This window comes from Ranitomeya variabilis, chromosome 3 (genome assembly GCF_051348905.1).
Source record: "Ranitomeya variabilis isolate aRanVar5 chromosome 3, aRanVar5.hap1, whole genome shotgun sequence".
Lineage (NCBI taxonomy): Eukaryota > Metazoa > Chordata > Amphibia > Anura > Dendrobatidae > Ranitomeya > Ranitomeya variabilis.
The window spans coordinates 523,050,688-523,182,544 of record NC_135234.1 but is presented as its reverse complement, the minus strand read 5'-3'; the positions used below and the strand labels follow the sequence as shown (position 1 = coordinate 523,182,544).

At 42.4% G+C, this 131,857-nt stretch overlaps 2 protein-coding genes and 1 long non-coding RNA gene across 4 annotated transcripts; 1 reads left to right on the top strand and 2 right to left on the bottom strand.

The window, feature by feature from the left end:
- The first annotated feature begins 21,899 nt into the window (after nucleotides 1–21,899).
- On the top strand, nucleotides 21,900–23,316 carry LOC143818359 (speedy protein 1-A-like). The gene is made up of 4 exons (XM_077299700.1): nucleotides 21,900–21,935; nucleotides 22,108–22,190; nucleotides 22,368–22,536; nucleotides 22,906–23,316. Exons 2-4 carry the CDS (start codon nucleotides 22,120–22,122, stop codon nucleotides 23,056–23,058), a joined length of 393 nt encoding a protein of 130 aa, XP_077155815.1. The 5' UTR covers nucleotides 21,900–21,935; nucleotides 22,108–22,119; the 3' UTR covers nucleotides 23,059–23,316.
- A 3,060-nt stretch (nucleotides 23,317–26,376) lies between these two features.
- Nucleotides 26,377–35,100, bottom strand: LOC143818358 (uncharacterized). Its single transcript, XR_013224485.1, has 2 exons — nucleotides 33,915–35,100; nucleotides 26,377–27,882 (listed from the first exon to the last, which is right to left on the bottom strand). It is a non-coding gene; the product is annotated as an uncharacterized LOC143818358 (long non-coding RNA).
- A 29,845-nt stretch (nucleotides 35,101–64,945) lies between these two features.
- ANKRD10 (ankyrin repeat domain 10) lies at nucleotides 64,946–131,341 on the bottom strand. Of its 2 annotated transcripts, XM_077297010.1 has the most exons (7): nucleotides 131,050–131,341; nucleotides 124,669–124,821; nucleotides 108,845–108,936; nucleotides 84,393–84,631; nucleotides 80,427–80,510; nucleotides 72,826–72,879; nucleotides 66,760–66,970 (listed from the first exon to the last, which is right to left on the bottom strand). In XM_077297010.1, exons 1-6 carry the CDS (start codon nucleotides 131,254–131,256, stop codon nucleotides 72,869–72,871), a joined length of 786 nt encoding a protein of 261 aa, XP_077153125.1. In that variant the 5' UTR covers nucleotides 131,257–131,341; the 3' UTR covers nucleotides 66,760–66,970; nucleotides 72,826–72,868. The 2 variants fall into 2 exon arrangements, with proteins under 2 accessions (XP_077153124.1, XP_077153125.1); XM_077297009.1 differs by lacking the exon at nucleotides 72,826–72,879 and having other exon boundaries at nucleotides 64,946–66,970; nucleotides 131,050–131,335.
- Nucleotides 131,342–131,857: the final 516 nt, after the last annotated feature.

Genomic DNA, 131,857 nt, shown 5'->3' with positions numbered 1-131,857 from the left:
CCACTGGGCCGGAGTTGTGGTTCAGTGTCTCCCCCCAAAAGTGAGATAGTAATTCTCACACAGTGTATATTCTGCTGTACTGCTAGTGCGTTGTATATCAGGCAGCCACTTTCTGCCACCTTCATAGTGTTGTGTTATCCCACAGGGCCAGAGTTAGGGTTCAGTGTCTCCCCCCCAAAAATGGAGATTCAAATTCTCACACAGTGTATATTCAGCTGTACTGCTAGTGCGTCGTATATCAGGCAGACACTTTCTGCCACGTTCATAGTGTTGTGTTATACCACAGGGCCAGAGTTGGGGTTCTGTGTCTCCCCCCAAAAGCAAGTCATCTTTCAGGCAAGCTACGTGTCAGCAGGGGAAGGTGGGGCAAAAGAATGTGAAATCCATGATTGGTTAATTTAAATGAAGGTTAGCTAATCAACATTTTTGGTAGGCAGACGTGTCCTTTTTTCGGTTAGTATTGAACCAGCAGCACTGAACACTCTTTCTGAAAGCACACTGACAGCAGGGCAATCGAGGTTCTGTAATCCATATTCTGGCAATTCAGGAAAGGTGTCTAGTTTAGATGCCCAGTAATCAAAGGGGAATGACCTGAGAGGAACAACATCGATAAGGGCGGAAAAGTAGTTTGTAACCATACTGGACAAATGCTGTCTCCTGTCACTTTGAATCGATGCAGCTGTCCCTGTCGTGTCAGCGGTCATTGCGAAATCATTCCACAACCTTGTCGTAAAACCCCTCTGTCCAACGCCACTTCGGATTTCTGCACCTCTAGCACCTCTGCCATGTTGCCCCCTGCAGCTCGTGTGAGAACCATCACCGGCGCTGTGTGCTGGGAATGCCTGAACCAAACGGTCTACAAGAGTTGCTTGTTTGGTAGACTAGACAATATTTGACCTAGGTTCTCATGTGGCATGATATTTTGCAGTTTTCCTTTATATCTTGTATTAAGGAGGCAGACCAACCGGTTGTCTTCATCGGTCATCATTTTAAAAATGCGGGGGTCCCTTTTTAGGATACGCAAGGCATAATCAGCCATGTGGGCCAATGTTCCAGGTGTGAATTAACTGTTTCTGCTGGGTTGAGGCCCACTTTCTTGCAAATCAACATCACAAGTGTCCCGCAATAAACCTGTACCAGACCTTGCAATGCCACCAGTTTCTGTTGCCACCTGAGAATCATCCTCCTCCCATACATATTCATCCCCATCATCCTCCTCCTCATCCTCTTCATCCGCCAATTCGTCCTGGACAGTTCCCTGAGCAGACAATGGCTGACTGTCATCAAGGCTTCCCTCCTCCTCGGCTGCAGACGCCTGCTCCTTAATGTGCGTCAAACTTTGCATCAGCAGACGCATAAGTGGGATGTTAATGCTTATGATGGCGTCGACCACTGCACACCAGACAACTCCATGTCTGTCATCCAAGTGCCTTCCCGTGTATCCTCCCACAAATTTATAACAGCACGCCTCTGTTCGCACAGCCTCTGAATCATGTGCAGTGTGGAGTTCCACCTTGTTGCAACGTCGATTATTAGGCGGTGCTGGGGAAGATTCGCTGATGGTTCAGCATACGGCTGGAGTGTATGGGCATCCGGCGGATGTGCGAGCAAAGTCTTCGCACCTTCAGGAGCAGGGCTGGTAACTTTGGATAATTTTTGAGGAAGCCCTGCACCACCAGGTTAAAGGTGTGAGCCAGGCAAGGTATGTGTTTCAGTTCTGAAAGGGCTATGGCAGCCATAAAATTCCTTCCGTTATCACTGAATACCTTGCCTGCCTCAAGATGTGCACTGCCCAGCCATGACTGAGTTTGTTGCTGCAAGTACTCCACCAGTACTTCCGCGGTGTGTCTGTTGTCGCCCAAACACTTCATTTGAAACACAGCCTGCTGACACTTACCACTAGCTGTTCGATAATGGGACACCCTGTGTGCAACACTGGCAGCTGCGGATGGAGTGGTAGGGCGACTGCGCTCTGTGCATGAGATTTCGCTTCTGGAGGAGGAGGTGGAGGAGGAGTGGCGAATGCCGTATGCCAACTTTTTCCTGAGACTGTGGGATAGGCTGAACTGTCGCACTATGGCTGCCCCCTGTGGACCCTGCATCCTACACATTAACCCAGTGCGCCGTGATGGACACGTAACGTCCCCGGCCATGCCTACTGGTCCATGCATCTGTTGTGAGGTGCACCTTTCCACTGACTGATTGCCTCAAGGCATGGACAATGCGGTCTTTGACATGCTGGTGGAGGGCTGGGATGGCTTTTCTCGCAAAGAAGTGTCGACTGGGTAGGTCATAGCGTGGTACTGCGTGGGCCATCAGGTCTTTGAAAGCTTCGCTTTCAACCAAACAGTAGGGCATCATCTGTAATGAGATTAGTATAGCAATGTGGGCATTCAAATCCTGTGTACGCGGATGAGAGGATGAGTACTTTCTTTTCCTAACGAGAGTCTCTTGTAGGGTGAGCTGGACTGGAGAGCTGCATATGGTGGAACTAGCGGTGGTGGTGGTGGTGGACATGGCGGATTGAGAGAGAGTTTGTTATGGTATTCTTGTTGTTGGCCTACATACAGTCTTTCCTACCAATAACCTTGTGATTCCCTGACTGCTTTGGCCTTACGACGATACCTCCACATTTGCTGCTGGTGGTGTCCTAACCGGTGGGCTTACAGTGAGGGAAGCAATGTAGCATTGCTGACTACCTTCACTCCGAGCAGGTGCACCAACGGTACGGGACGTTTCGTAGTTAGTCCAGGCTTGCAAGTGCATGGTGGTTAAATGTCTAAGCATGCACGTTGTATTTAAATTTTGAAGATTCTTCTCTCTGCTAAAGGTCTTGGAGCATTTCTTACAGATAACTTTTGACTGATCATTCTGATCTTGGTTAAAAAATTGCTACACTACACTCTTCCTACTATCAAAACCTTTTCAGGCATTGTGCGCTGTGCTACTTTCACCGAATGGCCACGCTCTCCTAAAACTGTTTTTGTTTTTCGCAAACATTTTTGGCCTGATACGGGCCTGCCAGATGACAGCTGTTGCAATGTAGATGGCTGATGCGGATCATCCTCCTCCGCTTCTGAGCTAGTGGCAGCGGCACCCTCTTCCCCCAATGGCTGCCAATCTGGGTCAACAACTGGGTCATCTATCACCTCCTCCTCAATGTCATGTGCACCTTCCTCAGTGTCACCGTGTAAGGTGCTATAGCATTCGGGACAGGGCACCATAGTCTCATCAGGGTCACATTCTGGCTCAGTAAACTGCGAGGGCAATGTAGTGATCAGAGTCAATGGAACAGCATCACAATCTAGCTGTGGCTGTGCATCAGTGCACTCCATGTTCTATTCTTCTTGTAATTGGCAGTGTACAATTTCCCTTTCGAACCCAGGCACGGTATGTGTAAAGAGCTCCATGGAGTAACCTGCAGTGTCGCCTGCTGCATCCTTCACTTTTGGTTTGGGAGAAGGACACAAGGAAACGTCTTTTACCTGACCGGGAGCATCCACTGACGACTGGTTGCTCTTACATTTAGAACTTTGGGAAGAGGAGGCGAAAGAGCTAGAGGGTGAGTCAGCAAGGAAAGACAACACTTTTTCCTGCTTCTACGGCTTTAAAAGCTGTTTTCCTACTCCCTGGTAAGGGAGCCTTCGAGGCCTTGGGTAGCCAGATGATGACGCAGGCTGAACACCTCCAGCCTTAGGTGCTACTGTGCTTTTGCCACTACCACGAGATGCAGCACCACCAGCACCATCAGTACCAGCTGGCAACCCCCGCCCACGGCCTCTTCCACCAGACTTCCTCATTTTTTGGGGGGAGACACTGAACCACAACTCATATTACACCGTCGTAATATGAGGGGCCCTGTGCCAGTACCGCCGCCCACGAGAGAGTGTTCCCCCCCAAGATTGAACTGTGCTCTACCACTTGCAATACTACCTCTCCCAACTCCACCACTGTGTAGTCTGTGCAGGTAAAACCTGAAATGGCACTGCCAATACGAATTATTTGAAATGTTAGATGATAGTTAAAATATACAGGGGCCCTGGACTCCATTTAATACTTTGCGCCTACTACCACTGTCTTTATTATTTGGGCGTAATAACGGTGTCTGCCGCTGCATCTTTTTTTTCCTTCACTGAACAAAGCTGAACTTCAACTGTTGTCCCGTTTCAAATATTAAACTGCATTTGGCCTACTTGTTGGGTTGGGGCCTACTAACGGTGTCTGCCGCTCCTTGGTGTTCTCCTGGTTTATTTTTCTTGCGCTTCAATCTTCAGGCTTTCGTTTAAATATTTTTTATATTAAACTGCATTTGGCCTACTTGTTGGGTTGGGCCTAGTAACATTGTCTGCTGCCGCCTCTTGTTTTCCTCTACTAAACAAAGCTGAGCTTGAAGCTTCAGGCTTTCGGCCTGTAACAACAATATGAAACTACATTTGGCCTAGTTCTTGGTTTGGGCCTAGTAACGTTGTCTGCTGCCTCTTGTTTTCCTCTACTACACAAAGCTGAGCTTCAATCTTCAGGCTTTCGGCCTATATTTAGAATATGAAACTGCATTTGGCCTACTTGTTTGGTTGGGCCTACTAACGGTGTCTGCCGCTGATTGTTGTTCTTCTCCACTGAACAAACCAATGCCGCCTGTTTACTCCTGTTACCAATTTTTAACAGCTTTTAGCCTACTTTTTTATTTTGGGCCTATATCTGTGTTTCCTCCTCATTCCTGCCCATTGCCCAGCCACTGCTAGATGAGTCTGCTGGTACATTGACACAGACCACTACATTCCCCTTGCACTCTACACAGCCTGAATCTGACCCTGCTGAAACTCAGTTTCCCCTTCCCGCATACTATACCACCTTACATGGGGACAAAGAGGAAGGTGCAGATGAAAGTGCAGGTTCCTTCAACAGGTGGGGGGCATACTCATTGGCGACGTCACTGGCACAGGGCCCCTCATAGTACGCAAAAGTGTCTCTGCCAGTGGGAGGCGCCCCCGCCGTCAATCACAACGCCGAACTTTGAGGGGCCCTGTGCCAGTGGCAATGCGAATGAGTGTGCCCCCCTGCTTGCTCAGGATCACAGCACATGCAAAGTTGAAATACTTACCTCTCCCTGCTCCACAGCCGTGACGTATTCCACCTTTCCTGGGCCCAAGAAAAAATTGAGCCAGCCCTCCCCCCCCCACAACTTTAACCAAATGACCTCCAATTTTCAATACCTAACTATTATTTTAAGGTTAATTAAGATTGACAAGCTTAAGTAACAATAATTGATGTTTTTGACATTAAAATGGGCTCTGTAGGTGTTTTCCTGTCCTCCACTCACTGTCGACTTTTATTCCCCATTGACTTGCATTGGGTTTCGTGTTTCAGTCGGCCCCCGACTTTTCGCAATGATCAGCCGATTTCACCCGACCCGACTTTTGACAAAGTCGGGTTTCGCGAAACCCGACTCGATCCTGAAAAAGTAAAAGTCGCTCAACCCTAATAATAAGTAAAGAAATCCTTGAAAATCAGCATGGCCCTGGGCCCAGACGGGCTGCCGGGAGAGTTCTTCAAAATTTTGGTTGGGTAAATGAGAACCCCATTAAGAGAAGTTTTTAATCGTATATTAAGAGAGAAGGTATATTAGCAGTCGGGTAACACAGCATACATTAATGTTCTGTATAAACAAGTTAGGGACCCAACTAATCCTGGATGATATATATTTTTAATTAACCAAGATGTTAAAATTAATGTCTAAGATTATAGATGACCACTTATCATTCCTTTTACCTAATTTAGTAGGACCTCACCAGGTGGATTTGGAAAATAGTGCTGAACGTCCATACAATACAGTTCTGGCAGTACAAGATGGAGTAAAACTAGTAGAAAAAACTCAGGGAACCCGGCCTTACTTGCTTTAGATGCTGAAAAGGCTTTTTATAATGTTACCGTATATACTCGAGTATAAGCTAAGATTTTCAGCCCATTTTTTTTTTGGCTGAAAGTGCCCCTCTCGGCTTATACTCGAGTCATTGTCCCAGGGGGGTCGGCGGGGGAGGGGGAGCGGCGGCTGTGACATAGTCACCTGCTCCTAGCGAGGTCCCTGCATCTCCGGTCTCCGGGCGCTGACAGCTACTTCCAGCGTTGAGCGGTCACATGGTACCTCTCATTACAGTAATGAATATTGACCCGACTCCACTCCCATAGGGCTGGAGCCGCATATTCATTACTCAACGCTGGAAAAAGCTGTCAGCGCCCGGAGACCGGAGATACAGGGACCGCGCAGGAGCAGATGAGTATAATGGGGAGGGGGAGCACTGCGCGATATTCACCTTTCCTCGTTCCAGGCGCCGCTCCTTCTTCCGCGTCCTCTGCAGTGATGCTCAGGTCAGAGGGCGCGATGACATGGTTAATCCGCGCCCTCTGCCTGAACGTTAGTGCAGAGGATGCGGAAGACGCAGCAACAGCATATGGGGCAAATATCTCTATGGAGCATCTTATGGGGCCATAATCAATGTTTGTGCAGCATTATATGGGGCAAATATCTTTATGGAGCATCTTATGGGGCCATATTCAACGTTTTTGCAGCACTATATTGTGCAAATATCTTTATGGAGCATCTTATGGGGCCGTATTCAATGTTTCTGCAGCACTATATTGTGCAAATATCTCTATTAAGCATCTTATGGTGCCATAATCAACGTTTGTGCAGCATTATATATGGGGCAAATATCTTTATGGAGCATGTTATGGTGCCATAATCAACGTTTGTGCAGCACTATGTGGGGCAAATATCTCTATGGAGCATCCTATGGGGCCATAATCAACATTTATGCAGCATTATATGGGGCAAATGTCTCTATGGAGCATCTTATGGGGCCCTTATTAACATTTAAGCAGTACTGTATGGGGCAAATGTGTCTATGGAGAATCTTATGGGGCCATTATTAACCTTTGTGCAGCATTATATGGGGCATACTTTAATATGGAGCATCTTATGGGGCCCATCATGAACTGTATGGAGCATTATATGGAGCTCCTGATTCAATATGGATATTCAAAAACACTTAACCTACTGATATCTCAAATAATTTTACTTTTATTGGTACCTATTTTTTTTTCTGAAATTTACCGGTAGCTGCTGCATTTTCCACCCTAGGCTTATACTCGAGTCATTAAGTTTTCCCAGTTTTTGGGGGCAAAATTAGGGGGGTCGGCTTATACTCGGGTTGGCTTATACTCGAGTATGTACCGTAATTGGAAATGGATGGATGTGGTTCTGGACAAATTTGGTATCACAGGTATATTTAGGAACAATCTAATAGCTCTATATAAAAATCCTCAAGCCAGAATGTATACTCCAGGATGCCGGATCCGACGCTTCCGGCTTTTTGCTGCAATGCAAGTCTATGGGCGGAAAAAGATGGATTCTGTTTCTTTAATCTGCGCATTCAGACCAATGTAATTCATTAAAGTGCAGCTGTGTTCTTGTAACATATTTCAATATTATTAAAAACAGACTCACCCTGACGGGATCACAAAAGACACATGGAGGACGCTATATTCCTTAGTTCGGCGTACCTTAATCCCTACTGCGCATGCGTTAATGTTTCATTACGTCTATGGACGTTTCTAACCAATGTGGTTAGATGTGTGTCAAAAAGCTTTTCGCGCATGCGGATTAAGTTCTCTCCGACGTTTAGGCGCCGTCTTAAGAGAGGAATGGTATGAAATCTTACTTTTGTTAATATTGTAATCCTTTTTTTAAGAAAAAAACTATTAGTAACCTTTCAATCATGCATTCCGATTTCCTGCTATATTAAACCAGCTATTTTTAAGAGTTAAAAGAGAGTTAGCTTACGGACTTTACTGTATATACAGAACACCCTGGTATACCTGACGGCGCCCTCTTCAGGTCACCTCCTGCAGCCAATGGGGTACTTGGAAGATACTTGACCCGATCAAGGCCAAGATATCCCTACCAAGGTCCATAAAGGTGTAATTTTTAGATATATGTCCAGCTCACATTACTCTATTTCAAGAAATCTCCTTTGAAGGTATATATATATTTTATATTATATTTATCTATCTATCTATCTAATATCTATCTATCTATCTATCTATCTATCTATCTATCTATCTATCCCATATCTATCTATCTATCTATCTATCTATCTATCTATCTATCTATCCCATATCTATCTATCTATCTAATATCTATCTATCTATCTATCTATCTATCTATCTATCTATCTATCTATCTATCCCATATCTATCGATCTATCTATCTATCTATCTATCTATCTATCTATCTATCTATCTATCTATCCCATATCTATCTATGTAATATCTATCTATCTATCTATCTATCTATCTATCTATCTATCTATCTATCCCATATCTATCGATCTATCTATCTATCTATATCTATCTATCTATCTATCCCATATCTACCTATCTCATATCTATCTATCTATCTATCTATCTATCTATCTATCTATCTATCTATCTACAACCAGCACTCCTAATGTGAACACGTGCATGCTGCAAAACTGGAAAAAAAGAGAAGATCCAGCTCAACGATATAGTGAAAAGTCCATAGTTTTATTTCACCTCGAAAATAGCATGGTGTAAGGACAAAACATCAGCATACAAAAGGGTTAAAAACCAAGATCAACGCGTTTCCGGTGACTAAGCACCCTTAATCATGATACCTGGCACATGTCATGTCTCGTACTTTTATACTGGTATCCGGTCAGCACACCGGCATGACAATTAATCAATCCAATAGAATGGACACACATGAAAAATAAGCACAGAACAAGCATGGTAATAGAACTAAGGCAAATGTTCTAGTTGGATGGAATTGCAGAAAAAGGAATACAGAAAAAGCATAGAAAAACTACATACAAAATTTAACACTGAAATAATTAATTAAATAAATAGATCTATACAAAGTTTAATTATGATTGTAATTAAATAACCTAAAATATATGGAAAAAATTATTTATATGATATATAATAAAATATATTCTAATGACAATATGAAAAAGATACTATTTTTAAATATAAATTAAATTTGTGGAAGCAACCTAATCCACTTGAGTTGATGACAACTCCCTCTCATGTAAAATTCTCTTTTTTTCCTGTTTGTTCACGCCCTGACACAGCGGTTCCGTGCTCCGAGACCTGGGGAATGTCGGTATGGTGAGCTGGACTTTGTTCCTTTATGCTGCAAAACTGCATTATATATAAAAAAAAGAACAAAGCAGCACATGTGCATGAATCAAGGCCATGTGAAAACACAGACAAACATTCAATATAGATTATACTTCTCAAAAATATTGTTGGGATGTTCAACTTTTTTCTTGACCAGTACTTTTTTCTTGACCAGTACGTAGCACGTTAAGGAAACGGACAGAAATAATTTGCTACTCTTTAGTAGCCAGCACCCAAAGAACATGATGAAATCAATTCCACGCAGTCAAATGATGAGAGTAAGAGGAATTGTGAAAGATAATGAAATAAAAATAAAAACCTTAAAGACATACCTACTAATTCAGGTGTGGGCCCTATGAAAAAAACAAGACAAACAACATTAACGGGCAACGAAAGGAAGGGATGCTCTACCTGTTTGACATGCAGAAACTGTCCTTTAATGATTAAAGGTAGTTCCTTTGAACATCCCAACACAAATAAAAATACTCTATTGGACACTTCTTAACATGTAATTCAGATTTTGTGATCTATTTATTACAATGTCCAAGTAATTTATGGTACATCGGGGAAGTGACATGCGATTTTAAAACACGCATAAATCACCATCGGTATACAATTAGAAAGAAAAGGATGGGCCTCCCAGTTCCAAAACACTTTGTTGAACTTGGACATAAAATTACTTTATATTTTTCTCTTTCAGAAAAATAATTCACTCTGCACAGGAAGTCACCAATATAAACTAACCCAGGGGGACACACCAGCATGGGGAGGATAAGTTTTTTGGATTTATGCCTTTAATATAAACTGTTTTTTGTTTATTATTCTTTTTGCTTAGGGGTCAATTCCCATTATTACGAAAGGGGGATAAAAAAGGAATGAAATACATGAAAAATAAGGGTCAGTGGTAAACAGAGCTGGACATAACAATAACACCAATATGGACTTTGGTCGAGACACTTTGACCCTAACAGGTTAAATGTCTCCCGAGGATACCATTGGTTGCAGGAGGTGGCCTGTATAAGGCACCGTCAGGTATACCAGGGTGCTTTACATAGTCCGTATGCTCATATGTTTAAACCCTATACCCATATAATATTTCCACATTATAAGTGGCGCTAACATGCTTTAAGTGATAGAATATACAAGCGCTGTAAGATAATAGAGATTTATTGCGGAATAGTCATAAGAATGCATTCCTTCCCCATCTAAGGTGGAGCCTAGAAGTCTGGAATGCCACAGTGCGCAAGCGCCAAATGGGAATTTGACACACATAGAATTACATTGGTTGAAAGCGTCTACTGACGTAATGAAACACAAACGCATGCGCAATAGAGATTTGAGCACGCCGATCTTAGGAAAGAGGAGTCCTCCATGTGTTTTGTTGTGGTCCCATCAGGGTGAGTTTCTTTTAAACATATCTAAGCACAGCTGCACTTTATTACTAACATTTATTGGATGATAGTTACATTTTATAATGCAATTTTGCACAAATGGCACTTTATGAAATCGTCACGTTTTAGGAACAGTCACACTATATTACACATCTATTCTATGAATATAATACGATATTGTACATTTGTTAAAAATCATTTTTTATGTACTTTTTGTAAAGATTATGAGCAATTACTGCATGTATTTAAACTCACTGCTACATATGATTCACTGCTTGAGAAAGGATCGGCAGGAGCCGAAACGTCGCCTGCCATGTGGGTCTGAATTAAACCACAAATATTCGCTATAGATCTATCTATCTATCTATCTATCTATCTATCTATCTATCTATCTAGCTATCTAGCTATCTATCTAGCTATCTATCCAATATCTATCTATCCCATATCTATCTATCTATCTATCTATCTATCTCTTGTGTCTCCCCTTTTCCTCATAGATTGTAAGCTTGCGAGCAGGGCCCTCATTCCTCCTGGTATCTGTTTTGAACTGTGATTTCTGTTATGCTGTAATGTCTGTTGTCTGTATAAGTCCCCTCTATAAGTTGTAAAGCGCTGCGGAATATGTTGGCGCTATATAAATAAAATTATTATTAATTATTATTATTATCTATCTATCTATCTATCTATCTATCTATCTATCTATCTATCCCATATCTATCTATCTATTCCATGTCTATCTATCTATCTATTTATCTATCTATCTATCTATCTATCCATCTATCTATCTCATATCTATCTATCCAATATCTATCTATCTTTCTATCCCATGTCTATCTATCTATCTATCTATCTATCTATCTAGCCCATATCTATCTATCTATCTATCTATCTATCTATCTATCTATCTATCTATCTATCTATCTATCTATCCCATATCTATCTATCTATATACAGTATATATATATATTTTATGAATTTATGTATTTATCAATCTATCATTTTTGTATAAGGCTACTTTCATACTAGCGTCGTTTGGAATACATCGCAATGCGTCATTTGGAGAAAAAACGCATCCTGAAAAGTTGTCTGCGTTGAAAAACTGCATCCGCTGCCCCCGTTGTGCCACTTAACACACTGTCCGTCGGTACGTCGGGCCGACGGTTTGCGACGGCCGTACCGACGGACTAGTGTGAAAGTAGCCTTACAGCAGAAGAGGTGCTTCCAGAAGAAGACCGAAGGGGTGGAGAGAGACCTGGAGTGGGCTTCCAATTCGTAGGTTTCTTGCATGCATCGCAGAACCACATCCTCACACTACACACAACACATAAAAAACAGATCATTACAGACATCACACTACACCCAACATATAAAAACAGATCATTACAGACATCACACTGCACACAACACATACAAACTGATCATTACAGACATCACACAACATACAACACATAAAAAACTGATCATTACAGACATCACACAACATACAACCCATACAAACTGATCATTATAGACATCACAGTGCACGCAACTCATAATCCAACATAAAAGCACATCATTTTTTTTTTCTCATAGTCTTCTGATTCTGGTGCTCGATCCAGAGGTCCTCAGAGCGTCTCCCAGGGTCGTTGGCGTGTGAGTCAGGGTGGTGGTCATCGGGTAAGCATTTTAAAAAAAAACAAAAAACAACCATGTTGTTTTGAGTCTAATGTCTTTGTTTTTGTCTTTTTTTACAGGCTTCACAGCATGCTCCTGCCTCGGACGGTGAGGAGGCCAGGCTAAATATCGACCTCCTCATCGATCTGATCTGAGAGAGGGAGCCGCTGTGGAACATGGGTGACAGCCGCCACGCTGATGTAATTGTGACCCTGTCGGCTCTGGGAGCAAGTCTGCCAACAGCTTGTAGACAACTGGGAGGACCTCGATGTTCAGGCCCAGAATCAAACACGTAAGTATACACAGTTCAGTTATGTTGTTGGATGTAAAGTGTTGTATAGTGACCAATTTGTGCTTTCACTTTTCAGGCGAGAGAATTGTCAAGCGGTGGCGGTCAGTCAGGGATCGCTTCAAGAAGGAGTTCAACAAAGAAATGCGGATCTGGAGATGGATCTGGAGGATGCAGGAGCAAGTATAAATATGCAAGGGCCCTGTCGTTCCTCAGGTCAACGATGGTGAGCCGAAGGTAAATAGTACCCACCCCATTTAATAACAAATGTTTACATGTCTAACCCTTTTTTGTATGTTTCAGCCAGGGTCATGCAATATCAATATATTAATTATATATTTTTTTTCTCCTTGTTCCACAGCACCGTCGGCAGCACTCGGCAGCCTGTAGAGTTGATGTCTTCTGGGGCGATCCCTCAGGAGTCCGTCACCGAGGGACACTTCGACAGTCCTCGCCCCAGAGGGGTCAGGTGCAGAGATATGCGCCCGAGTTCTTGCATCTGAATGCATCCTTCCAGAACTGTCTGAAACTTTTGTCGGAGCAAATGGCCCCAGGTTTTAATTTGATAAACAAAAGTCTTCTTGAGTTGCAGTCACTTCTGGAAGGATGCATTCAGATGCAAGTCAATCACTGAACCACACATTTTTCCAGTCGGTACTCGAGCGCATGAATAAGCTATCTCCTGATCAGCAGATGCAAGTAATGCAATTGTGCCAGTCTGCTCTCGTGCTTGTTACCTCCCAAGCCACCACATCTGCCCCCTCCCGCACCTGCCCCACCTCCAGCCACTGTCCCTCCCTTCAGCCAGTACTAGCATCCTGCCCCGTACCAACATCCCGCCCCATACCAGTTCCCACCAACATCATTCGCGCCTCCTCTCCCTGCCCACTACCACCAGTCTCCTTCACCCATCATGCCACTACAACCCTCTTCTCCATCCATCACCTCTTCTGCCTCCAAATCCACCCACTCTACCCCTCCATTCTTCCATATTCCCAATACTACTCCCGGCTTCATGTCCACCCGTTCTATTTCTTTCTCCACCCCCTAACCTGTTTACCTACTGATCCTTCACCAACACCATCACATTCCTCTCTCCACACTCTCACTGTCGAAGTGTCCCAATCTGACAGCCCCTCCAGCAATATCACAACCCCCAACTGTTTAAACTTATAATTTTTTATTTTTTTAAAAAATTAGGTTAATAAAACTGTTTATTGTTTAAAAATGTTGTCTTTTATTTATTTATAAGGTTTATAAGGTTAAATACGTTGGGTAAAATAAGGTTTAATAATGTGGTTAAAGGTTAAATACTTTGGGTACAACCCAAACAGGTACACAACTTGGGTAAAAGAAGGTTAAATACTTTGGGTACAACCCAAACAGGTACACAACTTAGAGTAAAATAAGGTAAAATACTTTTGCTTACAAGGTGCAAGACAAATTGTTCAAACTCTCTCATCTTGCCAGTCTACTCTTCCTTCAGGTGAAATAAAGTATTCTGCAAATTTGTCCCTCATTTGGGAAACTGACACAGAACTTCGAAACGTAATGTTGTGAAAATCAGCCAAGGTGGTTTCTTCAGCGTGGTCTTCAATGGAAATATGTTCCTTGCATATCACAAAATTGTGCAGGACAACACACGCTTTCACCACCTTGTCAACAGTGTCAGTCTTCAAGTTTATAGCTGTCAATAGAACTCGCCATTTGGCGGTCAGAATCCCAAAAGCACACTCCACCATTCTCAGTGCTCGTGTGAGGCGGTAATTAAAAATTATTTTAGTTTGCGTTAATCCACTACTGGAGTAGGGTTTCAGAGGTGTTCCTGCAGTTGGAAGGCTTCATCCCCAACACAAACAAATGGCATTGGTGGCCCAGAAGTTTGAGGCAGTGGTCTTGGGGGGGAATAGGAAGGTGTTTCCATAGAGATGATGGCCCATATCAGACAATTTGAAAACTTGGGAATCATTGGAGCCGCCATACGCCCCAATATCCACCACTATAAATTTGTATTCCACGTCTGCGATGGCCATCAGCACAATGGAGAAGTATTTTTTATAGTTAAAATATTCCGAGCCAGATCCAGCCGGTTTCACGATGCGGATATGTTTCCCGTCCACAGCACCCAGGCAATTGGGAAACTGACAAAGTTGCTGGAATTTATCAGCTATTTCCAACGAACTCTCCATTGTTGGATGTGGTATAAATTCGCCGTGCAAAGAGTCCCGATATGGTGGAAATTCCCATCCGAAATTGAAAATGTAATGACGAAAGGGATTTTCCAGTGGCAAGGAATCTGAATAAAAGCAAGGCAAAAATTATTACAAAATACCAGCAATAACATTACGGTTATAATGCAGCTTTAACTGTATGAAATACACTAAAAATTATTCTAAAAAAATACCAACAACAACATTAAAGTTAAGTGTGCTTTACAGGAGGAGATACAATAAAAATGGCTTACCGAAGAGTGACCATCAGACGCTCCGCCAATGAAATGGAGATTCGGCAATACGTGTCACTCCTTCAGATGAGATGTCCAATTCGGTCCACCAGTAGATCGAAGTTCTCCGCTTTCATTCACACATACCTAAAAAACTTCTCTGGGTCTCCTCGTAGCTCCATGTATAAAGTAGAATAGACTCCCCGCGTCATTCTCTGTGCAGTGATGTGGTGGATCCACAAACGCCGTCGGCACAGACGCATAATGCGCTGTTTCTCTCGCTCCTTCTCCCTAACTATTGTTTTCAAGCAATTCGCCTCCACAGTAAAATCCACTTTGATCTTCAGAATATTCGCAATAACGACATCCATCTTGCTCTCCAAACACTTGCTCCCCTGCAACCTGTCACAGATGGGCTGAAGGAACACTGTATATATAGGTTTTCAGTAGCCAATCACATTTGGGTGCCTCCCAGGGGCATTTTTAAAAACCAGATCTATCAAAAAACAGATAAAAAAACAGAAGAAACGGATGCAAAACTGATGAAATGGATCCATTTTTTCACCAGTTCCGCTAGTGGGATCCGGTGGAAAACCAGATCAGTTTCATCAGTTTTCCACATTTTACGCCGGAACTGGCGCTCCGGAACGACGTCGGAACCGACATGACGGCAAAAACCTGATGTGTGAAACTAGCCTTAAATTTCCCACATGTGATAAATAAAATAAGGAAAGAGCTTGAAAAATGGAAAAATCTCCATCTCTCTCTGTTTGGCAGAGCACAGTTGATAAAAATTAATAGCTTCTCTCGCATTCTATACCCTTTACAAACAATAACTTTGCTACTAAAGCGCTTAGAGGTACAAAAATTACAATCAGTGTTTATAAAATTTCTATAGCAGGGTAAAAGACCGAGAATTGTATATTGGAAGATGGCTTTGTTTAAATTGGAAGGAGGAATCCAACTGCCTCTTATAGGAGATTATAACTTAGCGGCCTTAACAAGACATATCAGACACTGGGCTCATGGGTCAAGTAGCTTTTCCAATACTATTTAAGAGAGGGAACTTGCTGCACCTAATGATCTCCTACATCTAAAATTTGGTGAACTACCCCCTCATGTCAAACATAGCATCCTTTGGAAAGTCACTATAGGCGCATGGATAGCTTTGAGAAAACTATATACATTACCATTTAGTTTATCTAAAATAGTGCCCTTATGGGAAAATCATAGATTTACTCAGGGTAAGCAAAATAAACTTTTTGAACAATGGGAACAGAAAGGGATTTTGTTGTGAGATTTAATAAGGGAAAATGAAGGCAGGTTACACACTTGGCAGGAATTATCAGAGATACATAAGCTAGGAAACCATCATTATTTACAATACCAGCAAGTGATCAGTCATTATCAATCTATGCTGGAAAAGGTCAGAAAAGCAGAAATAAACAGGGGGTTTTGACTAATTGATTGGACCTAGAACAGACACAGCTTCCCAGCCCACAATTTACCAAAAGATTTGAAAACAAACTATATGGGGTATCACATGGCATCTTCACTCATTGGAGTACAGAACTAAAAGATGACACTTCGGGAGAGATTATATTGGGTTGGAGCAAGGTTAAAACAGCAATGATTAATGAGTAATGGAGAGAAATGCAATAGAAACTGGTACATAATGCAATTTATGCTTTCAATATTTCTTACAAGGATGCTCCATCTCATTATCTAAGAAAATGTCCAAATGCAATTTGTCCAGGACAAATCTGCTTCATGGCATCTGGGATTGCCCCTACACGCAGAGGGTTTGGGCTGAGGCTCTTGGATATATTGATAAAATTTGGAAAATCAAAGACCCAAATACTCCCCTAGCTTGTTTATTTCATAGAATTGTATCCACTCAAATAATACACTTAGCTCTTCTTGTAGTCAAAAAGCGCATACTTCGATATTGGCTAAAGGAAGAAGTACCTCAAGTGCCTGAAATGATAAATACTCTAAAAACTCTAGTGGTATATGGCAAATGAGACTTAGAGAGACAAAACGAAAAGTCAGCAATCAAATTATTCCACAAATGGAGATCCTTTATGGACATAAATGTTTCTTAATTTGTTTTCAATTTGGTACTTAATGACCAAGCCACTTTTTACAATTCTCTCCACTGTCATTTTATGAAGTTATAGCTCTGGAACACTTTCATGTATCCCACTGATTCTGAGATTGTTTTTTCATGACATATTGTACTTCATGTTAGTGGTAAAATCTCTTCAAATTAACTTGCTTTTATTTATGAAAAAAACGGAAATTTAGCAATTTTCAAACTTTAAATTTTTGTACACTTAAATCAGGGAGTTATGTCAAAATAGTTAATAAATAACATTTCCCACATGTCTACTTTACATCAGCACAATTTTGGAAACATATATTTTTTTTGTTAGGATGTTATAAGGGTTAAAATCCTGCTGATACCACAATTCTGAGCCACTGCTTCCGTATGTGTCCATATTTTTGTATATACTGTTTGGTACTGTGTGCCCTCTAATATTCCTCCTATCATTACATTCAAATTATGATATCAACAAAAGCCCCCACAGACCCTAAGATACCACCACAGTGAATTCCTCCACAGTACCCTCCACATGTACAGTATGATGACCCTACTGTACCCCACCCCACAACTCACCCAGAAAAGTATCATGACTAGGGTTGAGCGAAACGGGTCGTTCATTTTCATAAGTCGCCGACTTTTGGCAAAGTCGGCGTCTCATGAAACCCGACCCGATCCCTGTGCGGGGTCGGCCATGCGGTACGCGATCTTGGCGGCAAAGTCGCGTTTCGTATGACGCGTTTAGCGCCATTTTTTCAGCCAATGAATGAGCGTGGGCAGAGTGATGACATAGGTCTTAGGGGAGTGAACGCCTATCGTCATGTTATCGCTTGTGCGCAGTAGCGATTTGGAATGTGCAATACGAAATTTTCTGTGCTGGGATGGAGGGGGAGAGAGAGAGAGAGAGAGAGAGAGAGAGAGAGAGAGGAAAAAAAAAAAAATTACGTCATTGGGTTTCGTGTTTCGGCCGAAACCCGACTTTTCACGTTGGTCGGCCGATTTCACTCGACTCGACTTTTAAGACAGTCGAGTTTCACAAAACCCAACTCGACCCTAAAAAACTAAAGGTCGCTCAACCCTAATCATGACCCTTACATCATATGATCGCCCAACTGTGACCCTCACACAACCATACATACGGTATAATGCACTGCATGGTCCTCAACATAGTATAATGCACCACATGATCCTTACAGTATAATACACCCCATAGTCCTCTGTATAGTATAATGCACCCCAAGCTCTATCTAGGATAATACATCCCATAGTCCTCTGTGTAGTATAATGCACCCTATACACTATACATTACAAAGCACCCCATAGTCCTCTGTATAGTATAATGCACCCCAAGCTCTATATAGAATAATGCATCCCATAGTCCTCTGTGTAGTATAATGCACCCTATACTCTATACATTACAATGCACCCCATAGTCCTCTGTATAGTATAATGCATCCCATAGTCTATACAGCATAATGCACCCCATAGTCATCTATACAGAATAATACACCCCATAGTCCTCTGTATAGTATAGTGCACCCCAAGCTCTATATAGGATAATGCATCCCATAGTCCTCTGTGTAGCATAATGCACCCCATAGTCTATACAGCATAATGCACTCCATAGTCATCTATACAGTATAATGCACTCCATAGTCCATACAACATAATGTAATACATTGTCCATACAGCATAATGCACCCCATAGTTCTCTGTATAGTATAATGCACCCCAGAGTCCATACAATATAATGCACCCCATAGTCCATACAGCATAATACACCCCATAGTTTATACAGTATAATGCATCCATAGTTCTCTGTATAGTATAATGCACCCCATAGTCCATACAGTATAATGCACCCCACAGTCTATACAGCATAATACACCCCATATGTTATACAGTATAATGCACCCCATAGTCATCCACACAGTATAATGCACCCCATAGTCCATACAGTATAATGCACCTTATAGTCCATGCAGCATAATGCACCCCATAGTCCATACAGTATAGTGCACCCCATGGTCCTACATTTGGAATCATGCACCCCATAGTCCATACAGAATAATGCAACCTATAGTCCTAAAAGCAATGTCAGAATTATTTTTTTATTTTTACAATTTCTCCTCGATTGGAATTGTTTTAAGTTTTCCTGTACACTATGCGGTGAAATGAATGGTGTCATTCGAAAGTGCAACTTGTCCTCCACAACACAAGCCCTCATATGGCTATGTGGACAGAAAAATAAAAAAGTTGTGAGTTTGGGAAAAATGGAGGAAGAACAAAGACGCAAAAATGAAAATTGACCTTGCCGCTAAGGGAGTTCAATAATGACTTTACAGGGAGCAAGAAAGCAGATGACAATTATTCTCTTGCTCCATACACAATGGACGATCTAGTGAACATGTTACACATCACACTTCTCTCATCACGACTTTAGTGTCATCATTATTACATGCGGCTTACACTGCTGCCATTTCCCAATCATCAGTTAATAAATGGAATAACATGATAACTTCCTCAAATAACACCAATTGGAATACAGAGGAAAACTACAAATATAGATATAAAAGTAATACACTGTATCTCCTTATTCATTATTAGAATGCGCTTTCCCTTTAAATTTTGCGCCGCGTGCTTCAACCATCAACCAATAGCATCGCAGGATTTGAACTCAAAGAAAGAAAAAAACCGTCAGTTGGTGCCAGTCTGCGATAGCTCTATTAGAGAAAAGACCGGCTCCTTATTGATTCCCAGAAGCGACACTTTTTGGATTTGTACCCGGATCGTTACCTGCTGATCGGAAGACAACTGCCACCGGCCGCTCTACAGAGGTGAGAATCATTGTGTGATGAGCAAACTGCCGATTTATGTCATTCCAGATACTGACAGTTGGGATCTATACTGAAAGCAATCACATATAAAAAAGCAAATGACTTCACCATAAATCCCAAATCTAGATAACGGGGTGATTATGGATAAACGGGATAAAATTTGGTGACTTTGAATAAATGTTTAAAATGTGGATAATGATGTGTAAATATTAATCTGAAAAACACGGGGCCACATATTTCTCCTAGAAATTCCCAGATACAATATTTAGAAGTGCATGGCCATTATTAGCCTGTATATAATAGTTATATCACACATGTAGTGGAGATATGAAGACTATTGTACTGGATCATCAGTCACTATACAGGGAGGTAGCGGATATATGCAGAGGTTTATATGGCGGGTCACAGTGCAGTCAGTAGAATGTAGATATGTGTAGTCTTTTCTTATCATAGGACATGAAATCAATCTGGTAGGCATCAATGACCGATTATATATTTTTGTTTGTTTTTTAAAGCACCACTGCAGCGGGTTTTTTACTGCACTGTGGGAGTGGTGCTTTTATGTAATTCTCCTGGCCCCTGTCTCATACTCACCTGTCGCCCCTTCATCCTTTTCCAGTGTTGGTCCTATCAGTCTCCGGTGAATTGTGACCGGCCATCAGCTCCAGTGATTCATGGAGCGGCGCAGACGTCACTTTTCAATACCTCTCTATGAGAGCCTCGTTCTGGCTCTCACAGACTTGTATTAAGCTCTTGTTACGTAACTTCTCACTTGAGGCCGGTCAGAAGCTACAGGCACAAGATGGCACCAAGTATAAGAATGTGGGCAGGGGGCTTACATTAAAAGTGCCACTCCAGCAGTACAAACAAAACAAAATGCTGGAGTGGTGCTTTAAGTAGAAAATAGGGTTTGTTTTGTATATTAGCTACAGCGCCACTTCTGTCAATGGGTCATGTTGGGTATTACAACTCAGCACCAATCAAGTCAATAAAGCTGCAATACTACAACCCATGTAATGCAGGCTGTGGTAGTTTGGTTTTGGGTTACACATTAGGTTGGTAGTATTACCCCACTAGAGATCCTATAGACAGAGCCATTCTCTGCAAATTCAGGTTTTTCCTTTTTCTGTATGTTTCCAGGAAGAAGAGTAAAGATGGCCATGAGGAAGCGGAAGAGAGAACTGATCGCCCTGTATGAAGAGGAGTGGTAAGTAGATGAGGTTACATCACTGCAGTCATCACAATCCATACACTTATATCGGCAAATCATAGTGACCATTACACATCATCACTACACATATTTATACCATTTACAGCACAAAACTAATGTCAGATCCCCATGAGGAGAACACCCATCAGGATGTAAGTGAATTATGTGTAGCCATAGTACGACCATGTGCATGAGGCCTAATACTATATTATCTACCTCGTCTACCACAGTTCACTGTCTGCCACCCAGGAAGTGGCCAAGAGGAGGAAGACAGAAGATGACATCCCCCAGCCAGAAGAGTGGGCAGCTTTCGCCGCACTCCTTGGTAAGACTCATTGCACCTTCCAAGGTTTCCAGATATAAAGTATTAGATTATATGACATGTATTTTTATATTAATCTATTTTATGTGTATAAAGGTAGAGAAACATGTAGGGAAGTGTTCTCCCTCAGCCTCCTATAATTATACCTAGTATGATACAGCAGACAGGAGCGGTCACTATGTGGTGAGCAGTGTCGTGGCTTTGGTTTCACCTCAATAGTGATGGCATATCTTTAGGACAATTCTTCAGTATCTGATCAGTGGGTGTCGGGGGCCAAATCTCCACCAATCTGATATTGATGAGCTATCCTGAGGATAATCCATCATTAATGAAGAACTCTACAACCCCAATAATTTAACATTAATAGCATTAAAAAGGTTTTCATTACAAAGTTCATAGTGAAATAATTCTATGTTCTCATTTTTGTAGAAGAAGAATACATCAGACGTTTTCTAGCCAGGGACAGCTGTCTTAAGATTTCGGACAAGGTATTATTGTAGTGAAGGATAAGAAATCATCCAGATTTGAGAAGATCCATCATAGGGAAATAAAGGGCTTATTCTTATGTAATAGTGGCCAGATATTACCAAACATAGGAATATACAGCTATATATGTTCTGCATTATATATACCCTCTATCTCTGCTTCCCATCCCTCTAGTATCTCCTCGCCATGGTCGTCACTTACTTCAGGAGAGCAGGACTGCGATCTTCAGAATATGGAACCTTCTTCTTTCCAGCTCTGTGAGTCTCTTTTATTATTACACATTTATGTCTATAAATAACATTATTTTATTGTAAAACCAAAATATCTTTTCTACCACTCATGTAAATACATGATAATTGTATTTGTTGTTATATTTCTGTATTTTCTTCTGAAGTGGATTCTAATTTATTTGGATTCATTTTTCTTCCATCCAGGTTTTTAGCCAACCAGTTTGAAGAAGACGTGCCATATCAACGGAAGATCTACCGCTGGGCCCTCAGATGGACGTGGAGCATGAAGAAGGACCGACTTCTACAATTCCGCAATGTTCTTTTCACCAGGATGGGATTTCGTGCTTGGGTGGATCGAGCCACCTGTGATCTGGTTAGCAATATAAACAATAATAACATAAAGCTGATCTGTAAATAGGTATCACAATATAAACAGAATGCATAAATAAATACCTTAGACCTGATGGGGTGGCTGTACTTACTTTGAAAAGCCATGTCAAAATGGTCTTGTAATCCTTATGTTAGGTAGAGCATTTTATGAATGCAGCCATAGCTGGACTCATGAAATGCTTGTTTTAATGTCAAGGAAGAAAACTTTAATAAGTAATTATGCAGTCATTCTGCCATGCTTTTTCAGTCATCACATCAATATCATCAGGTCTAAAATATATGCAAATTGAATTATGATTAATGGTGATATATTCCCTTTAAACTCTGATTATAATCACTTATTTCATTCTAGATCATGGCACAAGACCCTGACCACTGGGCATGGAAGAGAGACAGGAATATCCATCACAGCTGGGCAATTCGTTGGTTCAGGAGGAATAATGCCTTACCCTGCTCTCTCTGTAACATCGTTCCATGCAAGAAGGAGGAAGATACGAATATCTAATGCCTGGAAGAGGAGCTGCTGGACCCACAAGGAGATGAACATGGCTGGAAGAGGAACATAGCTGCTGGACCTGGAATGAGAAGAACATGTCTGGAAGAGGAACATAGCTGCTGGTCCTGCAAGAAGAACAGCTAGAAGACGTGACGGATGAAGAACTGGAGACAGGAGAGAAGTATTCTTAAAGGGAACTTGTCACCCCCAAGGCATTTTTTAACTAAAAGAGCCACCTTGTGCAGCACTAATGCTGCATTCTGTCAAGGTGGCTCTTTTAGTTGGGGTTCCTTTCAACGCTGCAATATCCGTTTTTATAGTTTGTCCCTAATACCTGTCTTTTCCCCAGACACAAACGACTCCCAGCCATTACTCATTACTCCATGTGCCACGGGCTGCCTCCACTTCCTTCATTAACCTCCCTGGCGCCTGGGCTGTAAGTTCCCATCATATGATGGGAGTCGAAGGGCAGCGCAAACTGCGCATGCCCGAAAAAAATCTTACAGCTCAGGCGCCGGGGACGTTAATGAGGGAACTATATGTATAAGGGACAAATTATAAAAACGGATATTGCAGCATTGAAAGGGACCCCAACTAAAAGAGCCACCTTGACAGAATGCAGCATTAGTGCTGCACAAGGTGGCTCTTTTAGTCAAAAATGCCTAGGGGGGTGACAGGTTCCCTTTAATAGTCACACACAGAACATGCACATCCCACTGTACACAGACAACATACATACATACACACACACACCCTTCTTGAAAAGTATAATGTTACAGGTTATATATATTAGATTCCTTGATAGGGCGTTGATCCAGGGAACTAGTCTGATTGCCGTATGTGGAGTCGGGAAGGAATTTTTTTCCCCAATGTGGAGCTTACTCTTTGCCACATGGGGTTTTTTTGCCTTCCCCTGGATCAACATGTTAGGGCATGTTAGGTTAGGCTATGGGTTGAACTAGATAGACTTATAGTCTTCCTTCAACCTTAATAATAACTATGTTACTATGTATTCTTAATAGTCACACAAAGAACATGCACATCCCACCATACACAGACAACATACACACAGACACCCCATATGCTGTACACATAGACACACTGTATACTTTACACATAATTGTTATGTTTTCACAGTTATTATATTTTATAGTGGTAACCTCCCTTAGCATGCCCGGAGGAAGGGCAGTACAGCAGCCATGGTTTCCCTACAGGTTTCCACCACTGGGGTCTTTTCCTGTCCTGAGTGTTGCTGTATGCTCTTTGTGAGTGATGGGAGGTAACCAGCACATATAAAGCATAATAATAAATTTCACACTATTTAAACTTTCAATGATGTGTCTGAGTCTTTATTTTATACTTTAATGTGTGGAAAGGACCACCATCAGATCATTTCTGCCCCTACTGTTTTATGGGACCTGTTGTTTTCTGCTGTTTTCTTTGCAAAGATCTTCTATGTCTTTAAGAAAGTCTGATGCTTGTTCTGGTGCTGAAAATGTTTGTATTCTTTCTCCAGGTGAAAACACTTTAAGATTCGCTTGGAATTGTAATGAGAAGCGGATTTTTTTCTTTACTAAATTAGTGCATATTCCACTAAAGGCGCGTCTTTTCTTTGTTACTTCCACCGAGTAGTCACTAAAAATTAACACTCTATGTCCATTTAGCACTGGGGTGGAGAGGATTTTCTGTACCTTTGTAAGATGTCCGCTTTGTCTGCATAGTTCAGATATTTCACAATACCAGGCTTGGGCTTATAAGCAGAAGAGGTGGTGATGGTGAGCTACACTGTGAGCGTGTTTCACTTTCAATGGTGTATTAATGCCCAGAGCTTTTGGTAGGTCTAGTGTGCATATACTTGTAAGCTGGCTACGGGTAATAGATTCTGGTAAACCAATAATCCTAAGATTGATTCTCCGTAATCTATTCTCCAGATCATCAAATGCAGTAAGATCACATCTTTAATATGCATTTAATTACTTTATTTGCTGATATCAATTTATTCAGATAAAAATACAATTCTCTCTCAAAATTGCATCAGCCCGCCTGTGCAGTAGCATCTATCGAATCTCTGGTAGATTCTACTGCGCATCTTCGTGGAGACAATTTTTTTTTCTCTAGAAAACCGCCGGCGACTGCCTGCTGAATGTGAATTTTTTTTTTCAAAGCATATTATAGCCGCTGTGTAAAATAGGGGGTGACCTTACATACAGTCATATGAAAAAGTTTGGGCACCCCTATTAATCTTAAGCTTAATGTTTTATAAAAATTGGTTTTGTTGCAACAGCTATTTCAGTTTCATATATCTAATAACTGTTGGACACAGTAATGTTTCTGCCTTGAAATGCGTTTATTGTACTAACAGAAAATGTGCAATGTGCATTCAAACAAAATTTGACAGGTGCATAAGTATGGGCACCTCACCAGAAAATTGACATTAATATTTAGTAGATCCTCCTTTTGCAAAAATAACAGCCTCTAGTCGCTTGGGGGCAAATATCTTTATGGAGCATCTTATGGGGCCATATTCAACATTTGTGCAGCACTATATGGGGCAAATATCTCTATGGAGCATCTTATGGGGCCATATTCAACGTTTGTGCAGCACTATATTGTGCAAATATCTTTATAGAGCATCTTATGGGGCCGTATTCAATGTTTGTGCAGCACTATATGGGGCAAATATCTCTATGGAGCATCTTTTGGGGCCATAATCAACATTTGTGCAGCATTATATGGAGCAAATCTCTCTGGAGCATCCTATGGGGCCATAGTCAACATTTGTGCAGCATTATATGGGGCAAATGTCTCTATGGAGCATCTTATGGGGCCCTTATTAACATTTAAGCAGTACTGTATGGGGCAAATGTGTCTATGGAGCATCTTATGGGGCCATTATTAACCTTTGTGCAGCATTATATGGGGCATACTTTAATATGGATCATCTTATGGGGCCCATCATGAACTGTATGGAGCATTATATGTGGCTCCTGATTCAATATGGATATTCAAAAACACTTAACCTACTGATATCTCAATTAATTTTACTTTTATTGGTACCTATTTTTATTTTTGAAATTTACCGGTAGCTGCTGCATTTTCCAGCCTAGGTTTATACTTGAGTCATTAATTTTTCCCAGTTTTTTGGGGCAAAATTAGGGGGGTCGGCTTATACTCGAGTATATACCGTAATTGGAAATGGATTGATGTGGTTCTGGACAAATTTGGTATCACAGGTATATTTAGGAATAATCTAATAGCTCTATATAAAAATCCTAGAACACAATTCCCCCCTTAGTATGCGGGGAAACAAAGGCATGCACAAGAAAATAAAATTGAAAATACTTTATTAAATATTGCACTGAACAACAATAAAACCCATGAAAATAGCCAAACAAGGAAAATCTCAATAAAAACCAGCAAGCATGAAGCAAACACGATACACCAATCACAGTATATGAACGTTAATTCTGAAAAATGCTGTGAAAATACTTAAATATAAACCAGCTACTGTTTTTATATAGGCTGAAAAATTCAGTCATATAATGGAATGTATAACACATGACCCCAGTGAATTCAGAAACTATCCAAAGACTAAGTCAAAAAACTCGCAAAAATGCAAAGTCATGTATACAGGCCACACTGATTGACGGTACATGTGGAAAAAACATGCTGAATGATAGTCATGAGCTGGAATATAAACATATGTCTCTATGGTTGTAAGGCCAAATATACCAAAAGGGAGGTTTCGCTGCAGAAACTTACACACTAAAAAATTCTAATGTGCATAAGGGGTATGTAGTAAAGTGCAATCAGTGCTAGAAAGCCTATGGTTGAAATGCAACCTAATGGGCAAAATACGCTATCCCTATATCAGTCCTGCAGCTATCATGACGTATATACAAGTGTATGAGGACTAAACCCACCATATACCAAAGAATGGTTCACATAAAAGTGCAATAAACTTACATGAATATCGTGACAGGTATCGTGTGCCTATGCTGCAACCCCGACAGCGCCGTTTCGCCAATCAGGCTTCTTCCATATGGGGGCAAGTGTGTTGTATGTGGGGGAGTGCTCGTTATAAATGGCAAAAAATCAGCCTCAGTGCTGCGAACAGCTGATGACTTACGCGTCCCGGATATTGCACGGCGCATGCGCTGGTTAGCGGCCGTTCGTACAAAGTGAGTGACTTCCCAAATCTCGCCTCTGGCATGCAAGCGTGATACGCTCACGTCATCCGGTCGGAGGGCGTGGAAGTCACAGAGCGGCCGAATCCGGGGCATGCGCACTAATCCAAGCACTCAGTCAATGAAAGTAAATATCGCTGCCGAAATGGAGCGCAGCTAGTGGGAGGCGTGATAAAGGCTGACTGCATAAATAGATAGAGTTCACATGTAGTGCCATAAAATATAACCAATATGGAGGTAAAAATCCTAATACTTATACAAACATCCATATAAATATACTAATCATAATTTACAAATAATTATAATGCACTAACAAGATGATAAATTACAATTGTATTGCACTGTAAATTCAAAATATATAACGATACAATTTAAGATATTGTACATAAGGCAAAGTTGAAGGAACTCTATACTAATATAAATGCTATACAAATGAGCAGAGAATATTAATACATTTATGAACATGGACAACAGATAGAACATTCCATAATATGAACCCATAATAGACATAAGTTATATGCAGTATGGCAACACGCAAGACTTTTGATTGAAGATGCTCAAACTGACCACATAGGTCCATAACCATTGGCTGTTGTCCAAGTTCCAAACCTCAAGATAAAATAGGTTCCAAATGCAATATACAATCCTAAAATCAATAATGACAAAAAAAGAGAAAAATTTTAGAAAATAAACACACTAAAAACTACACAGGAGTTTATAACCCAAAATCAAGATGGACATGTCGGCAAATGCGACCCAAAAAGAAAAATGCCACAACAAGAAAAAATAATTAATAAATAATGAATAAACTAGATGGTTAATAAATAACATGAAAATGGACATGAGAAACCATGATGAAAAGAGGAATGGACAAGCCAAAGGGGAAGAAGGACAGACGATCAAAAGGTAAGACCCAAAAGGGTGTAGGATACCTGAAGAACCACTAAAAATCACCCAAAATAGAAGGAGGTTATAAAAGCCAAGGTGGGTAAAGTTAACTATAAGGAGTTCATAGAAATGAACTAATACCCATTGTCTCATTAAGCCCTTGTGGGGTAAGGGCACCAAGTTGGTATATCCACCTGCTCTCTTTACGTGCAAGGATTTTACCCAAATTACCTCCTCTATCATTGAGGGCAACCTGATCAATAGCCTGTATTTTCAAACCAGTTGGATTAGAGTTGTGGTACAGCTTAAAATGTTTGGGCAAGGTTATAAGCAAATTAATATCTTCAGTACTGGCAGCCTTCTCAATATCAAGGATGTGCTCCCTGGTTCGTAGCTTAAGCTCACGTGTAGTGAGCCCGATATATATCTTTTTGCAAGGGCATTGTGCATGGTACACAACGCCCTTTGAACAACAGGTAAGATATTTACGTATAGAATACGACCTTGAACCATCATGATTGTCAAAAGAAGCACTTTTAATATGATTTTTGCAAGCTTTGCATTTTTTACACGGAAAGAATCCATTTCCACTTGCTGAAAAAGGCATACCAGTTGTTTCCATCCCTGAGTAGTGACTATGAACTAACATGTCCTTCAAATTCCGTGCTCTCCTAGGTGTCATACCTGGACGATTAGGACGGGTCTTTTTAAGAACAGGGTCACTGAGCAAAATGTTCCAGTGTTTTTGGAGGATTGCCGTTAATTCAGGCCATTGTTTACTGAAGTTCGTTATGAACCTCACCTGGTTGTTATTATTCTCATTACAAGATGTCCTACTGCCATACAATTCCTCCCTTGGAATTTTACATGCTCTATTGTACCCTTTTTTTATTTGTCTTTTGCTATACCCACGATCTTGAAAGCGTTGTGCTAATTCTATTGCTTGAACCTGGAAATTATCATCTGTAGCACAGATTTTTTTGACCCTTAAAAATTGTCCGATCGGGATCCCATCGATTGTCGGTTTGTAATGGGCCGATGATGCATGGAGCAGGGTATTTGTGGCAGTTGTGTAACATATTAACCCCTTAAAAAATTAGATTTTAATCAGATATATTTAAAAATACCACTTCCCGGTGAAAACAGAAAAAAAATTTTTTGATAGAGAACAAATCTAATGGGTGCACCTGTCCTAATACAATCACCCTGCGCTTACCTGCTGTCCCTACCTAACAGTGGAGGTTGGCACCCTGATAGATTATTTGGCGCCCCCACTCCGCGACGGCTATCGCCTGCTGGCCCTATTGAGCAACTGACCAACTATAGGCGGGAAAACAATGAGCAATAAAAAGAAATGAAAAAAGCGAGGGTAGAAGAAAACTCAGGTGCACACTAAATATATGCTAACAACCTCCCTTATTGAGGTCCCACATAGGACGATAGATTACTGAAAATATATATTTAGAGCATATAACCAATATCACTCATAAAATTTATAATGTAGCTGTCCTCATGCACAATTATAAAAGGATATACCTATGTGCATAGATGATGAGACATCAATAGGCGGAAAGACATAAATACAAATGACCTGGTTCAGTCCGAATTTAGGACTGTGCATGGCCACACCACCTGGCGGTATTCAGAAATAGTTATAATAAATATATACAAGAGTGTCTAGATAATATTGCACATTTCAACACAATTGCTAATACCCATAGGCAAGAAAAGAGTTTCCAAATGCCATACCCCATTAGGCAAAAAAGATAACACACCAGTACATTAGACTGTACATTAGAAAATAGTATGCAAATGCCTATAAGCAATATAGGTGCTTATAGGCAAATGCCTATAAGCAATATAGGTGCCCTGATGCCGGTCTGTCCCGGCATCAGGGCACCTGCATCATTGACCTCCGGTTCATCATATCCGTTTGTGCCCCCTGAAGAACCGTATGACGGGGAAACGCGTCGGGGCGTTCTACTGACAGCTAAGTGTCTTATTTTGGGGACAATACCCCCTTCACTGGCTGCCTTTGATACCATCTACTTTTGGTCCATCGTACTGTGTATGAGTATAGACACTGACTACTGGTCACTATTGCTTATAGGCATTTGCATACTATTTTCTAATGTACAGTCTAATGTACTGGTGTGTTATCTTTTTTGCCTAATGGGGTATGGCATTTGGAAACTCTTTTCTTGCCTATGGGTATTAGCAATTGTGTTGAAATGTGCAATATTATCTAGACACTCTTGTATATATTTATAACTATTTCTGAATACCGCCAGGTGGTGTGGCCATGCACAGTCCTAAATTCGGACTGAACCAGGTCATTTGTATTTATGTCTTTCCGCCTATTGATGTCTCATCATCTATGCACATAGGTATATCCTTTTATAATTGTGCATGAGGACGGCTACATTATAAATTTTATGAGTGACTAGATGGCAGCCCGATTCTAAAGAATCGGGAGTCTAGAATCCATATATACTTTATTTATTCAAATGTAAGAATAATACAATTAATAAATAATAGTAAGAAAGAACAAAAAATGGCTGCACTCACCAGCTCTTGACAATTCTTGACAGTACGGCACATTTCTGATTGGTCGCTCGCGGCAGGCGGCAACCAATCAGAAAAGTGCCGCGCACCACGAAGGCATATATCTTTGTCCACCCTGAGCGGGTGTAGGACGCTGGTGACGTCACTTATCTCCGGACATTATCTCCGGACAAAGCCACGGAAGTTGGCACAAATTGCCGGAAGTAGTATTCTAGGCAATTATATATTAGATTTTAATGTTATCAGTGTTTACCTTTGAACGTTTATATTGTATTGTCCTGTCACCAGCCATGTGTACGATTATCGGCCGAAAGCCTCTCTGGAACCAATAATCACCCCATGTAAAGGTATCTTTATAAGTTAAAGATTCAGAATACTATGACTTTTATCATATCCTGAACAGTCAAGTTTTTTATGAACCGTTAAGGTTTTCTGGTTGAAGTAAAAAAAACTCTGAGTGTTTACAGTTTGAAACCATAAAATGTTGAAAAATTATGTCATTCTTGAGTATATCACTCAATGGTGCTCATAAACGTGTCAAATTTGATCTATAATATACTTTAATATACGTTACTTTAATCTTTAATATACTTAAGAACAGGGCCCCAGACATCACACAGGGGGTCTGAAACACCGCACAGTGGTCCAAAATATCGCTGTGCTCTGTCTGGGGCCCCATATGCTGCCTGGGGCCCCTGTGCTCTGCCTGGGGCCCCTGTGCTCTGCCTGGGGCCCCATGTTCTGCCTGGGGCCCCTGTGCTCTGCCTGGGGCCACTGTGCTCTGCCTGGGGCCCCATATGCTGCCTGGGGCCCCTGTGCTCTGCCTGGGGCCCCATATGCTGCCTGGGGCCCCTGTGCTCTGCCTGGGGCCCCATAGGCTGCCTGGGGCCCCTGTGCTCTACCTGGGACCACTGTGCTCTGCCTGAGGCCCCTGTGCTCTGCCTGGGGCCCCATGTTCTGCCTTGGGCCACTGTGCTCTGCCTGGGGCCCCATATGCTGCCTGGGGCCCCTGTGCTCTGCCTGGGGCCCCATGTTCTGCCTGGGGCCCCTGTGCTCTGCCTGGGGCCACTGTGCTCTGCCTGGGGCCCCATATGCTGCCTGGGGCCCCTGTGCTCTGCCTGGGGCCCCATATGCTGCCTGGGGCCCCTGTGCTCTGCCTGGGGCCCCATATGCTGCCTGGGGCCCCTGTGCTCTGCCTGGGGCCCCATGTTCTGCCTGGGGCCCCTGTGCTCTGCCTGGGGCCACTGTGCTCTGCCTGGGGCCCCATATGCTGCCTGGGGCCCCTGTGCTCTGCCTGGGGCCCCATATGCTGCCTGGGGCCCCTGTGCTCTGCCTGGGGCCACTGTGCTCTGCCTGGGGCCCCATAGGCTGCCTGGGGCCCCTGTGCTCTGCCTGGGACCACTGTGCTCTGCCTGGGGCCCCATATGCTGCCTGGGGCCCCTGTGCTCTGCCTGGGGCCACTGTGCTCTGCCTGGGTGTAGGACACTGGTGACGTCACTTATCTCCGGACATTAGCTCCGGACATTATCTCTGGACATTATCTCCGGACATTAGCTCCGGACAAAGCCACGGAAGTTGGCACAAATTGCAGGAAGTAGTATTCTAGGCAATTATATATTAGATATTGGTTATATGCTCTAAATATATATTTTCAGTAATCTATCGTCCTATGTGGGACCTCAATAAAGGAGGTTGTTAGCATATATTTAGTGTGCACCTGAGTTTTCTTCTACCCTCGCTTTTTTCATTTCTTTTTATTGCTCATTGTTTTCCCGCCTATAGTTGGTCAGTTGCTCAATAGGGCCAGCAGGCGATAGCCGTCGCGGAGTGGGGGCGCCAAATAATCTATCAGGGTGCCAACCTCCACTGTTAGGTAGGGACAGCAGGTAAGCGCAGGGTGATTGTATTAGGACAGGTGCACCCATTAGATTTGTTCTCTATCAAAAAATGTTTTTTCTGTTTTTACCGGGAAGTGGTATTTTTAAATATATCTGATTAAAATCTAATTTTTTAAGGGGTTAATGTTACACGGTTTTTGATTTCCCCTTTTTTTTGTTTATTTTTCTTGGATGTTTCTACTATTTGTGGCAGTTGGCATTCTGAATACGTCAGTGACAATCCTGCCATTAGAGGCCACTGTCATTTTAAGGTCCAGAAATTCTAAAGATCTACCCCATTTATAAGTGAGCTTGATGTTATAGTTGTTTTGATTTAACCTATCCATCAAAGATGTTAATTGGTCAATGTTGCCCTCCCAGAAAAACAGTGTGTCGTCAATGTACCGGCTCCATCCTTGGACCAAATCCATTCCTATCAGTTGATCATTTAAAAAAATTTCCTTCTCCCAATAGCCCATGAAAAGATTAGCATAAGTAGGGACGCAAGTTGCACCCATGGCCGTTTCTTGCTTTTGAAGAAAAATTGTCTTGTTAAAGATAAAAAAATTATGTTTCAAGACAAACTTTAGCAAAACCAGAATTAGATCAATCAGAGCTTTATCCAAGTTACTTTGGTTTAAATAATACGAAACCGCATTTAAACCATCACTGTGCCTGATTGATGAGTAGAGTGCCTCTACATCTGCTGTAACTAAAATGGCCCCATCATCTAAATATATAGAGTCTAGTATTTGTAAGACAGATGTAGTGTCTTTTATGTATGACGGGAGTGTTAGCACCAATGGTTGTAAATAGTAGTCTATGATAGTGCAAATCGATTCACACAGACTCTCTTTGCCTGAAACTATCGGCCTTCCTGGGGGATCACTCGGGTCTTTATGCAGTTTCGGCAAGAGGTAAAATGTGGCCATTTTAGGTTGCAATTTTATAATGTATTCGAGTAAACGCTTTGGAATAATCCCTTTTTCATAGGCTACTTCTAGAATCTTAATCAGTTCCTGTTGGAACTGTGTAGAGGGATTGTAAGTCATTTTTTTGTAGCACGATTTAACAGATAGTATTTTATCTGCTTGCTTCTTGTACATGCTAATTGGCCAGATAACGGTGTTACCACCTTTATCCGCCTGTTTAATGACTACATTTTTAAGATTTTGTAATTCCGTTAATGCCAGACGTTCTTTTCTATTCAAATTCGTATTCCAACCCGGACTATTGGGTAATGCCTCAATATCTTTTGTTACCAGTTTCATAAAAACATCAATTGCTGGACATGTATTGAAGCTAGGGAAGGTTTTAGATTTAGCAATCAAATGAATCGGGAACTTACCAGCCTCATTTTGGGCATTTTCATCAAGTAACTCCTCAAGATCCCTCAAGGCCTCTCTTTCCATTTCAGTAGGGGAAGGGAAATCCAAATCCACTTTGTAGTGCATTTTTTGTAGGACTATCTTACGGGCAAAAAGGTGTAGGTCTTTTACCACCGTGAATTTGTCTAATATAGAAGAAGGGGAGAATGTTAAACCCTTTTCTAATAATTTAGTCTGAGTTTCTGATAATACATGTTCTGATAGATTGATTACCTTCATGCGGTCATTAGTCCTTTTAGCCTTCCTTTTGGAGAAAATGTCAGCATATTTCGTATTACTCCAAACTCTTGTCCGCATGAAGTAATCATTCGTGCTTTCTGATTCACTACATGAGGCACTACTCTCAGAACTAGATAAAAATCCTCAAGCCAGAATGTATACTCCAGGATTTATACCTCAACAATTCTCTTTAGATAAGGGTACCAGACAAGGTTGCCCCCTCTCACCCTTGTTATTTGACCCACCGGTAGAACCTTTGTCTCGACATCTTATTGCCTCTAACGTGTTCAAAATTGGAGATGAAGAGGTTAAGTTAACATCCTTTGCGGATAACATGCTGCTCTTTCTTTCTGAATCAGAAAAGCAACTAGATACTGCAATACTTTGGTTCCTTTTCGGGATACAGGGTAAATATAGACAAATGTCAGCTATTGTTCTTGAGGCAGTCGGCTGTTAAAGTCAACTTGAGTATCAGAGTCAATGTGGCTGCCAAGATGGTGACCTATTTGGGTATCAAAAATGGCAAAGACCCAGAATCGCTATACAGGTTAAGCTACTTTCACACATCAGGTTTTTTCCTTCTGGCCCATTCCGGCTCTTTTTTGAAAAACTGGAACCGGCGAAATAAAAAAACGGATCCGTTTTTTTCCCATTGACTTGTATTAGCACCGGATTGCGCCACATGGTCCACCATTCCTTTCGCTTTTTTCCGGATCCAGCGAAAATTTCCATTCCAGCGTCTGGAAAAAACGTCTACAGTAACGTTTTTTGTCTCCGGCGAAAAAGCCGGAAGTGCCGGATCCGACGCTTCCGGCTTTTTGCTGCAATGCAAGTCTATGGGTGGAAAAAGACAGATTCCGTTTTTTTAATCTGAGCATGCTCAGAACCAATTGGCCGGCCCCCAGGACACATATATAAATAATGCCAGTGAAGCCCTCCCTCATCCATTTACCAGCCAGCAAGACAGCCAGCAACAAAGCCTGCCAGCCACAGAGCCTGCCAGCCACAGAGCCTGCCAGCCACTGCCAGCCACAGAGCCTGCCAGCCATGTCTTCTTCTGGGAGCCCTCCCCCATGTCGGCAGCGCATTGAGGTAAATAACTGTTTTTTTAATGATTTTTTTGCCATTCTATCTATCTATCTATCTATCTATCTATCTATCTATCCATCTATCTATCTATCCCATATCTATCTATCTATTGATCTATCTATCTACCATTAGAAAAAATAGGCAGCACTCCTCCATTCAGTGAAGTTCTGTGGTTTTTTATTTAGACCCACATGGCAGGCGACGTTTCGGCTCCTATGGAGCCTTTCTCAAGCAGTGAATCATTGACAATGGCGTGTTTAAATACAGGTGCAAATTACTCACGTTTTTTTGACAATCATTTATCTAGAATTAATATCTCACATTTTTATATATAATACTCCAGTGCAGTGTCTCATGTCATTCTTAGGGTTGTGATGTTCCATATAAAGTGCTTTTTTATATATAAAGTGCATCATAACGTGCATTATGTTGTACAGACCAATGTAATCCATTAAAGTGCAGCTGTGTTCTTGTAACATATTTAAATATTATTAAAAACAGACTCACCCTGACGGGATCACAAAAGACACATGGAGGACACTATATTCCTTAGTTCGGCGTACCTTAATCCCTACTGCGCATGCGTTAATGTTTCATTACGTCTATGGACATTTCTAACCAATGTGGTTAGATGTGTGTCAAAAAGCTTTTCACCCATGCGGATTAAGTTCTCTCCGACGTTTAGGCGCAGTCTTAATATTGTAATCCTTTTTTTAAGAAAAAACTATTAGTAACCTTTCAATCATGCATTCCGATTTCCTGCTATATTAAACCAGCTATTTTTAAGAGTTAAAAGTGAGTTAGCTTACGGACTTTTCTGTATATACAGAACACCCTGGTATACCTGACGGCGCCCTCTTCAGGTCACTTCCTGCAGCCACTTGGAAGATACTTGACCCGATCAAGGCCAAGATATCCCTACCAAGGTCCATAAAGGTGTATTTTTTAGATATATGTCCAGCTCACATAACTCTATTTCAAGAAATCTCCTTTGAAGGTATATATATATTTTATACTATATTGATCTATCTATCTCATATCTATTTAGCTCATATCTATCTATCTATCTAATATCTATCCCATATCTATCTATCTATCTCATATCTATCTATCCCATATCTGTCTATCTATCTATCGAAAAAAACAACCAGCACTCCTAATGTGAACACGTGCATGCTGCAAAACTGCATTATATATACAAAAAAGAACAAAGCAGCACATGTGCATGAATCAAGGCCATGTGAAAACACAGACAAACATTCAACATACAGTGCAGACCAAAAGTTTGGACACACCTTCTCATTTAAAGATTTTTCTGTATTTTCATGATTATGAAAATTGTAAATTCACACTGTAGGCATCAAAACTATTAATTAACACATGTGGAATTATATACTTATAAAAAAAAGTGTGAAACAACTGAAAATACACTCACTGGCCACTTTATTAGGTACACCTGTCCAACTTCTTGTTAACACTTAATTTCTAATCAGCCAATCACATGGCGGCAACTCAGTGCATTTAGGCATGTAGACATGGTCAAGACAATCTCCTGCAGTTCAAACCAAGCATCAGTATGGGGAAGAAAGGTGATTTGAGTGCCTTTGAACGTGGCATGGTTGTTGGTGCCAGAAGGGCTGGTCTGAGTATTTCAGAAACTGCTGATCTACTGGGATTTTCACGCACAACCATCTCTAGGGTTTACAGAGAATGGTCCGAAAAAGAAAAAAAATCCAGTGAGCGGCAGTTCTGTGGGCGGAAATGCCTTGTTGATGCCAGAGGTCAGAGGAGAATGGGCAGACTGGTTCGAGCTGATAGAAAGGCAACAGTGACTCAAATTGCCACCCGTTACAACCAAGGTAGGCCTAAGAGCATCTCTGAACGCACAGTGCGTCGAACTTTGAGGCAGATGGGCTACAGCAGCAGAAGACCACACCGGGTACCACTCCTTTCAGCTAAGAACAGGAAACTGAGGCTACAATTTGCACAAGCTCATCGAAATTGGACAGTAGAAGATTGGAAAAACGTTGCTTGGTCTGATGAGTCTCGATTTCTGCTGCGACATTCGGATGGTAGGGTCAGAATTTGGCGTAAACAACATGAAATCTTTGGGATGTGGTGGAACGGGAGATTCGCATCAGGGATGTGCAGCCGACAAATCTGCGGCAACTGTGTGATGCCATCATGTCAATATGGACCAAAATCTCTGAGGAATGCTTCCAGCACCTTGTTGAATCTATGCCACGAAGAATTGAGGCAGTTCTGAAGGCAAAATGGGTCCAACCCGTTACTAGCATGGTGTACCTAATAAAGTGGCTAGTGAGTGTATGTCTTATATTCTAGGTTCTTCAAAGTAGCCACCTTCTGCTTTGCACGCTCTTTGCATTCTCTTGATGAGCTTCAAGACGTTGGTCTTCCAACAATCTTGAAGGAGTTCCCAGACATGCTTAGCACTTGTTGGCCCTTTTATCTTCACTCTGCGGTCCAGCTCACCCCAAACCATCTCGATTGGGTTCAGGTCTGGTGACTGTGGAGGCCAAGTTATCTGGCGTAGCACCCCATCACTCTCCCTCTTGGTCAAATAGCCGTTACACAGCCTGGAGGTGTGCTTGGGGTCATTGTCCTGTTGAAAAATAAAAGATGGTCCAACTAAACGCAAACCGGATGGAATAGCATGTCGCTGCAAGATGCTGTGGTAGCCATGCTGGTTCAGTATGCCTTCAATTTTGAATAAATCCCCAACAGTGTCTCCAGCAAAGCACCTCATGCTTCACGGTGGGAACCAGGCATGTAGAGTCCATCTGTTCACCTTTTCTGCGTCACACACAGACACAATGGTTGGATGTGGATGTGGACTCATCAGACCAAAGCACAGATTTCCACTGGTCTATTGTCAATTCCTTGTGTTCTTTAGCCCAAACAAGTCTCTTCTGCTTGTTGCCTGTCCTTAGCAATGGTTTCCTAGCAGCTATTTTACCATGAAGGCCTGCTGCGCAAAGTCTCCTCTTAACAGTTGCTGTAGAGATGTGTCTGCTGCTAGAACTCTGTGTGGCATTGACCTGGTCTCTAATCTGAGCTGCTTTTAACCTGCGATTTCTGAGGCTGGTGACTCGGATAAACTTATCCTCAGAAGCAGAGGTGACTCTTGATCTTCCTTTCCTGGGGCGGTCCTCATGTGAGCCAGGTTCTTTGTAGCACTTGATGGTTTTTGCAACTGCACTTGGGGACACTTTCAAAGTTTTCCCAATTTTTTGGACTGACTGACCTTCATTTCTTAAAGTAAAGATGGCCACTCGTTTTTCTTTACTTATCTGCTTTTTTCTTGCCATAATACAAATTCTAACAGTCTATTCAGAAAGACTATCAGCTGTGTATCCACCAGACTTCTGCTCAACACAACTGATGGTCCCAACCCCATTTGGGGTTGAAATTCCAAGAAATTCCACTTATTAAACCTGACAGGGCCCAACTGTGAAGTGAAAACCATTCCCGGTGATAACCTCTTGAAGCTCATCAAGAGAATGCCAAGAGTGTGTAAAGCAGTCATCAAAGCAAAAGGTGGCTACTTTGAATAACCTAGAAAATAAGACATATTTTCAGTTGTTTTGCACTTTTTTGTTAAGTATATAATTCCACATGTGTTAATTCATAGTTTTGATGCCTTCAGTGTGAATTTACAATTTTCATAGTCATGAAAATACGGAAAAATCTTTAAATGAGAAGGTGTGTCCAAACTTTTGGTCTGTACTGTAGATTATACTTCTCAAAAATATTTTTTCACAAATTTTTTCAAAAAATACTCTGCCAGCCACAGACTTTGCCAGTCACAGAGCCTGACAGCCATGTCTTCTTCTGGGAGCCCTCCCCTGTGTCGGCAGCGCATTGAGGTAAATAACTGTTTTTTTAATGATTTATTTTAATATTCAGAAAAAAAGGCAGCACTCCTTGCTTATAGTGAATATTTGTGGTTTAATTCAGACCCACATGGCAGGCGACGTTTCGGCTCCTGTCGAGCCTTTCTCAAGCAGTGAATCATATGTAGCAGTGAGTTTAAATACATGCAGTAATTGCTCATAATCTTTACAAAAAGTACATAAAAAATGATTTTTAACAAATATACAATATTGTATTATATTCATAGAAGCGATGTGCAACATAGTGTGACTGTTCCTAAAACGTGACGATTTCATAAAGTGCCATTTGTGCAAAATTGCATTATAAAATGTAACTATCATCCAATAAATGTTATTAATAAAGTGCAGCTGTGCTTAGATATGTTTAAAAGAAACTCACCCTGATGGGACCACAACAAAACACATGGAGGACTCCTCTTTCCTAAGATCGGCGTGCTCAAATCTCTATTGCGCATGCGTTTGTGTTTCATTACGTCAGTAGACGCTTTCAACCAATGTAATTCTGTGTGTCAAATTCCCATTTGGCGCTTGTGCACTGCGTCATTCCAGACGTCTAGGCGCCACCTTAGATGGGGAAGGAATGCATTCTTATGACTATTCCGCAATAAATCTCTATTATCTTACAGCGCTTGTATATTCTATCACTTAAAGCATGTTAGCGCCACTTATAATGTGGAAATATTATATGGGTATAGGGTTTAAACATATGAGCATACGGACTATGTAAAGCACCCTGGTATACCTGATGCCATACAATACATTGAAGGAAATTAAAACACAGTATGTAATTTAAAATCCACATTTAACCCCGTTGGTTTTAAAGTGTTTAGTTCCTGGATCCTTTTTAATTCTTTTTGTTTCAGGAGCTTTTCCCTATTTCCCCCCCTCCCCCCCCCTCTGTATGGGTACTGTGTCAATCAGTCTGAACCTTTAGTCCTTTTCTGTATGAGCAGCGCCCCAGAGTCCTGGTTGTTGCAGTATTGTCGCTCTTCCACCAGGGGGAGTGATGGTACGTCTGATGGCACTAAAGGAGTTCACCTGACCAGGTATCACAGTCACACATTACACTTCACACTCCGGCCACCAGGGGGAGCAAAAGGTTCTATCTATTAGGCCAGTCCTCACACTCTGGTAAAACTGGTAGTCGGATAGGAAGTTAGGGAGAAGCTGCCTGGGTGAGACCCAGAGAAGACCTGTCAGGCAGACAGGGAGAGAAGGAGGAACATCTGAGCTGCAGACAGAGGTCCCTGTCAGGGGTGGGATTCTGGCAGAGACTTAGCAAGAGACAGAACGTTATGGAGCTGCGCCTGCACCTCATTGCGGCAGCATCCTAAGAAAGGACAAGAAGCGAAGTATATTGTGGAGAAGTGAGAAACGAGATCACAGCACTAGGAGATAAGACCAGGAGGAGTCCTGCCTTTAGATCGGCAACATCCTTCTGAGGCGCGTAGCCGGCGGCCGGAACGCCGAGGGAGTGATTGGCTCCACGCATTACTCTGAACTAGGGCAGGGCAGTTAATTCCAAGTTGGCTGTCCAACCTTTACACCTAATGAAGACAACGGAGGCAAATTCTGGGAGAGGGGCGTCTTTAGGGTCCCTATGAAATAGCTCCAGGCCTACCCCGTCATACGGGTGCGTCCTATCCATATCATCTGGGGGATGTAGAGAGAGAAACAGAAACATACACGACAGTTGTGAGGACTATCCAGGGGTGCTCAGCAGGGAGGTACTACAACACACAGGCGCTAGTAGGAAGGCTACTGATTTCCACCTGCAAAGGGAACTCTGGATGTGCCTGGCCTCAGCCAGCCCTGTTAGCAGTGCTCTGGATTGTGGATGCCGAAGCCTTCAGTAAAAAGGTAAAGAGACTGCAACCCTGTGACTTCGTCATTTACTGTGACCTACACCATTACTCTCTACTCATCAAGGGAAGCCCTGGGGACGTACTTCACCTGTGGGAAGGTATACCATCTAGCTGTCATTCAATCACCCCAGTGGACCCCTAGCAGCGTCGGTCACCCTGACCGAATACCACAGGTGGTGTCACGAACACTTGACAAACTTTCATCCCCTTTAATTGGGCGCCCCTTAGCAGGGCCACGGGCCGGGTCGGGCCACCGTGACATCCCCAGAACCGAGACAGAGGGACCCGGTACCGAGTACCCCACTGCCCTGCGTCTGGGGGCGCTCCATATGTCCAAGTTCAACAAAGTGTTTTGTAACTGGGAGGTCCATCCTTTTCTTTCTAATTGTATACCGATGGTGATTTATGCGTGTTTTAAAATCGCATGTCGCTTCTCCTATGTACCATAAATTACATGGACATTGTAATAAATAGATCACAAAATCTGAATTACATGTTAAGAAGTGTCCAATAGAGTATTTTTATTTGACCCCGTACATCGGGGAAGCGACATGCGATTTTAAAAGACGCATAAATCACCATCGGTATACAATTAGAAAAGGATGGACCTCCCAGTTCCAAAACACTTTGTTGAACTTGGACATACAGAAAAGGACTTAAGATTCAGACTGATTGACACAGTACCAATACAGAGGAGGGGAGGAAATAGGGAAAAGCTCCTGAAACAAAAAGAATTAAAATGGATCTCAGAACTAATCACTTTAAAACCAACGGGGTTAAATGCGGACTTTAAATTACATACTGTGTTTTAATTTCATTCAATGTATTGTGGGTAGTGGTAATTCTTTGGCTCTGCAATATAGCAAGATATAAGTGCCTTAGGCTATTTTCACATTAGCTTTTAAATCCGCAGCGTTTAAAACGCATCCGCAAGTGGTGGAAAAAACGCATATAAACCCAGCTCAGTAGAGCGATTCCACCGGAGGAACGTCTGCTGGTTACATTAAGGTACGTTCCAAATCTAAACCAATGACAGTCCAAATTTTTTGTTTTCTGACATGTATTTTTTGGGTATTTTCCTTTCTTTCTTTAGCGTAACCACACCATAAGTAGAATAGATTGTAATGTTTCTTGGGTTTGTTTTACAGATTTCTGGCAACCGGAGAGAGTTTATCATCCCTCCACTTCCTATACCCTGTCCGGAATAGTTGCGGACACCTGTCGGGCTTTGTGGAATGTACTCCGGGATGAGTTTATACCCCTACCCACCGTAGACATGTGGCTTGAAATTGCGGAAAAATTCTGGAGTGTTTGTGATTTCCCCAACTGTTTAGGAGCGGTGGATGGAAAGCACATCCGCATTATCAAACCTGCCAGAACAGGATCGGAGTATTTCAACTATAAAAAATATTTTTCTGTTGTGCTCATGGCAATAGCTGATGCGAACTGTCGCTTCATCGCCATGGACATTGGAGCTTTTGGCCGTGGCAACGATTCCCAGACTTTCAAGAACTCGGATATGGGCCGCTGTGTGTATGGCAAAAATTTCAATTTTCCCCCGCCACAACCTCTCCCCAACACTCAAGGTCCACCGATGCCATTTGTTATGGTTGGGGATGAGGCCTTTCAGATGTGTGAAAACCTACTGAAGCCCTATTCCAGTCGGGACTTGAACCACACTAGAAGGATCTTTAACTACAGACTGACCAGGGCCCGAAGTACAGTAGAGTGTACCTTTGGCATTCTGGTCGCTAAATGGCGCATTCTTGCATCAGCCATAAATCTAAAAGTGGAAACAGTCGACGAGGTGGTCAAAGCCTGTGTGGTTCTGCATAATTATATAATGGCTAAGGAGCAACCCAACATTGAACTTGATGAACCAGTTGCACACCCACTGCCCGATTTCCAGCATCACCCTCTGCAGTCAACTGCAGCAGTTGGTCACATGCGGAACCAATTTGCTGCCTTTTTTGATTCAGATATTGGACGTGTGTCATGGCAGGACAATGTTGTGTAAATGTCATGGCAGGACAATGTTGTGTAAATGTCCTGTTGTAATTAGATCTGTACCAGTAATTTTCTGATATGAAAGTAATATTTCTCATTAATAAACTTTAGTTTTGGTTGTGTTGACCGTGTCTCCTATCTTTTTCCTCTCCAAACCAAGGCTGTCCTAAAACTGGCAGTATTTGATCTGTATTTAATATCAGTTTTTGTAATCCAAAACCAGGAGTGGGTGATAAAGGCAGAGGTGCTAGTTATTATGTTAATATCATAATTTACCTCTAATTGTTCCACTCCTTGTTTTGGCTTACAAATACTGATATAAAACACTGGCCACATACTGCTAGTGTTATGGCAGCCATGTTGCTTTATTGGTAAGCTTGTTGACGTCATTGCGTCCTGATTCTGTTCTGCTGTATCCATTGGACACAAACTGAAGAGACAATCACTGTCACACTGTCTATACTCATCAAGTCAGGTGTTAGAAATAAATTCATGATGCACATATAACAGCCTCATGAATTCACTATTTTTGACACCTGTGCAGGTGAGCATAGATATGCAGTGTGTGACCACCATTGTCCCCTCAATTTGTGTGTAATAGATTACACTGGTCAACAGCATTTTTGGTGCCAAAGATATTTCATCGAATTTAGGGTATTTTTGGGGTGCTGATTCTGAATATGTCATCAGTTTTGCCAGATTGGCTCAAGTTTTTGAGATTTTTGGTATCTTATTTATAGCACTTGTTGGTAAATGCGACGCATCATCTCATTAATTTCTTTGGATTAGTACTTGAACTGAGCAGTTCTCAATATAGTTTTGTGTTAATTAGTGTTCTAAAAGTTTGTTCATAGCTTGATTTTTGCACTAACTTTATGTTGTTGTCTGTTTTCCAGTGAAAAGCATGAACTCATCAAGAAGAAGTTGTCTTAACGATCCAGACTCATTCTGTTACATTTGTGGTGAATACACACTGCCAAAACATAGAAGAAACATAACAGACTTCGTAAAAAAAGTGTATTTTGCCTATTTTGGGGTTATGCTTGGGGACCAAGACAAGTTTTGGGCACCACACATAGTGTGCAAAGCATGTATCGAATTATTACGAAAATGGAGCAAAGGACAAAGAAAAAGCTTCAAATTTGGTGTTCCAATGGTGTGGAGAGAGCCAAAAAATCATCATGATGACTGTTATTTCTGTGCAGTGCAAGTGCAAGGATTCAATAAGCATAAGAAACGAAAATGGGAGTAACATGGAATCTGCAAGAAGGCCTGTCCCTCATTGTGAAGATGTGCCTGTACCTGTGTTTACCATAAATAACAGTCATCATGATGATTTTTTGGCTCTCTCCACACCATTGGAACACCAAATTTGAAGCTTTTTCTTTGTCCTTTGCTCCATTTTCGTAATAATTCGATACATGCTTTGCACACTATGTGTGGTGCCCAAAACTTGTCTTGGTCCCCAAGCATAACCCCAAAATAGGCAAAATACACTTTTTTTTACGAAGTCTGTTATGTTTCTTCTATGTTTTGGCAGTGTGTATTCACCACAAATGTAACAGAATGAGTCTGGATCGTTAAGACAACTTCTTGATGAGTTCATGCTTTTCACTGGAAAACAGACAACAACATAAAGTTAGTGCAAAAATCAAGCTATGAACAAACTTTTAGAACACTAATTAACACAAAACTATATTGAGAACTGCTCAGTTCAAGTACTAATCCAAAGAAATTAATGAGATGATGCGTCGCATTTACCAACAAGTGCTATAAATAAGATACCAAAAATGTCAAAAACTTGAGCCAATCTGGCAAAACTGATAGCATATTCAGAATCAGCACCCCAAAAATACCCCAAATTCATTAAAATATTTTGGACACCAGAAAAATTTTTTTCTTTTCTTGACCTGTGTTATGTATAAAGAAGAGAAAATGGTGGTTATACAATGCAGTTCTGTACTCACCAGGTCAGGTGTCATAACTAATGAGTTTTTTGACACCTGACCTGTTCAGTAGAGGTCTGCACTGTATTTCCACCATTTTCTCTTCAGACTGCCACACTAGTCACAGACAAGAAGAGATTATGGAGATACATGTAATATTTTTTGGCCCACCTCATAACTGTATACTAAAGACACACAAAGCTGCAGTCTTTTTTTTTTTATAACTACTGGAGATATGATGTGGCCCAAAAAGTAAGTGTGTGGCGAAGTTTCTTAGTTGGCGCATGGTGTGTGTTGCCGGCGGCGGAAGACACAATAAACCAAACAAAATTGTGGCAAATCAAATTTTTTTTATTTTTTAACAACCCAAAAATTTATTTACTGCGCCGGATTGGGGTAGAGTGATGTAAACGGGGGGTGTGAAGCACTGAGGCCTGGCTAACCGTGGACGACGCAGAGGTGGCAGGAGAAGGGGCAATGAAACTAGAAGGGTCTGGAAGTTCGGGGATGGGGCTTGACACATGAGAGGCTTGAGACGCACTGGAAGACCTGACATTACAGTCAAAAAAGAAGAAAACAGATTGGACTACAAGAAGGCCCGCACAACCGCATGATATGGAAAATTAACAAAATGTTTATTAAACACCACAGCAAGACATATAAAAACAATTAAAATACAACAGGTGTATACAAAACACCCCTATTCAAACATAATGTGTCTGCAAACATTAAATAGGAATACAGTATGGAATATGGTAAGCCGGGCTAGCATTAGTGTATATCACCACAAATATGTAAGAATGTATATCATGGCTGAAAAGGAAACCCATCTAGCGTCCGAAGAACACAAAAGTAGGAAGTCCAAAATAGTATACACTAGGTCCCTAAGCTCCCTGTTGATGCATCAAAATAATAAAGCATAATGAGCACATAATAGGAAATATTTATATAAAGCTCACTATATAGCCCTCAAGTAGGGTATGGGCAAGATGCAAAGATGGAGTACCCATACAAAACAATGGGAGTGATAACATGCCATGAATACTCAACTGACTCAAGGAAGAAGACAGCTAAAGCCCAAAGATAATCTGGCTGTGAAGAGCCGTGCAGATGTCCATGCCCTGAATAGCCGGCATTGGGACAGAATGGGGTGTGTGGAAGGAACCCACGCATATCGCCGCCGCAGCGGCTTCGTCAGGGAAAGTCAGCCACTTTAGTAGATCGTGCAGCCTTTCCAGAGTCCATAGTGCTCGTAGATCATGCAGCCATGCCAGAGTCCATAGTGCTCGTAGAGCGTGCAACCATGCCAGAGTCCATAGTGCTCGTAGAGCGTGCAGCCATGCCAGAGTCCATAGTGCTCGTAGAGCGTGCAGCCATGCCAGAGTCCATAGTGCTCGTAGAGCGTGCAGCCATGCCAGAATCCATAGCGCTTGTAGAGCGGAAGGCCATGCCAGGGTCCTGCTGCATCGTGGTGGTGGCGGTACGGAAGGCCATGCCAGGGTCCTGCTGCATCGTGGTGGTGGCGGTACGGAAGGCCATGCCAGAGTCCTGCTGCATCGTGGTGGTGGCGGTACGGAAGGCCATGCCAGGGTCCTGCTGCATCGTGGTGGTGTCGGTACGGAAGGCCATGCCAGGGTCCTGCTGCATCATGGTGGTGGCGGTATGGAAGGCCATGCCAGGATCCTGCTGCATCGTGGTGTCAGTGGAGGTCCAAACAGGAGCAGCGGATGTCATGGTGGTGGCAGTGGGATGTCCAACTGCACTCGGCATGGTGGTGGTGCTGTAGTGGTGTGCGGCTGTGGAAGGAATTGAGGTGGCCGTGCAGTGGGATGCAGCAGAGGTCGGCATTGAGGTCAATCGTGACAGTGAAGGCACAGGTGGATATGCCACCACTGTCTGCTGGAAATACCGACTCTGCTGCATAGCCTGCACGTAAGCAGCATTGCAGGTCTGCATGACACTCAGCTGGAGATCAGGAGTAAGGTGTTCCGACATGCCCTGCTCAATTTGGTTAAAAAAATGATGTGCTGGCCTCTGGAGGTCGGCTTTCACTTGATCAAGGCTTTTGCTGACCTCCTGGATACGTGCATTCAAGAGGCTATGTGAAACATCCATTCGGTCACCCAAAGCCTTGATTGCTTCGTGTAAAACCGAGCTCAAGTGCAAAAACTCGGGCATGAGTGACCTGTCCGAAGCCCTCTGCCGCTGCCGGGAGGAGCCCAAAAAAAAGGAGCAGTGGAAGAGGACTGCGAAAGGGGAAGACCTGATGGACCAGCTCCCTGGTCTCCAGTTAGTGTGGAAGGCCCACTTGCTGCTGCGCTGCTGGATGGCTGGGACGGGTCCGTGGCTGTCGGATGAAGGACCGCTCCAGAACCTGGGCTAACAGTAGTGCTGTATGTGCTGTGAAAAAAGGAAAAAGAAAATTAATATAAAAAATTTACCAGACGCAAAATCCTGTGGAGTATAAAAATACAGATTATGGCAATACAATACAACCTAATGCACGTGATAAATACTTACGTTCTCAGGGCAAGGACCGGTCTTAAAAATGCCAGAACTCGATGGTATTTGTATCGTCTGATCCTTGCTCCTGAACCACTGGGAACACGGCTCTCTTGACACAGGTCCTTGTTGAAGAGGTCCTTCATCGAACGCCAAAGTGTTTTGACTTTGGCTACTGTTAAAAAAAAAAATTGTGGTCAGAAAAAGGACTTTTGGCCGTGCTCACACAACTGTGTGTGATGAGAGAAACTCCTGAGAGTTTCTTTCATCACACACAGTCGAGTGAGCACGGCTAAGGTCTCTGCTGCTTCACACTGCAGTGCAATACTTACCAAATGCATTTCGGACCCGTGTCGGGGCGTTGTCCCAGCCATCCCACATCGCTTGGGCCACCTCATTCCATAAGCGCCGGATCGTGACGTTGTTTGAGTGCAGTGGATCCCTGGTGTCCCACAACGGGACTCGCTCCTGGACCAGGGAGATGAGGAGGTCATTCTCAATAAGATCATCCTCCCGTTGTGAAACCTAAAAAGTAAATAAAGTCATTACAGTTTGCTCAATTAACATAAGGAAAAGAAAGAAAAAAGATGCTGAGAAATGGCATGAATAGGAAAGTCAACATACAAAAGGATTCCAGAAGAAAAAAGTAAAGAAATACGAATGGAAAGAAAGGCAGATTCAAGAATATTCCACTGAGGATACAGTAAACAGTCAGCCTTGTATACGTACCCGCTGCCGTCTTTCCACCGGACCTTGACTCCACTGCTCCTGCCCAGTCTCTGCCGCAGTAGAAGAGCTCTAAAAAAATTAAAAATTCAAATTGTCACATGTGTAGATGTGACAGTGAATACTTACCAATCTGACGAGGCAAGTACTCACCTCACTGACATGCTCCACTTCCGACTGTCCTGGACGAAACTCCTCATCAGTAGGGTTGAGCAACCTTTACATTTATAGGATCGGGTCGGGTTTCACGAAACGCGACTTTTTCAAAAGTCGGGTCGAGTGAAATCGGCCGATCCTATAAAAAAGTCGGGGTCGGGGTCGGCCGAAACTCGAAACCCAATGCAGTGCATTGGGTTTCCAATGGTTCCCAGGGTCTGAAGGAGCGGAAACTCTCCTTCAGGCCCTGGGATCCACATTTAAGTATAAAATAAAGAATTAAAATAAAAAATATCGCCATACTTACTCTCTGATGCGCCCTGGTACTAAGCGGGAACCTTCCTTCCTTAGAATCAGCCTTCCAGGACCTTGCGGTGACGTCGCGGCTTGTGATTGGTCGCGCGGCCGCCCATGTGACCGCTCGCGCGACCAATCACAAGCCGTGACGTCACCGAAGGTCCTGGAAGGGCTGATTCTTAGGAAGGAAGGCTGCCGGAAAGAAGCCGAGGGTGAGTATATTCCTATTAGGTATATACTCACCCTCGGACGCGCCCTGCTTCTTTCCGGCAGCCTTCCTTCCTAAGAATCAGCCCTTCCAGGACCTTCGGTGACGTCACGGTGACGTCGCGGCTTGTGATTGGTCGCGCGAGCGGTCACATGGGCGGCCGCGCGACCAATCACAAGCCGCGACATCACCGCGACGTCACCGCAAGGTCCTGGAAGGCTGATTCTAAGGAAGGAAGGTTCCCGCTTAGTACCAGGGCGCATCAGAGGGTAATTATAGCGATATTTTTTATTTTAATTCTTTATTTTACACTTAAATCTGAATTCCGATACCAATTCCCGATATCTTAAACATATCGGGAATCGGTATCGGAATTCCGATTCCAGATTCAGAAGATCGCCGACTTCATGGCCGACCCCACACAGGGGTCGGGTCGGGTTTCATGAAACCCGACTTTGCCAAAAGTCGGCGACTTCTGAAAATCGCTCAACCCTACTCATCAGAAGAAGAAGACGACATTCTGATGCATGTAGAAAGAAAGAAATGGCAGAAATTAGGACACGTAAAGAAAGAAAATAGAAAATAAAGGCATTGGCTAGGATATACTCACATTGTTCAGAGGCTTGTTTGCTCCAAGGTGCTGGGGTCTGTCTGCTCTGCTTGGCTGTCTGCTGAGAAGTGACCTGCAACTGTCCACACCCTCCCTTTATCACCTTGATGGTGGGGGTGGCTTATCAGTGTCTAGACATGTTTTTCTCTATTGAAACGCATGCGTTCACGAACGCAACCAAACGCATGTGCTTGTAAACGCATGCGTTCATATAGACAGCAATGCGTTTTTTTGTCGCAATCCTTGCGCAATCGACCGCATGCATTTCCAGGCGGCAAATTGACGCCTCTAAAAATTACTACATGTTGCATTTCCGCGCCAAACCGCAAACGACGAGACGACGCATGCGTCGTCAAACGCGGCAAAACGCGAACAAACAAAAACGCATGCGTCCCTAATGTTAAATATAGGAATACAGAACGCATGCGGATATATGCGGTACAAACGCTGCGGACACAACCGCAAATGTGAAACCAGCCTAAAACGGGTAATTTAATTATTATTTGTTTTTAAATAATATCTATATAATGACACTAAAAATTACTTTATATTTTTCTCTTTCAGAAAAATAATTCACTCTGCACAGGAAGTCCATTATAAACTAACCCAGGGGGACACACCAGCATGTGGAGGATAAGTTTTTTGGATTTATGCCTTTAATATAAACTGTTTTTCTTTTTAAATTCTTTTTGTTTAGGGGTCAATTCCCATTATTACGAAAGGGGGCTAAAAAAAGGAATGAAATACATGAAAAATAAGGGTCAGTGGTAAACAGAGCTGGACATAACAATAACAGCTATATGGACTTTGGTCGAGACACTTTGACCCTAACAGGTTAAATGTCTCCCGAGGATACCATTGGTTGCAGGAGGTGGCCTGTATAAGGCACCGTCAGGTATACCAGAATGCTTTACATAGTCCGTATGCTCATATGTTTAAACCCTATACCCATATAATATTTCCACATTATAAGTGGCGCTAACATGCTTTAAGTGATAGAATATACAAGCGCTGTAAGATAATAGAGATTTATTGCGGAATAGTCATAAGAATGCATTCCTTCCCCATCTAAGGTGGCGCCTAGACGACTGGAATGCCACAGTGCGCAAGCGCCAAATGGGAATTTGACACACATAGAATTACATTGGTTGAAAGTGTCTACTGACGTAATGAAACACAAACGCATGCGCAATAGAGATTTGAGCACGCCGATCTTAGGAAAGAGGAGTCCTCCATGTGTTTTGTTGTGGTCCCATCAGGGTGAGTTTCTTTTAAACATATCTAAGCACAGCTGCACTTTATTACTAACATTTATTGGATGATAGTTACATTTTATAATGCAATTTTGCACAAATGGCACTTTATGAAATCGTCACGTTTTAGGAACAGTCACACTATATTACACATCTATTCTATGAATATAATACGATATTGTATATTTGTTAAAAATCATTTTTTATGTACTTTTTGTAAACATTATGAGCAATTACTGCATGTATTTAAACTCACTGCTACATGATTCACTGCTTGAGAAAGTCTCGACAGGAGCCGAAACGTCGCCTGCCATGTGGGTCTGAATTAAACCACAAATATTCGCTATAAGCAAGGAGTGCTGCCTTTTTTTCTGAATATTATTGGATATCTCTGCATAGTAGTTGGATTGCAGTGAAGGCTTGTGCACCCAATAGTCAAAAGTTGTGCTATTTACGCTTTTTTTGTATATTAGATAGATAGATAGATAGATAGATATGGGATAGATAGATAGATAGATAGATAGATAGATAGATAGATAGGCAAAAAAAAATCATTAAAAAAAAAGTTATTTACCTCAATGCGCTGCCGACACGGGGGAGGGCTCCCAGAAGAAGACATGGCTGATGGCTGTCAGGCTCTGTGGCTGGCAGAGTCTTTTTTTTTTAAATTTCTCTACGCTAAAGCCTACACTGATATTACTCCATATGGTGACATACAAGTGCTCCTCACTAAATTAGAATATCATCAAAAAGTTAATTTATTTCAGTTCTTCAATACAAAAAGTGAAACTCATGTATTATATAAAGTCATTACAAACAGAGTGATCTAGTTCAAGAGTTTATTTCTGTTAATGTTGATGATTAGGGCTTATAGCCAATGAAAACCCAAAAGTCATTATCTCAGTCAATTAGAATACTATATAACACCAGCTACTGAAATGTATGTTCAGTAAATACACTCAATACTTGGTGGGGGATCCTTTTGCATCAATTACTGCATCAATGTGGCATGGCATGGAGGCAATCAGCATGTGGCACATTAACTTCCACACTGTATTATGGCCTACACATTAGCTCCCACTCCATATAATGGCCCCTGCATTAGCTCCCACTCTGTATAATGGTTCCACATTAGCTCCTATGCTGTATGTCTCCCTGTATTAGCTGCCACTCTGTATAATGGCCCTAACATTAGCTCCCATGATGTATAATGACCCCTGCATTAGCTCCCACTCTGTATAATTGCACCCGCATTAGCTCCCATGCTTTATAATGGCCCCATATTAGCTCCCACACTGTATAAGGGCCCCCCACAATAGTCCCTACAATGTAGGAGGGGGCCCCCACATTGTATGAGGGAGCCCCTCATTTTATGAGTCCCCCATACTTTGATGCCCCCACAGTCCAACCACACATTTTAAATAAAATAAAAGCATCATATGCTCACCTAATTCGGAATCCTGACAACTCCACTCCACAAAACGCAGTCGCACTAACATGCTGTCATCGCATGCACAGGACATCAGAGTGAGCGTGAAGTCCTGAACTTACGCAAACACATCACCTGCTGTTCTGTAGATGGAACAGAGTGGTAGTGCAGATAGATTATGTCTCCCTGCACTAGCTCATGGCACAACCATATGGGCGTGTGCGACATGTCGATATATTTAGCAGTTGTGGTTTTGTGGTATCCCGGTACCCGTTCTACTGCTGCTGAATGAGACAGTTGTCGTGTGGCAGTAGATTTGTTCCACTGTGTCAGAATTCGTTTGGGCACTGTGAGTTAGGAGATGTAATACATTGCATTGTATAGCGACCATTCATAAATGTGCTTTGCTGCCATCTACTGGCCAATGTGTGTATATGAAAGTTAAGTGATTATTCTCCTCACACAAGATGCCATAGAAACAGCTGGGAGGAGCCTCCCAGCTCAGGGTTTGCATACTTCCTGAGGTAATTTCCAGTTCTGGGCAATTCAAGGTGCCTGAGGAAGCAGACACTACTGCTCCCACGCTGAGGGGACATTTTTTTCACATAATCTCCACAAAGGAGTGAAGCCTCATCCAGTCAGGAGAGATAACACTGCTCATGTGCTCTTCTGTATGCTGGTTATCCTGATTGCTTCCAGCCAGGACCAGATCCACGTGGCTGCCACGCCACCAACTTTTTTCAACATACTCCCTGTGATAGGGAACTGTAGGCTCAAAACTGTGAGTAATTTCACACTTTAGCATTTCCTCTAATAGCAAGTGAAGAGAACTCTGCTCCAGCTGCCCTGAGAGGCCATAACCTCACTTGTCTGATGAGGAGAGGGCCATTACTTTCATAGGCACAATATACTGTGAACTTTGCCTTTAAGAGAGTGACTGTACCCCGTTACCTCTTTTGGTAAAATTGTTATGTTTACAAGTTCACTGTGTGTCTGGCTGTTTGAGATTGCATAAATACCACAGGCGCTCTAAAACCTGCACCCAAACACCACCGCTAAAGCAGTGCCCTCAGGGAGGTCCTATACATCCACAAGTGCCACTTCCCGCTATTGACAATTGTTGTAGACACGTGTTGAGGGGTCCAGCGACCCACTTTAGCTACCTTGACATCATTATCTGCTGCCAGTGGGACTACATGCCCCAGCTGGTCCTTCTGCAACATCTGGTGCCTCCCCAGTATCCCACCACAATTTTTGGCATCACAAACAGGATTAATCTGTGTGTGACAACAGCCAAGCTGGTGCTAGCAGCCCTTCTGTGCCCATTGCATGCAACATGCCATTCTCTGTCCCATTTTATCCTGGGGGAGCCACACGCCTTCAGGGACTTCCGTGACAAGTTGCTGGATCTCTTTCTGTTTTACGCTCTCTCTCCAGAACAGCATGTGCAGATCCTGCGGGGAAGCTTGAGGGTGCTGCTTCCAGGGAAGTTCCAATCTGGCCCCATCAGAGAAGAGAACACCTGAGCAAATCCTTGCAAAATTAAATGCCTTTGAAGTTACGTCTACCTTTGAGGTCAAGATGAGATTCTTTGCAAGACGACAACAGCCAGGTGAGACCCTACGTAACTATGCTTTATCCCTCCAAGAGGCTTTCTCCACTGTTCTACAGGTTGACCCACGTGAAAGTGTGGACTCTGACAAAATCCTGATAGACTGCTTAATAGAGGGGGTGGGTTCTGAACTATTGCAGAGTGAACTCTGTATGCTTGCTGCACAACATCCCAGGTATTAAAAATCAAAATTTTCAGGCTCTCCTCGAACCAATCCTGTTAGAAGGACAATCATTAGTGAAAACTGCTCACAGTATTGTAACTGTCTCCAACAGCAGAGTGCCTGTGCGACTGATTAACAAGTGACACACCTGTTAACCTCCACAAATTTCATCCAGTAGCGCAGTTATCTCAACTTTCACCATAAGACATCGTGCCAAGTGAGGTAACAGCTAATCAACATTCCACCCAAGCTGCCTTAGACAGTAAGAAGGCTACTTCAGACCCCTGGTGGACTGAGCTGAATGTGAGAGATGCCACTACTCCAGTAGAGAGAATCAATGGAGTTCTGAAGATTGCCAAGCGTCATCATCAAGCATTCAGTAAGCACCCATTGGATTTTGGTAAGACTATTCTGATTCAGCATCAAATCCTCACAAGTGATCATCCTACCATCAAGGAGTGACATCATCCCATACCACCTGCAAAGTATCAGCCTGTCAAGAAAATGCTTTAAGACATGAAAGAGGCTGAAGTCATACGTGAAAGTCAAAGCCCTTGGACTGCACAGCAGGTCCTTGTGAAAAAGGTCTAGTGTGAAGTATCCACAATCAGTAATGGTTAGGGGAGCCATGTCATCTGCTGGTGTATGTCCACTGTGTTTTATCCAGACCAAATTCAGCGCTGCCGTCTACCAGGAAATTTTAGAGCACTTCATGCCTCCTTCTGCCGGCAAGCTTTTTGGAGATGGAAATTTCATTCTCCAGCAGGAATTGGCACCTGTCCACACTGCTAAAAGTTCCAATTCCTGGTTTAAAACCAACAGTATCACTGTGCTTGATTGGCCAGCAAACTCGCCTGACCTTAACCCCATAGAGAATCTATGGGGTATTGTCAATATGAGAGACACCAGACCCAACGATACAGACGAGCTGAAGGCTGCTATCAAAGCAACCTGGGCTTCCATAACACCTCAGCAATGCCACAGGCTGACTGCCTCCATGCCACGCCATATTAATGCAGTAATTGATGCCAAAGAAGCCCCGACCAAGTATTGAGTGCGTTTACTTAACATACATTTCCGTAGACCAACATTTTGGATTTTAACATATTTTTTTCAAGCTGGTATTATAAAGTATTCCAATTTATTGAGATCATGACTTTTGGGTTTTCATTGGCTGTAAACATTGTTTCTTATATCAAAGTTTGTTCCCCATCTTTCCTGGGATCCTGAATGGTAGATTGTTTCTGCCTGTGGGTGGAGTCAATGAAGAAGCACGTGTTTAACTTACATATCAGCTGTTCAGCGTCGAAAACCTCTTCATCTGGTGTCATGTGGTTATATACAGGCACCTGTTCTCTATATATGGTGTGAACATCTACCCTGAGCTAAATGTACAGAAATAACATATGTAATGTCAGCTAAACCTTCCATGAAGTTGAAGCAATATACTTAGTACAGAATTAAGAATGAATACCCAAAATTAATATTGAACACCAATCATGTGTATCATCACACCAAGTTTCAGTGATGCCAATGACATATCTCTCTTTGTGTTAGCAGCTCCAATTTTCTTTGTCTCCCATGCTCTCTGCATTTGTAGACACATTTTAGTTTGCAGTTGGCTTCTCTTTCTCCTAGTTTCATTCAGAATTTGTTGTTTTTGTTCTTTATTTTCACTTCTAATAGCAGGGTTCTCAAAACAACTCATTAGCTGTATATTTTTTTCTGGGCGAATATTTCCCATATACATACACATTCATATATTCTATGGTACAAAAATAAACTAGCTGTAAAATAATGAAATGATGTACAAGATGTAATTTAATTATGAATAATCTAATTTTTACATCAACCTATGCTAAGCACCTAACCTATCTAACCCTATATAACTAATAAATGGATGGGACTAACTGGGAAAGCGGGGATGGGGGTGGGGTTGAGTTGTGTGTGTTTTATAATATGACAAGACTGCTCACTCACAAACCTATTGTCAGAAGTGCTTGTCACAAGGTCTCTAATCGGATCGCTCACTGACAGTGTTATATATGAAGCAATCCAGCCGGGAAAAGTTTTTAATACAATAAACTTTCTCAGCGATTGCGTCTGTAACGGGGGCCAGGGTGGTAGCCGTACCGAGGGATTGTTGCTGCTTCCTCATCACACCCAGAAATATCATGTCCATCTTGTGGTATACTGTGTGTGTCATGCAGTGCACCCACCTGTGGGTCAGAATCTTTACAGCATACTGGGCTCCAATCAGTCGCAGACCCACAAATGTTCTCAAAGTCCAGATTCATTTTCAACAAACCTTTACTCAATTTGTGCATCTTCATAACAGACAATCCAACAATCTTCAAAAGACAAAAGGACTTCTCCTCTTGAGTTCTCCTTGGCTTTTCCTGTCAGCATGACCTCTGGCAAGGTGGTATCCGGTCCCGCAGTTCCTTGGGCGATCAAGCTAGCTGATTCTAGGTGCTTCCCATCCACTTTCCCCATCATGGGCGAAAATTCAGCCTGCCACTGCAAATCCTGGTCGGACCGTAAGTCCCGGAAGTTACTCCACAGCCTAGCCACTGATCCTTTCAGGTTGCCTAGATCCACCTAGATCAGGGTGAGAAATCATCATCTGTCATGGAAGTGGAAATACCTGCTGTTTTTGTTTCACCGAGAACACCACAGAAATAGTACCTTTAAGCCTGGTGGATACAGAGGGGTTTCCGAAAACTGATGGTCGTCGCAGTCCCCCAGTAGGAGTTGCCCAATCTCCATTAATTCTCTAAGAAAGCACACCAGCATGTTGCAGACATCACCCGTTCCTTGAAAAAATCTGTCTGCCAGGGTGCATTTCACCACTAACACAAGGACAAGCAAACATGGCCACGGGCGTTACATCATGCTGACTGGGCGACTCTGGTGGTTGTGGGTGGAGGCAGGCAGGGGCTGCTCTACAAGCCTTGGAATCCCCAAGGTTTGCGGGAAAAAACCTCTATATCCAACACTTCGTCCACTGCTTCAGCCTCCTCCACTTCCTCAAGGGCCTCCACCTGTGCCCTCAACTTCTCCATGAGACACGTATTCCAACAGTGCAGAGCTCAAGAGTTGTGGACAGCTATCCAGGCCAAATTTGAGCAATGGCTGTCTCCACTATACCAGGGAAGGTTGTGTGCGATAATGGTGCAAAACAGGTACAGCAGTATCTCCACTATCCCAGCCTGGATGCGCTGCTGCAGAATGCAAGGTCGCTGTGTGTTCACTTTCTCTATTCGCACCCAGCAGATAGACTTGCATAGCTAGAGGTCTTTCGGCTTAGCGGTTAACCGTTGATTTGCGATGTGCCAACACGGTAGAATTCCACTCTGCGCATGTTGCAGCGACTGTGGCAACAACACCAACCTCTGGTGCAGCATGTCCTTTTGCATAGCTTGGGCCAACGCAGTACGGACATGGTGCAAATCACGCTTGTGGAGTGGACACAGATGAACCTCTGCATTCTTCTGCAGTTTCGAAATGGCTATTAGGTTGGGTAGCAATGATGACACCGTCATGAGCATCACTATTCAAGTCAGCTACATGCTTGCATGCACACTGAATAGTCTATGGTAGGAGGTGGTGGACCTAGAGAAAGAGGTGGAAGCAGAGGATGCGGAAGAGATAATATCTTTAAGTTTTGGACTGTCATCCCACAGGCAGGTGCCATGGTAGGGTGAATTACAGCAATTGAGAGGCTCATGGTACCAAACTTACTGAAGGTGCAGGAGCCAAGGAACAAATGGAGGAGGAAGAGGTGATGGGCAGGTAACAGTTATGAAATGAGGATAATGATGCCCTCTGTTGTCTGTGGTTAGTGGGAGGGGATGGAGGAAGTAAGCTTGAGTGCTACCCTTCCAGCAACACACCAGGGACTTAAACCTAATGGAAGTGCTCGCTGTATGAGTGCCTTCTAGCTGCACTATCTGCAACATAATGCCCATATTTTAGGAGTAGAAATAGTGCTCACTACTGGGTTGCCACTCTAGTTAGATCGACGGTACAAGAGTACAGTTTTCCAGATGCTTCTCACCGTGGAAAGGGACGTGCGCATGCTGGAGTAGCGAAACACATTTGTAGACAAATTTGAGAGTGGTTTTCCACAAGACAGCAGTAAGACACAGTGTGTATCATGGTTATAGACTTCCCACCCCGAGAACGTTGAGTCAACTTAAAAACATTAGCAGCAGCAGCAGTATAAGTAGCAAAAGCAATTTCACACATTTTTTTAGACCCACCCATGCCCCAGCAGAACAGAGCACAATTCTGACATGTTGTGAACGACTGGAGAGGATGGTGCAGGAGTATTTCGAGATCAATATCAATGCCATCAGGGGGAATTTGGACCCTTTTGCATTTTGGTCTTCAAAAATGGAAGAGTTGCCTGACCTCGCCTTCAAGGTTATGTCATGCCTGGCAGCCAGCATTCCATCAGAATGTTTCTTCAGCACTGCTGGTGGTGTCCTGACGGATATGTGCATCCAGCTGTCCCCTGAAAGCATAGAGTACCCAACTTTCATCAAGATGAACAAGTCATGGACCTCCAATGACTTTTGCACCCCAGTAACCGACTGGACAGACAAGGCGAGTGTCCTTTTTAGTGTGATACATTGATCCCACATTTTTGAAGTCTGTGACACCTTTGTCATGGCTTTGAAATGTGGAGATTCAAAGTTGGGTCTCCATCTGGTGTGTTGCCTGTAGTGGAAGGGGTGTCAGAGGCCCATTATACTATTTCTACTCTGGGAAAATTGATGCCACTTTAGTGAGGTGTGACAATTTTTTGAGATGTTTGAACTCAAAGTTGGGTCTCCTTCATGTGTTGCCTATAGGAGAAAAACTCCAAGACCGGCAGGCTTGCACTTACCTTCAGTCAACTACTTGTGTTACTATCCTTACATTTTTCTAACATTAGTGGTCTACCAAGCTGATATTTGTACCACCTGAGTGTGGCTGCGCAGAAAGGCAGTTTGAGCTGCTGCATGAGGTATAGGGGTTCCCAGCACAGCAGGCCTACATGAATTTGGCAGGGCTCTCAAAGCACCAGTCCTACACATTATTTATTTATATAGCACCATTGATTCCATGGTGCTGTACATGAGAAGGGGTTACATACAAATTACAGTTATCACTTACAGTAAGCAAACTAACAATTAGACTGATACAGGCCTTACATTCTACAGGATGGTGGGGATGGAGACAATAGGTTGAGGGTTGGAGGAGCTCCGATGTTGGTGAGGTGGTAGCTTCAGTAGTGGTGAGGAGGCAGGGGGGTCAGTGCAGGCTGTAGGCTTTCCTGAAGAGGTGGGTTTTCAGGTGCCGTCTGAAGGATCCGAATATGGTTGATAGTCCAATGTGTTGGGGCAAAGAATTCCAGAGGATGGGGGATATTCTGGAGAAGTTTTGGAGGTGGTTGGGTGAGGAGCGGATAAGTGTGGAGGAGAGGAGGTCTTGGGAGGCCCGGAGGTTTCGTGAGGGAAGATATTGGGAGATTAGTTCAGAGATATATGGAGGAGACAGGTTATAGATGGCTTTGTAGGTCAGTATTAGCAATTTGAACTGGATACACTGAGGGAATGGGAGCCAGTGAAGAGATTTGCGGAGTAGCGAGGAGATGAATTAGTCGGGCAGTAGAGTTAAGGATGGACTGGAGAGGTGCAAGGGTGTTAGCAAGGGGGCCACAGAAAAGGATGTTGCAGTTGTCAAGGCAGGAGATGATGAGGGCATGCACAAGCATTTTAGTAGATTGACGGTTGAGGAAAGGACGGATTCTGGAGATATTTTTGAGCTGTAGGCGACAGGTGGAAAGAGCTTGGATGTGCGATTTGAAGAACAGGATAGAGTCAAGGGTTACTCCGAGGCAGCGGACTTCCGGTACGGGGGAAAGCGTGATGTCGTTAATTGAGATAGATAGGTCAGGTATGGAAGATCTATGAGATGGAGGAAAGATGATGAGTTCAGATTTGTCCACATTGAGTTTGAGGAAGCGAGAGGATATGGCTGATAGACTCTTCGGGATTCTGGACAGCAGAGAGGTGACATCTGGGCCAGAAAGGTAGATCTGAGGGTCATCAGCATAAAGGTGGTACTGGAATCCATGGGGCTTTATGAGTTGTCCCAGGCCAAGTGTATACATTGAGAAGAGTAGGGGTCCTAGAACAGAGCCTTAGTGGACTCCAACAGAGAGGGTGGGATGAGGAGGTAGTGTGGGAGATGCTGAATGTGCGGTTGGAAAGGTATGAGGAGATCCAGGATAGGGCAAGGTCTTTGATGCCAAAGGAGAGGATTCATAGTAGGAGGCAGTGGTCAACTACACGTCACTAATCCACCTGTTACTGATCAACATTTCAGCTAGAAATTCTGGTCCAACCCGTGTCCCATGCTGCACAATTATACTATTTGTACTCTAGTCAGTTGATGCCAGTGTTCCTGGTATCTGCCCCTAATTTGAGCAGCTTGTGAAGCTTTTTGGCCCACATTAAGATGTTGTCTAAGTTTGGTTTTGCCTCCCATTTAATTCAATGGGGTTCCGGTATGTTTGACGAACCAAACCTTGAAAGGTTTACTCCTCTCTAATCATCAATCTTGCATGACAATAACGTCATTGGGACTTGAACCAATCAGGTCAATACATTAACCCCTTCCTGACGTCGGACGGGATAGTACGTCCGACGTCAGATCCCCTGCTTTGATGCAGGGCTCCGCTGTGAGCCCGCATCAAAGCCGGGACATGTCAGCTGTTTTGAACAGCTGACATGTGCCCGCAATAGCAGCGGGTGAAATCGCGATTCACCCGCCGCTATTAACTAGTTAAATGCCGCTGTCAAACGCAGACAGTGGCACTTAACTACCGCATCCGGCCGGGCGGCCGGAAATGACGTCATCGCCGACCCCCGTCACATGATCGGGGGTCGGCGATGTTTCAGTATTGTAACCATAGAGGTCCTTGAGACCTCTATGGTTACTGATCTCCGGCAGCTGTGAGCGCCACCCTGTGGTCGGCGCTCACAGCACACCTGATTTTCTGCTGCATAGCAGCCATCTGATGATCGCTCTTATGTAGCAGAGGCGATCGAGTTGTGCCTGCTTCTAGCCTCCCATGGAGGCTATTGAAGCATGGCAAAAGTAAAAAAACAAAGTAAAAAAAAATGTGAAAAAAATAAAAAAAACAAAGTTTAAATCACCCCCCTTTCGCCCCAATCAAAATAAATCAATAAAAAAAAATCAAACCTACACATATTTGGTATCGCCGCGTTCAAAATCGCCCGATCTATCAATAAAAAAAAGCATTAACCTGATCGCTAAACGGCGTAATGAGAAAAAAATCCGAAACGCCAGAATTACGTTTTTTTGGTCACCGTGACATTGCATTAAAATGCAATAACGGGCGATCAAAAGAACGTATCTGCACCAAAATGGTATCATTAAAAACGCCAGCTCGGCACGCAACAAATAAGCCCTCAACCGACCCCAGATCATGAAAAATGGAGATGCTACGAGTATCGGAAAATGGCGCAATTTTTTTTTTTAGCAAAGTTTGGAATTTTTTTTTCACCACTTAGGTAAAAAATAACCTAGTCATGTTAGGTGTCTATGAACTCGTAATGACCTGAAGAATCATAATGGCAGGTCAGTTTTAGCATTTAGCGAACCTAGCAAAAAAGCCAAGCAAAAAACAAGTGTGGGATTGCACTTTTTTTGCAATTCCACCGCACTTGGAATTTTTTTCCCGTTTTCTAGTACACGACATGGTAAAACCAATGATGTCGTTCAAAAGTACAGCTCTTCCCGCAAAAAATAAGCCCTCACATGGCCATATTGATGGAAAAATAAAAAAGTTATGGCTCTGGGAAGGAGGGGAGTGAAAAACGAATACGGAAAATCCCACGGTCATGAAGGGGTTAAAGGGAACCTGTCACCCCCAAAATCGAAGGTGAGCTAAGAACGCTGTAGATAAGCCCAAGATGTATCCTGAAAGATGAGAAAGAGGTTAGATTATACTCACCCAGGGGCGCTCCCGCTGCGGTCCGGTCCGATGGGTGTAGCGGTCCGGTCCAGCGCCTCCCATCGTCTGACGATGACGTCCTCTTGTCGGGGCTCCTGCGCAGGCGTACTTTGTCTTCCCTGTTGAGGGCAGAACAAAGTACTGCAGTGCACAGGCGCCGGGCCTCTCTGACCTTTCCCAGCACCTGCGCACTGCAGTACTTTGCTCTGCCCTCAACAGGGCAGACAAAGTAAACCTGTGCCGGAGCCGCAGCGTGAAGACAAGAGGACGTCATCGTAAGAAGATGGGAGGAGCTGGACCTTCCCCAAGTTCAGCACCGGTTCCCTGTCACTGTTCTTGTCCTGCTGTTTTGACTACAGTAAGTAAGTCATGTCAACAGAGTGGATCATGGCTAGCCAATCACTGAGCTCAGTGCTTGCGCCCTGACTTTGTAGGCACCTGACGCTGAGCTCAGAAACTGGCTATAACTGTGACTTGAGTAGTTGACATGATGTCATCACTAGTCAATACACAGAGTCCTGAGCAGCGGTGGGGAGTTAGTGCTGCCATTGGGGATGGTGAGTATTGGATGAGTTTGTTATTTAAGATACTATACATTATTTGGGGCCCACTTTCCAGAAAGCTTAAAACACCTTTATTCCTTCCATTACTGGGCTATTTTCCTTTCTTTTTTTTCCTCCACTTCATCCAAGAGCAATGACCTTTTTTTTCATTTTTCTGTCTACATAGCCGTATCAGGCTTTTGTTTGTGGGACAAAAGTACACTATTCATTTTATCATGTGGTGCACTGGAAAATGAGGCAAAGAATTCCAAGTACGCTAAAAATTGTAAAAAAAAAAAAAATCCACAATTTTTTTTATTTTTTTATTTAACATGTTCTCTATATGGTAAAACTGACCGGACAATATGATTCCCCAGGTCAGTACAATTACGCGGATACTAAAAAACAAAAAAAAACAATACCTGTTTGGAAAGAGTCAAATTTTTTTTGTAAATTTGTAAAAAAAGAAATTAATTTATTTTTTTTAGCTTGCGTTGCCCTTTTCCCAGACCCATAACGTTTTTAATTTTCAGGATTTAGGGCTGTGTGATGGCTTATTTTTTGCGCCCACAGCTGATGTTTTTACTGATACGATTTTGGGGTAGATATGTTTTGATCGCCTCATATTGCATTTAATTTGCAATGTTGTGACGTCTGTATAAAAAAAACAAAAAAACCCGTAATCTTGGCATTTTGATCTTTTTTCTCAGTACATTTACCTATTGGATTATATTGAATATATTTTGATAGATTGGACTTTTACGAATGCAATACCAAATATGTGTATTTTTTAATTGCTTTAGTTTTTATGGGTAAAAAGGGTGGGGGGGCTTTGAATGTTTGTATTTTTCAAAACATTTTACACTTTTGCTTATATTTGATAGTCTACTTGGGGACTCAAACCTGTGATCATCCAATTGCTTGTACTATAGCAGTGCTGATGCGTTATGTATGTATAGCGAAAATCACGGTCTCCTATGACCGCCAGATACAGGCTGGCCTGTCACAGAATTGTCATGACTAGGATTCAGATCTTTAGCAGACCCCCAGCTGTCATGATAACCCATCAGTGCCCCGCGATCATGTCACGTGTGCTCCAATGGGCCCATGGAATTATGCACCCCCCTGCCGGTGTGTGCTAAATACTGCTATCAGAGATTGACAGAAATATTTAACATGGTAACAAGCTGGGGGTAGAGCTCTGCTCCATCTGTGGCTGTTAGAAGCAGATGATGGCTAAATAATTCAGCCATCAGCTGCCGGAAAAGCTCAAAGTCAGGGACCCAACAAGACATAGTCATAATTATGGAAAGGGGTTAACCACGTCAGTTTAGGCATTATTTTCTTCAGAGAGATGATAAATGTTAAAAGTTATAATGTATGCAAATAGCGGCGCTGTTGCGTATGGTGGATACGGACTGCTGCGGGTGGAACCCTCTATCACTAAGGGTATATGAAACTAGCCATGAAAATATACACAAATTATGTATACACCTGTGCTACGTCCTACGTTGCTATAATAAGAAACACCATTAATATAAGATTTACCTGCTCAATGGGATGAGGTGCTCAGGTTGTTCTAATGGGGACGTGAATCAGATCAAGAGTAGTGTAAATATGCTTTCTAAAAAGGAGACAAGAGTAAGTATTAGGTATATATTCAAATGTTGTTCTTGGGTACGTGTATATATACACACATTGATATAGTCGTTATATGATGGAAGGCTGTGTCGCCCGTTTCCAGGATATCTTAAGCGTGGAGGTAGGTACTCTGGATATGTGCCTGCGAAGAAAGGGATCTATATATCTTATAAATATATATATGCATAAAATAATAGTTGTTACAACGCCCCTGAACAACCTGAGCACCTCATCCCATTGAGCAAGTAAATCTTATATTAATGGTGTTTCTTATTATAGCAACGTAGGACGCAGCGCAGGTGTATACGTAATTTGTGTATATTTTCATATGTTAAGTTATAGCTGCTTTTTTCAACCTGTTTTATAGTCAGATTATACATATTGCATATCTTGCAATAATACCATAAAAAAAGGTTTCCCTTTGTAAGCATGTGCAAGACAACATGCCATTAAATGTGGTCAATGTGGCTGTAACTTCTGGTCAAACTTAGTCTAATATAGGTATGTAGCCAAGTAGGTTGAAAAATACATATTTTTTTCTTAACCAGTTAATCTCAAGAGACTGAGTATAGCTGTATAATGGCAAGTATCCTCATTAAGAACTGTTGCTTATTCTAAATTGTTGATTTCATGACCTTCCTATCAACATATTAGAAATCTTAATTACAGGCGACCGTTGAAGTTTCTTTGCAAGGTAATTTTAGCACTTCACTGCTTCCTGTAAAACTAAAAAAAAAAAAAATCAATAAAACAAACAAGGAATAGAAAACAAGGTTTTTGCAGTAGCTTAATATCTTTTTATTATTATTAAAGACAAATCCATAGGGAACATGCTTTCCCAATGCATTGATACTGTATATAAATGGAAAAAGTAAAAAAAAAAAAAAAAAAAAAAAAAGAGGGAAATAAGTCAGTTTCCCCCCCCCCAAAAAAACTAAGATATAAATGCCACAAACTCTGACCCAAAGTGAAGTGTTTTTAACGAAACACTGAAAATTGGATAAGAAAATTGAACTTCATAGTCTTACCCAATAAAATCGATAGGTAGCTTTTGTTTCCGTAAGAAATGAACATAAATCGTTCATTCATATAAAAGAAAAAAACATACAAAACAAAAACTATAGAACATTGCAAACATGAATACTTTATATTCAGTATTCTGTAACAATCTGATCCAAGCAGGGAGTAAATGGCAAATTTTTGCTGTTGGAAGTATTTGCAGAAAATGGGGATACTGTGAAGGCTTACACAGACAAAATTTAAATGATTTTAAGCTAGGCAAGTTAGAAAGAAAATATATCAAAGAAGCAATGAAAAAAAACATCTTGACAGATAGAATGTAACTTTCTTCACGCCTAGTTATGCTTACATAAAAAACGATTAGGATTAACAAACATAGTACATGGATCCACATTAAATGTTGACTGCTCTTGCTGGAATTGGTACAAGCCATCACTTTTTAGTCTACACATTTTGTCCTTGCTATATTATTGCAAAATACAAATATTATTCCCTTGTTTAATAGTGTACAGTACAGGTTTCTAGAAAATAACTGCTACTACTATTAAACATCTTTTCTTAATAATAATAATAATAATAATAATTAAAAAAAATCTATGAAATGTCAACTAAGTTTGCCTTCAGCAGGAAGTATCTAAACAAAGAAATAGAAAAAGCTTCTTGCAGTTTTAGAAGCAATATTTACTAAAATATAAAATAATTCATTAAATTCAACTTGAATTGTTTGTCCTTTTCTCCTTTAGGAAGTCTCAAAAGTGGAATCTTGCTACCATTTTCTTTGTTGGTTAAAATTGTTACAAAAATGAAATGGTAGTAGTTATGTTCCCAAGGATGCGGCGAGTACAGTTATAACAACTCTTTCACATACAAATAACAGAACATTTATACTAAACAAAAAAAAAACAAACTAGCTTTCCTTACTAATTGCATAGCAGTTAGAAAAATAATGCCTAAAAAACTGGAAATGCAAGTGTCATTTGACATAACATTGAAAAAGTACTGTTTTAATAGCATAAGATAACACAGCATTACTCAGGACCCTTGTACGGATTGCCTCACACCCGATGCCCCAACCTAGGATGCAGTCTCTTTAGCTTCTTTTTTTTCTTAAGGGACCCATCTATGCAATTCTACTTATTAGAAGCTTGAATGAACTGCAATGGACTAGATATGGGCAACTCTTCCCAAGTTTAACTATCCATGGGAATCCTCAACCCCCCCCCCCCCCAAACAAAAGAACAACTCCTTTATATTTGTATTTAAATAGGCGCTAAAGATCATTTTCTATGCTACTGGAATCCAAAATGCCACATTACCAACCTTCGTTGCACACTGGTATGTAACCTCAGAATCCCTGATACTGGTGAAGTGTGCTTATGAAAGTACTTTTATACCTATGTTCAACACTGACCGAATCAGAATGTTCTAGAAGACTACTGTACTCTGGTAAGCTTTCAGCAGAGTCTCCAAATCCATGGTAGTAGCCATACAGTAAGATATCAGCAGCCCCATCACCCAATGAAGGCCTAGACGCAACCCAGCTACCAGGGCTCCCATTAACATGCAGAGAGCCACAGGTTTGAGAATTTACAGCATTAATGTTGGTTTCAGTAAAAGTCCCATGTTCGCCAGGGCTCGCCTTCTCGCCATTTGTGACTGTGACATTGTTGATATCTTGGGACAATTGAAGGCACTTTGCAGGACTTGTATCCATGTCTCCAAGTGGCGCAATAAATCCATTACTTTCTTGTCCATTTGTTAACGCAGCAAAGCTACCATTCATATCTGTATCAAGAAACAAACCTGTCAAACCTTTGAAGCTCAAAGTGTAATTGTGTAAAAAGAAAAGCGAAAATCACTACGGTAAATGTCATCCTCTATGCATACATGGAGACGAGCTATGCAAAATAGTATATATATACCTATAAAACAAGGAGTAAATATTTCAATGTTTTACATGTGCTTTACACCCATGGGAGCATCAGTTTACATAATGTCCAGAAACATGAATAATTACAATATTAAAAGGGGTGGTCCGGACTTGTAGAAAAATTCAGACTTCTGAATACTTACAGTGTGAACGCCGGTGAGAGGGTGCAGTCAAGTTACTGTAGGTGTGTGATTTTCATACTTCCTGCCAAATATTGGCTAGACATGCTTCGTCTTATTCGATTCACTTATATTGAGCAAAATTGGGCATGTCCAGATGTAACGTGACGTGTGAAAAATCACATACTTGCAGTCCTATAACCGCCGCTCTTACTGGCAAAATCAATCCCGACAGCGTGCGGGGCACACGCTGTAAGAATGAAGAAGGCTGCAGTTACAAAATGTTAACAAGACTGGACAACCCCTTTTAATTGTCAACAATCTTTATACTGTTGCTTTTTCTCCTCCTTTTAGGCCCAAATCTTTATAATCTATATTTAATAATTTGTTGATGAAGCACTCACATTCCTTTTTTTTCTTCACCTAAACCTGTGTGAATGTTAGTGTAGTGTTCAAGTGTTAATATAACAACCGGTCATGGTCTTGCACCATGACTCTCCATACCACACTGTGCTCTGAGTGAGCTGGAAGAGTCAGAACAATGCTCCATAAATGTATATTGTAAAAGCCACTTCTGTCTTACAGACTCCAGCATGATCTGGAGAATTTTAATTGCAGTCATGTGACTCAGAAGTGGAACGGAATGGCGCTAGCTATCAGATTAGAAGTCGATCGGTGAGTATATTACTAAATGGACACTACAACACAAGGCTATGGGGGTGGAAAGTTAATGGGAGTGCTTCTTTAATCAGTTGACACTTTCTTTTGATATAATATTGTGTGTTTATTTTCAAACAGATGTTACATATGGTTTCAAGAGAATGTTAATCACCAACCCAAGATAGGGCTACATGACCTTCAGCAACTTGTCTTTAAAAGGCAAGCATCACATACAGTTAGGTCCTGAAATATTAGGACAGTGACAAGTTTGAGCATTTTAGCAGTTTATCAGCATATTCAAGATACAGTTATATAATTAATATTTGCTTAAAGTGCAGACTCTCAGCTTTAATTTGAGGGTATTCACATCCTAATTGGAGGAAGGGTTTAGGAATTACAGCCATTTAAAACAGTTTCAATTTAAGAAGGAACCAAAAGTAATTTGAGTTATCTCAAAAGCACGTTCATGGGCTATTCATATGTTAATCCACCATTAGTTAAGCAAGCAAAAGGTCTGGAGCGGATTTCAGGTGTGGCATTTGCATGCTGATGCTGTGAACTCACAACATAGGGTCAAGGAGCTCACAATGGAAGAGAAACAGACCATTAGGTTTGGGGAAAAAAGAAAAATCCATCAGAGAAATATTAGGAGTAGCCAAATGAACAGTTTACAAAAAAAAAAAAAAAAGCACTCGTTAGCTTGGGAACTCAAAAACGCCTGAACATCCACAGAGAACAGTGGTGGATGATCTCAAAATCCTTTCCATGGTGTAGAAAAACCTCTACAATGTCCACCCAAGTGAAGCACACTCTCCAGGAAGTAAGTGTTTCACCATCGAAGTCTATCATAAAAAGAAGACTTAATGAGACAAATACAGAGGATTTACCACAAGGTGCAAACCATTAATCAACATTAACTCCCGTCACAACCAATGACATATGCAGTGGGGAAAAAAAGTGTTTAGTCAGCCACCAATTGTGCAAATTCTCCCACTTAAAAAGATGAGAGGCCTTTAATTGACATCATAGACAACTATGAGAGTCAAAATGAGAAAACAAATCCAGAAAATCACCTTGTCACCTAAAAACATGCAAGATTTCTGGCTCTCACAGACCTGTAACTTCTTTAAGAGGGTCATCTGTCCTCCACTCATTGCCTGTAGTAATGGCACCTGTTTGAACTTGTTATCAGTATAAAAGACACCTGGTCACAACCTCAATCAATCACACTCCAAACTCCACTATGGTGAAGACCAAAGAGCTGTCAAAGGACACCAGAAACAATACTGTAGCCCTGCACCAGGCTGGGAAGACTGAATCTGCAATAGGCAATCAGCTTGATGTGATGAAATCAACTGTGGGAGCAATAATAAGAAAATGGAAGGCATACAAGACCACTGATAATCTCCCTTGATCTAGGGCTCCACGCAAGATCTCACCCTGTGGTTTCAAAATGATCACAAGAACGGTGAGCAAAAATCCCAGAACCACACGGGGGACCTAGTGAATAACCCGCATAGAGCTGGGACCACCATAACAAAGGCTACCATCAGTAACACTACGCTGCCAGGGACTCAGATCATGCAGTGCCAGTCCCCTTGGTTAAGCCAGTACATGTCCGGGCCTGTCTGAAGTTTGCTAGAGCTAGAAAGCATTTGGATTATCCAGAAGAGTATTGGGAGAATGTCATATGGTCTGATGAAACCAAAGTAGAACTGTTTGGTAGAAACAAAACTCATCATGTTTGGAGGAGACCGAATGCAGACTTGCATCCAAAGAACACCATATCTACTGTGAAGTATGGGGGTGGCAACATCATGCTTTGGGGCTGACTCTGCAAAGGGACCAGGACGACTGATCCGTATACATGAAAGAATGAGTGGGGCCATGTATCGTGAGATTTTGAGTGCAAACTGTTAAATATTAATTGAATTATTCTTATTCTCAATTTTGTACTGAGCACATTGCCTCTCGCTGACATTACAAAAGCTATTCCTGTATATATAGCTCAGAGTAAGTTAACAACATATAGAGAGAACATGTGCTCTATGGGACATATATAATCACGTCTCTTAGGAGGTGGAGGGGGCTGTCACCTCCTGCCTTCTCTCCTTCATTCTTCATGGACTTCAGACTACTCACAGAAGGAATGAATAGCTGGTAGCCATGATGACTTCTACTCTATGACAGACAGACGCCTTTTACCATCTCAGGAAAGGTGAGGAACAAATGGACAATCTGTTCATAACTATATCACCTATTTTATGTTTTGCTGCAATGTGGTTTTTTTGTGGACAATCCAATAAACCACTACAATTTTTATGAAAATATCATGACATTTTTCTTTAAGCGTATCGCATCTGGTATAGAGTCCTGATTAAATAAATGTGCAAAATAAGCATATTTAACACAAACCTCCTTCCATCAGCAAGGGCATTGAAGATGAAACGTGGATGGGTCTTTCAGCATGATGATCCCAAGCACACCGTCAGGTCAACGAAGGAGTGGCTTCGTAAGAAGCATATGAAGGTCCTAGAGTGGCCTAGCTCGTCTCAACATCTCAACCACATAGAAATCCCTTGGAGGGAGTTGAAAGTCCAGGTTGCCCAGCGAAAGGCCCAAAACATCACTGCTCTAGAGATCTGTGTGGAGTAATGGGCCAACATACCACCAACAGTGTGTGCCAACCTTGTGAAGACTTACAGGAAACGTTTGACCTCTGTCATTGCCATCAAAGGATATATAACAAAATATTGATATGAACTTTTGTTAATGACCAAATACCTATTTTCCACCATAATTTGCAAAATAAATCTTGCCAAATCAGACAAGGTGATTTTCTGAATGTTTTCTAATTTTGACTCTCATAGCTGTGGTCGACCTATGATGTCAATAACAGGCCTCTCGCATCTTTTTAAGTGGGAGAACTTGCAGAATTGGTGGTTGACTAAATACTTTTTTCTCCACTGTAAGTCATCGGTAGTGTCCCTGCCAGTGATGCGGGCTCCGGCGCTGAGCCATCAAGTGCCTCTAACAGCTGTGGTGGATCAGAGATCCACACGCAGCTATTAAGCTAAATACCGCTGTAAATGACAGCGGCATTAAACGTGATCCGGCTGGAAGCACATCAAGACCCACCTATCCACGCCTCATGTGATCGCGGGGTGACGATGAGTTATGACAGCTGGGGGACTGCAGAAAAAACCTGTGCCTGTCGTCACGATTCTCCTGTGGATGCCGCCAATAGGAGATCATGATTTTTGCCATACATAGCAGGGCTTAAGCCCTGTTATGTATAGCACAGGTGACCGAACGATCGCTCATTGAAGTCTCCTAAGGGGACTTTTAAATAATGTAAAAAGTTGAGAAAAAAAACACAAAAGTGCAAATAACTTCACTTTTGCCCAATTAAAAAGAAAACAATTAAAAAAATAAAAAAAGATACACATTTTGTATCGCTGTGTTCAGAAATGTCCGATCAATATAAAATCAGATTGATAGCGTAATGAGAAAAAAATCGTAACGCCAGGATTACATTTTTTGGTTGTTGCAACATTCCAATAAAATGCAATTACATATTGCCATGTCAGTTTTACCATATAGTGAACAAGGTAAAAAAAAAAAATTGTGGAATTTCATTTTTTTGCAATATGACAGCACTTGGAATTTTTTCTTCAATTTTCCAGTACACTATATAGTAAAATCATTGGCATCAGTCAAAAGTACAACTCGTCCCGCAAAAAACAAGCCCTCATACAGCCATACTGACTGAAAAAAAAAAAAGTGATGGCTCAGGGAAGTAAAGGAAAAAATTAAAAAGAAAAACATAAAATGGCTCTGGGGTCAAAAATGGAAGTGCCAGATTATACTTTGCTAAAGAACATCTAAAGAAGCCAGCCGCGTTCTGGAAAAGCATTCTTTGGACAGCTGAAACCAAGATCAATCTGTACCAGAACGATGGGAAGAAGAAAATATGGAACAGGATTAGAAAAGTTCATGCTCTAAGGCACACCACATCCTCTATAAAATATGGTGTAGGCTGTGATGGCATGCATGGCTTCTAATGGCAATGGGTCACTAGTGTTTATAAATGATGTGACTGAAGACAGAAGCAGCAGGACGAATTCTGAAGTATACAAGGCTATACTTTCTGCTCCGATTCAAGCAAATGTAGTAAGGTTCATTGGACAGCGCTTCATAGTTAGATGGACAATGATCCAAAACATAATGAGAAAGTAACTCAGGAGTTTATAAAGGCAAAGAAGTGGAATATTCTCATCCCCAACGAGCATGCATGTCACATGCTTAGATAAAACTTAAGGTAGAAAGACCTACATACAAGCAACAACTGAAGTCTGAGGAAGTAAAGGCCTGGCAAGGCACTACAAAGGAGGAAACCCACTTCAGGCAGTCATTGCCTGCAAAGGATTCTCTACAAAGTATTAAAAATGAACATGTGAACATTTAATTACAGAAAAGGTAAAATTTGTCCAATTACATTTGAGCTCCTGAAATAAGCATGCTTTATTAAAAAAAATGTAAAAAATAAAAATGGTTGCAATTCCTAAACGTTTCACATGATATTTTTGTTCAAACCCATTAATTTAACATGAAAATCCACACTAAAACTGCATCTCAGTTATTTTATTTTAAATAAAAAATAGTGGCATGCAGAGCCAAAATCACAAAGATACGGTCACTGTACAAATATTTCAGTACCTAACTGTATATTACTTTGCATTTATAAATCAGATAAACAGATAATGTTTTAAGAGTTTCTGATTGCAGATTCTAATTTTAATTGTGCTGATCATTTTATTCTATTCTCTAAACATGATAGGGGCTGTCATGCCGGAGCTGCTGTTTAAATGTACCGTATTTACTTTTAAAAACAGGTTTAAACATATGAAAAATGCAAACCTATTACTTACCCCGCACCAAGTTACTTGCCAGCATTATACTACCACGCTGCATTCACAATCCTTCTAGACAAAAAAAAAAAAAAAGATCTCCAATAATGTATTGGAACAGCTCAGTTTCATCATAGTAGATTCCTGATACACTGATTAGAGACTTTCCAAAAAATAACTGGACAGATGCTAAGCAAGCAATGCATGTTGGTGGATTAATATTCTGAAGCTTTCGGAATTGTGAATGCAGCATCCAAATACAGCAAACAGTAACTTTGTATTACTACAAGGTTAATATTGCACTATATTACTTAGCTTTTCATCTAACAAAAATAAGTCCAGAGATGATTTTTCTACCTATACATAGTTTGCTTGCAATGTAGCAAAGATTGCTTCTGAAATATAAAATAGCATAGGGTGTGCATATAATGTATAGCAGAACTTTGTCATTTAGTGTCATTCAGCTTTGCTACAATATATATTACTATGTGCACAATATTGACAGCATAAAAAGATAGACAAGCTTGAATAATATTCTTAAATTTAATTCCTTTTAAAAGATAGCCTGGTTGTGATTGGCTTCAATGTGATTTTCCAACCTTGAGGTGGGATGAACAACTGTAAGAACCTGTATTTTTTACTATCGGGTTTCTTTTAAATTGGGGAAAATATATTAACAGAATAAGTCGTCACTTATCAATGACCCTTAACTCTAAGAGACCTCCACTGCTATATTTATATACATTAAAGGGGTGGTATCAAGGGACAGCATTATTCCCTATTTAGTCCCATAATCAAAGCTATTTTCTAATATACCGTATATACTAGAGTATAAGCCGACCCCCTAATTATGCCACAAAAAACTGGGAAAACTTAATGACTTGGGTATAAGCCTAGGGTGGAAAATTCAGCAACTACTGGTAAATTTCAAAAATAAAAATAGATACCAATAAAAGTAAAATTGAGACATCAGTAGTTTAAGTGTTTTTGAATATCCATATTGAATCAGGAGCCCCATATAATGCTCCATACAGATGGGCCCCATAAGATGCTCCATATTAAAATATGCCCCATGTAATGCTGCACAAATGCTGATTATGGCCCCATAAGATGCTCCAGACACATTTGCCCCGTACAATGCTCCACAAATGTGGATTATGGCCCCATAAGATGCTCCAGAGATATTTGCCCCATATAATGCTGCAACACAGCCCCATAAGATGCTCCATACAGATCATTGCCCCATATATTGCTGCACATCGCCCCATAAGATGCTCCATACAGACATTTGCCCCATATCCTGTTGCTGCGAAAAAAAAATATCACACACTCACCTCTCAGGCCCCTGGCACTTGCTATATTCACCTGCTCCCCATTCCACCGCCGACGTGTTTTCTCCGTCCTGTGCAATGACGCTCAGGCAGAGGGCGGCGTGCACACTAATTGCGTCACCGCGCCCTCTGACCTGAGCGTCACTGCAGAGGACACGGAAGACGCAGCGGCGTCGATGATGGAACGGGGAGCAGGTGAATATAGCGCACTGCGTTATACTCACCTGCTCCTGTCGTGGTCCCTGGAGGTCTTTTCCCCCGGCGTCTTCCTGTATTGAGCGGTCACATGGTACCGCTCATTACAGTAATGAATATGTGGCTCCACCCCTATGGGAGTGGAATGGGGTCCATATTCATTACTGTAATGAGCGGTACCATGTGACCGCTCACTACAGGAACAAGCTGCATGCGCCGGGGAAAAGACTTGCAGGGACCGCGCCAGGAGCAGGTGAGTATTATTACACAGCTCCGCTCCCCCTCCCGACCCCTGCGTATGACTCGAGTATAAGCAGAGAGGGTTACTTTCAGCCCAAAAAAGTGGGCTGAAAATCTCGGCTTATACTCGAGTATATACGGTACTTACTTTAAAAATTCACTACCGTTCAGTCACTAAACTACCTACTTTTGGCCTCGTACTTCCTGTTTGATGACGATTTGTTCGAGTATCCCCACTGCATGCTAGGAAACTCACGAAGCATCATCAGGGGGCTCCAGTCATTGTCACAGCCCCTCCCTGAAACAAAGTGTCATCAGATATGCTCATTTTAGGGGCTGGTCCCTACGTGTCTACCTTGTGCAGTGTCTTCCCCCAGCATGCACTGGTGATAAACGAATTGTCAGCAGACAGGAAGTAGAGAAAAAAAATACAAAAATAGTTTGTGCAGTAAGAAAACGGTATGGAATTTTTAAAGCAAGTACCGTATATACTCGAGTATAAGCCGAGATTTTCAGCCCAAATTTTTGGGCTGAAAGTGCCCCTCTCGGCTTATACTCGAGTCATGATCGGTGGTGGGGTCGGCGGGTGAGCACTGTCATATACTCACCTAGTCCCGGCGTTCCTGTCACTCCCCCTGCCTGTCACACTGTCTTCGGTGCCGCAGCCTCTTCCCCTGAGCGGTCAAGTGGGACCGCTCATTAGAGAAATGAATAGGCTGCTCCACCCCCCATAGGGGCGGAGCCGCCTATTCATTTCTCTAATCAGCGGTGCCGGTGACCGCTGACAGAGGAAGAGCTGCGGCACCGAAGACCAGCTGTCTGGGGGAAGGAGCGGGACGCCGGGAGCAGGTAAGTATCGCATATTCACCTGTCCTCGTTCCACACGCCGGGCGCCGCGCCATCTTCCCGGCGTCTCTCCGCTCTGACTGTTCAGGCAGAGGGCGCGATGACGCATATAGTGTGCGCGCTGCCCTCTGCCTGATCAGTCAGTGCAGAGAGACGCCGGGAAGATGGCGCCGAGGAGCTGCAAGCAAGAGAGGTGAGTATGTGGTTTTTTTTTTAGTGCAGCAGCAGCTATGGGGCAATATTGGACGGTGCAGAGCACTATATGGCACAGCTATGGGGCAACGGTGCAGAGCACTATATGGCACAGCTATGGGGCAATGGTGCAGAGCACTATATGGCACAGCTATGGGGCAATGGTGCAGAGCACTATATGGCACAGCTATGGGGCAACGGTGCAGAGCACTATATGGCACAGCTATGGGGTAACGGTGCAGAGCACTATATGGCACAGCTATGGGGCAACAGTGCAGAGCACTATATGGCACAGCTATAGGGCAATAATGGTGCAGAGCACTATATGGCACAGCTATGGGGCAATGGTGCAGAGCACTGTATCGCACAGCTATGGGGCAATGGTGCAGAGCACTGTATGGCACAGCTATGGGGCAACGGTGCAGAGCACTATATGGCACAGCTATAGGGCAATAATGGTGCAGAGCACTATATGGCACAGCTATAGGGCAATAATGGTGCAGAGCACTATATGGCACAGCTATGGGGCAATGGTGCAGAGCACTGTATGGCACAGCTATGGGGCAATGGTGCAGAGCACTGTATGGCACAGCTATGGGGCAATGGTGCAGAGCACTATATGGCACAGCTATGGGGCAATGATGCAGAGCACTATATGGCACAGCTATAGGGCAACGGTGCAGAGCATTATATATGGCACAGCTATGGGGCAACGGTGCAGAGCACTATATGGCACAGCTATGGGGCAATGGTGCAGAGCATTATATATATGGCACAGCTATGGGGCAACGGTGCAGAGCACTATATGGCACAGCTATGGGGCAACGGTGCAGAGCATTATATATGTGGCACAGCTATGGGGCAACGGTGCAGAGCATTATATATATGGCACAGCTATGGGGCAACGGTGCAGAGCATTGTATATATGGCACAGCTTTATGTGGAGTATCTATGGGGCAATGGTGCAGAGCATTGTATATATGGCACAGCTTTATGTGGAGCATCTATGGGGCCATAATGAATGGTGCAGAGCATTATATGTGGCACAGCTTTATGTGGAGCATCTATGGGGCCATAATGAACGGTATGGAGTATCTATTTTTAATTTTGAAATTCACCGGTACCTGCTGCATTTTCCACCCTAGGCTTATACTCGAGTCAATAAGTTTTCCCAGTTTTTTGTGGCAAAATTAGGGGGGTCGGCTTATACTCGGGTCGGCTTATACTCGAGTATATACGGTACATTAGAAAATAGCTTAGATTATTGGACTAAACAGATTGGGAAAAATTGATTTCACTTCAGTTTTTGAAATTGCACTATATATTAATTTTAATATTAACACATTTATATAATACCCAGTCACCATAGCAGTGTTCTTCTATCATACATAAAAAGGCCTTGGCTTCTCTGGTATTATACCTCAAAACATGTGAAGTGTTCGTAACAGCTATGGGAACATCTGCTCAACCAGTCACGGTAAAACAAAGACCAAGCCCAGCATCAAAAGAATAACGTGGGATGCACACTAAAGAGGACCCATCAATCAATCTATGGCTGCCCTTTTTATTTCAGAAAGCAAACAATGCGCAATTACAGATCGAGGTTACTTGCAAAAATCACCAATTAGATTGAAAAAAAAAAACCCCCACAAGAACTGTGAAGTGTCCCTAATGGCCCCATAAAGAACCCGAGGTTGGGATGTGCGACCCTCCAGTGAGAACATGTGAGATATCGGGATTTGAAATAAACAAGTTGTGCAAGTTCCTTTACGGAGCGGTTTCCAAAAGGTGACAACACTGGATAAGTTACCGGTGACGGCTCATTAAAGGACATAGCAGAGCTTGTTTCATTTAATGCGCAGGATCTCACATGTTATTGTGATCTCGCACATTCACTGCAAGTAGCAAGTGAAAAGTAGGTTTGTGGGATCAAACAATCTGAAAGTCCAGACTAGTCTTTTACTAGAAAGTCAGGTTCTTTAAAGGCATTCTGTAATGCTGTAGATAAGCCCCCGATGTATCCTGAAAGATAAGAACAACAAGTTAGATTATACTCACCCAGGGGCGGTCCCGGTGCAATCCGGTCAGATGGGAGTCGCAGGTCTGGGTCCGGCGCCTCCCATCTTCATACAATGACATCTTCTTTGCTTCCTGCCGCGGCTCCTGCACAGGCATACTTTGTCTGCCCTGTTGAGGGCAGAGCAAAGTACTGCAGTGCGCAGGCGCCAGGCCTCTCGGACCTTTCCCGGTGCCTGTGCACTGCAGTACTTTGCTCTGCCCTCAACAGGGCAGATAAAGTATGCCTGCGCAGGAGCCGCGGCAGGAAGCAAAGAAGAGGACGTCATCGTATGAAGATGGGAAGCGCTGGACCCGCACCGCAATGCCCATCTGACCAGACTGCACTGGGACCGCCCCTGGTGAGTATAATCTAACTCGTTTTTCTTATCTTTTAGGTTACATCGGGGGATTAGCCACAGCATTACAGAATGCTGTAGATAAGCCCCTGATGGCGGTGGCCTTAGCTTATAGGCGAATTTTGGGGTGACATTCCCTTTAAAGGGAACCTGTCACCCCCAAAATCAAAGGTGAGCGTAGCCCACCGGCATCAGGGGCTTATCTACAGCATTCTGTAATGCTGTAGATAAGCCCCCGATGTATCCTGAAAGACTGGAAAAAGAGGTTAGATTATACTCACCTGGGCGGGCGGTCCGATGGGCATCGCGGTCCGGGGCCTCCCATCTTCTTACGATGACATCCTCTTCTTGTCTTCACGCTGTGGCTCCGGCGTACTTTGTCTGCCCTGTTGAGGGCAGAGCAAAGTACTGCAGTGCGCAGGCGCCGGGCTTCTCTGACCTTACCGGCGCCTGCGCACTGCAGAACTTTGCACTGCCCTCAACAGGGCAAAGCACGCCTGCGCCGGAGCCACAGCGTGAAGACAAGAGGACGTTATCGTAAGATGGGAGGCGCTGGACCGGACCGCGATGCCCATCACAGCGGGACCGCCGCAGGGAGAGTATAATATAACCTCTTTTTCTCATCTTTCAGGATACATCGGGGGCTTATCTACAGCATTACAGAATGCTGTAGATAAGCCCCTGATGCCAGTGGGCTTAGCTCACCTATTTTGGGGGTGACAGGTTCCCTTTAAGAGGGCATTAGGGGCACTTCTCAGCATTTCATTTGAATGCATTTTAATGACTAAAATCACCAAACTGCAACTGCCCAGAGTTGCCAACTTTATTTTTTCTGGATAGATTCTCAAAAAATAACAAACAACCTTTTTGTTTTTGTTTTTTACTTAACATTAGATGATCATAATAAATCCTTAACATTATAAGTGATATCTACAGACCATAAATCCTATATTAAGACATCAGCTGCATTCACTGTGAACTGTAAAAGGGTGATGAATACAGTAATATAAATCTGTACGTCTCTACAGCTTCAAAAAAATCACAATCACATTTTTTTTTTTTTTTTTACTAACAGTGAAAAAAATGGCTCAATTTATGATGGACTTTCCTGTCATTTCTGGACAGTTGGCAACCCTGGCTGCTCATTGTACTCTTAAAGCAGACCCTTTATATAATGATAAAGGAGATGAAGATCTGACGAAAACTTTTTTTAGTATGGCTATTGAGGAGAGAATAGCTTGTACAATTTATGCTTCAATATGAAGTGGGTGTTAAGAGATTCTTCTCTGGGCAAAGTCATGCAAGGAATACATCCCTCCTCAAATAGGCAAACACATACAGAGGAAGGGGGAGAAACCGAGAGAAGCTTAGAAAAAGCTCTATCAGTGTAATATGGCAAGACTTACCAAGTTCTCACTTCCGGCAATTACTGACAGTACAAGTGCAGTGGGAGGAGGACCACTGCGCTGTGGGTCATTACTTATACTGTTGTGCATCTACCTTAGTGACACACAGCAGCAGTACTCCTCCGCCTGCACATGTAACAGCAGTAAGATCTGTATGACCCGCCTAGACAACAGTCTTACTGTGTTACACTGACAAAGCTGGTTCCAAGATTTTCTGGGGGCATTTGATTTTTTTCCTCCCCATATATTGCTGCCTGTTTATGATTGACCAAAGTCAAATAAGGGGGAAAAAAGCAAATTCCTCTTGGAGGGGAAAATTGGTAAACAAATTAATAAAACTACATTTTATTTATATCTTCAGCCGCTTTAACATCATGTAGCCAGTATAGCATGTAGCGGTGAAAGATTCTCTTAAATGGGCAGTGTTCAGATTTTGTCTTATCCTTTCCTAATATCTGCATTAAACTATTACACTAGAAGTTTCAGCATATTAAACCATTACAAGTGCAATCCAATTTTGTACCGATTTTAATAACTACAACATTCATGCTATTAGAAGCGAATGTCAACATATATGCTCAAATTTACAATTAAGAAACTTCAAAAGAAACAGAATTTATAAAAAAAAAAAAAAAAAAAAAAAAAAAGCAACAACAGTAGTTGAAGCCTGGACAGATCAATTACTTTTATACAAGTACTACATGGATTACTCCTTGATTACCAGCTTATAAAGATACCTCCCAAAAGTCTTTATTGTTTTTGTTTTTTTATAAACATATGAAGTTATGATACAAATCAGGAAGGATGATGGAGATACCATTACTTCATACATGAGAACATTCAAAAATAAGCATATTGGCTTATGCAACGAAAAGGCGATTGCATCGGAAACACTGTGCAAATATTATTTGCTGGTCTAACAGAGGTGTTCTCTTGTGGTTTCAGATCTTCAACCAGTTGTGCGTTGTAGCATCTGTCAGAAATTTGCCCAACCCCACCTGATATCTCCGAGTGACTCTCTACATGCATACTCTCGTCTTCTATCCCCACAGCCAAATCAGCCCGGAGATGAATGCTGCCTCCTGAAAGAAACAATAGATGCAAATATACTGAAGACTAGGAAATATTTATCAAACATAAGAAAAAATGGTTTCAAACAAACAGCAGATCAAAAAGCAGATAAACAACTGGTCTCATTACAACCACTCACACAAAGTACAAATCTATTCTATTGAATATAGATAAAAATAGGGGTTAAAGGTATACAAGGATTCCATGGAATTCAAGTAAACAGGAATGGTGGACCTGATTTTATATATAATTTATATAGAGTGTGCAAAGCAGTCATCAAAAGAAAAGGTGGCTACTTTGAAGAACCTAGAATAAGACAATTTCAGATTCACACTTTTTTGTGAAGAATATAATTCCACGTGTTAATTCATAGTTTTGATGCCATCAGTGTGAATGTACAATATTCATAGTCATGAAAATACAGAATAATCCTTGAATGAGGTGTGTCCAAACTTTCGGTCTGTAGTGTGTGTGTGTGTGTGTGTGTGTGTGTGTGTGTGTGTGTGTGTGTGTGTGTGTGTGTGTGTGTGTGTGTGTGTGTATGTATGTATGTATATTATATATATATATATATATATATATATATATATATATATATATATATATATATATTTATTTTTTTTTGGGGGTTGGGGATGGGATTTGTAACACAAATGAAGACTGGATGCAAAGTTTTCTTCCAGTCTCTGCACGCCCCGGACTCTGGAAGAAATCCCTAGCATAAAGAAACAAAACACAATTTCTTAACAGCAAGTCCAAAGATATGGGCATACAGGTATGACTAGTTTAACCACTTTTATCACCTGTATGCCCATATTAATAAATAAAAAAATCCAAGGGTTCACAGATTCCCTTTAAAGCCCCCATACTCATTACACAGTCAAGTGATTAACCATACAACAGACACCTTTCCCTTACTCTCGCATACACAGAAATGGTCGGCCAAACAGATTTTTTTTTGTGTTCTTTATGAGCCACTGTAAAACACCTCTAGCAGTAGCTCATTTCCTGGAGAAAAAAAAACAAGTATATTACTTACCGGTAATGTGTTTTTACGAAGCCCATGACAGCATCAACGAGAGGGGATCGGCCCCACAAGTAAAGGGAACATTTAAGATAAAACGGGCGGCTCCTCTCTCCGCATCAGTGGTTTACAGAGCTTGAGGACCTTCTGCTTAGTGTACACACACATATATACATTTATACAATTTCTTTGACTATATCAACTATTAATTTAATTTTAAATTTCACCTTAAGTGGTAACTATATACAACGACCCACCAACCAAAGGGTGAAAGCTTAGTAACGGGAGGGAATATACGGGTGCTGTCATGGGCTTCGTAAAAACACATTACCGGTAAGTAATATACGTGTTTTCCTACCATCTATGACAGCACCAACGAGAGAATTACCCTATCAGGGAGGGACCACAGCTTGTAGAACCCTCTTCCCAAAAGTCAAATCAGAAGAAGCGTAAAGATCCAGTCTATAGTGACTATAGAAAGTGGAGGGTAATGACCAAGTAGCTGCCTTACAGATTTGTTCGATAGGCACATCTGCCCTTTCTGCCCAAGAAGCCCTTGTGGAGTGGGCCCTCAGATCGTCCGGGACCAGTTTTCCCACACACATATAGGCCAACTTGATCGCTTCCCTTATCCATCTGGACAAGGAACCCTTCGAGACTTTCATCCCCTTCCTAGAACCCTGGAAGGAAATAAACCAAGCCCTATCCTTCCTACAAGACTTTGTTCCCTGCAAATAGTGAAGAAGGCACCTCCTGACATATAGGGTATGAAATTCATTTACTCTATAATTTTTTGGGTCAGGACAAAAGGAAGATAAAGATATCTCTTGTGTTCTATGTAATCTCGACACTACTTTGGGCAAATAGAGTAGTCCTGAAGCCTGATCCTGCCTATCATTCATTACCACCGTGAAGGGAGGATCTGCTGAAAGGGCCTGTATGTCTCCAATTCTGCGTGCTGACGTAAGGGCTACTAGGAGTATCGTCTTAAGAGTAACCAATTTTATAGACGCATCTGCTAAAGGATCAAATGGGGGTTCAGTAAAGGCATTTAGAACCAAATTTAAGTCCTATGGAGGGACCCTGGCTATTGGGGCTGGTCTGGATCTAGTGAAGGCCTTAATGAATCTAACCACCCACCGATTTCCCGCTAGGTTGTAATTATAAATTGCCCCTAACGTCGACACCTGAACCTTTAGCGTGCTTAGCGACAGACATTGATCTCGCCCTCTCTGAAGGAATTCGAGAATCTCTTTCATGGGCACTTTCCCTTCCGGAGAACACCCCGTAGATGATAAAAATCTTTTCCATAAATTCTTGTAGTAATCGGTTTCATACAAGCAGGCAAGGTGGAAATCAGACTGTCCGAGAATCCCTTAGAAGGTCCGGGATCTCTGGAAGGATCCAGGGATCCGAGATTGACATACTCCTCAGCCAGAAGAACCAGGGCCTCTTGGGCCAAAAGAGGGCTACGAGTATTACCCTCGCCCTGTCCTGCCTGATTTTTCTGAGGACCGCTGGTATCAGACAGACTGGGGGGAAAGGCATATGCCAGGGAAAACCTCCATCTTATGCGGAAGGCATCTACTACATGGTTTTCTCTCGGAATCAAGGAGAAGAATTTGTCTACCTTGGTGTTTTGACCGGTGGTGAAAAGGTCAATCTCCAGTTCCCCCCACATCTCTACCAGATGCCTGAATACTGCAGTCTTGAGGGACCATACGCCCTGCAGAAGTGGCCTGCGACTCAAAGTCTGCTGTTACATTGTCCATCCCTTTGATATGGAGGGCTAATAGTGAAAGGATGTTGCTTTCTGCTAGATCGAAAATTCGTCTGGATACCTGCATTAGGGTCTGGGAACGCGTACCCCCGATGATTTAAATAGGCCACCGTGACTTGGTATGTCCTGCAGCTTCCGGTACTACCCCACGGCTTCCTGCGGGTGCAAAGGTCCCGGCCGCGTCATCAGAGCGCGACATCCTGTTTCCGTCCGCGCTCCAATCACGAGCCGGAACGCAGGGCTGCCAGCCACCATGCAGTGCTGGCGCCGCAGACTCCTGCTCACTCGTGGCCCTGCCGCCACCGACCAGCCCAGGCTCCATCTTCATTCTTCGCGTTGCTGCCATCAGGTAAAGGCTCCGCCCAACAAGGACAGGAATCCACTGATGCGGAAAGAGAAGCCGCCCTTTTTATCTTAAAGGCTCCCTGTCATTGTGTGGCGGATCCGCTCTCTCGTTGGTGCGGTCATGGGTGCTAGAAAAAAAACACCCTTAGGATAGACTACAAGGGGCCAAATCCTTCTCATCCTCGACCATCTGTCCAGGTATATATAGGAGGCCCCCAAACACTGATCTGTTGGCTGCTCCAGGAGAGATTAAAATCTGCTGGACCAGACAATGGGCCTGATGCACCAAAGCTTTCATGCTAGAATTCTTTGAAAAGTTTCAAAATTTTGTTGCATCTCAGAGCTGCAACAAAATTTAGCAACTTTTGGTTTCTCCCAGCTCCGGCCTAATGGACAGGGGCGTGGCAATCATGACTCATCAAATTGATGTAGAGTAGAGGTGTTCGCTACGCCACAAATCTTTCTTCAGCAGCCGGTAGAATAGGGCTTGTGGCGAGGCAAACACGTAGAGGTGTACGTCGCTTGTCCGATACTCCTCTTCATGAATCAAAAGCGTATGACTCCAGCCCATCTCCCCATCAAGAACAACGCGGGTCTTGATGCATCGTGCCCAGTGTATATTGGGGGCCTAACTCCTATTTCCCAGATTTTTTTTGTTAAAAGATGCTTGAATGAAATGCTGCAGTACTGCATTAGTCACAATTCGTTATACAAAATTGTGGACACAAAATGTAAATTTCTCACCTTCAGTTCGAAGCTTCTTGAAGGTATAAGCCTCTAAATCATTGAAGGATCGCTTGCGATTTATAGAACCTCCATTAAAATGATTAGATGTGTTGACTTTGTGGACTCCATTTAAGGAGCTGCTATAATAAAAACCATTCAGCTGACTGTTCTGGAGGTTAAGGAGAAATTGAGCACACTCTTGGAAGCCCTGGGAGTGTGCGAGGTCAGCCGCTGTCAAGCCATTGGCATTCCTAAAGCTGCATAACAAAGAACTGAATTAGATGCTACATTTTGCATTGGGTGCGCCCTCAGTTACTAACTATCTGAAGACTGAACAATCATAAAACCATACAAACTGTAGTTGCTCTAAATTCAGCTAGATAGGGCTCTACGTTTCCTAAAGTCTTAGCCATTTCTACACAAACATTTCTAATTCTAAAATATATAAATGTTAAATGCTTTATTAAAACTTCCTAAAACTCCTTTTAATGCTACACAATATCCTATTATCTCACAGTACTTAGAATGACAACTAACTAAATAACAAGAGTTTATTATACCTATGCTACAAACTAAAGCAGAAAACTACACTGAATATAACCAAATATAGATTGTCTGTGGCATTTCCCATGTCTTGGCTGAGAATAGGTGTTTATATAAAATGTTGGGGTATATCATCATTATATGACAACCTGTAGCTCCTACTGGATGAAAGCTATGCAGCACAGACGGGACATGGCCAAGCCTTTATTCCATCTTAAATGTTTAGCATCTGCGCATTGGTTTGCTATACAAATGTTAACGTGTAAGGTGATGTGATATGACAGATTTCAATGGACTTATTACTTAAGATTTTGTTGCTCAGCAAGATGCAAAAAGAGCATTTACATCTATGTTAAATGCAGTAACCCCCACAAAATAGACCCGGGTCCAGTGCAATTTATTATCGGCTATTGATTGGAGCCACTTCCACATCCTGTCACGCTGGTAAAGTGAACAAATCAAATAAAAAGGATTTTTGCAAGTACTCCAAAACATGCATTAAACTGCAAAAGTGTAAACTACTATATATAAATGTGTTTAAGAAAATGGTGCCAAAATGCCTAAAGCCTTTTTCATATAGCACCTAGGTAATCCAAAGTCCTTTTACATGTATTAAGAGTTAAGGAGGCGTTCTCCAGCACCATTTTTCAGATGTGGATTGGTGTCGATGGCATTGCATCGGCATATACCAGCCAGGACGCTTGCACAATCACCAGGTCTCATCTTATTCTACACACGTCGTCATCAGATCCACTGATGTGGCAGTGAGTTGTGCCAGAAAACCCCTTTAACTTCTATGCACATTTCTCTGGAATGACTTTCAGATCAGAATTGTAAAATGCTAAAGTGATTAAGTCTATGGGGCAGTAAACTAACATTTAAGGGGTATATTTTAACCGTCTGAACTAATTTTCAAGTACAACTTAACATCTGAGTATAGCATTTAAGACATGACAATGTACAAACACATTTTAAATGGTAACTAGACATATATACACAGTTGAAACCAGTAGTTTACATACACTATATAAGACGACACATCTGCATGTTTTTCTCAATATCTGACATGAAATAAGAATAAACCTTTCCCGTTTTAGGTCAATTAGGATTACCATAATTATCAATATTTGACAAATGCTAGAATAATGAGAGAATGTTTTAAGACATTTTTATTACTTGCTGCAAAGTCAAAAGTTTACATACATTTCATTAGTATTTGGTAGCTTTGCCCTTAAACTGAATGACTTGTCAAACGTTTAGGATATCCTTCCACAATCTTCTCACAATCGTTGGTCAGAATTTGGGCCTATTCCTCCTGAAAAAACTGGTGTAACTGATCCAGGTTTGTAGGTCGCCTTGCTTGATCCTGCCTTTTCAGCTTTGCCCATAAATTTTCAATAGGATTGAGATCACGGCTTTGTGATGGCCGCACCAAAACGTTGACAGTGTTATCCTTAAGCCACTTTGTTACCTTATTTTGGCATTATGCTTCGAATAATTGACAATTTGGAAGACCCATTTCTGCCCAAGCTTTAACTTCCTTTTTGATGTTTTGAGATGTTGCTTCAGTATTGCCACATAATCTTCTTTTCTCATGATGCCATCTATTTACTGAAGTGTACGAGTCTGTTCTGTATCAAAACAACCCCACAACATGATGCTGCCACCCCCATGTTTCACAGTTGGGATGGTGTTCTTAGGCTTCCAAGTGTCTCCCTTTTTACTCCAAACGCAACGATGGTCATTATGGCCACAAAGTTCAATTTTCGTTTCATCAGAACACAGGACATGTCTCCAAAAATTAGGGTCTTTGTTCCTGTGTGCATTTGCAAATATTAATCTGGCTTTTTTGTTTCTTTTTGAGTAATGGCTTCTTCCTGTGAGAGTGGCCTTTCAACCCATGTTGATACAGTACTTGTTTCACTGTGGATATTGACACAATCTTACCAGTTCCCACCATGTTCACAAGGTCTTGTTTGTACTTGGGTATAATTGTTTGTACAGATGAACGAGGCACCTTCAGGTATCTTGAAATTGTACCCAAGAATGAGCCAGACTTGTGCAAGTCCACAATTCTCTTCCTAATATCTTGGCTGATTTCTTGAGACTTTCCCATGATGCTACACAAATAGTGTGTTTCAGGTGTGCATTAAAATACATCCACAGGTGTGTCTCTAATTAACTCAGATGTTGCCAAAAAACCTATCAGAAGCTTCCAAACACATGACATCATATAGGCAGTCCAGAATTGTTTAAAAGCATAGTAATCTTAGTGTACGTAAACTTTTGACTGTCCAGTAAGTAATTAAAATGCCTTAAAACATTTTCTCTCAATAATCTGGCATTTGGCAAAAAATAATTATTGTAATTCTAATTTACCTTAATCAGTAAAGGTTTATTCCGATTTAATTTCAGATGTTGAGAAAAACACAAGTGCCTTTTTATATTGTGTATTTAAACTAATAGTTTCAAATATAATATATTTGAGGGCCCTTTAAATGCAACCCATAGGTGGGAGTCCAGAGAGAACCCCACCAATCACTAAAAACCACCGTAACCGTGATAGGCGCACAGCTCAGGTGACAGGAGAGCACAGTTCTTTCCAGAGTATGGCAGGACCAGTACCTCCACTCATCTTCTTGCAATTAAAAGGGTACTTAAATATTAAACAAGAGTTATAAAGGCTTAGTTACCCATCAAGCAACATGGCACTAGAATTCCTAAGAAAAAAAATGTAATTCTGGAATTGAAATGACTGGTAGATATTATGGGAAACCTCAAATTAAAGACAACTCTCTGTAGTTAATATCAGATGGAAGACAACATAAATGACAAACATGCAAACAAAAATGGCAAAGCTGCCGGAAAGCTATAAATGAGAAGTGAAAGTCATGAGTAGAGGCTTGCAAAATGTATATACAGTAGAAATTGACCGATTGTGTTCTACTCAGTTCCATACTTAAAGGGGTTGTCCTGTCCAAAGTAATAAATCTGCAGTCACTCTGTGCTACTACAAACTTATGAATTCCCCCTTCACACACACTGTGCGCTGCAGGGATTCATTGGGACCAGAGGGTATGTATGCGTTATACATACTACCGGCCAGAGACCGTCTAGTGGGCGTGGCCTCACGCCACATATTGAGCAAGGCCATGCCACGGCATCACTCCATACAACTTTATGAAAGGGAGACAGCGCCCACTGGCAGTGAGTATATATAAAACACATACATATCCTTTGGTCTCAAGTCAGAAACCGCAAATCCCGCAGCACACTGTACATACTTTGGGGGTATTCATAGGTCTGCACTCACACAGAGTGACTGCAGACTTACCGATTTGGACCGGACAACCCCTTTAAAAGGTTTTGGCATGTTTGGCACAAAAGTCTGCAGTAACTATGTGACTCTTCACAGAGCATGTAGTCGTATTCTTTGGCACCAGCAGCAAGACCAGGCAGTCATGTCCAAAGATATGTACTATACATACTCCCAGACAAATTCAGTAGATGTGTGCGGCCTCACTCAATTCACTTGTATAGAGCGATGCCCGCAGGTCTAGTCAGTGCAACCGGTAGTATGCCAAGCCATACTTTTGCTCATGACTGCCCGCTCCCACGGAATCCTGATAGCGTGAGCCATCATACAGTAACTGCAAGACTTTTGTGTCAAACTTGGGACAACACTTTTAAAAAGTAAAGAAGCACTCAAAGTCATACAGCGTGTCATGTATTAACATGTTTACTGTAGTATTTCACCTATCTATAAGTTTGTGCTGTAAAACTGCTTATTCTACTCATTCTCAAATAATGAAATGCGACAAAAGCCCACAAGCTTGCTCTGGTAAATAGAAATGTGTACATGAATGTATGGAGCACAGGCTCCAATTATGGTAACACATGCTGGCAGTCTACAGCTGGACCAAAAATGCTGAGCATTCAGAAAGAATTATGCAGTCAATTTGTAATTGATTTGCAAAGTATATAAACAATCCTCATCAGGGTCAATTGGTCAACTTCATAATGTATACACAATTTTAGAGCTGGCGACAGATTAGCTTTAATTTGCAAGGCAATAGCTATTAAAAAAAACAAACACATTACATAACATGGAAACAGCGATAAAAATATAAGCAGCTGTGCAATGGTATAGACAAATAGCAATATGGAAAACAGAAAAAAAAAGGTAAACTGAAAAACAATGTATGAGAGGTTCTCATGACACAGAGCATATACAATGTGTGGTACATGACAGGTTTATAGGTTGTTTGGGGTTCTGGAGAAATATGGAGGATTCTGTTGAATGTAACACTAGTAAGCCAAGTTATTTAAGTTCCCCAAATCAAGGTGTAAGATTCTTTCTGGTGTTAATCATCTCATGTACCGTACAATTCTGCATATGACTGCAGAGAGAATGCTGGTTTGCCACTTATTGGCAATATGTACTTTGTCACTTTTGTGAAGAGTACATATTGTGAAGGAAACTTGAAGTTTAAAGATGTGTATCAGGGAACTCATTTGGAAAGGAAGGTGTTAAAACAAGTGTCCATTAAAAGGGGTGGTACCAAGTTTGGAATTTATCACCCACCACCAAGATAGGGGATAACTTCCAATTGCTGAGGGTCAGTCCACTGGGACCGCCACTAATCTCAAGAACAGGGCTCCAGCAATGGATTCTGTAGGAAACCATTTTCCAGCAAGAAATTAATTGAACAGAATATATGAAGTTGAATACATGCAGATATTTGTTATAGCCTGACAATATATAGTGTGCTTGAAAGATTGTGAACGCTTCAGAATTTTCCATACTGCTCTATAAATTTGACCCAAAGTACATATGATTATCAACCAAGTCCTAAAAATAAACAAGAGTCTAAATAACTTTTTTAAATGGAGGAAATGATCCAATATCACATACTTGAGGCAAAAGAACATAAATCTTTCCTAAGAATGTACTGTAAAACCACCTTCTGAAACAATAGCTAACTACACATCTAAACATTTCAAAAACTTTAAAGGTACCGTCACACTCGGCAACTTTGCAACGAGAACAACAACAATCCGTGACGTTGCAGCGTCCTGGATAGCGATCTCGTTGTGTTTGACACGCAGCAGCGATCTGGATCCCGCTGTGCTATCGCTGGTCGGAGCTAGAAGTCCAGAACTTTATTTCGTCGCCAGGTCGGCGTGTATCGTCATGTTTGACATCAAAAGCAACGACGCCAGCAATGTTTGACATGGAGCTAACAACCAGCGAGAACGAGAAGTGAGTCGCCGTTATGTCACTGGATCACTCCTGCATCGTTCTGGAGTTGCTGTGTTTGACGTCTCTACAGCGACCTAAACAGCGACGCTCCAGCGATCTAGTTTAGGTCGGCTCGTTGTCTATATCGCTGCAGCGTCGCTGAGTGTGACGGTACCTTAGGGGTACCGTCACATTAAGCGACGCTGCAGCGATATAGACAACGATGCCGATCGCTGCAGCGTCGCTGTTTCGTCGTTGTGTGGTCGCTGGAGAGCTGTCACACAGACAGCTCTCCAGCGACCAACGATGCCGAAGTCCCCGGGTAACCAGGGTAAACATCAGGTTACTAAGCGCAGGGCCGCGCTTAGTAACCTGATGTTTACCCTGGTTACCAGTGTAAATGTAAAAAAAAAAATAAACACTACATACTTACATTCCGGTGTCTGTCGGGTCCCCCGGCGTCCGCTTCCCTGCACCGTGTAAGCGCCGGCCCTAAAGCAGAGCGGTGACGTCACCGCTGTGCTCTGCTTTACGGCCGGCCCTGACACAGTGCAGGGAAGCGGACGCCGGGGGACGCGACAGACACCGGAATGTAAGTATGTAGCGTTTGTTTTTTTTTACATTTACAATGGTAACCAGGGTAAATATCAGGTTACTAAGCGCGGCCCTGCGCTTAGTAACCCGATGTTTACCCTGGTTACCAGTGAAGACATCGCTGAATCCGCGTCACACACACCGATTCAGCGATGTCAGCGGGTGATCCAGCGACGAAATAAGCTGCTGGCCTTCTAGCTCCGACCAACGATATCACAGCGGGATCCAGATCGCTGCTGCGTGTCATACACAACGATATCGCTATCCAGGACGCTGCAACGTCACGGATCGCTATCGTTCAGTGTGAAGGTACCTTAACTCTTATGTTCGAGATTATCTCTGATGAACTGCTCACTTCAGCACCTTCTCCAAGATTAAGGTCAGGATTTTGTCTTGTCTATTGCAAAACTATTTAGCCATTCTATTGTAGTACGACTTGCGTGCTTTGGGTGTTACGTCTTGCTACATAATCATTGTTCTCAAGATTCAGCTCATGAACAGATGTCTTGACATTTCCCTTTAGAACTTGTTGATAGAATTCAGAATTCATTGTTCCATCAATGATGGCAAGTCATCCTGTCCCAGATACAGCAAAAGAGGCCTAAGCCATGATATAACATCTGCGGAACACTATGGTGGTTGTAATGTTTTTCTCTGTAATGCAGCGATTCTCTTTCTCCAAAAATATATCACTTCTCATTTAAACCAAAAAGCTCTATTTTGGTCTCCTCTATCCACAAAACATTTTTCCTATAGCCTTCTGGCTTGTCCAAATAGTATTTAGTGAACTGCAGACAGGGAGCAGTGTCTTTTTTTGCATTCCTGCCAGGCAACCTATTATTTTAAGAGTCCTCCTGATGGAGGGCTCAGACATTAGTGAGGCCTTGAATTGCTTAGAGGTTATCTTGGGTTACTTTGTGATATCACAGACTATCGTATATGTCTTGCTCATAGAGTGATCTTTGTTAGTCGACCACTACTGGGTAGGATAATTTGGTCTTGGTTTTTCTCCATTTGTATGTTGGTGGAGTCCAAACCCTTTACAGATGGTTTAGTTAACTTTTCCAGCCTGAAGCATCAACAACTCTTCTAAGGTCCTCAAAAATCTAATTTGCTTCTGCCGTGATACACTTCCACAAACATGTGTTGTGAAGATCAGACTCTGATAGATCCCTGTTCTTTAAATAAAACAGGTCTTCCACTCACATCTTATTGTCTCGTTGATTAAAAACATCATATTCTACTTCTACATACGAATCCTAGAGGTTGACGCTATTATTGACAGTAAGACATGTAACATTCGATCATATTTTTTTTCCAAAGTCTAATATTCTGGAAACTTTTGATTTGGTTCGCCCTCTACTTTCAGAACTTGTGTGAAAATGCAGTTCTTGGTCAAATTTATGAAGAAATAGCGAAATACTGAATGGATGTCAAACTTTCAAGCACCATTGTAGTGTTGTCTAAGCGTTAAATTAGGTTTTAACACTTTGAATTATCAGACTTTGACAAGCAATAAGTTAGCATTAGCGATGTGAGATAAAATGGAGGAAAGTGCTAAAACCATAAAATTAAGTAAAAAGGGCATACTATCATATTGTTTACATTAAGAAGGGCATATTACCAGAAATTTGTAACACTAAGAAGCTCCATAACAGAGCTTTGTGAAAAAATACTGGGAAGTGAAAAAAGGGAAGTGCCTCTACATAGTGCTGTCAAAAGTTGATGACGTTAAACTACCCACCCAATCAAGAAGAGTTCCTGGACACCTTAAAACAGTATGGCAATTACATTTGTTTCAACTTGTGGGGTATTATGATAACACTATGCTTTGGGTGAAAATAGCAGGAACAGTTTGAATGGTATATTTTTTGCACATTGAAAGAAAAAGAAATGTTGAATTTATTGACCAAATGACAAAACAAAAAAAACAAAAACAAACATGGCAAAAGTGCTGTGGACTAAACAAAAGAAATACAAGTAATGAGAAAGACAAATTGAAGATGAAGCCAGTAGGATTACAGCATTGTGTTAATATTCACTACTTAGAGAAATAACCCCAGTAAATCAGTTTCAGAAGGATATTGTACCCTGGACAAAGAATCCAGAAACACTTAGACAAACAAGATTACCTTCTTCTATATTTGAACGTTTTATAAAACAGAAACATTAATATTTTAGCACCATTTTTATGTAAATGCCAGCAGACAATTTAGGTGAACCCTCACATCTTATTCCCTTTACAATAGTAAAATATCTAACCTCCACAGCTCAACAGCTATTGTTAGTTAATAGGTAAGGCTTACTCTGTATATTAGGGTAATATATGCATGCAAGTCTAAAATGTCTATAACTGAATTCCTAAATTAGCATTAAAACCAATCACCGCAACAAATACCTCAACAGTATGCCTTGTGTGCAGAAAGGAAGCGATACTGAACACTCATTGCCACAACTGTAAGGTTTTCGGAGAAGCACCTGTGGCAGTTTCAGCAGTTTCTATTTGGGATGCTCCCCTTTCTAGGATTACTTGAAAAAATCAAGTCAATTCGAATTACGTAGCTGTAAAACATTGACATGTGTAGTTTTCACAGTTTTTTTTTTTCAAAAACGTCTAATTTAAAATAGGGAAATGGCAAATTACAGAAAAATAAACAGGAAACTGATCAGTTAAGTGATCACATATCTATATCCAACATTTAAAAGACATTGACATAAACCCCAAAAAGTGAATAGAGCCCAAGTTATCATAAAAGGTTTGTAAATTATAGACCATCTTAAAAATATATTTACTACAACTTGCTATTTGGGCTCCTCAACCAAGATAAAAATGTTTACCACCTATGTTGATAAATTAATTTTAAAAAGGGAATATAGTTAAATGTGTTAATAACCATTTAGTCGCAACTGCTGCTTAAATAAATGAATTGTAAAAAGTGACCGATATTTTGGTGCAATTTGACAAAGCAAGGTTGATTTTCACCAAGATGCTGCAAAATAATGTCAATTGATTTCCAAGAAGCAATATGCTGTTTGCAGTTTGTTGTCTAAACATTGTACAGGAGTTGTTCATACGACATACCCAAGAACATAGGAGAATGATAGAGGAGGGGGATGAAGGGGGTAAAAAAAATTCCAAAAAGGCTAGTTTGATGCATTCCAGGAGGAAAAAAAAAAAAAATGGTAAGATACAGGAATTTACATATTAAATTATTAAATGAATGGGGGGATAATTGAAATCATTAATACAAAATTAAAAAAATAAAAAATAATGGAAGAAGGTGTTCATTTTTCCTTATCAGGAAATGAAAAACCTAAACTGAAAACATTTGAGCATAATTTGCATATAAAAGCCGGAATAAAACAAAAGATTACAGGGAGCTTATGGGATCTTCCAGTAAATGTCGAAAAACTGGAATAGGTGAACAAGAAAAAAAAGTACAGACTCAAAAGCTAAGATTAACACCTTCAGCCAAAGAGTTAAGGCACGTTGCATAAAATGTGGTATCTAAAATGAACAGTTGCACTTAACACAGTGTTTAATTTTCAGTGAATTTTCTCAATTTCAGTCAGGGAAACGATGATCTAAAGTTTCCTCCTGGAATTTTAAAGAATCAATGCTGTATGAAAAAAATGGCCACCACTAATTAAAAGTTTTCTCCGCTGTCACCATGCTACAGGATACTTTGATGCAGTAACTTAATCTCACAGTCATTCTTTACAATTCAGTATACACATCCTGGTACCATTTGTGACACTGAAATTTTCTTAAAATGGTCTAAAACTAGAGTGGGAAAAAAAGTATTTGATACACTGCTAATTTTGCAAGTTTTCCCACCTACAAAGAATGGAGAGGTCTGTAATTTTTATTGCAGGTACACTTCAACTGTGAGAGACAGAACCTACAAATGAAAAACAAGCAAATAAAAAAAAAACCCACAGAAAATCACATTGTATGATTTTTAAATAATTACATTGCATAAAATTATTATTTGATACAATAGAAAAACAACTTAATATTTGGTAGAGAAACCTTTGTTTGCAATTACAGATGTCTTACGTTTCCTGTAGTTCTTGACTAAGTTTGCACAAACTGCAGCAGAGATTTTGGTCCACTCCTCCATACAGAACTTCTCAGGATCTTTCAGTTTCGGGGCTGTCGCTGGGCAAGATTGAGTTTCTGTTCCCTTAAAAGATTTTCTATTGGGTTCAGGTCTGGAGACTGGCTATGCCACTCCAGGATTTTTAAATGCTTCTTACGGAACCACTCCTTCGTTACCCTGGCTGTGTTTGAGGTCATTGTCTTGCTGGAAGTCACAGCAGCGACCCATCTTCAATGCGCTTACTGAGGGAAGCAGGTTGTTGGCCAAAATCTCGTGATACATGACCCCATCTAGCCTCCCTTCAAGTAGTCTTGTCCCCTTTGCAAAAAAAAAGCACCCCTAAAGTATGTTTTCCCCCACCATGCTTCATGGGACGGTGTTCTTGGGGTTGTACTCATCCTACTTCCTCCAAACACGGCGAGTGGAGTCGATACCAATGAGTTCTATTTTGGTGTCATCTGACCACATGACCTTCTCCCATGCCTCTTCTGGATCATCCAGATGGTCTTTGGCGAACTTCAAATGGGCCTGGACATGCCCTGGCATGAGCAGGGGGACCTTGTGTGCCCTGCAGGATTTTAATTAATGACGGCGTAGTATGTTACCAAAGGTAATGTTTGAGACTGTGGTCCCAGCTCTCTTCAGGTCATTGATCAGGTCCTCCCATGTAGTTCTCAGAGGATTCCTGACCATTCTCAGAATCAAGAAAAAACAAAAACAGGCAGAGATGCTTACCTGTCTAACTTGGCCTCAATACAAATGCACTTACAAATGCACCAACATAAGATTATATGTTTTTTGCACTGGTGCCAAACACCCAATCCCCGATTGAAGGCTGGCTGTCTCAATTGGTATTATTGAACCTGTGCAGTTGCCATTTTACTTGGGTCCCCTGCACCCTGTTAATGCATTTGTATTGAGGCCCAGTTAGACAGGTACGCATCTCTGCCTGCTTTTGGTTTTTCTTGAATTTTTTTCCTCTTTTTGTCAGTCTCAGAATCACCCTTACCCCACGTGACGAGAACTTGCATATAGCCCCAGTCTGAGGAAGACTGATAGTCATCTTGTTTCTTCAATTTTCTAATAATTGTATGAACAGTTGTGACCTTCTCACCAAGCCGCTTGCCAATTGTTCTGTAGCACGTACCAGCCTTGCGCAGTTCTACAATTTTGTCCCTGGTGTCCTTAGACAGCGCTTTAGTCTTGGTCATGCTGGAGAGGTTGGGGTATGATTGATTGTATCGACAGGTGTCTTATCCAGGTAATGAGTTCAATGAGTTCAAACAGGTGCAATTAATACAAGTAATGAGTGCAGACAAGGAGGGCTTCTTAAAGAAAAACTAAAAAGTCTGAGAGCCGGAATTCTTGCTGGTTGGTAGGTGATCAAATACATATTTAAGTCAATAAAATGCAGTTTAATTATTTAAAAATCAGTCGATGTGATTTTCAGGTTTTTTTTGTATTATTTATAGATTTTGTCTCTCACAGTTGAAGTGAACCTACAATAAAGATTACAGACGTCTCCATTTTTTGTAGGTGGGAAAACTTGTAAAATAGACATTGTATCAAATACTTATTTTTCCTACTGTATGTAAACCTGTTTTAGAAACAGACAAAAGCACTTAATCTTCTTATATCAGGTAAAAGCTTTACCAAGTAAACCCATGCTTATTTCATGTGAAAAATATTTATGCAAACAATAAGTAGGAAAATTGATTTAATCTTCAATGCAAAGTCAAAGGTAATACAGAATGGGCAAGATTTTGTGAATTTGGTTTAGGTGGGGTGAAAAGACTAATATTTATAAATACATAAGTCTCATCTGGCTTCTACTAAAAATTAATTCAGATAAGACAGTGTAAACATGGGGGGTTGCAAGAGTACCCGTACGTTGGTCCTGTCATCAGGGCACCTACATCTCTGACCTCCGGTTCATTGCATCCGTTCTTGCCCCCTGAGGAACCGTATAACGGGGAAACGCGTCGGGGCGTCCTACTGACAGCTAAGTGTTTTATCTTTGGGGAGTATTCCCCCCCCCCCTCTTGCTCTTGGCTGTTTTCTATATCATCTATGTCTATAGTCCGCTATACTGTGCGTCAGGTGTAGTTACTGATCACCTGCTATTATCGTTCACTGGCACCTATACTGAGTTGTGTTTGACTGCAGGTGCTTATGCAATAGTGTTTATACATTCTTCTATGCAGTCATCAGAACTAATGTGTAACATTTGCTAGATGGTGTGGGTATGCACAGTTTGTCATCTGGACTGAACCAGGTCATTTACATTTTATGTTCTTCCTCCTATTGTTCTCAAAACATAAATATGTTCTCTTCCCACTAGCTATGCACAAAGTTTGTATGCTTTTTTTCTGTTTTTGGAATTGTACTGAGGACAATCATATCAATATTTCACTAGCCAAATTGGTTATATGTCCCCAGTACATTGTCTCTAGTGGGTTTTCAAAAAAGGAGGCTGACATTGTTTTTAACTAGTGTGCACCTTAGTCTCTCTACTCCTGCTTTCTTCATATCTTTAAACCGCTCATTGTTTTCTCACCTATAGCTGGATAGTGATTTAACAGGGCCAGCAGGTTACAGCCGCCGCGGAGTGGGGGCGCCAAACATTCTATCAGGGTGCCAACCTCCACTGCTAGGCAGGGACAGCAGGATAGTGGAGGGCCATCTACTAGGTTAGGTGCACCTAGCATTTTTGTATTCCATGACAATAGTTTTTTCTGTTCTCACTGGGAAGTGGTATTTTTAAGACATTCTATTAAAGATTTAAAATTTTAAGGGGAATTTATGTCACATGTGGGTTGCAAGAGTAAAGACAGAAAAATCTTTCGTCAGGGCAGGGAAGCATTACCAAGATTCATGGCAAACACGATTGAACAAAACTGCACACACAACAAACAAATTGAAAACTCTTGCTTTTGGAAATCAATTATTTTCATGGATCCTGTACTTGTCTTGCACTGAGTTGAATAGTTTAGTCACATCTACACTGAGTAACTATCATGAAAGTAACAACATACTTGCTCCATTCTAAGAGCTATGTGATTAGTGGTGTATCAATACATCATACCAGTCTTCTGTCAAAAAGTAAAGTGCCTTGAAAATGTATCCATACCCTGTGAACTTTTCCACATTATACCGCAAGCTTAAATGTAGTTTTTTTGGGGTTTGATGTGATATTCCAACACAAAGTGGAAAGCATTTGTGAACTGTGAAAGTTAATTATTCATGGCTTTCTAAATATTTTAAAAATTGAAATCTGAAAATTGTGATGTGTATTTGTAGGACAACCTTTCACTGCAATTACTGCTGTTAAGTCTTTTAGGATATTAAAGCCTGAACAGCAATTGTCAAGTCTTGCCACAGATTTTCAATGGGATGTAGGTCTTTACTGTGACTGGGCCATACATACGAATATGTTTTGAGCTACACCATTCCATTGTAGCCCTAGCAGTATGAAAGGTGAACCTACACCCCAGTCTGAAGTCTTTTGCAGCCTGCAACAGATTATCTTCCACAATTGCCCTGTATTTAGCGTCATCCATTTTCCAGTCAACTGTGACCAGCCTTCCCAGTTTCTGCTGATGCAATGCACCCCGACAGCACCACAATGTTTGAAGGTGGGGATGGTGTTTTAAGGGTGATGTACAGTGTTAGTTTTCTGCCACACAGCATTTAGCTCAAGAAACTTCTAATTTGTTCTCATCTACTCAGAGCCCCTGCTTCGACATGCTGTGTCCCCTACATGGCTTTTTGCAAACTGAAAACTTTACTTCTAATGGCTTGCATTTAAAAATTATTTTCTTCTCGCAATCCTTCCATAAAAGGTCAGATTTGTGGAGTATACAATAGTTGTCCTGTGTAGATTCTCCCACCTCAGCTGTGAATCTCTGCAGCTCCTCCAAAGTGATTCATGTGCCTCTTGGCAACTTCTCCATTTAGTGCTATCCTTGCTTGGGATGTCCGTTTAGGCAGACAGCCATGTCTGGAGAAAGTGCAAGCCACACCATTAGAGCTACCCCAGGCTCCAACAGCTGTTCCCTAATGATGTAACCTTGATGAGCTGGAGTATTGTTGTCTATGAAAATGAAATTAGGCCTGTGTTGTTCATTCAGAGGCACAATGACTGGATTAATGTTATTCAAATAGTAAGCGCTTGTCACTGTACCCATTCACAAAGAGTAGGGCAGTTCTGTATTAATTGAACACACCTGCCCACACTAACATCAAAAGGTTCATCTAGTGACAGTTGCTGATGCATAGCGCTCTCCTTGACGTCTGAAACATTGTTTACGGCAATAATTTGCTGCTCTGCTTCACTAGACTCAGTGATCAGCATCGAGGCCCACCGGTCCCTCGTCCAGTGTAGAAGTTCCCTTGCTCATGGTGTTGCAGGTCGTCTAGCATGTAGACCACGCTGATGTAAACGGTTTTGAATGGTCTGATGTGACACTTGAGTGCCACACAACTGCAGGCACATTTATGGGTGGTGAGAGGCACCCATCATTGGTTCTGAAGGGTATTGTTCACAATGAAGCAGTCATTGGTGTGGGATGTGGCCAAATGACGTCCACTTCTATGCCTTTATGTGACTCTTCCAGTCTCTGTTGTACCCTGCTGATGACACGGAGCTCAGTGGACACTTCCGTCTGAGAACATCCTGCTTGAAGCCTCGCAATGGGGAGGTACTGTTGATCAATTGTAAGGTGTCGTCTTGGTCTCCTGATGTCAAAATGCGAACAGCATGATGTGGAGGACTGTTTAAATACCAAATTGAATCCCAAAATGTATAGGGCTATTCTAGGATCAAACATCTGTTGTGAGAAGCAGTGGGTGTACATAGAAGAACATCTGATCCAGTGGTCTTTGACTTCTCTTCCATGGATTATTAAAAGCAAATGACCAAATAATTTAGCTTTCTCTGAAATGACGCGAGCCCTCTTGGTGATCTGGGATGGACTGATTCGAAACTTTAAACTTTCAAGGCCTTGGGGCCCTGTGACTCCAATTTTTGACAATCCAGATTTCCCGCCAGTGGTCAGGACACAATTTTCTGATCTGGTCTTCAGCCAGTAGGCCGAGAGTTCTACAGGCTCTATTGGGGGCACCTTCTCTCCCAGCTACATCAGAATTTCGTTCACTTTTCCCTAATCTCCAGATTCTGTGGTTTGAATATCTGCAACTGCGGTCATGTATCTCATCCTCTCCATCTCCTGCAGCTCACACAAGCGACTGTTCTCCCTTTGAGATGATATTGCAACAAGAACCAACTCCGACTCATTTGATCTCGCATCTATATTCCATTTTAACATCTAGCGATCACATACGTTCGCTATGGTATGTGAGGGAATGGGAAAGGGAGCTGGACACAGTTCTCTGTGGGTACAAAGGAACGATTTGTTCCACTCCTGCTCAAATTGCCACTGGCTTGCAAAACACAGGAAACCAATTTCAAAATGGTCTCTAGGTGGTATAAATGTCTGTGGGAGTTGCATAGGATATATCCGATCATACCAGACCTTAGCTGGAGATGCAACAATGAAGCAGATTCTATGGTTCATCTGTGGTGGTCTTGTCCACCGATTCTAGATCTGTGGAAAAAAGTTTTTCAAAAGCATCAACATGTCACAGGTGAAGAGACAGTGTTCCCCTTGGACTGGTTTACTGTCCATGATCCCGGGTACATTCAAGACCATTAAAATGGGGCTACTTAGACATTGTATCTCTTCACTTTGAACAATTATTCCAAGAAAGTGGAAACTGCCAGTGGCACCTAGTGTGCTTGATTGGGCCTGGGAGATGGACTTCATCTGCGGGATAGAAAGACTCTCTGCCCACTCAGCTCCGCAAATACACTTGCACATGGCAGGAGTGGATTATGTTTCGTGAAATTCCTGAATACTTCAGTCTTTTAACCACTTAAATGGTTGATCGGAACTAGCTCCTACCTGGACTTAGTGGTCCTCAGGCAAGAGATGGATTTCGGTAGGCCCCTTTATTGTATCCACCCCTACCTTCTCTCCCTTTTTGTCCTTCATCTTTTCTTATTTCCCATAACTTCTTTTAGGCTGTTTCTTTGTTCTGTTTTTATTAGATACCTATGGAATTTTGATAGGCAGTTGTTACCTGCATTAGCTGGGGAGGCATATACTCAGAAGAGTTTGTTGTTAGGAGACGATCACTTTTACTTAAACACTGCCTTGTTATATTACGAGTCAGCAATGCTATTTTGGCATCTTTGCTTTCCATTCGTATCTATGAATATTGATAACTATGTGAATATAAAATTCTTTATCCATATTGTTGTTATACATGTTATATCTGTATGTGATATTTTTCTTGAATAAAAGATTTTCGAGAAAAAAAAAAACATTGTTTGTGAATTCTGCCATTAAGCTTCTTGTTAGAGAACAGCAAGTTGTGCAAAAAGTACTGAAACACTGAACATGTGTATTCAGAAGATGAGATGTTCACTTTAAGTTCACCCGAAAAAGTTAAAAGTGCATTTTCAGGATCATCCAGAAATTTCACCTGAAAGCCAAATATCCCTAACATTTTGTGAGTAGTGTGTATATACATATACACACACAAACACACATTTTTTTTGTTCTTTGAGGCCAAAGTGTAGTTATACTGAGAATAACTTACATATAGTTTGATTCAATTTAATTATGTGAATTCTGGGGGCAATTAACTACTCAATTTTACTTAGTTGTTATGAGTCCAACACATATACTGATCATCAAAAAGTTAATTTATTTCAGTAATGTATTTCAAGTGTTTATTTCTGTTAATGTTGATGATTACGGCTTACAGCCAATGAAAACCCAAAAGTCATTATCTCATTAAATTAGAATACTTTATAACACCAGCTTGAAAAATGATTTTAAAATCAGAAATGCAGGCCTACTGAAATGTATTTAGTGCATTTACTGAACATACATGGTCAGGGCTCCTTTTGCATCAATTACTGCATCAATGTGGCCTGGCATGGAGGCGATCAGCCTGTGGCACTGCTGAGGCGTTATGGAAGCCCAGGTTGCTTTGATAGCAGCCTTCAGTTTGTCTGCATTGTTGGGTCTGGTGTCTCATCTTCCTCTTGACAATACCCCAGATTCTATATGGGGTTAAGGTCAGGTGAGTTTGCTGGCCAATCAAGCAGTGAAACTGTCGCTTTTAAACCAGGTATTGGTACCTTTGGCAATGTGGACAGGTGCCAAGTCCTGCTGGAGAATGAAATTTCCATCTCCAAAAAGCTTGTTGGCAGAGGGAAGCATGAAGTGCTCTGCAACTTCCTGGTAGACGGCTGCGCTGACCGATCTTGATAAAACACAGTGGACCTACACCAGCAGACGACATGGCTCCACAAACCATCACTGATTGTGGAAACTTCACACTAGACCTCAAGCAGCTTGGATCGTGTGCCTCTCCACTCTTCCTCCAGACTCTGGGACCTTGATTTCCAAATGAAATGCAAAGTGTACTTTCATCTGAAAAGAACACCTCGGACCACTGAGCTACAGTCCAGTTCTTTTTCTCCTTGGCCCAGGTAAGATGCTTCTGGCGTTGTCTAATGGTCATGAGTGGCTTGACACACGGAATACAATACTTGTAACCCATGTCCTGAATACGTCTGTGTGTTGGCTCTTTAAGCAATAACTCCAGCAGCAGTCCACTCCTTGTGAATCTCCCAGAAATTTTTGAATGGCCTTTTCTTCACAATTCTTTCAAGGCTGCCAGTTATCCAGGTTGCTTGTGCACCTTTTCATATCACATTTCCTTCCACTCAATTTTTCATTAATATTCTTGGATACAGCACTCTGAACAGCCATCTTCTTTAGCAATGACCTTTTGTGGCTTACCCTCTCCTTGTGGAGTGTGTCATTGACTGCCTTCTGGACATTGTCAAGTGAGTAGTCTTCCCAATGATTGTGGAGCCTACTGAAAGACTAAATGACCTTTTTAAACGCTTAAGAAGCCTTTGCAGGTGATCTCAGGAAGATTCAGGCACTGGCCACACACTAAACAGGGGAGGTTCAGGCACTTGCCGCATAAGGACCAGGGGTTTGGGCACTAACTTTAGAATATTAGGACAAGGGATGAACTGGCAACATACAGTTGCATACACTAGCAGCTACTAGGAAACTACAGGTGTTGACCAGGCACCTCCCTAAAGAGGTGCCTTTTATACTCAGATGCCTCCCAACTATTGCCGATGTTTGTTCATGGACGGGGAAGGGGAACCATGCAGGGGCGTCAGCATTAGAGTTACGACTTTAATAACTGCCTGCAGTCTGAAAGCCACAGACATCACCAAACGCTGGGTTCCTCCTTCGTGATGCTTTGCCATGTCTTTACTGAAGTTAACTTCAGTTGTTGCTTGTTTGTGGGTTTTTCTGACTTAAGTTTTGTCTAAATGCATGCAGTATAAATGTGAAATGCTTGCAGTATAGGGTTGAGATCTAGTGATTGATTCGGGTATTGCAGAATATTCCACTTTGCTTTAAAATACTCCTGGGTTGCTTTTGCAGTATGTTTTGGGTTATTGTCCATCTGTACTATGAAACACTGTTTTATCAACCTTGCAGCATTTGGTTGAGTCTGAGCAGAAAGCATAGCCTTGTACACTTCAAAATTCATCCGGCTTCTTCTGTCTTCTGTCACATACCACACATGAACACTAATGACCCAATGCCATTGAAAGCCATGCATGCCAGCACACTGCCTCCAACATATTTTATAGATTATGTGGTGGCTTTGGATCATGAGCCATTCAAAGCCTTCTCCATACTTTCTTCTTCCCATCATTCTGGTATAGGTTGATCTTGGTTTCATCTGTCCAAATAATGCTTTTCCAGAATTGGACTGGCTTCTTTAGATGTTTCTCTGTAAAGTCTAATCTGACCTAAATTTTTAAAGCCGATTAATGGTTTGCATCTAGCACTGAACCCTTCATTTGCTCTCATGAAGTACTTCCCAGAGAATGTTCTTCACTTGGGTTATGTTTTAAACTAATTTTCCTACACCATGTAAAGGATGCTGCGATCATTCACCATTGTTGTCTTCCGTGGATGCCTTGAGTTTCCAAAGGTCACCAATGTGCCCTTTTGTTTTCTTTGCAGAATGCACCAAACTATCAATTTGGCCATTTCTAAGATTTCTGCTATCTCTAATCGATTTCTTCTTTTTCAACCTAATGATGTTCTGCTTCTCTTCCATATAGTGAATTCACAGTAACAGCTTCCAAATGCAATAGCCACACCCAAAAATCAGCTCCAGACCTTTTACCTGCTTAGCGAGAAAAAAAAATCGAAACGCCAGAATTACGTTTTTTTGGTCGCCGCGACATTGCATTAAAATGCAATAACGGGCGATCAAAAGAACGTATCTGCACCAAAATGCTACCATTAAAAACGCCAGCTCGGCACGCAAAAAATAAGCCCTCAACCAACCCCAGATCATGAAAAATGGAGACGCTATGAGTATCGGAAAATGGCGCAATTTTTTTTTTTTTTTTAACAAAGTTTGGAATTTTTTTTCACCACTTAGATAAAAAATAACCTAGTCACGTTAGGTGTCTATGAACTCGTACTGACCTGGAGAATCATAATGGCAGGTCAGTTTTAGCATTTAGTGAACCTAGCAAAAAAGCCGAACAAAAAACAAGTGTGGGACTGCACTTTTTTTTTTGCAATTTCACTGCACTTGGAATTTTTTTCCCATTTTCTAGTATACGACATGGTAAAACCAATGATGTCGTTCACAACTACAACTCGTCCCGCAAAAAATAAGCCCTCACATGGCCAAATTGACGGAAAAATAAAAAAGTTATGGCTCTGGGAAAGAGGGGAGCGAAAAACGAACACAGAAAAATGGAAAATCCCAAGGTCATGAAGGGGTTAAGCCCATATTGATTATATAACCATCTTGAATATATGTTTTGATAAACTGCTAAAATGCCACAACTTGTGTCACTTTTTAAATATTTCTGGATTTAAATGTAAAGTTTTACAAATTTTACAAAATTTCCTTTACACTTCAGAAGTACTTGCTACTTTGTGTTGGTATATCACATACAATCCCAATAAAATACATTTAAGTTTGTGGATGTAACATGGACAAATGTGGGAAAGTTCACAGGCATGAATCCTTTTTCAAGTCACTGTAGTCCATCACCGGCACCCCTGCAGCAAAGATGAGCAGGGTAGCTATTACAAAGTGGGCACTACATATACTTACACTACTGAACTAAGTGCAAGACTGGTGTAGAATCTGATATCAATAATTTATAGATAACATTTCATGCTAAACCTACGCTCTATATGGTCAAGGTTTTTTTCTGGACTAGCCAAGATGTGCTCTATATTGTCCCTGTAAACATACATAAATTCAATTGACAACCTGAATTTCTAGAAGATAATCGAATATTTGAATTAATTTGACTAAAGTAGGAAGTCAGTAATGGCCGAATAAAGCTATACGAATGACCTACAGCATCCAATAAGCAGCCCAAGACTTCAAAGCTGCTGATTGGCTGAGAGGTCACATGTGATGCACCACACAACCAGGAAGAACCATCTAATAAGCTACACCTGAGACTATTAGAATAAATAATCAGTGTAACTATATTACATAGTAAGTTTTCCTTAAAAGGGATTGACTAAATAGTTTCCACATTGGGAGGCGAGCAGAGCTGATGACATTGCATCAGCAGATACACATGTGGACATGTGTTCGACAGGAATGTGACAGTGTAACAATCACTGCTGCTCACCTACCGGTGAAGAAGTGAACAGCATGGACATTCTATTAAAAAAAAAAGGTCTATATCACACAGATAGAGTTAAAAAATATAAGGTGCCCATACAGCTTGCATGGGTTACTCCTTGTCTCATTTTCATGTCAAAGGTCCTGAAAAGGTTGTTCATGCCCAAATTTATACTACTCCACAGTGTTTCCACCATGAAAAACACTCATTTTCATTTGCTTCTGCTGAGGATAGGCAGTATCTGGCAGCCAACAGCCTTGTAATTTACTTTCTCTGCAGGAGTATTCCCAGCTATACTGTTAAACTACTGCAAAGCCTCTGATAAGTAGGGACGCTTTCTGTATTGGCTGCTCTATAGTGATCACTATACAGGTCACTGGCGGTGGGGACGGTGTCAGAGCATGAAGGTCATCTAGCAGCACATAGTTCTTTATAGTGTATAACAATGGACACATTTATCTAAACAGTAGATGGCTCCATATTTATGTAGGTTGGTAGATGTAATAACTTTACTGGATTGCTTCTCTAAGAGCTTGTAAAATGGCAGATTGACCTAGACAAAAGTAGTTAAAGAAACTTCCACTTTTTTCAGTTTGCTAAACCTGTGTGATTGTTAGTATGGTGTATCTTAATTTACTGATAGCAGCCTTCCCCAATTTCTAGCACTGTTCTGGAACTCCGAGTCATGTGACTGCTATTCTGACTTGCCAGCTCACACTGCACTCTAGAGACGAAAATGTTTTTTTACAATGTAAGCATATGGAGTGTCAGAATAAGGTTCCATAGACTTCCAGCTCAACTATAGCACACTGTGATCCAGAGTCAGAATAGCCATCTTGAGATGACTTAGGGTACCGTCTCACAGTGGCACTTTGGTCGCTACGACGGCACGATCCGTGACGCTCCAGCGTCGCTCCAATATCGCTCCAGCGTCGTAGACAGCGGTCACACTTCGCAATGCACGACGCTGGAGCGATAATTTCATGACGTATTTGCGATGTAGAAGCCGTTGGTTACTGTGCGCACATCGTATACAACCTTTGTTACACGATGCGATCATGCCGCCACAACGGGACACTTGACGACGAAAGAAAGTTTCAAACGATCTGCTACGACGTACGATTCTCAGCGGGGTCCCTGATCGCAGTAACGTGTCAGACACAGCGATATCGTATGGATATCGCTGGAACGTCACGGATCGTGCCGTCGTAGCGACCAAAGTGCCACTGTGAGACAGTACCCTTAGAGGACTGGAGCCAGGCACCAGAGATAGCGATCAGCAAGTGTATTAACACACACACACACACTATTTTCATGTGTTTAGCCAATAAAACTAAAGGGAGTGTTTCTTTAAAGTAAACTGAAGATCCAGTAGTCAACAGAATTTCTAAGCCCACTGAATTGTCTACATCTTTGTGAAACAGTCTTACAGTAAACAGTCTCTAGTCTGTTATACACCAGAGAAAGAACTTTTGCATACCTGTATAACATGTGAAGCTTGTTTGCACTTCCCTATGCACTGACTGGTGTGAAGTGTTTAAAATCAGACAGATTTGAGAAATATGGCACATATATTAAAGGAGTATCCCAATGTTATTACAGCAAGTTTGCAATTGACTTGCCTTTTCTATCTGCTGTCCTTTTCCTGCAAAGACGGCTTTTATCTTACATACTGTACAGATGGTTTCCATTAATCTCAGCCACTATAAACTTATTAGACTCTGGCCAAGCGGTTACATTCCAGTAAAAGGGTTAACTCCAAACAAACATGTGAGCTCTCCTCAGACCATTAATTGCTATACAGCAAATATCTGTTGACTTCTCACCCTCTCAGCTCCTTATCTTGCAAAATCACCAGCCCCCACAGTCAGCAACTTTCAGAGCAGTTGTCCTAATTAGAGTTAAGCTGTGTGCTTGTTCAAAAGCTTTGTTGTCCCTACATGTAAATACAGTGAGTAGCACAAATGACAACTGAATATGTTACAGCAAAACTAGTGCGGAGTTTTAAAGTACTACAGTTCTGCTACTCCCCAGAACAGTCACTCAAGTAGAGGTGCCCGCCCACCAGGAACTAAGCAAACTGCAAGGCTGTGAGCTACTCAAGTGACAACTTGAGAATAACCCTTTCAGGCTGGGAAACAGTTTCTTAGGGGGAAAAGTACTGTTAAGTAAGGCTAGGTTCACATTGCGTTATGCGTATGCGTTAAACGGACTGCGTTAACGCAAGTGCCGAAAAACATCGCGTTATGCGATCACGCTAGCGCAGATGCTTCATCTGTGCTAGCGGTGACGGACCCGAAAACGCTGCAGACCGCGTCTGAGGGTCCATCACAGAATGACGGCACATCGCTAACGCATGCCGATTATGACATGCGTTAGCGATGCGCTACATAATGGCAGCTAATGGGTGCGCTAACGCATCCGTTACATTGCGTTAGTGCCGCTATGTAACGGATGCTGTCAGTGCATTGCCATTAACGCAATGTGAACCCAGCCTAAACCAGTTTTATCATGTATCTATCTTCAAACAAGATATAGGCAAAGTATCAGTGTGATCCATAGTGGTAAATGTGGTGCATCTTTAAAATTGACGGAATAATTTTCAAAATATTTGATATTTTTTCTAAATGTAGGCCATTATACACAAAATAGAACATTTTTGGGTTTCCTTTTTCTCTTGCTTATAAAAACACTTTCTAGTCAATTAAGATGGAAAGGTGTTACTACATGGCACAAATAGCTCATCTAGCAATCTTATATTGACATAAAGCAAAAAAACAAGAAACGCTGATTTTTAAACAATTTGCAGCATAAGGATGAAAAGAAGAAAGAAAAACCTGCTTAGCCACATGACTGAAAACATACACCGGTCATTGTTGGGGTTTGCATGAGAAAATACTTCAGTTGGTGGAAGAAGGAAACCTATAAACCTTCAAGACAAAAACGGTTAAACAAAGAACAAAAAAACAGCACAATAATGTATCCAAGATAGTTATGGAATTTGCTTATAAATGTTGTGTGTGAGATAATATAAAATAACATGCACTATGTTTTCAGTAATGTATGGAACCAATAGATCATAAAAGTCCAGACTGCGACCCCACAAATGAGTCTACTCATTTGTTATAGATAGAGAATGTATGTGTAGTACTTGATTGTTCATAAAATATGCAACATAAGAAATAAAAACAAAAGAGGCACATACTCTATTTGCGCGCCATTTGATACAAGGGCCTTTAGGCAGTCCATACTACCAGCCCTTGCCGCTTTATGGACAGGGGTCTCGCCCACATAGTCCTAAAAAGAAAAAAACAAAGGAAAGGAAAAAAGTGAGAAAAGTACCATATATAAATAAAGTTATAAAATCCAATTTTACAACAAATGCAAAGTTAAAATACCTGAAACTCTGGAGGCTCAAGTTAACCCCTTTACTCCCAAGGGTGGTATGCACGTTAATGACCAGGCCAATTTTTACAATTCTGACCACTGTCCCTTTATGAGGTTATAACTCTGGAACGCTTCAACAGATCCCGGTGATTCTGACATTGTTTTATCGTGACATATTGTACTTCATGATAGTGGTAAAATTTATTTGATATTACCTGCGTTTATTTGTGAAAAAAATGGAAATTTGGCGAAAATTTTGAAAATTTCGCAATTTTCCAACTTTGAATTTTTATGTCCTTAAATCACAGAGAGATGTCACGCAAAATACTTAATAAGTAACATTTCCCACATGTCTACTTTACATCAGCACAATTTTGGAACCAAAATTTTTTTTTTGTTAGGGAGTTATAAGGGTTAAAAGTTGACCAGAAATTTCTCATTTTTACAACACCATTTTTTTTTTTTTTAGGGACCACATCTCATTTGAAGTCATTTTGAGGGGTCTATATGATAGAAAATAACCAAGTGTGACACCATTCTAAAAACTGCACCCCTCAAGGTGCTCAAAACCACATTCAAGAAGTTTATTAACCCTTCAGGTGTTTCACAGGAATTTTTGGAATGTTTAAATAAAAATGTTTAACTTTTTTTCACACAAAATTTATTTCAGCTCCAATTTGTTTTATTTTACCAAGGGTAACAGGAGAAAATGGACCCCAAAAGTTGTTGTACAATTTGTCCTGAGTACGCTGATACCCCATATGTGGGGGTAAACCACTGTTTGGGCGCATGGCAGAGCTCGGAAGGAAAGGGTCGCCATTTTACTTTTCAATGCAAAATTGACTGGAATTGAGATGGGACGCCATGTTGCGTTTGGAGAGCCCCTGATGTGCCAAAACATTGAAACCCCCCACAAGTGACACCATTTTGGAAAGCAGACCCCCTAAGGAACTTATCTAGATGTGTTTTGAGAGCTTTGAACCCCCAAGTGTTTCACTACAGTTTATAACGCAGAGCCAAGAAAAATTTTTTTTTTTTTTTTTCACAAATTATTTTTTAGCCCCCAGTTTTGTATTTTCCCAAGGGTAACAGGAGAAATTGGACCCCAAACGTTGTTGTCCAATTTGTCCTGAGTACGCCGATACCCCTTATGTGGGGGGGGAACCACTGTTTGGGCGCATGGCAGAGCTCGGAAGGGAAGGAGCGCCATTTGGAATGCAGACTTAGATGGATTGGTCTGCAGGCATCACGTTGCATTTGCAGAGCATCTGATGTACCCAAACCGTAGAAACCCCTCACAAATGACCCCATATTGGAAACTAGACCTCCCAAGGAACTTATCTAGATGTGTTGTGAGAACTTTGAACCCCCAAGTGTTTCACTACAGTTTACAACGCAGAGCCGTGAAAATAAAAAAATATTTTTTCTTCCCACAAAAACAATTTTTAGCCCCCCAAATTTTTATTTTCCCAAGGATAACAGGAGAACTTGGACCCCAAAAGTTGTTGTCCAATTTGTCCCGAGTATGCCGATATCCCATATGTTGGGGTAAACCCCTGTTTGGGCGCACGGGAGAGCTCGGAAGGGAAGGACCACTGTTTTACTTTTTCAACGCAGAATTGGCTGGAATTGAGATCGGACTCCATGTCGCGTTTGGAGAGCCCCTGATGTGCCTGAACAGTGGAAACTCCCCAATTCTACCTGAAACCCTAATCCAAACACACCCCTTACCCTAATCCCAACGGTAACCCTAACCACACCCCTAACCCTGACACACCACTAACTCTAATCCCAACCCTAATCCCAACCGTAAATGTAATCCAAACCCTAACCCTAACTTTAGCCCCAACCCTAACCCTAACTTTAGCCCCAACCCTAACTTTAGCTCCAACCCTAGCCCCAACCCTAACCGGAAAATGGAAATAAATACATTTTTTAAATTTTATTATTTTTCCCTAACTAAGGGGGTGATGAGGGGGGGGGGGGGGGGTGGGGGTGTTTGATTTACTTTTATAGTTTTTTTTTATAGCGGATTTTTATGATTGGCAGCTGTCACACTAAAAGACGCTTTTTATAGCAAAAAAGTTTTTGCGTATCCACATTTTGAGACCTATAATTTTTCCATATTTTGGTCCACAGTGTCATGTGAGGTCTTGTTTTTTGCAGGACAAGTTGACGTTTTTATTGGTAACATTTTCGGACACGTGACAGTTTTTGATCGCTTTTTATTCTGATTTTTGTGAGGCAGAATGACCAAAAACCAGCTATTCATGAATTTCTTTTGGGGGAGGCGTTTATACCGTTCCACGTTTTGTAAAATTTTAGTAAGCAGTTTTATTCTTCGGGTCAGTACGATAACAGGGATATCCCATTTATATCTTTTTTATGTTTTGGCGCTTTTATACGATAAAAGCTATTTTATAGAAAAAATAATTATTTTGGCATCGCTTTATTCTGAGGACTATAACTTTTTTATTTTTTTGCTTATGATGCTGTATGGCGGCTCGTTTTTTGCGGGACAAGATGGCGTTTTCAGCGGTACCATGGTTATTTATATCCGTCTTTTTGATCGCGTGTTATTCCACTTTTTGTTCGGCGGTATGATAAAGCTTTTTTTTCTTACGGTGTTCACTGAAGGGGTTAACTAGTGGGACAGTTTTATAGGTTGGGTCGTTACGGACGCGGCGATACTAAATGTGTACTTTTATTGTTTTTTATTTAGATAAAGAAATGTAATTATGGGAATTTTTTTTTTTTTTTTTTACACACATGTGGAATTTATTTTTTTTTAACTTTTTTACTTTGTCCCGGGGGGGACATCACAGATCGCTGATCTGACTTACAGCACTGCAGGCTTACCAGCGCCTGCTCTGGACCCGGAAGTAGTCCCTGCAGGACCCGGATGCAGCCCCGCAGCCATTTTGGATCCGGGGCCTGCCGATCTTCGTCAGGAGGCGTCTCTTGACGAAGATCGGCGAAACGCGCGTTGAGGCGGCAGGCTGGGGTCTTGGTCCCACACCACATATAGGTAATATGAATACTCTCATTGAATAGCTTACAGCGTAATCTTACAGTGTATTTCCCTTTTCTTAGCACCTTTTGCATCTTGCACTATTGCACTTTATGCTTATGGATTATTCTTGGATTTACTAGGCTAATTCTTATGCCGTTTTTTACCTGTGCTAATATATAAATATATATATATATATAAATATATATATATATATATATATATATATAAATATATATATATATATATATATATATATATATATATATATATATATATATATATATATATATATATATATATATATATATATATATAATTTTGGCTTATGCATTTATTATATGTGTAATTTTTACCTTGATTCGGTGTTTATTGTTTATGCGGACGCCATTATTTGTTACCATGTGGTGAATAGCTACCTCCCCCACCCTGCTTGGTCAGCTTTACCTTGCCCTACTATTTGTATTTTAATGTTCAAATACATTTATATATTTTCGTACAAACACTATTTGGGTTTCTTCTTAATAGAATATTGCCTTGCGCAGGCGTGTACTCCGGAGGACAGAGAATGAACTTCAATCCAATATTGCAGCCAGAGGGTAAGGAAAGGGTGAATCAAACACCCGAAAACCCCGCCCATATGACCCAAAACTGGTCCCGCCAAATTCAGGTGACAGGTTCCCTTTAAAGGGATAATTATTCAAATATTGAAAATTGCTAATTGTTTACATTTTTGTCGAATTTGATTTTTTTTATAAATAAACAAAACATATCGACCTATATTTACCATTATCATAAATTATAATGTGCCACGAAAAAAAATCTCAAAATCACTGGGAATTGTGGAAGCGTTACAGAGTTATTAACACAAGGTGACACTGGTCAGATTTCAAAATTTGGCCCGGTCACTGAGGGGTTAATATGCAAACTCTGCACAGAATTATCAGATCTTCAAATGGTCATCATGTCATGTCATTATTCCCTCTCACAGCTTTGAATGCAAGTTATTCAGGCATCAATAAGGCTATGTGCACACGGTGCATTTTTGCTACGTTTTTTCGCCCGAAAAATGGGCCAAAAACGCTATGGAATCCTTATGCCAGCTAATTCAATAAGAATACTGAAGTGTTGTGCACATGATCAGTAATTTTCCTTGAGTATTTGCAGTGCGTTTTTTTCTGAAGCATGTCAATTCTTTGTGCGGATTTATAGTGTTTTTCACCCATTGACAAATTGAGTCAGTCAAATCCGTAGCAAAAATGCAGGTATAAAAAGGTTTGAGGATTTGCGGAGTTTCTGTTTTTACGGGCTTCCTATAGCGTTTCCCATGCGGTCATCTGTATGACAGTGTGGAAAACATTGAAGTGGCGGTACTGATCGGCGGTATCGCTACCGCCGGTAACAGTCGGTCAGAACGCTGTGGGGTCACGCTGTCAGATGTCATATAAGTGCGTGTGTCTGTGTGTTTATGTGCGTGTGTATGTATGCATGTGTGTGTTTACTTACCGGCTTAGTATTGAGGGTATCTGGCTGACACCTTTTCATTGCTAAACCTATGGCTTGGTGTCAGGGACAGCTGCTGACACCAAGTCCTAACCCCATTACCCTGATGCAATTACATCAGAATGAAAAAGGTGGTGCTGAACCAAGAAATTGTGCGTGTGTTTATCTACGTATGTACGTACATACCTACATACACACACACACTGGGTACGTAAAGTATTCAGACCCCTTTAAATTTTTCACTAATTCATTACAGCCATTGTGTAAAGTCAAAAAATTTCATTTTTTTCTCATTAATGTACACTCAGCATGCCATCTTGAATGAAAAAACAAAACAGAAATGTAGTAATTTTTGCAAATTTATTAAAAAAAGAAAAAAACTGAACTATCACATGGTCATAAGTATTCAGACCCTTTGCTCAGTATTGAGTAGAAGCAACTTTTGAGCTAGTACAGCCATGAGTGGTCTTGGGAATGATGCAACAAGTTTTTCACACCTGGATTTGGGGATCCTCTGCCATTCTTCTTTGCAGATCCTCTCCAGTTCCCTCAGGTTGGATGGTGAACGTTGGTGGACAACGATGTTCAGGTCTCTCCAGAGATGCTCAATTGGGTTTAGGTCAGGGATCTGGCTGGGCCAGTCAAGAATGATAACAGAGTTGTTCTGAAGCCACTCATTTGTTATTTCAGCTGTGTGCTTAGGGTCACCGTCTTGTTGGAAGGTGAAACCTTGGCCAAGACTGAGGTCCAGAGCACTCGAAGGTTTTCTTCCAGGATATCTCTATTTGGCCGCATTCATGATTCCTTCAATAGCAACCAGTCGTCTTGTCCCTGCAGCTGAAAAACACCCCCCCCCAGTTTGATGCTGCCACCACGTTTCACTGTTGGGATTGTATTGGGCAAGTGATGAGCAGTGCCTGGTTTTCGCCACATATACCGCTTAGAATCGTCACGAAAAAAAGGTCTATCTTCATCTCAACAGACCAGAGAATCTTATTTCTCATAGTCTGGGAGTCCTTCATGTGTATTTTTGCAAACTCTGTGGGCTTTCATATGTCTTGCACGAAGGAGGCTTCTGTCAGGCCACTCTGCCATAAAGGCAGGGCTGCAATGATAGTTGACTTTGTGGAACTTTCATCTCCCTACAACATCTCAGGAGCTCAGTCACAGTGATCTTGGGGTTCTTTACCGCTCTCACCAAAGCTTTTCTCCCACGATTGCTCAGTTTGGCTGGACGGCCAGGTCTAGGAAGACTTCTGATGGTGCCAAACTTCTTCCATTTAAGGATTATAGAGGCCACTGTGCTGTTAGGAACCTTGACTACTGCAGAAATTCTGTTGTAAACTTGGTCAGATCTGTGCCTTGCTACAATTGTGTCTCAGCTCCTTGGCCAGTTCATTTGACCTCGTGATTCTCATTTGGTCTGACATGCACTGTGAGTTGTGATGTCTTATATAGACAGGTGTGTGCCTTCCAAATCAAGTCCTACCAGTTTAATTAAACACAGCTGGACTCCAATGAAGGAGTAGGACCATCTCAAGGAGGATCACAAGCAAAATGGACAGCATGTGAATTAAATATGAGTGTCTGAGCAAAGGGTCTGAATACTTATAACCATGTGATATTTCAGTTATTCTTTTAATAAATTTGCAAAAACTACTACATTTCTGTTTTTTTCAGTCAAGATGGGTTGCAGAGTGTACATTAATGAGAAAAAAAATGAACTTTTTTGAATTTACCAAATGGCTGCAATGAAACAGAGTGAAAGATTTACAGGGGTCTGAAAACTTTCAGGGGTGTGTGTGTGTGTGTGTGTGTGTGTGTGTGTGTGTGTGTGTGTGTGTGTGTGTGTGTGTGTGTGTGTGTGTGTGTCTGCGTGCCCATGTGCGAGTGTGTATGAGCTACCAGCTTAGTAATGAGGGTGTCTGGCTGAACCCTTATCATTGCTAAACCTAGGGCTTGGTGTCAGGGACAGCTGCTGACACCAAGCCCAAATCCAATTACTCCAATTACCCTAATGCAACTACATCAGAATGAAAAAGATAGTGTTGAACCACGAAATTACATCACAAAACTTTAAAAAAAAAAAATATCTTTATTTAGCTCAAAAAAGCCTTCATTGCTGTACAAAAATGCATGCAAAAAACATACAAAACCACAGCAAAAAAAAGCACCAAAAAAAGAGACAAAAACATGCGCTTTTGCTGCCAAGAGATGCAGAAACCTTGCAGAAATTTCTGCAAGCAAATACTCAACGTGCACACATACCCTAACATTTCAGTATTAACTTGCATTTTTTTTTTTATACTTTTGGAGAATTTTTAAGCCAAAATCAGCAGCTGGTCCAGAATGCAAAATGGAACAAATCTTTACATTATAGTTTTCCACTCCTAGTTTTGAATTGTCTGAAATACTGGACACCAAACTGCTGTGTTAACTCTATGGATCAATATACAGCGATATTAACCCATGTCCCAATAGTTATTTAATCCCATTAGTTTTGCCGCCAAATAATAGGTAAAAACTACAGATGAGTAATAATGCAAAAAATTAAAATTCGCTCAGTAGAGCAGATTCACAGGAAATTCGATTTGGTTAAGTTATGTAATGTCCCTTATGAGTTAAGGTCTCTTCAGACTCCAGAGCATAAATGTAATAATTAGTGATGAGCAGAATCGTTGCTCGGGTGACCTCCGAGTATTTATGACTGCTCGGAGATTTAGTTTTCATCGAGGCAGCTAAATGATTTACGGCTCTTAGCCAGGCTGAGTACATGTGGGGGTTGCCTGGTTGCTAGGGAATCCCCACATGTAATCAAGCAGGCTAGTAGCTGTAAATCATTCAGCTGTCCTGATGAAAACTAAATCTCCGAGAAGTCACAAATACTCGGCTGTCACCCGAGCGTGCTCTGGAAAACCCGAGCAACGAGTACACTCGCTCATCACTAGTAATAATGTTTAAAAAATAAAAAATTACTTTAACACTCAGCTCACCTCTCTGGCCCCTCTCCCCAATGTCACTCATCAGGTCCTTGTCACATTTTCTGATCTCTAAATCTCTCACACTGAGCCAGGACTTCCGGCCCTGAGGAGTTACAGGGTTGATTTCACTCACTTACATAGAACCATTCATTCCATAGTGCTTTACAGATTATCAGCACTCATCATTATCAGATTATCAGCATTATCATTCCCATTGATGCTCACAATCTAAATTCCCAATCAGTAAGTCTTTGGTGTGTGGGAGGAAACCAGAATTTCCGGAGGAAACCCATGCATACACAGGGGGAACATACAAAATCTTTGCAGATGTTTTCCTTGGTGGGATTTGAACCCAGGACACCAGCACTTCAAGGAAGCAGTGGTAACCACTGAGCAGTCTGCTCAAAGGCGTTTAAAGTCCCGAACTATGTAGAGACTTTGCGTATGAATGAACAAAACAGTCTAGGATGTCAGCAAAGCCTCAAGTCCCAGTTCAGTGTGCGAGGCCCAGGGATTTCAGTGCGAGCAACAGGAATCAGAAGATGTGACAAGAACTAGAATGGTGACAATGAGGAACAGAAACAAGTACAAGAATGTTAAGGGACATCGTGTCCTCCATCATGCTCCTGAACGGCATTCTTCTCTTTGTCCTGCATGCACCAGCCCTCTTTTGATCTTTTCCCCAGGTTGCGCATTACAGTACTTTTCTCTGCTCTCGTATAAACCGGGGAAAATTTTGTGGATATCCTCCGCGCTACTGTGCAATTAAACATCCAGGCAGGTAGAAGAAAAAACTTGATGATTTATTCAGATTCTCAACGTGTTTTCAAGTCCAAAGACTTCTTCCTCAGGAGAGACATAGATCATAGTCTGACCCGTGGATCTGCAGCAACTGTTGACCTACATGCCTTTTGACTAGATACAGTACATCATGTGAGTGCAAACTGATCGTGTGTCTTGACATCTCCTTTGGATAAGACCCTATGCGCGCTTTATTTTCTCCTACAGTATTGGTACTTTTCTCTGCTCTTGGCAGGGCACAAAGAAGTACTCTTGCGCAGGAGACACTGTGTGGATGACATAGGATGGGTCATACACACAAAGCAGGGAAGGATGGCGATTCCAAGAAGCGAAGAGGTGCAGGATCAAGACCAGTGCCTCCCAATGGACCACGACGTCTGAGTATAATGACAGCCATTTTTTCCACCTTGCAAAGATTAGGGACATATATACAGCATTCTAGAATGCCATAACAGAGGGCTTACAAGTGCTAGCCGTACTTTATATGGGGAAAACCTAGCCACAAGTTACTGTAAAAAGCTTTGAAAAGTTGCATAGGTGATACCAAAATATGTGTAGGTTTAATTTTTTTTTTTTATTGTTTTATTTTGAATGGGGCGAAAGGGGGGTGATATAAACTTTATTTTTTTATATATTTTTTTTCATAATTTTTTTTTTTTTTTTTTAATTTTGGCATGCTTCAATAGCCTCCATGGGAGGCTAGAATCTGCCACAACTCGATCGCCTCTGCTACACAGAGCCGATGCTCAGATTGCCCCTATGTAGCAGAATTACAGCATTCCTATGAGCGCCGACCATTTGGTGCTCATAGCAATCTTGCATTAACAACCATAGAGGTCTCAAGGAGACCTCTGGTTGTAATGTCAACACACCGATGACCCCCGATCATGTGACGGAGGTCAGCGATGCACGCATTTCCTGATGGCTGGAAGCGCTTGTTAAATGCCGGTCAGAGTTTGACAGCAGCATATAACTTCACCGCCGGAGTGACACACCTCACAGCGCCCATGCTGCATGACAGAGTCCTACGACTCCAGACGGCACCTCCCTACATGCACAAAACCACAACACCACCACCAAATGAAAGGAGCATTGAAACTCCCCTTCCTCAAGCTCTTAAATGAGAGCAAAAAAAAGCTGGTTCCCCTTTACAGTCTCCTAATAATCAAAAATCATGGGGACTCAGTCTTGCAGAATAAGCGCTGAGGCACCAGGCCACCCGCTCTGCTGATGGTTAGCCATGATGTGGAAGTGGGCTTCATACAGTCTGATCAGGTTAAAGGGAACCTGTCGTCTGAATTTGGCGGGACCAGTTTTGGGTCATATGGGCGGGGGCGGGGACAGAGAATGAACTTCAATCCAATATTGCGGCCAGCATGCAGCCAGGGGGTAAGGAAAGGGTGAATCAAACACCCGAAAACCCCGCCCATATGACCCAAAACAGGTCCCGCCAAATTCAGGTGACAGGTTCCCTTTAAACTAAGAACCACATGTTCAATTACATATATTGTTGCCTAGCGGCATTAGATCAATGTATGATTTTTAGGGGGAAGTGATGTCCATTCTCTTTTCAGCATATTACATGGTCTTTTTTTTTTTTTTTTTGGACCTGCACTCCTCCCATTTGGCACAGGTGATTTTGATTTGCGGTTGGACTCCAGCCTATTTTTGTTCTCATTTGAGAGCTTGAGTAAGGCGAGTTTCAATGCTCCTTTCATTTGGTGTTGGTGCTGTGTGGCGGCCATTGTTGCTGTGGTTTTCTGCTTGTGGCGCTGTGGTCTGGAGTCATGGAGACTCAAGTCGCGCAGCACAGGTGCTGTGGGGAACGAGACCGCTTGCCCTGCTGGGACATTGTCACTGCGGCGGTGGATAGCATACATTAAGGGAATAAAAAATTAGGACCCACAGAGATTCGCCGTGACGTGGCAGTGGGTTTCACACAGTCTGATCAGAATGTTAAACTAAGAACTTCATGTTCAGTTCTATATATTTTTGCCTAGCGGCATTAGATTCTGTTATGGGGCATTGATCTAGGGAGCTAGTCTGATTGCCGTATGGAGTCAGGAAGGAATCCCCCCCCCCCCCCCCCCCCCCCCAATTTGGGGCCATTAATCTCTGCCCCATTGGGATTTTTACCTTTCCCTGAATGAACATGTTAGGCTATGGGTTGAACTCGATGGATTTAACTCTTACCTTCAACCTTAAAATTACCGTATTTTCCGGCGTATAAGATGACTTTTTAACCCCTGAAAATCTTCTCAAAAGTCGGAGGTCGTCTTATACGCCGGGTACGGCGTGTGCAGGGAGTGGTCCTGGATGGTTCCCAGGGTCTGTAGGGGAGGAGACTCCTTAGGGCCCTGGGATCCATATTCATGTAAAAAAAAAAAAAAAAATGAATAAAAAATATGGTTATACTTACCTTCCGACAGCCCCCGGCTCTCAGTGTTGCAAGCGGCGGCCTCCGTTCCCAAGGATGCATTGCGCAAAGGACCGGAGATGACGTCGCGGGCTGTCTCCGTTCCCAAGGATGCATTGCGCGAAGGACCGGAGATGACGTTGCGGTCACGCGACCGCAACGTCATCTCCGGTTCTTCGTGCAATGCATCCTTGGGAACGGAGGCCGTCGCTTGCACCACTGAGAGCCGGGGGCTGTTGGAAGGTAAGTGTAGCCATATTTTTTATTTTCATTCCCTTTTTTTTTTTTTTTTTTTTTTTTTTTTTACACGAATATGGATCCCAGGGCCTGAAGGAGAGTCTCCTCTCCTCCAGACCCTGGGAACCATCTGGACAGCACATGTCGTATAAGACGACACCCGGAGTATAAGATGACCCCCATCTTATATGGCAAGTATATCCCAAGCTCCTTATTTTAAATGAAAAAGTTGGGGGTCGTCTTATACGCCCAGTCGTCTTATACACCCGAAAATACGGTATGTGTTTTGGATTATTGTCATATTGGAAAAATGCACATCTACCAAGGCCACTAAGTGATGGTAGCTTCTTCTCTATCAAAATATAGAGCAGTGCATCTGTGAATATCATACATATCAATGAAATGTAGCCAAGAACACTCATGCAGCCCCACAATGATGCTGCCACCATATTTCACTGTAGGCACCATGGATATAGAAAATTGAATTTGGAAAAAATGTTTGGCGCCTACAGTGAAACACGGTGGTGGCACTCATGTGTGACTACATGAATGCAACTAGTGTCTGTGAGCTACATTTCATTGATGGTAACATGAATTTACAGGTGCACTGTCCTACATTAAAAGAGAAGATGCCACAATCACTCCATGCACTTCGTAGACGCGCACTTTCCAACACCACAACGATCCAAAACACACGTCTGTTGCATTTCTGAAGAACAGGGTGAAAGTGATTCATTGGCCAAGTATGTCTCCTGATCTGAGCAAAATCAAACACCTATGGGGAATTCTAAAGAGACAAGTTGATCATAATTCTCAACCCAGAATCCAAGCTCTAAAATATATTTACATTCTTCAAGAATGACCCATCAACATCTATGTCAACAACATGTTCATTTCATGCCTAGAATGTATTGATGCAGTCTTTAAAAATCAGAGAGTTCATAGAAAATATTAGAAGTAATAGATTTTGAAAAGGGGTTTATTCATTTTTGCATCAACTAATTGGAGTAACACTGAATATTTCGTAATGAAACGTAACCTTACTTTCACATATGGGTTGTTGATTTATGCTGAATACTGAACATAAAGTGAGACCTCCGGGTTAAGGAGTGTGGGATTGAGAGAAGCTGCCAGGGATTGGTTCCTTGTACAAGTCAGTCTAGATGCACTGTCAACAGCTGCAGTTTTAAAACATTGACAGTATTAATCAGCTAATAAAGATTCACTTTAAAAGTAACCTATTTATAGTTATCCAATTACACAAGACCAACCGACCAGCTATACGTTAGTACAGTCCTGAAGTCATCAGGATCTTGATACATAGGACATTTATACATTGTAATTAGTGATGAGCGAGTGTACTCGTTGCTCGGGTTTTCCAGAGCGTGCTCGGGAAAACCCGAGCAACGAGTACACTCGCTCATCACTAATTGTAATATATTGATCAATACTGTGCAACAGTTTTAGGCAGGTGTTAAAAATCCTGCAAAGCAAGAATGCTTAAAAAAAGAACAATTCTATCAATTAAAATGGAAAGTAACTGAGCAAAAGAGAAATATCAATCATTTTGTCACTACCCTTAGCTGCCAAAAGAGCAAAGCATCAATTCTTCTAGGTACACTTGCACATAAGTTCATTCATAACTAACAGCAGGGCTGTGGAGTTGGAGCCCATTTTGTTGGAGTCGGAGTCATGGAAATTGAGGAGTCGGAGGTTTCGCTTACCAACTCCACAGCCCTGCTTAACAGGGAGGTTGGCTTTTTGTTTGTGATCATTGTCCTGCTGCAGAATAAATTTGGAGCCAAACGCCTACCTGGTTGCATTGCATGGTGGATAAAAATTGCAATCCCTGCATGTGTTGGGGCTGTCAAACAGCCACAGTGACTCAAACATAGCATTCAAGCACGCCAAAGATGGTCTATAAGCACTACAGCATGCTCGGATACCACCTTATTTGAGCACGCTCGCATATATATATATTATATATCTACTATATAATTGTCTAAGGAGTACTTCTGTCTTTCTGTCCGTCACGGATATTCATTGGTCGCGGCCTCTGTCTGTCATGGAATCCAAGTCGCCGATTGGTCCTGGGCGTTTTGCCACGCCCAATCAGCGACGCGCACAGTCCAGAAGAAAATGGCCGCTCCTTACTCCCCGCACTCAGTGCCCGGCGCCCGCATACTCCCCTCCGGTCACCGCTCACACAGGGTTAATGCCGGCGGTAACGGACCGCGTTATGCCGTGGGTAACGCACTCCGTAACCGCTGCTATTAACCCTGTGTGTCCCCAATTTTTCACTATTGATGCTGCCTATGCGGCATCAATAGAAAAAAAATGTAATGTTAAAAATAAAAAAACAAAAGACCTGCTATACTCACCCTCCGTAGTCCGCCGAGCCGCTCGCCATCTTCCGCTCCTGGCGATGCATTGCGAAATTACCCAGAAGACTTCTGGGTAATTTCGCAATGCATCCTGGGAACGGAAGATGGCAGCCGGCGCGAGCGGCTCGGCGGAGCTTCGGTGGATCCCAAGCGTCGGTAACCGCTTCCTGGATCCAGGTGCCAACGGAAGGTGAGTATATAACTTTTTTATTTTAATTCTTTTTTTTTTTTTTTTTTTTTTTTAACAGGGATATCATGCCCACATTGCTATATACGTGGGCTGCGCAATGCACTGCGTGGGCTGTGCTATACACTACGCATACATATTCTAGAATACCCGATGCGTTAGAATCGGACCACCATCTAGTATATATATATAAAATCGTCTAATTCTGTCTATTTGTAATGGAAATCCCACGTCACTGATTGGTCGCGGGCGGCTGGTGCGACCAATCAGCGATAGGCGCAGTGTAGCCGCGAATTGGCGCAGGATTTGAACCCCGCTTCGCGGATTGGTCGCGCCCGGCTGCAACCAATCAACGATATTGGCACGGAATTTAACCTCCACTCAGCGTGACGAATTCACTCACGTTTACTGAACAAGTTCTGTCAGTCACAGTGTGATGTAGTTCAGTCACTACATACATATTCTAAAATACCCGATACGTTAGAATCGGGCCACCATCTAGTCACTAATAAGTATCTATCTATTTTTCAGTATTGAGGACATCAAGTAATGGGCAACAGAGCACAATAGATGTCCAAGACACTTCGTGCAACAGATGAAAGACACCATGCTTACATCTCTTCAGAGTTTCAAAGATGTCATCAGTGCCATCAGCTCAGAACTGGCAGCAACCAATTTTGGTAGCAAATTGCTGTCAAAGCTCATACCTGCGACATGGAAAAAAGGTCAATCGACTTAAAGGGGTTTTCCCACGAAGAAAAGGTAATTTTAATCAATAGATCTTGGCATAATGATAACTTACACAATTGGATGTGTTTAAATAAAATGCTCCTATGTGAAGATAATCTTATAAATGTGCCCCTTCTGTGTACTGTGTAATGGCTGTGTCTGACCGTACAGGAACATGGTCTGATCAAACCACATCTCCTGGGCAGGGAAGGGGGGGCGAAGCAAAATATTATACTGACTTTACAGTATGGCAGCCGATTCTTTTTGTGAGCTAATATTTTACTGCCTGTTTTTAAACAATATTTTACCTCAAAAAAAGAATCAGCTGTGATCCTGTGCTGTAATGTCTGTATCCTCTCTTTTGCTTCCCCACTGCCCAGGAGCTGTGGTGTGATAAGACCATGTCCCTGTACGGTTAGACACAGCGATTACACAGTACATAGCAGGGGCACATGTAAAAGATTATCTCAACACAGGAATATTTTTATTAAACCACATCCAATTGTGGAAAATATTCCGAGATCTATTGATTAAAATAAACTGTTGTTCATGGGAAAACTCCTTTAACTATGTGCAAAAACATAGGAACTGGGGTGCAGACAAAACATGAGAAGGTGATCTGGACTGATGTATGAAAACATAAAATATTTTGCTGTAAGACAAGGTAGTTTCTTCACCAAAGGACTGTAGAGTGGTACAATAATGACTGTCTGCCGACAACAGTGAAGCATTGCGGAGTTTCCTTGCAAGTTTGGGGCTACATCTCAGATAACGGAAGTTGAAAATTTGGTCAGGATTCATGATGTCCTCAATGCTGAGAAAAACAGGCAAACACTTATCACCCATCGTGCAGTACCATGAGGAAGACATCCAATTGGCTTCAAATTTATTCTGAAGAAAAGTGAACCCATACAGCCAATGTCATTATGAAATATAATCAGCGTTAAGAATAATAAGAAGTCGTGGAAGTGATCACAAGGCCCCCAAAGAGCCCTGATCTGAGAGTCTGTGTGGGATTACAAGAGATAGAAGAATTTGCACAAACTAAATCCACAGAAGAGCTGTAATTATTTCTAAAAGAGGTTTGTGACAACCTACCTGTCGAGTTCCTTCATAAACTCTGCAAATTTGCCTAAGAGAATTGATGCTGTTTTGAAGATAAGGAGTGGTCACATCAAAGATTAATTTGCTTTTGATTCCTCATCTATTCACTTTGTATTTTGTTAACTGATATAAAAAAATAGAAGTGTGAATAGTTTATTTTAAGGTTTTCTTACTGTACTCTACTGCATTTTTCCACCTAAAACATTTGCACAGTACAGTATATTTATATGAAAAAAAGCATAGCACACTAGAGGAAAATCATTTTATTCAGTACATTGCGGATTAGTTACCTGCTTATTTACATGGGCACCTGCTTGAATTAGCCATACCAGGCAGTGTGGATGTCCTCCAAATGCAGCAATGTGAGATGGGGTTTGAGCAAACCGGGTTGTGCTGGCATTAACAGAACAACCTGCTGCTACCAACTGTACCAAGCACTCCAACTGTGAAAATACATCAGAAAGTTCAGCAGTTAATATATAGAAAAAGCAGATAAAAATACAAAAATAGTCATAAAACCCAGAATTGCAAATGTAATCTAACAGAACAAAACAGAAATAGTAAGACTAAAATATAAAAATCAAAGAAAGGTTCACCATTTGCAAAACAAGGTGTGTTCACCAGTTTACGACATGACGTAAACATTTATCATATGTCGTGCCCTTGGTCTCACGTCGAGGCCTGTAGCATTCACGACAGATGATGGGGTATCGTGCCCCTAGGCTTTCCATCTCTGGGTACGGGGTATCGTGTCCCCTGGGGCTTTCAGTCTCTCTATATGGGGTATGGTGTCCCCCGTCGCTTTCCGTCTGTGTGTAAGGGGTATGGTGTCTCGGAGCTTTCCGTCTCTGTACGGGGTATCGTGTATTGGAGCTTTCCGTCTCTGTGGACGGGGTATTGCATCCCCCGGGGCTTTCCATCTCTGTGTACAGGGGGTATCGATTCTTGGGGCTTTCCGTCTCTGTGTACGGGTTATCGTGTCCCGGGGTTTTCAGTCTCTGTGTACGGGGTATTGTGTCCCGGGGCTTTTAGTCTCTGTGTACGAGGTATGATGATGTCCCGTGCTTTCTGTCTCTTTGTACGGGGTATCGTGTCTCGGAGCTATCAGTCTCTGTGTATGGGGCTTTCCGTCGCTGTGTACGGGGTATGGTGTCCCGGGGCTTTCCTTCTGTGTATGTAATATCGTGTCTTGGGGCTTTCCGTCTCTGTGTACGGGGTATCGAGTCCAGGGGCTTTCCGTCTCTGTGTACGGGGTATGATGATGTCCTGGGGCTTTTGGTCTCTGTGTACGGGGTATGATGATGTCCCGGGGCTTTTGGTCTGTGTACGGGGTATGATGATGTCCCGGGGCTTTCCGTCGCTGTGTACGGGGTATGATGATGTCCCGGGGATTTCCGTCTCTGTGTACGGGATATGGTGTCCCGGGGCTTTCCGTCGCTGTGTACGGGGGTATGGTGTCCCGGGGCTTTCCGTCTGTGTATGTAATATCGTGTATTGGGGCTTTCCGTCGCTGTGTACGGGGTATGGTGTCTCGGGGCTTTCGGTCTGTGTACGGGGTATGGTGTCTCGGGGCTTTCGGTCTGTGTACGGGGTATGGTGTCCCGGGGCTTTCGGTCTGTGTACGGGGTATGGTGTCTCGGGGCTTTCGGTCTGTGTACGGGGTATGGTGTCTCGGGGCTTTCGGACTGTGTACGGGGTATGGTGTCTCGGGGCTTTCGGTCTGTGTACGGGGTATGGTGTCTCGGGGCTTTCGGTCTGTGTACGGGGTATGGTGTCTCGGGGCTTTCGGTCTGTGTACGGGGTATGGTGTCCCGGGGCTTTCGGTCTGTGTACGGGGTATGGTGTCTCGGGGCTTTCGGTCTGTGTACGGAGTATGGTGTCTCGGGGCTTTCGGTCTGTGTACGGGGTATGGTGTCTCGGGGCTTTCGGTCTGTGTACGGGGTATGGTGTCTCGGGGCTTTCGGTCTGTGTACGGAGTATGGTGTCTCGGGGCTTTCAGTCTGTGTACGGGGTATGGTGTCTCGGGGCTTTCGGTCTGTGTACGGGGTATGGTGTCTCGGGGCTTTCGGTCTGTGTACGGGGTATGGTGTCTCGGGGCTTTCGGTCTGTGTACGGGGTATGGTGAGTGTCTTGGGGCTTTCGGTCTGTGTACGGGGTATGGTGTCTTGGGGCTTTCGGTCTGTGTACGGGGTATGGTGTCTTGGGGCTTTCGGTCTGTGTACGGGGTATGGTGTCCCGGGGCTTTCCTTCTTTGTGTATGTAATATCGTGTCTTGGGGCTTTCCGTCTCTGTGTACGGGGTATGGTGTCTCGGGGCTTTCGGTCTGTGTACGGGGTATGGTGTCCCGGGGCTTTCGGTCTGTGTACGGGGTATGGTGTCTTGGGGCTTTCGGTCTGTGTACGGGGTATGGTGTCTTGGGGCTTTCGGTCTGTGTACGGGGTATGGTGTCCCGGGGCTTTCCTTCTTTGTGTATGTAATATCGTGTCTTGGGGCTTTCCGTCTCTGTGTACGGGGTATGGTGTCTCGGGGCTTTCGGTCTGTGTACGGGGTATGGTGTCCCGGGGCTTTCGGTCTGTGTACGGAGTATGGTGTCTCGGGGCTTTCGGTCTGTGTACGGGGTATGGTGTCTCGGGGCTTTCGGTCTGTGTACGGGGTATGGTGTCTCGGGGCTTTCGGTCTGTGTACGGAGTATGGTGTCTCGGGGCTTTCGGTCTGTGTACGGAGTATGGTGTCTCGGGGCTTTCGGTCTGTGTACGGGGTATGGTGTCTCGGGGCTTTCGGTCTGTGTACGGGGTATGGTGTCTCGGGGCTTTCGGTCTGTGTACGGGGTATGGTGTCTCGGGGCTTTCGGTCTGTGTACGGGGTATGGTGTCTCGGGGCTTTCGGTCTGTGTACGGGGTATGGTGAGTGTCTCGGGGCTTTCGGTCTGTGTACGGGGTATGGTGAGTGTCTTGGGGCTTTCGGTCTGTGTACGGGGTATGGTGTCTTGGGGCTTTCGGTCTGTGTACGGGGTATGGTGTCTTGGGGCTTTCGGTCTGTGTACGGGGTATGGTGTCCCGGGGCTTTCCTTCTTTGTGTATGTAATATCGTGTCTTGGGGCTTTCCGTCTCTGTGTACGGGGTATGGTGTCTCGGGGCTTTCGGTCTGTGTACGGGGTATGGTGTCTTGGGGCTTTCGGTCTGTGTACGGGGTATGGTGTCCCGGGGCTTTCCTTCTTTGTGTATGTAATATCGTGTCTTGGGGCTTTCCGTCGCTGTGTACGGGGTATGGTGTCTCGGGGCTTTCGGTCTGTGTACGGGGTATGGTGTCTCGGGGCTTTCGGTCTGTGTACGGGGTATGGTGTCCCGGGGCTTTCGGTCTGTGTACGGGGTATGGTGTCTCGGGGCTTTCGGTCTGTGTACGGGGTATGGTGTCTCGGGGCTTTCGGACTGTGTACGGGGTATGGTGTCTCGGGGCTTTCGGTCTGTGTACGGGGTATGGTGTCTCGGGGCTTTCGGTCTGTGTACGGGGTATGGTGTCTCGGGGCTTTCGGTCTGTGTACGGGGTATGGTGTCCCGGGGCTTTCGGTCTGTGTACGGGGTATGGTGTCTCGGGGCTTTCGGTCTGTGTACGGAGTATGGTGTCTCGGGGCTTTCGGTCTGTGTACGGGGTATGGTGTCTCGGGGCTTTCGGTCTGTGTACGGGGTATGGTGTCTCGGGGCTTTCGGTCTGTGTACGGAGTATGGTGTCTCGGGGCTTTCAGTCTGTGTACGGGGTATGGTGTCTCGGGGCTTTCGGTCTGTGTACGGGGTATGGTGTCTCGGGGCTTTCGGTCTGTGTACGGGGTATGGTGTCTCGGGGCTTTCGGTCTGTGTACGGGGTATGGTGAGTGTCTTGGGGCTTTCGGTCTGTGTACGGGGTATGGTGTCTTGGGGCTTTCGGTCTGTGTACGGGGTATGGTGTCTTGGGGCTTTCGGTCTGTGTACGGGGTATGGTGTCCCGGGGCTTTCCTTCTTTGTGTATGTAATATCGTGTCTTGGGGCTTTCCGTCTCTGTGTACGGGGTATGGTGTCTCGGGGCTTTCGGTCTGTGTACGGGGTATGGTGTCCCGGGGCTTTCGGTCTGTGTACGGGGTATGGTGTCTCGGGGCTTTCGGTCTGTGTACGGGGTATGGTGTCTCGGGGCTTTCGGTCTGTGTACGGGGTATGGTGTCCCGGGGCTTTCGGTCTGTGTACGGGGTATGGTGTCTCGGGGCTTTCGGTCTGTGTACGGGGTATGGTGTCTCGGGGCTTTCGGTCTGTGTACGGGGTATGGTGTCCCGGGGCTTTCGGTCTGTGTACGGAGTATGGTGTCTCGGGGCTTTCGGTCTGTGTACGGAGTATGGTGTCTCGGGGCTTTCGGTCTGTGTACGGGGTATGGTGTCTCGGGGCTTTCGGTCTGTGTACGGGGTATGGTGTCTCGGGGCTTTCGGTCTGTGTACGGGGTATGGTGAGTGTCTCGGGGCTTTCGGTCTGTGTACGGGGTATGGTGAGTGTCTTGGGGCTTTCGGTCTGTGTACGGAGTATGGTGTCTCGGGGCTTTCGGTCTGTGTACGGGGTATGGTGTCTTGGGGCTTTCGGTCTGTGTACGGGGTATGGTGTCCCGGGGCTTTCCTTCTTTGTGTATGTAATATCGTGTCTTGGGGCTTTCCGTCTCTGTGTACGGGGTATGGTGTCTCGGGGCTTTCGGTCTCTGTGTACGGGGTACCATCTGTCCCAGAGCTTTCCGTCTGTGTAGGCGATATTTCCCGCCTGTGTAGTAGTGATGGGTAGTTCGTGAGTGAGTAGTTCAAAATGAACTAATCTTCAGAGTGAACTAGTTCATCTAGTTCACCATCCTGACAGAGATTAGTTCATTATGAACTAAACAGCAAGTGGGAGGAGACAGAGAGTGATCCCTCATACAGCTCCTCACACTGAAGATCCCTGGTCTCACACTTGCTCTTTATAGCTCCTGATGCTGGAAAAGAAGGTAGTAAAACACTATACCACACATCAAATACAAATATAATAGTAATAATAAAGACTGAAATTGTACAGTAGACAGACACAGCTCATGTGTGTATGAGAGAGTGATTCTGTGGTGTGGTTCATGCCCCTCACCAGTCTTTATGATAAGATCAGTCCTGTAGAGGATCAGCCTTGCTAAAATCTTTACCACTGGCTCCTGTTCTGTTCTCAGGATGCTGAACGGCTTCTCAGCTCCCTCATACACAATCATTATTAGTCAGTACTCTACACTAATACAGGGTGAACTGCTGCTGGGCTCAGTGAGATGCATCACGTTGAACTAGGCTGCCCTGAGTCATTCTCAACAGAACATCTAGTTCAGCAGTTCATATAGTTCATTTAGTTCACAGGTCACATGACATGATGCATTTCCTATCAGCTCCTCACAGGATAGGGTGGAGAATTATCAGGCTGTCTAATAGGAAGATTTTCTTTGCCCCATAGCAACCAATCACAGGTCAGCTTTCTGATACTGCAGTAGTGCAGTGCTCTGGCAAGTGAAATCTGAGCTATGATTGGTTGCTATGGGCAGCAAAAGATCCATTTACTGTAAGGCTATTTGCACACATCAGGATTTCTGGCAGAAATTTTCCTGACAAAAACCGGACATTTCTGCCAGAAATCTGCATGCGTTTTTACCGCGATTTTGACGCGGTTTTTGTGCGTTTTTTCCCAATGCATAGAATAGCTGGAAAAACGCAAAAAAACCCGCAAAATTAATGAACATGCTGCTTTTTTTACCGTGGAAAAAAACGCACCATGTGCACAAAACACGCAGAATGCGTTCTAAATGATAGGATGCATAATGTATGCGTTTTTAATGAGTTTTTATAGCGTTTTTATTGCGAAAAAACGCGAAAAAAACGCGAAAAAACCTGAACGTGTGCACATACCCTAAGGCAGCTTGGTAAATCTGTAGTTCTGTGTAGTTTCACCACATCGCTTCCTTTTGTAACCTATTGCAGTGGTGTGAAATGAATACTGTCTGCCTGCTCAGTGCTCAATACCAGAGACATTGCAAGTGACCATAATGTGTGCAGATAATACACTGCGCACTGGGAGGTTTGAATATTTCACAAAGAAAAAAAAGAAATTACTAACTTGAATAAATAACTTTAGAATTTTTTTTCTCCAGACTGAGTACCCCTTTAACAAGAGTTTTTTATGTAATGATCAGATGTATTAACTATTTCTGATCATTTTAACAAAACTATAACTCATCCTTGGAGCCACAGCTTCTGTGTAACGAACTAGAACTGATCCATCTCTTCTCAGCAGAATCCAGAGCAATACTGAACTAAATGAACTAATCTTTTCAGTGAACTAGCTCATGGTGAACTAATCACCAAAATGAACTAGATTTCCCATCACTACTGTGTAGGCGATATTTCCCGCCTTTGTGTACAGCTAGCTCCTCCCACCTTTGTTCTCAAGCACTACAAGCCCCTCCCCCACCAGCGCAGACGCCCGCACATTAGCCGGACCACGCCCGCTTCCCCTCCCCTTTTTCTTTGTCTCTGGTCCATCACTCGTCTTCCTACCTCAGGGAAGGAGCCGAGGAAAATGGCGCCATCTCCTCCCACCCTACATCTCCTCAGTGATGTTCCCGCACTATCCACACACGAACTGTCCCCGTAACGTCACCTTCCCAAAGTGCGCGGCCCAATGTATGGGAGTCCAGCCGTAGCACGAGTCTTCCTTCCCGAGCTGCTGCGCGGTGTTTCCTGCTGGGCCCTGGAGCAGCGACTGGAGGCAGCCGAGGTCGCCATCCCTGCAGGCTCGGTGCAGAGGGAAGCGCAGGTTCAGCAGCTCCTCACTGGAGAAGCCGGGCTCTGAGCACACAGACATCATGGTTCTGAGAGCCGCCACTAGACCACGCAGCACACGCCGGGACCGGGGAGGAGCTATGCATAGCCCCGCCTCCCGACACTCACAGCCGGGGCGGCTCCCAGTGGCGTGGCTCTGTACACATGGACACGCCCAGCTGGATCATGTGACCTGAGCTGCACGACAGGTGGGCGGTACCGGCGGAGGAATACTGCTGCTCATCTCAGAAGAGGGCTGATACCGGAGCTGCTGTGCTCAGGGGAAAGCAATGTGAGGGACTGACGCGCGGGATTAGCAGGTGCTCACAGTTACAGGACCCGGTCCTTCTGTGCACTGGGATTTAGCTTTCTCTATACTGAGCCGGCTATTTCCTACTTGGCAGAGGGACCAGGTCGTTTAGCTGACTTGGATTTAGCCTGCTCTATATAAGAATGCAAAATCCCAGTAGACAGAAGGACACTTACTGTATACTAGATGGTGGCCCGAGTCTAACGCCTCGGGTATTCTAGAATATGCATGTCCACGTAGTATATTGCCCAGTGACGTAGTATACAGCACAGAGCCACGTAGTATATTGCCCAGTGATGTAGTATATTGCACAGGCACTAGTATATAGCACAGAGCC

Bases quoted from the DNA above. Each gene is read 5' to 3' on its own strand.
- LOC143818359 (XM_077299700.1), top strand. From the start codon at position 22,120: ATGGTCGTCACTTACTTCAGGAGAGCAGGACTGCGATCTTCAGAATAT. The intron at 22,191-22,367 runs GTGAGTCTCTTT...TCTTCCATCCAG, and splicing joins ACCTTCTTCTTTCCAGCTCT to GTTTTTAGCCAACCAGTTTG. The intron at 22,537-22,905 runs GTTAGCAATATA...ATTTCATTCTAG, and splicing joins ATCGAGCCACCTGTGATCTG to ATCATGGCACAAGACCCTGA.
- ANKRD10 (XM_077297009.1), bottom strand. From the start codon at position 131,256: ATGATGTCTGTGTGCTCAGAGCCCGGCTTCTCCAGTGAGGAGCTGCTG. The intron at 84,632-108,844 runs GTATGTGCCTCT...TTTGTTATGCAG, and splicing joins TCAAATGGCGCGCAAATAGA to CTTTAGGAATGCCAATGGCT. The intron at 66,971-80,426 runs GTGGGGTTGGGC...TTCTTGATACAG, and splicing joins GAGTCACTCGGAGATATCAG to ATATGAATGGTAGCTTTGCT.